The 118,815-nt window shown below is 29.4% G+C and overlaps 1 protein-coding gene and 1 non-coding gene across 2 annotated transcripts; one reads left to right on the top strand and one right to left on the bottom strand.

The window, feature by feature from the left end:
* Positions 1–17,783: 17,783 nt before the first annotated feature.
* Positions 17,784–98,778, top strand: LOC107450121 (CD9 antigen). Its single transcript, XM_021147449.4, has 7 exons — positions 17,784–17,992; positions 84,475–84,669; positions 91,079–91,153; positions 91,496–91,594; positions 91,877–92,086; positions 93,481–93,564; positions 95,670–98,778. The coding sequence occupies exons 1-7, from the start codon at positions 17,927–17,929 to the stop codon at positions 95,727–95,729; spliced, it is 789 nt and encodes a 262-aa protein (XP_021003108.1). The 5' UTR covers positions 17,784–17,926; the 3' UTR covers positions 95,730–98,778.
* An 8,247-nt stretch (positions 98,779–107,025) lies between these two features.
* TRNAT-AGU (transfer RNA threonine (anticodon AGU)) lies at positions 107,026–107,099 on the bottom strand. The gene has a single exon. It is a non-coding gene; the product is annotated as a tRNA-Thr (tRNA).
* Between the last annotated feature and the right edge of the window lie 11,716 nt (positions 107,100–118,815).

Genomic DNA, 118,815 nt, shown 5'->3' with positions numbered 1-118,815 from the left:
CGTAGCCAGTGATGCTTGACTTCGGTGATCTAAAGCATATTAAGAGACATTATCGCTTAGGGAGTTGAACACCTAAAAACTTCATTTCAACGAGGAAAAATAGATTTCGGCAGACTTTTTATTTTTCCTAGTGATAAACTATTCAAACTATTGGTGTTTGCATGGTAATCAATCACTATTCTTAGAAAAAAAAAATGAGCACTTTTTACACTAGTATATATCCCAGAAAGCATGCAACCTTATGGCTACCTTCTGTCAGAATTTTCTTATTGTCGAACGAAAGTGTTTGTACTAAAAAACTTCTTTTAATAAGGCAAAAATTTACAGCACCTTTCATCCTAAAAGGATTACAAATAATTTTTTAAGACTTTTTTTTTAAATAAGTGTTGTCACTAAAGGTCCATAATGACGGTTTAGCTGACGTCACACTAACGATAGGATCAAACTGCATTGTTCATTAAAATTTCATGACAAGGTGGATTTTAGCTGAGCATGCAGGACTTTGTGCAAAGAAACCGTATAATTACCTAGGTTTAAGATTATTTTCACCTTGAGACTAGCTTTATTAAATGATTTTTTTCAAGCTTGAACCTGGATTTAAGGTTTTTACATAGAAGGTTGTTTTCCAAGATTTTGGATGAGGGTAATGTGGGTAGAATAGAGCAGATTGTCACAGATCTCGTTTTAAGGTTAGAAGATTTACGCGTAAGCCGCATAACCAACCTTTTTAGGTTTACATTAAAAGGTTTCTGCTGATTGAAAATAAACCATATTTTGCTATTTGGGAGTAAGATTCTCAAGGGCCCCCTGAGTGCCTGGGGCCCCTGGGCACTGCCCGGGTGTGCCCATGCGTAAAGACGGTACTGAAAATAATGGCCCTTTAAAACCTTGCTGGGACAAGATTGGTGACAATATTGGCCCAATGAGTTTCCAAGTTATTTTGCTACTGGGTAGTGATGTTTGACTTTTGTGTTCTGTCGGGTACCGTGCCTCATTCTACTGTGGAACAGAAAATGAGTAGAACAACTACTGTTTAAACTGTGAAATAATTCTTGAGAGGAACTTTCACACTGCATGCGATTCATACTATTAAATTAGTGCAAACGATATATAGAGTTACGAAATGACAGACTGAAACCTACCTATACTGAATGAACGCACATTTTTTTCCCCAACAGTTTCAAATTCTTAGCCCTCAATCTGGAAAATATGGTTACAATAATTTGGTTGAAAGTTTGAACCCCTCAGTGTTATTATCATGCTAAAATTTGCATAACACATTTCTAACATTTAAAAACTAAATTATTATCTTATTCAATCCTTTTTTAATAAATAAAAATCATTAATATAACCAGTATCTTTTTATACCACAACCTGGAATTGAACGCAGAATGAAATCTATTTTTAGAGATTCCATCTGCAACTGTATTACACATTAGCATAGAATTCGAAAACCGTTACATGTTCGCTAAATGTTTTGATTTTATTCATTATTATTTCTCACATCTTCTTCTCCGCCAATGCATTTGAATGAGCAAGGCTTTAAGCTCTTTTGCCAAATAATTCGACAGATAATTTGCAGATAATTCGACAATCATCTTTTTATGATGATATAAAATCTTATGTTTCGTATGAAATTTTTAGTTTTCTATGAAAATTATACTTTTATGAAAAATACAACTTTCGCATTTTTCAATTGTGATATTTAGTACTCTAAATATCATACATAGCTACTTAATTACTAAAATACTGAATAAAAACGGAATTAATAATCAATAAAAATAACAAATAACTTTTTTCCCCAACTCTGTGAGTGTTGGGAAACCTGTGACAATTCTCCGTGAATTTATAGAAGTTTTCTTATTACCTACAGCGTTTATTATTATCTTTAACTTAATTAGCTCGCTTTCGTGTTTGTAACGATGGTAACATGCAATTGATATTTCAACTGCTTTCCAACTAGCTAGAGTACTCAAATCCTTACTTGAGCTTCGTGCTTACTGAGAATACAAGTCGTTTTCTGACCACAACGATCAGAGTTTATTACCATTTTATTGCTTCCGAACCACTGAAAGCTAAGTTTATCGTCATTTTATCAGTAAAAAGTTATCGTTAAACGATTCGTTTTTCGCCTTATTAGTAAAATTCTCAAATTTCAACTGTGTCTGATGACAATTCAAGTTACATTTGTTTTTTAAAAATTGAAAAATAAAATTTATCTCCATTTTTATTGGCAATTAAAATTTTGACCTTTTTCTAACATTAATAGGTCTAAAACTAGAAAAAATAAGATTTAAAATAAAAATGTCAAGAGCTATGATATTTAGGTGGACTTAAAAGAAAAAAAAAATTTTTTTTTTGCCACACCTAAAGCGAAAAACATAGGCGCATCACTTTCTAGAGATGGAGAGAGAGGGGGGAATTAAAGTTGGTGATAAATACCCTCTTCTCCTCCCTCTTTAAAAAGTGATGCGTCCAACGTTTTTTTTTGTTTTGTTTTAGGAGTGGCAAAATCGAATGCTTTATTTTTTTTCTCACTCACTTGAAAAACGTAGCGTTTAAAATTTTATTTTACATTATAATGCGAAATAAAATTTTTATTTCAATCAATTATTAATTACACTCAATTTATTTATTAAAAATCAATCAAAAAATATTCGACCCATTTAATATGTTGTACAGTTAAAGTTCTGAATTAATAATAAGTTAACTTTATAATTGAATAATTTTATGTTACTTCATTTTGATTTCTCTTCTGTGAAAATTAACAATAGAAAGTGAATTTTGTATTCAAGTCATAGACTGATAGAGCGATTGCTTTATAATGCACAATATGCTTGTATTGCACACTAATTTTATTGAAAATTAACAAATAGTGAGAGAAGGATCTTAACGAAAAGATCTATCAGTTTTATTTGTTTATATTTTGCTTACATAATCTGTTGGCCGTAACAAAACGATTGTTGTTTGCCTGTCGGTCCGACCACAGCACAGCAAGGTTTTAAACGCAAATATTATAAAATGGTTATTATAAAAAGACCACATGCAAGCAAGGTGAAATTTAGTTATAATCAAATAGAAAAGTTGTCTTTCCTCACTCTAATAAAAGATTTTAAATTAGTTAAATTTAAAAAACAATTGTTATCAATTATTTGCATTGATATAGACCAATTTTTAAATTAATAGTTAAAATAACTTAACAATTTAACTATTATTTTTTGAGATCAGGATCATTGATGTACGTATACATAAATGATCTAATATTATTTTGAAAAGTTTAATGCTGTTCAATTATGATTTTAAAAAAGGATTAGAAATGTTTTAATACATTAAGCTCATGAGTTTAAATTATATGTTGTTTTATGTATGTAAACAACATATTATATTTAACTAAAACTGGTTATTAATTTTCATTTTAACACTCTACTCAATATTACAGCTACTTTTTCTTAAATCTATTTCCTATGCTTTTTCATTAAAGAAAATACAGGAATACAGAAAGCATCACTGCAGTAAAGTAATTTAAAAAGTTATTAAAATATAAAGTTATAAAAAGAAAGGTTATTAAATTAAACCTATTAAATTATGGAGAAACTATAAGCTTTTTAAACTTGCTAACTATGTGCTAATTTTTTTTTCCAATTTATGCTAAACTGGTTTTAATTATATTCAAAATATTGTTGCAATGCTTTAAAAATAGCTTTAGCTTTAAAAATAATGTAGAATTTGAAATTTTTTTGTCAAAGGAATACAAATAAAAATTTAATTATTAAAACAGAGGAAAAAAACTACAGCTGATGAATTCAATATTTTTGAAACGTAAAAACTTATAAAATTGTGAACCGTAACATAATGAAAAAAAATAAAAATAGAGAGAATTTGAAAATCGATTCGATATTTTCTGAGAAAGGGTTTGCTCACTCTCGCAAAAGTGGACACTTTTAATTAAATAATCGGATGTTCCCGCATTAGGACTCAATGGGTTAGTGGGCCAAATCTTAAATGTGTTAATTTACTAATTCAGACGATATTTTATTTTATACAATAAATTACGAAATCAGACACAAAAATGTACTTCCTCTGATAAACCTACCTTATTTCTGCTGATTTGAAATTTTAATCCTTAAAATATAAATGTTAAGCTAATCGCAATCTGGAAAATATGGTCTCAATAGTTTAAGTAAGAGAGCTGTCGAAAGTTTGGACTCCGTAAATTTCACCTTTTTGCGCATTCCACTAAATCTCGAGACATTTTTAAATAAATCAAAAGATCTTTGTACATTGTTATAAAATTCGTTAAGGCAACAAAGGTAATTTTATTTATGAACAATTTTTATAATTATTTTATCTAATAGTAGACAAAAAATTTCTTAGTTGTTAATGTGTACAAATTTTCACACCATTTTAAAGTATGTAATTTCAAATAACAATATGCAAAATTTGAACGATATAGATCGAATAGTTATTCAGTTAATAAATCATAAAAGTTGTATATTTAAAACTTGATTTCGCGAAAACTAGTCCACCAATTTAATTTTAATTTCGTATTTTTAATTTAAAATTACATATTTAACAATGTAATAACCTTGAAATTTAAATTCCCTTCATTAGATTAAATTTTTGATAATAATTATTATTTAACATGGAATTATATTCGAATAAAAGAGTTTTATAATTGTGTGCAAAAACCTTTTTGATTCACTTATCAATTCCACGAGACCTAGCGAAATGAGCAAAAAGTGAAATTAACATGAAGGGGTCAAACGTTTAATCGCTCTAGTGTATAAATTATTGGGGCAGTATTTTTCTTGATTGTGGCTAACATATTTCAATGGTCAGAATACCAAATTTGTCGAAAAAATTTAAAAATATGTTTATGAGAAAGTGTTTTTTTGTGCCTGATTTCTTAACTTTAAATGTCGTCAGCATTAATTAACATATTTAAGGTTAAGTCCTCGAACTTTGAGTATGCGTCATTAGATTAGGTCAAAAGTTATTCTGAGCGTTCTCTTTTTATTTTGCTCCACAGTATGTAAAATTTGGCGATTTTAACACTAGTTGGAGTAGAACACCAGATTTTTCCTAAAAACAAATTATTTACTTCGCCGAAAATAAAATTAAATTCTTATTACATTACAAAATATGTCTACTTTTTCCACATTAATTTTGAAACTAAAGAAATTTTTCCATTGACAAACATACGTAATCGTCTGTTGAAATAATCTATTTGAAATCAATTAATTAAAGAACTTACTATATGATAAGTGAAAATCCCAAAATATTGCAACATTCAATAATCTATAAATGGGAAGGAGGAACACAAGTTAAACTAACTTATACTTACTTTTTACGTCAGTCGTTAAGTCTTCAAAGAATCTCTGAGGGTTCTTGCTTCTTTTTCTAGCCTCGTTGCATTATTAAAACTTAAAAAACATGAATACTTTTAAAATCGAACCTAGTCTTCCTTAATATGAAATAAACGAAAAACATACTGAGTCGAGATTAGAGATGTCCAATATTTTCTGGAACAGGTATTTGGAACCTGTTATTTAATCATACCTGTTATAAAAATAACAGGTTACTTCAAAAGGCCTGTTCCAAAATACTAGGCAAAAATTTTAATTCAATTATCTTGGCAAAAATTTATTTTTCTACTTTTTTTAAAATGTTAAACTGTTTTTTAGCAATATTTGTAGAGTTTATAATAATAATAAAAAATCACGTTTTATTTATTATTACAGTGTCGTAGCCAGACATTGCGAGGGTCTATACAAGTTTTGCATTTCTAGTATTATAATTTTTTTTAGAGCTGCTTTAAATCTAATAATTTAGCGAGTAACTTTGCTAAAATCAAATGAATTATTCGAAAAATGTTTATCTATAGCTTATTTTCTCTAGTTCAATAGTTAATATTTCTATATATAGTTTTTTTTTAAATTTTTATTATTATTATTTTTTTTTACATATTTCGTGGTGTCACTAGAACTGCATTCAAAAACCATGCCTAGGCAGTCTTGTATAGGTTCTGAAAACATTCTACGATAATATTTATAACAAATACCGCCTATGAAACGTGAGCCACTCTATGAATTCCCCCCCCCCCTCCTCGTATCTTGGAAACTTTGAACTCATTTATTTATTTATTTATTTTGAAAAGGGAGAAGCACAACCTTTGCTGCGGAAGATTTTTATTTATTATTAGATATTTTAAGGTGATATATAAATATATATATATAAATTTCCCGTTCATGTAAGTACATCTGATTTCGCTACTCGCTTTGTAGTTTTTGTTTTATACTGTTCTTTCTTTTATTTTATTTTCTGTTTTTACGTGTTATTTTTACTTATTGTGTTCTATTTTATTTGTTATAATTTTTGTAAAAAATTTTTTTTGAGTGCTACTCACACTATTGTATTAATATATTTTGCTTTGGTTATATTGATACAATATCAGATAGCATTCTTTTTTGCGGATATAATCATGTGGGCTGATGAAAAGATTATATCTTTTACTTTCCGGATTTTTTTAAAAAATTTCATCCTTTTTTTCATTATTATTCCCCCCCCCCCTTTTTTTTCATATGTTTATAATTTTCCTTTGTTTTATCTTCATTTTGAACTATATATATTAAGGTTAACCCTAAATATGCTAATTAGCTAAATATGCTAAATATTATGCTAAATTATTATATATTTATATGCTAAATATTCGAATCAGACACACAGAATCGAATCAGACACAAGAGCTGTTTTACATGAATAACAATATCCTTAATTCAACAAATTTTGATTTGGGAGGGGGGGGGGTGAGTCACTATCTGTAAAGTATGATCCCGACAATTTAAGCAACAAAGCGGTTGTTTAAATCCTAAGTTTAAGTACAATTAGTATTATTATTCACTTTTTTTTCAGTTTATCGCCATATCTCAAGAAATTTTATCTCAGAAATTGATCACACAATTATTTTATTTTATTTTATAACCGTTGTTGAACAGTCGACCCAATTTCATGGGTTTACGACTACTAACGTTCAATTCCGTAGCCTTGTAATTTTGATTCAATCCAGAAGACAAGGAAACTCCTGGATCAGTACCCCCAGAGGTATTGATTGGTTGTGGGAACATGGAGGACTTTGAGACTCGACAGATTTAACGTGCATCAGTCACCATTTACTACACGGGGAGTCTTCGGCCGGCGAGGATCGAACCCATGACCTCTTGGATATGGGCCCAGCTCCCTACCGACCAAGCTATCCCGGCCTCGATCACACAATTATAAAATTTTTTTATCCGAAGAAAATTGAATGTAAAAATTAATTTTAAATAATTATCTATTATTGTCTGTTATTTATAATTAGAGACGCCCGGTGGCTGAGTGGTAAAGCTTTGCGCCCCCGTGCCACAGGTCCTGGGTTCGATCCTCGGGCCGGGCAAGTTTGACTCAGCCTTTCATCCCTTCAATAAATGAGTACCAAGCATGCTTGGGAACTAAACACTGGGGGTTCCGCGTTCGGCTGACCACCGAACCGGAACATCTGCTCCTGCACCCCGGAGCCCATGGTCAAGAAAACTGAGAAGGGCACAGTAGGCCTTGGCCCTCTATGGGCTGTCGCGCCGTTGAGTTTAGTTTAGTTTAGTTATAATTAGAAGAAAACTAAAATTTAAGCTATGTAAATTTTACATAATTTTAACTGTGTAATTTTAAAATGCAAAATTTGAACATTTCTGATCAAATTGTTTCTAAGTTAAAAAATTTCAAAAAGACATGACTTCATTCGAATTTCACATTGTGTTATTTAAAATTACATAGTTTAAAATGATACATGAGTTAATGTGCCTTGGTATTCAAAATTTTTTCAACCATTATTAAACAAATTAGTATAAATTAAGAAATAATTTTAAAAAGATTACATTGTCTTTCCCTTAGTTAAAGAAATTTTATAATAATGAATAAAAAAATTTAATTCGTTTAAAAATTTTTTTTTTTACGTGGAACACGTAAAAAGTAAAACTAACAAGCCTAAATAGAATTAGAAGGAAAAACAAATAACCCAAATTCATCGAACAAAAGATCGATTTAGTTAAAGAATTTGACTTATTACAGATAGCACTTAAAACGTGAAATCCGATCAATAGAACAAAATTTTTCAACTGTCTTTTTTTTTCCCTCCTAAGTGTAAACATGATATTTCTAAACTTAAAAGCAATTTATAGACTTTAAAAAATCGTTTACTTGTATCAGCAAGAATTAAAAACTTCTCGTGTGAGTAGCATAAATTGTAGTTCATTTATGTCGCACTAGAGCTGCACAATGGGCTATTGGCGACGGTTTGGGAAGCATCCCTGAGGATGATCCGAAGACATGCCATCACAATTTTGATCCTCTGCAGAGGGGATGGCACCCCCGCTTCGGTAGCCCGACGACCTGCACGCGAATTCGAACACGGTAGAACAGTTTATCGAGGACCCATACCGCACACCCACGGTCCCTACGCAGACTGATCCAAGTGGTCACCCACCCGCACATACAGACTGCAGCCGACTTCAGTGATCTGATGGGAACCGTGTCTTAACGATCAGTCCACTGCGGGACGTGAGTACCATACGATAAGTTTTGTAACGTATATGTGAAATCATGGTAAGTCTCAATTTCTGTGTTTCCTTTGTCTAAAAAATAAAAGAGCTGCAATAGAAGTCATAAAATTTAGCTCCTATAAAATCAAATTTCGTTCTATAAACTTAAATTTAAATATTAATTCCAATCATACATTAATAATAGTACTTAAATTTCGTTTCGTTAAAATTATTTTGCGTCCGAAGTAAATCATTAAATGCTTTTTTTTATTCCACTCCTAAGAAAATGATTATTCTGCAATTATATTGTTAAAATACATTTAGGGAGTCTTAAATTTCTTAATAAAAAATAGCCTTTCTGAAGTTTAAATTAAAAAAAAATTTTTTTTTTTTTAAAAATATAAAATTATTGATAGTCCACTGCTAGCCCCTCCCCCCCCCCTCTTGTGGTTCTACTTCTGTGTCTTAACAACCTTTTATTAATAAAACTACCACCTAATATTTTAAACATGCTATATCGGAACAGCCTGTTATTTTTATCACAGGCTAGTATTTTGGAACAGGAGATATTTTGTCACAGACTAGTATTTTGGAACAGGAGATATTTTTTCACAGCTAGTATTTTGGAACAGGCAGTATTTTGTCACAGGCTAGTATTTTGGAATAGGTGATATTTTTTCACAGCTAGTATTTTGGAACAGGCGATATTTTGTCACAGGCTAGTATTTTGGAACAGGCGATATTTTTTCACAGCTAGTATTTTGGAACAGGCAGTATTTTGTCACAGCTAGTATTTTGGAACAGGCGATATTTTGTCACAGCCTAGTATTTTTGGAACAGATGGTAATTTGTCACAGGCTAGTATTTAGGAACAAGCTAGTATTTTGTCACAGCCTTTCTTACTATTTTGCAGTTTAAGCTAATTTGCAGCAATGCCGGGCATGGTGACCTGTCTTCCATGACCTTTGGGTTTTCAGGCATACGGGGGGGGGGGGCACTTTGTTTACAATTGCATTTTCCATATTTCCTTATTTTCATGTTTCCTACAAGTTAAATAGAAAAAAAATTCACGAAATTTTCCTACAAAATATGAGTCTTATTGTCTAATTTCTTCTCTCCTAAGTCTTACACTCTCTCTTTCTCATTTTTTTAAACTTTTTTTTTAAGACAGTAAATATTTTAACTTTTTATTCCCTTATAAGAAGTTGGTGTTAAAATTGTTAAAACTATATTTAGTATGCGAATCCAAGCTATATTTAAACACTTCTTTGTATGCAAGCTATAGTGTTTGATAATATAGTGTTTGATAATTATATTATTATCAAACACTTTATTTTTTCTCCCAATGTATATCCTTTTTTACTTCGTCTACTTTAAAATGCTGAACTTATGAAGAAGCATGAAGGGGTAGTACAATAGTACAGAGAAGATGAAGGGTAGTAGAATAATATGCAAATATTTCTATTTTCCTTTTTATGAAAAAAAGGAGAAACAATTCTTAACTTTCAGCCAAAGGAAGCATAAAGTTGTCGATTATGGACTCTAAGACTAATTACATTGCTATTATTTTTATATATATTAGGAAACTATCTGATGGATGTTCGGGTTAAGCAAAATATTTTATGAATGTGATTTAATAATGAAGTTTAGTGATAAAGTTTTAAGGGTCATTAAATTTATGTATTTTATACATTTAATGAAAAATTCAGAATATTTTTTTGAAATAGTAAATTGCTCACTATAGAGTAACTACGGCCTACATTTACATAAAAATGCTCCATTTTTTTTCTCTTTTTTCCGACTACTGTATTTATTGCATTAATTACAATCGTCTTTTGGGGGACATCTAACCAAGGAGTTTTACTTCGAGAATCCAGACACCTCTTTACGCCATTGGCCCCCCGCCTCCCTAACTTTCACTGCGGGTTTCATTTTCCGCTTTCGTTTTTGAGGTCGACCGTGACCTTCGAGGTTGCGAATTGACTCTCTCAATATCTTCAAATGAAGGCGTGTCCTTTACTTCCCTCGTAAATATTTGTTGTGGTAATTCAACCAATGTTCTACGTGAAGAGTGATTTGTTATTTCGCTGAATTTCGTCCACTCGCATACAAATAGATGTCTTTCTGGCATTGCCTATTATTTTGTTGCTTAAAAGATTGATTTATTTTGAATTTTTGAAGAAAATAAATAATATATTTTTAAATGATAATATTCTGCAGGAAAGGAAAAAATCTATTACTGTTAATTTGGCGAATTTTTGTCCCTTAATGGTTTGAATTTTACTTGACATAAAAATTATCATTAAGGGGTACATAGTATGTGATATTTTTAAATTAATGTGCTAATTGTTTTCAAAGGAAAATATTATTTAAATTATCCAAGAAAAGTTTGGAATTGTTATAAAAAGGCTTGTTTCTTTAAAAATTATGCTAAATTCGTATACTGGTGTTTATTTTGCAAATTTAATTTTTTTAAATAAATTTTTAAAAAAATATCGGATTATGCTCTAGTTGTATTTAATTTGTTAAATGTTTTAGCTCGTGCAAATTGGTAAAACTGAATCAATTACATTTTAGTAAACATATATTTTTTTTAGTTTGAAACTATAAAATGATGTTATTCGAATTATTTAAAAAAGTTGCATTGAACTAGGTTGCAATGTATGCAGTTAGACTACTTTCAGGTATTTAAGTAAATGAAATTATAAATCACTATCAGTAAAATTCACCAAATTCATTATGTCAGAAAATATAAATAATTTTACGAAAGTGGTGTTAGAATGAAGAGATTAGTTAACTAAGGGATCGTAATAATAATCACAAAACATTTTAAACTATCTTTTAAGTATAAAAAAGTTGACGATTTTTTTCTAAGACCTGTTATTTTGGAACAGGTATTTGGAACAGGTATTATTTTGTATCGGAACAGCTGGAACCTGTTATTTGAAAATACCTGTTATTGCCCACTCGAGATAGAGTCGCGTGGCTTTGTTTCAATCTGTTTAAGTTATGAATATTCAATTTTCCAGTGTACGCGGAAAAGTAGTAACCGATGTTTCTCGTAATCATGTAATTGGCTTAAAAGAATATGCCAATCAAGGAACCTCTCTTTTATTAGCCCTCCCACTTTTTTTGCAACAACAGAAGTCGCCACCTTTTTCCTTTCTAGAGATTGAAATAAATAGAATACAATAGCAATTTATTTTAAACCATGATCTTCTGTAAAACCTTATAATCAGAGAAAATTAGTGAAAAATATTTCTACTAATAATGTTTTTTTTTTCATTGGCACTTTATGGTGCCCCCTAAGCACAAGAAAAGCCAGCCAAATTCGCTAGCTCCCTCAGAAGTTAGGCTTAGCATTATGTTATGGGAATGATTGCACTCTTAAAAAATTATTTCAAAATTACCGAATCTTTTAAATTTAAAAAAAAAATGGTCTTTCGACAATTCATTTATTAATTTAAGGAATATTAACACTGATGGAGGAAATTATGGTTCATTTTTATTTCGTTTCAGAAATACATTTTGGTGAGCGAGCGAAGTAATTGCGAAAGCAATTGAGTAAAGATTGCCTCGCACCGTGAGCTGAGGAGGGTCCCCTAGTCTAGCTATGTATTTATCTAATTAAAAAAAGATACAAAAGCTTAAATTCTTAAAAATTCGAAGAAATTTCTTATTCAACAAACAATTGAAAACTGAAACATCAAGCGAGTGATTTCAAATCGCGATAGATATTTATATTTAGAGATATTAATATTTAGGAGCCTAAACTTTCTACTGCTCTCGTCATCAAACTATTGGAACTACATTTTCCAAATTGCTGCTCTTAGGCCGGAACAGCCTGGTTGGTAGGGCACTGGGCCCATGTCGAAGATATCGTGGGTTCGATCCCCGCCGACTAAAGACTCCATGTAGCAAATGGTGACTGATGCACGTTAAATTTGTCGGATAACAAAGTCCTCCATGTTCCCATAACAAATAAGTACCTCTGGGGTACTGATCCTGGAGCTCCCTTGTCTTCTGGTTTGAAATCAAAATTACAAGGCTATGGAGTTGAACATTGGTAGTCGTAAACCCAAAATTGGGTCAGCTGTTCAACGACGGTTACAAAAAAAAAAAAAAAAAAAAAAGAGAGAGAGAGAATTGTGGCTCTTCCCTTTTTTTAATAGTTATAAATCCATATCTGTGGAATAAAAGGTATATTTATTCCGAGAAAGTAAGTTTTTATGTTTAATTTTTAACAGAACGTATATTGATGCAGACAGTTAACTCTTTGATGTAGATTGGACACTAGTGTTCCTTTTATATATTTACTGACTCTCTTATTTCAAGAAAACATGTATATTGGTATTTTTTAATTATAAAAAAAGATCTTAATAGTTACTGAAAAATCTGTTAGATTGTCGGAATTATATTTGCCCTGAAATATTAAACCCCCAGAAAAGTAGTCATTTTTATTCAGTTCATATTCATACACAGGTTCAAATCATATTAAAAAATTTAACAATAATCGATTTTGTAAATTAAGGAAAATTCAGTGATGAATAAATGTTTATTATTGATCTAAATAACTTCAAATAAGTGCAAATTTGAACATTTGTTGTTCGGACGTTTTTCCCTTTGACACGGAAAAAAGAAAGAAATAAAAACGGTGTTTCATGCTGTATTTTATAACCATAAATTATTAAAATGCTGAAAATAATATTTTTCACTTATTTTGAGAGGCCAATAAAATACTCCGCTTAAATACATGAACCATTACATTTTCTCCATGGTTTAGTTAAATATGGTTGCTATTGCTACTAAAATACTTGTTAGACTTGCATTTTTTAAATATAGCACTTGCGAACTACAATAAACTAAAACTCATTTTTTTAAGAGAAAAAGATCCTTGAATTGGAATTGAATTGAAAATACATGATATATGCCAACAGGCTGAGATGGACCATAGATGCGATCGTGAGACACTTGGTACTGATTTCCGATCAAACATATCCATTAACTGATTTTATGTTGCAAGTACGCTTTTTCCATCACAAATTGCAGGGTTATACTCTAATAGCCAATCGGGCCGAGGTGATTTAGTTTTATATTAGTTAGAGAGTGGTAAAAAATTAACCAGTTTAAAAAAAAAGAAAAAAAATTATTTGTTTTCTTATTTAATGCAAACATACCTATGATAATGGCGTTGTAAAATATTAATATCGAATTCGGCTTAGTTTCTGCTATACTGTTAAAGTTCTCTTATTTCAAAATGAATATACATGTGACGGTATATTCGCTTGAAGCGATATTGTAAAATATTAATATCGAATTCAGCATAATTTTTGTTGTATTTTGAATTGGAATTGAATTACAAATGAATGATTTATACCAGTAGCTGTTATTTACATAATTTTCCAAACTTTTACTGATTTTTATTCAAAAGAAAACACCACAAAAATTATATTTTTATTGTATGGCAGAGGTAAATTTCTGTTGCTGACATAAAATCTTGGTACTTAAACATCTTAATTAAATCTTTTAAAAGTTATTATTGTCATTACTAAAATTATCTTAGTCTTTAATTTTCCGATACCGATTGTGTAAGCGTCGGAAACATAGCAGGAAAAATAAAAATAATAAAAAGCTATTAGCTATTCTATTTTTTTCTTCCTTCTAATTAATCAAATTTTTTAATTAAACTATGTATTTTTTATTGAGTTGTGTGTTTGCTATAGATAGCAATCAACCCTTTTACACCTTGAAAATATCATCATTCCTTTAAGAAAAATTATTGTAACAACGGTGCCATGTTTATTTCTCTCTTTCTACCTTGATGTACAGATTTATATCCTGAATTATTCCCCATTGCTATTCGAAGAACCTTTCATTCCAGGTAATGCATGTGATTTGGGGAAATAAACAAAAGAATTTACTCAACCAACAACTCTAAATGAACATTATATTGATTGTCTTTCTTTGTTCTTTATGAGTAAGGCTATGATGCGCAATAGATGCGATCGTGAGATTACTCTGTGACTTGGTGCTAATTTCCAGTCGAACATATCCATTAACTGATTTTATGTTGCAAGTAGGCTTTCCATCACAAAGACAAATTGCAGGTTTACATTCTAATAGTTAATTAAGCAGAAGAGATTTAGTTTTATAATAGGCAGAGGGTGGTTAAAAAGTTAACAAGTTTCAAAAATTAAAAAAAAGAAAGATTAGTTTTCGTCTTTTATACTAACATACATCTAATAGTGGAGATGTAAAATATTAATATCGAATTCAGCATAGTTTTTATTATACGGTTAAAGTTATCCTATTTCAAATGAATATATATATATATATATATATATATATATATATATATATATATATATATATATATATATATATATATATATATATATATATATATATATATATATATATATATATATATATATATATATATATATATATATATATATATATATATATATATATATATATATATATATGACAATAAATTCGCTTGAAATGGTATGGTAATTAATATCGAATTCGGCATAGTTTTTATTATACAGTTGAAGTTCTCTTATTTCAAGAGAATATTCATATGTGGGTATATTCGCTTGAATTAATAACAAATTTTGCATAGTTTTTGTTACATTTTTAAAGTTTTTTTTATTTATTTCAAGAGAATAAATATATGACAAAGGCGTTGCAAAATATTAATATTTTATTCGGTAACGTTTTTGTACACAGTTAATGTTTCAGTATTTATTAATCTGTATAATCCCATATCTCGCATATCAATTAAAATTCTAATTCAACACTTAAGTTCAGTATTTCTCTAACAATTATCCAATACTCAATTTTAAATGGAATTTACAATTTCGCATTCAAAATAACGATTCTAATTGGTTTATTAATCAATTAAAAAACATTTATAATTGATTATTAGATTACTCAATCTTTGATTCATGAGTAATTTTTCCAAATCATTTTTGACATTATCTGTGTAATTTAAGAGCTACGTTTGTGATTTTCAAAAATATAAATAATAACCAAATTTCGAAAATAAGAAAATAAACGTTGACTAAACAATAATTAATTAAGAATTGAGTGAGAATAAATTGCTAATAACAGGATATATTTTTTGGGATATTTCTGTAATATGTATTTAGATTATATGTTATTACATTTCTTAATATTATAAATGCATATATTCCAAAATTAAATTATAAAATATTAAATTTTATCCCAGTTCTACCTAATTACTTTGTTAAACAGTTGATTATTAAAAAACATTTTCGTCTTAAGAGTAATTAGAATTTGTTCATAATATAGGATAGCTTTGTTTTGTTTTTCTTCTATTTCAGAAAACTTAAAAAAAATGATAAAGTTACATTAAAAGTTAAATAGTAATCTAGTTAAAGCGAAATGTTGAACAATTGTTTCTTATTCATATTGTTAAAAATAAAATAAATAGAAACGGGATTCATATAGTTTATATTACAGAGACTTTTGGTACCATCAAATAATATCTAAGGTGCTTTAAAATAGTATATCAGCTAATAATAACATTAAAATAGTTAAACGCTACATTAAAAGTTAAGTTACATTAAAAATTAAGCGTTACATTAAACGTTCTATTAATCTAGTTAAGACAAAAAGTTTAATAATTGTTTCTTTTTCATGCAGTTAAAAGTAAAAATTTAAATATGAATGAGCCAAGGTTCAGATAGTGTATGTAACAAATACTTTTGCTGTATTCAAATAATACTGAAGGTACTTTAAAATTGCTTATTAGCCAATAAAAAAAAAATAACCTGTTAACTAATAAAATCAATTATAAAATTTTAGCAGCAACGATTAGAGTTGTTTGCTTTTCATATAAATAAAGCCCTTTTGCCTTTAATAAGAGTAAATTCCACCTCTTTTCGTATGGGTCGACTTAAATAGTTTTTCTTTATCAATATTAATAGAGTTTTTAAATTTTTTTTAATTTTTCTTATTGCAATGTTGAACAAATATATTTTTTGTCGGCAATTCTCTTTTTTTAATGTAGACTTCATTTTAAATCAATAAAAAAGATAATAAAAAAAAAATAATAATGAAAATTCTGTGGTACAAAGTTACTATGAGGGAAGACTTTGGGTCACTTAATATGTAGCCTTAAAACCTGCTTTAACTTCATTCCAGTACGTAATTAATCTCTTGTTGTCCAATATAGATACAAAATGTTTAAAGTTTTCAAAATTTTTTTTTTGTCTAAGAACAAATTTCTGAGGGTGGGGGTGGAGGGCAAAATACCATGATGAAAATTTTTTTAATTAAAATACGAATAAATCTATTATTAGTTTTTCGATTGCAATTATTTATAATGAAACATTAAAATAAAAATCATACAATTAATTAGAAATTTTGTGAAGAAGAGGAACTGTTGTTTCATTTATTGATTTCTCATGTACCATAACATCAGAAATTTCGACTCTGCATTTTTTAATGATGTAGTGAAATTCGAGACTATTATTTCTAAATAAATAAATTAAATTTCTAGTAAACTGTTTCTTACCACTTCGTCATATCATCATTATGGTTTTTTCCTTCCCAAGTCTTTCCTGAAATTTTAAAGCCTAGGTTTTTAAAATAAATATTTCATTGATTTTGTAATATTTTTTTTCTGAAGAAAGAAAGAATTAACATAAAATTTTTTTACTAAGAAAAATATTTTTTATTATGTTTTTTTAAATAATCGTATGAGTAATTTTTTTCCAACATTGAATTCCAGTTTTTGATTGCTACAGTTACTAACCTTATTTACTTATTATTATTTATTTTTTTACTTCCTATTTGAACTTTATTATTACTTAGCATTATTTTCTTATATAAAGCATCATTTAGACACTCTTGACGCGAACAGTAAATAAATAAATTACCAAGCGTTTTTAACTTAGTTGTAACTTATTACCGTAAACACCGTTCGGAGAGCATAAATTAAAAAAGATTAAATGGAACGAAAAGTTAACTTTGTGATGTAATAAGGGAAAATAAGTTTTCACAGAAAAAAACACTAAACGTAATTTTCTAATTTACTCTCTTAGGCATAATTTAACTTTTAAAATTTTTTTTCTACAGTTGTTTCAAGTAACCGTTTAATGGCGCCACATATGCAGGAAGCGGCTATTTTCCTTTGCGCAGGCGCGTTGAAGGATTCTATTTCTGATCTTTCCGCTCCTTTCAAGTGAAGAATTATTAAGAGAGCAGCAGATGAGAGAGTTGAGTGGAAACGAAGTTTTGTGAGAATCGTCTGTGTTTTTAAGTTTTTTCTCGTTTGGTGTTTATTTTATTTGTGTTCATTAAAAAAAGGATATCGAAAAATGGGGCTTACTGGATGTTACGCTTGTATGAAATACCTCGTTGTGATTTTCAATCTGATATTTTGGGTAAGTTATAATTATATATTCTGATTGAACGAAATGCGATTCGCGCCAAAAAGTTTCATCTGATGAGGAAGAGCGTTGGGTTACAGATGCGCGCCACGTGCCTGGAATGGCATTTGTTAAAGTGAATGGGCTTGTTTATGTTGCTCTTTCACAACATTTTATGTTATGAGTTTCCTAGCGGAAACTTAGCAGAAGTTAAGTTATATTTCAAATGTACATGCCGAGATGTTTTCCATGCCCTCTAGTTATCATGTTTGCGGCCAATTCAGTGATGCTTTTAGTGATTAAAATTTCTGAAATATTTTGTTACACATAAAATATTCCTTCGGTTTATTATTTTAAATTACCCTAAAGGAATTCAACTTACAATTAGGAGACCAAATGCGGCTCTTAAATGGTAACTGTGCAGTCTCTTGCATTCCAATAAAAAAATAATTAAAAAAAACTAGTCTATTAGCACATAGAAGAAATTTTATAATTGTTTTTCCAACTAATCATATAATGAATTAAATTAATACTTAAATATGCAGAATGAGAAGTTCTAATCTACTTATCAAAACATTTAATTCTTTCGACAATTTTTTTTAATAAATTAATTTAACAAAAACATGATTGAAACAATTGTAGTTAGATCTTGTAAGTATAATTTATATATAGTGGAGAAATACATATTTCCACAAAGCTAAAAACCTGTAAAATTTAATTGCTAAAACTAAAAGACAGAGTGTGTAAAACCTCAAATGTTTGTTTAATTCTACAGGCACATGGGAAAGCGAATCGGTTGCACGGAAATTCCAACTTTTTAATACAACTTTCTTCAAAAACGTCGCAAATAAAAACGATATAACATCAAAAAATTTTAATAAAAAGCTGAAAGTCTAAAAAATTAAAATGTTTTTAATGTTATTTAACTCTCCGATTAAAATGATTGTTATAGGAAGAAATTTACTATTAGGAAAATTCGTTTCTGAGCGACTCTACAGATTTCGTTAGTTAAACATTTGTGAAGCCAATTATGGGCTACGGTAATCATCGCTATTTCCAACAATACGACTATAGAATGTTGAAAAATATTTTTTCAAAGAATTTGGATACAGTGAACCATCGCTTATAGTGGATTTATTTCCATGGTCCGCAGATGGTTCGCTATAACGAGGTCCGATTATACATGCAATGACATTTATTTTCAATACTTATTGATATTGCTCTTATTTCTTTAAGAAATAATTGTCACATTTTAATGAATTGATGTAATTTAATTCATCGCTGTCTCAAAAAAAAAAAAAAAAAAAAAAAAAAAACTTTCCATTATACTTTTTTTTTTTTGTTGTTGAAAAAGAAGGTGCACTTCTATGATTGATTGATACACTATTTCATTTATAAGCTAGGCCATTTTTGGAACTCTTGCAAAACTCTTATAAAAATAGTGTTTTTTTTTTCTATAGTTATGACGTTCAGAGCTTTTCATGTAGTTTAGATTTCTAGCCGTCAACTTTTGTGATAAAAGGTACAAAAACAAAATATTTTATTTTTGTCATTTAAAAATCAAAATAAGCCGCCTCAAAGTGACTAAGCTCAGTTTATTTAAATAAATCTCAGCGTAAAAAATTTCATTAAAATTTCAATACATCAATTGTTTCATGCCATTTTTAATAAAAAATATAAAAATATGTTTGTACCTCAGGGCCCGCTTTAAGGACTTCAAATTATTAGCCGAATTTTAAAATTCTTAACCAAAGGTAAATCTTAAAAATTTTTTATGAATGATTTTTCCCCCAAAGAAAACTTGAATTCAAAATACAGATTTACGGTACTTCGGGATTATTCCTTCGACCATTTTCTTACTATAAATTGAACTATTTTATAAAATTCAAATAAGAATCATTTCACATTCGCGAAGAATAAAATGAGCAATAAATGGGAGAGAGGATGAAAAATGTAGATGTTTTATCGTCTTTGAGGAAAAGAAATAAGAGTAGGTTGGGGTTAATTTTTGATAACTTCTTCTAGAGCAGTAAAATAAGGATAAATGGGAAGCAACATAATGTTGTCACGTTATTGTATAGGTTATTGTCATGAGAAAAAATATTTTTTGCGACGATAATATGCATCTTGCTACCACTTAATACGTTTTATTGACCAGGGGTCTGTTTAGAAGAAATTTGGGCCTGTTAACGGACCCTTCACTAAATATCTTCTCATAAAAACGGACCCTTCACAAAATAATTAATCTTTTAATCGGACCCTTCACAGATTTGTTTATCTTCATTATTGTTTTGTTAATCGAATAAACCCTTCCGCGGGGGGGGGGGGGAGAGAAAAACGATTCTAGACAAACTAAGTTCCTAAGTTTAAATTCCAAATGTAGTATTTTCGAAGAAAATATTTCTACTTTTACAAATATCGTGTGCGCATTCTTATCAATATTAAATCATAATTTTTTTGTGAATGAACAAATGATATTTATTCATAAAATTAATTAATGGAATATTCTGTAAATAAAAATTAATTTCTGGCAATTTTTTAAATAAAATATTATAAATTTAAGAATTGTTTAAGTTTACTTAATGCGTATTACACATTAAAAGTAATACATTACTAAGTTGTGTTATTTGAAATATGTCAATTGCAATAATTAAAAATGTGAGTGATTTTGTTTCCATTATTCGTCTGAAATGAATATTCTGTGTTGAGCAGTATAGGTTAAAAACCAAATATTTGTATGTTGCAACTCTAATTTAGTAGCAGCAATTGCTGAGCAAAATCTTGTATCTATTTACAATTTAAAAACTTGAAAAGGTTTTTAGCAATTTTTGCAATAACAGAACCCTATTATCATAAAATCAGGACCCTGGTTAAAAGAAAGAGACTTAACGTTTATTTTATATTCACAAATTATAAATAGTTTTTTTCCACAATTTTACAAAAACAGGACCTTTAACAAAATGTCTGGACAGACCCCTGTTGACATAAACTATAGGAAAGAATTTCATCACACGACATCGCATGATCCGGCAATGTACTTGGTAGTTTGTATTTTATGGTAGTTCGTATCATGCTTACATAATCTCTCTTGTAGCTTAATGCTTACATAATCTGGAGTTAATATTATTCTAATTAGCTATGCGACGGATCCATGACTGTCACCTAATAAAAAATACAGGATTTGTTCAAAAAAATTTGACCTTTTTTTTCAAGATGGAAGAAAATATGCATTTTTTTTTCCTTTCAAAAATCATTCGCCAAAACAATTTTTTTCCCTCCGAATTTACGATTTTTATCGCATTTGATGAGGTGGCGAATGCTTAACGCGGGCCATAAGTAATTAAATATGTATTTTAAAGCATTCTAAACTTTTTTTTAGTGAAAAAAAAAGGAAGAAAATCTTACAAAAGAATTAATACTATTCTATTGCAAACTCACTCCTACCTTCCAAGCGTGACATCATTTGCGGAAGGTCCCTTTAAAATTAACTAGAGTTAAACATAAAATGTTCTTCAGTAACTTAGTGGAATTTGAATTGATTATATGTTTTGTGAAATATAATTTTTAATATTAAGTGTGAAATTTTTATTGTTTCGTTACCCTTTGTAATAAAATAATGTTTATTTGTAATTACGGAGTATTTAAAAAATTAAAATGTTGCGTCAAAATTTTAATAATTAAAATCTGAATTGTACGGAAAATTACAATTATTGATTTATTGAAAACTGCTAATACATATGTGTAGTTAATTTTTGAGAAAACCTATTACTAAAGTCATTTTGTTATATAATTTTTTATCATTTATTATAATAGCGAGTATAATATTCACTACTTATGGCCACAAACTCAAAAAGCCACCATGTTCTTTCTCACTCTAAAACTTCTTGTAAATGTTCCGTTTTAACGATAAATGATATTGTAAAGTATCTACGTTATAAGGATAAATTATTTTGAGAATGGTCTGCTATAAAGGTCCGATAATGACCACTGTAATGGGAGTCAAACAATTCAAACACTACAAATAAAAAGGGAAGATATGGAAAGTATGCGAAAAATCTCGAAATGTTTTATTGAAGAAAGGTAGCTAGCCTTCACGAAACTTTTAATTAATTTGAAAAATGGAGTGAATGACATCTTTTATTTATTAATTTTAAAATTATATCTCCTGGGCAGACATGGTTTGTACGTTTTTCGCAAGACTCAACATTACAAAATTATAAGTAGATTTTTTCTATATTTCAGAAAAACGGATCCTTTGCAAAAAGTTAAGATAAAGCACTGGTTTCGTTAATTTTCCCAAAATCAGGATTCTGTTTCATGCTGAAAAATTTTTGAGTAGATTTTCTCTATTTCACAGAAACGGATCTATTACAAAATCATGGAATAACCACAGCTGCATTGTATATTTGGGTGTAGAGAATTGTTGGTATTGGCGTTATACCAAGTTGCGAACATCAATCTATTCGACATGAATGTTAGTCAGTTACTTTTTATTGCTTTTTTTTCTTCCAAATCTTACTCTTCCATTAAATTTTGAAGATTTGCAAATGTAAACAAAAAATGGATTTCTATTCCAGATTAATTTTTATCTTACTACTTTATTTTTTTTGTTCCACAAACAATGCATACAAAACAAATCCGATGATTAATGCAACCAATTAAGTAACTAAAATCGTACGTGAAAGTAGACTGTTAAAATATTCTGGATCAAAAAACGGTAAAAAGTACCGGATCGGTACTTTTTACTGGAACATGACATGTTACGGATCAAAAAATATCGTGGTTTTTGTAGTAATAATTACCATAAAATCATGGAATCACTCTAAATAAATATTACCGTAAAAATTATGGTGTAATATTTTACGGATAAAATAGATTTTACGGTAAATCAATTTTACGGATGAAGCATTTAAAGTGCCGGTACTTAATACCATAATTTGATCCGGAAATTTTGGTGACAGTTGTTTATTTCGACAAGAAGATCTTAATTACTAAGGGGCTTCGATAAGCTCGGGAAACTTTTATTTAAACGTATATGTTTCTGCGAATATGCCAATTAACGCAAATATCGTGTTTTGGATAAAATTTTCGCTCTTGATTTCAGTTCAAATAACTATTTATCAATTATTTCTAGGTATTCCTAACTAGTGAAATATACAATGAAAGTAGATTTAATTTCTAAATGCTTAAAAATATTCACGGAGAAGTTTAGGTGTCCCCACAACCCGAGACAACAGTATTAATATACGTATTTATCCTTTTCCTGTCATCATCTTGGTTTTACATGCTAGAAGGGTACATCGGTCTCAGTGACCGAGTTTCAATACTTGGACAAATCGATGAACCGTAAATTACAATAATGATTGCCGAGTTGTGAACATATCTTGAAGTGAGGTGGATATATGTTTCTGTATTTAAAAGCGGTTATTGATTATACTGGAGCAGCGTTTTCCGTTAGGTGTTTATGCTAACATGTGAACATCGGAGCAAATATTGAAGATAATTCCTAAATGAAGCTAATATTGAAGAAAACACCTAAATTAAGTAAATATTGAAGAAAGCTGCTTAATTACTGGGAAGAAAATTATAATGAAGTATATTTAATTTTGTTATCATTAAGTTGATGAACGATATTGGTTTTTGCGTTAAATTATATGGAGACATCTTATTTATATTTTCTTTAAAATGTATATAGTAAATTAGGTTTTCAGTTTGATGTATTCCAGGGGTCTGTTTAGAAGAAATTTGGGTTCGTTAACGGACCCTTCACAAAATATCTTTTCATAAAAATGGACCCTTCACAAAATGTTTTAACTTAAAAACGGACCCTTCACAAAATGATTTTTCTTTTAATCGGACCCTTCACAAATTTGTTTATCTTCATTATTGTTTTGTTAATCAAATAAACCTTTCCTAGGGGCGAAAACAAGAAAGACAGATGTAAACGAATAAGTTTTGTCTTCGGCAGACGCTTCTTCCTTTATTCGTCCGAAATGAATATTCTGCGTTCAGCAGTATAGGCCAAATACCAAATATTTGTATGTTGCATCTCTAATTTTGAAGCAGCAATTGCTGCTTATTTTTGAAAATTTATTTATTTTTTATTATAATTTTACAGTGCTGAGCAGAATCTTGTATCTATTTACAATTTAAAAACTCCTTGAAAAATTTTTTTTTGAAATAACCGGATCCTATTTGCACAAATTCATAAAAGCAGGACCCTTGCTAAAAGAATGTGATTTAGCGCTTATTTTATATTCACAAATGAAGAGTAATTTTTTCTCAATTTTACAAAAACCGGACCTTTCACAAAATGTCTGGACAGACCCCTGTATTCATAACCTGTAAAATTTTGTACTCATAGCCTATAAACTATTACTGAGGAATCAATTAATAAACATGGGCTTACAAGTGCATCACATTTAGTCAAACATTTTCTAGTTTTGAGTTATTTGGTTTTTCTGGTCTAAAATGTTATAACCTTTTAGACTTTAAATCAACTCTAAAGGTCATATTTTTGTTAAATTCAATCAATTTTTTGTTTTTAAAAAATCCATAACAAATGTTCTTCAAATATCTCAAACTATAATCATTAATTTGCTGTGTATTGCTTTTAAGGTATGCAATTAAATATTACGTTTAAAATGTCCTATGTTTAATTTTGTTAAAAAGTACTAGTGTTCTAAAATATGGATAAAAACACTTTTTTTTGATAACATTGCGTATTAATTTTAAATTTTTGTTTACTATTAATTACATAATATGTGTTTTTAAATGTATGTTTATTAATACTTTTAAATTTATTACCGTAGAAAACGGATTGTTCACAATATTTTTCATTTCTTTAAAAAAAACTTGCTCCTAAAAATGGGCTTTTTGAAAAACGGAGTAGATGCCATTCTTTAATTCATAACTTTTACTTTTAATTTTCGTACTTACGAAAAGCTTAAACAAAAGCTAGATGACGTTCTTTAATTTATAATTTTAAAATACAGCCCCTTAAAATGGTTTTTTCCCCACAAAAAAAAAAAAAAAAAAAAAAAAAAAAAAAAGACCGTGGCAAAAAGAACGATTCTCATCTTAAATTCAGAAAATAATCAGAAGATTTTCAACGAATTTACGAAAACTGGATTTTTTACGAAAAGCTTAAACAAATCTTTTGGTTTTTGTGATTTTTCAAAATCACAAAAAACTGGTTCCTATTTTCACAAGTTTTTAAAATTATGAGTAGATATTTCTCAAGAAATAGACCTCTCACAAAGTCTGAAATAACCCCAGCATTTAGTAAATATGAGTGTGATTCATAAATTAATTAGCTTCTTTTTAAATTAGTTAAACTATCCTTTTTAAGATAAATTTACAGGCCGTTTTCACACATTTCATAACAGAAACTATGATTGTGACTTTAACTCACTGAACTTTCTTTGAATTATTTTTTTATTTATTATTATATTCTTACTGTTTTAATTTTATTTGTGCTATATTAGATACTTTAATTAAAACTAATAACATTAATTAGTTTTTTTAATATAATTAAAAGTGACTTATCTGCATCATTACGATACTTGTGGCAAGCATTTGTTTTTTTTAATTGTGCATTAAGAAAAATAATGCTATGTTTTCTCATCCCTTAATTAAAGTTTAAATTGGTCGATGCTGTGTAGTTATCACTTGCTTTCTTTTTTGAGTTCTATTTTAGCTTGCACTTTCGAACTATAAATTGAACGAATTACCATCATGTTATCATTCTGTGTTTTGCCGTTGCGAATTTGTTTTAAATTTTATTGTTAAACTGGCTGTTAAGCGTTATTACTGTTTATAGTTGGTTGCTACTTCTTTTTTTGGATAAGTAAATAAATTTTGAAATATTCGAGTGCTGGGAAATTATTGGTCACTAAACTGCTTTATTTTAATTCATTAGAACTTTGAATTGTTTATAAATAAGCAAAATTTAATTTGTTTATTTTCTTGTTTTGAAAAGTATAAATTTTTTTTTTGCCTTCATTGGAAAAAACATAAATAAACGAGTGATCGAGGAGTCAATGACACATTTGTTTATGCCATTTGTTAATTGCCTTTTTGCTTCCAAATATCCTGAATCATACAAAAGTTTCGTTTTCATCCTTAGTCTAAATGTCTCCTCTATAGCTAATGCTATAGAGGAAACTAAATAGAAATTCCAATGGACCAATAGCTTAATGGACCAAAAGCCTTTTTTTACGTTATCGAAATATTTCTTGTAATCTTTTCTAAAATAATGAGCTAAGTTATCCTGTATCTTTAGAATACTGATGTTTAACTTGCATTTTCAAAATCCTGATATTAAACCCAAGTCTTTAAAATAGAGCAAAAAATATTGTTCTTTCCCTATTGTTTAAATAAGAATGTGGCTCGTAAGAGAGTCCGTCATAGTAATATCCGTCGATCGAGGGTTCGTCATAGTAATATAAATATGAAAGAGCATATAACTATACAATTTTTTCAATAGTTTTTTCTAAAATAATTACGATTCTGTGAAATTTTCTTACACTGCAGAATTTTTTAAAAGAAGTGCAAGATCATTTTAAGAGAAATTTAGATCCGCTGTTGGTTTTTGTGATTTTTTCACACAATTACTAATACTGTACCTGATTTTCACAATATTATGAGTAAATTTTTCATAATATGAGAGAAACAGAGCCCTCCACTAAAAATCTCAGAATACCCTTGGTAATATAAATAATAAAAAAAAATACTATCATTACACGTCTAAATTGTACTACTAGACAATTGTTACTTGCTTCTACACTTTTATTAACTTTAATGAATTAATATTAATTTTAAATCGCCTTGAGACAATGTGTGACAAACAGCATCCCTTTATTTCATATATGATTGTGATCGCCATATCGCGATTTTTTAGGGCTCTTTTAAAATTTTTGACGCCGAGCAAAATATGACTAGTGAGTGCTAGTCTTTTTTCTTCTTTTTTTTTCTTAAATTTTGATGATCAATGAAATAATTTTGAATCGATAGTCTGTGTTTGTCGTTTGTCATAATTAGTGGTTCCTTGCCCAAATTTTTATAAAACATTTTTATAAAGTGCTAATCATCATATGTATGTGCAAAATTTTATTGAAGCATTAAAAAGAATGATTTAATCAGCTTAACACTAGAGAGACTGAACACTGCTATATACCTAGAAAGTTTGAAGGGGCCAGAATTACAGATATTTTGAAATACTCTTGTTTTTCCCTCCTAATGAAATTAGGGTACTTCATATCTACCAAAGGGTATCTAATAACCAAACATACCAACTAAACCGTACTTATGGGGTACCTACTAAAATACCTTTGGGACCACCCTGTCCTCCCCCCTTCATTCAAGGCTTAAGTTTCCTTATACGTTTTTACTAGGCTAATACATGAATGATTAAATAAGCACTTAAACTGGATCAAGCAATAAAAAGTCAGAAATACCTAATACTTTCAGTAAGTTATATTTTGAATTACAGAACAACAAAAAACGAGGGCCCAAACGGCCCCACCTGTCTTTTTTATTTAGCGTTATAACTAAAGTTTAAGTTATTTTTTAGATTAATATATTTGTAGGTTACAGAATGAAAGTTATGCATTTTTGTACAGCATATGTAGTCTATAATTCTAATAACTATCATTATATTCTTTTTTAGGACCTCTTAAGATCTCTCATTGTATTTGTGTGTTATGTGTTAAAAAAAGATGAAAATTTAAAAGCATTGAAAATGTATTGAATAGCGTTCATCATGTCTCTTCTTTTCAACCTTAGAATGTATTCTAGGAATGTATTTTCATTATTATCTACCATTGTTTCCCTATGTTAAAATGTATTGTCAATTATATTGAATCGTGGGAAGAGTAACATTATGTTTGCCTGTGTTAAAAAAAAGAATAGTTTTTCAGAGTTAAAGCATTTAAAATTTACTGAAAAAAGTTTGTTATTCTTTTATTCAAAATTTGATTACATTCTAAGAATACATTTGATTGCTCTCTACTATCGTTTTCCCTTGTCAAAATGTATGACCATATGCAGGGGTAATATATGCACAAAATATCTTTTCATAAAAACGGGCCCTTCACAAAATGATTTTTCTTTTAATCGGACCCTTCACAAATTTATTTATCTTCATCATTGTTTTGTTAATTGAATAAACCTTTCCCAGGAAGGGGAGGGAGGGAAAGAAAGACGGATGTAAACGAATAAGTTTTGTCTTCGGCAGACTATTCTTCCATTATATTCATTCGAAATGAATATCCTGTGTTCAGCAGTATAGGCTAAATACCAAATATTTGTATGTTGCATCTCTAATTTAGAGGTAGCAATTGCTGTTTATTTTTGAAAATGTAATTTTTTTAATTTTAATTTTACAGTGCTGAGCATAATCTTGAATCTCTTTACAATTTAAAAACGCGTTGAAAAAGTTTTTTCCAATAACAGGACCCTATTGGCACAAATTCATAAAAGCAGGACCCTGGTTTAAAGAATAATGTGAGTAATTTTTTCACAATTTCACGAAAACCGGACCTTTCACAAAATGTCTGGACAGACCCCTGACATGTTAAATCGGGCGGAGCTTACGTTATTACAATCTGCTTGTATATGTTGACGAAAAAGAATACTTTTTTAGATCTAAAGCATTTAAAATTTATTGAAGAGCATTTGTTATAACAGTTTATTTAACCTTTGAATACATTTGCTTACTATCTTTTTCCCTTGTTAAAATTTTCTTCCAATTACGTTAAATCGGGTGAAGAGTTCATTCTGTTAGTGTATTTAAAAAGAAAAGAAAAGAATGATCTTTCAGAACTACAGCATTTAAGATGTATTGAATAGCTTCCGTTATGTCACTCCTATTCAACCTTTGAATACATTCTAAGAAAGAAATGAAGCCGATAAACTAAGAAACAGATGTTTTTCCCTTTCAGAAGAAAGTTTTCTAAACAAATAAAACTCTATAAAAACGGAAAGAAGTTGTACTTTACTTCCTTCAGTCAGTATTTCTTCTCTTGATCTTAAAGGGAAAAGTTTATTTGACAAATTGTTCCGTTTCCATTTGAAAACTTTCGTATTACTTTTATGCTCATGAAGCAAAAACTGTTCCATTTTAACTCTCTTTAAACATCTTAACTTTTTCTTTTTTGAATAAGTTGTTTAGACATGCATCAAAGAATGGGATTTTTCAGCGAAATTTCAGACCTTTTATGTTATCATATTAACTTTGAAATGGTATTAAAACGAGCAAAGGGAAGTCTGTATTTTATGTATTATGTTTACTGAAAACTTAAGGTTTCATTTCAAGTTAAAGGGGAGGGGGAAAAAAGAAATAGATGGAAGGAAGATAGAAAGAGAAAGTGCGATTGGGAAATTTTTAAGGAAAGTAAATTTGTTAAAATCATTTTGATGTCTATATAAGAAATGATGTTCGCGATCTCCCTATTCAAAATTGTTTATATTATCGATTTTTGTCTTGGTATACTTCAAATGAACGTAAACTGATTTATTAATTGTTGCAATAGGAGAAAATCATCTAAAATTATAAATTATACAATACATTTCATTTATTTATTTTAAATGAACAAATGAAATAACAATTGAATTATTTTAAATAAATGAAGAAATACATGTGAAGTTGCTTAACAATTATTGAAAAGTATTCGGTAGATTTTATAATTTGAGATTCTTGATCATTTGTCTCGTATGGCGCCTTCAAAATCAGAGTCATCCGGACTGTATGTTAACAAAACAATCCGGAATCATTTATGGAAGATTGATCCTGTCCAAAATCGAGGACTTGTAATCTGAATGATCCTGTCCAAAATCAAGGACTTGTTATCTGAATAAGCTCAAAGCCTAAACAATGTTTTTTATTTATCTTTTGCTTAGCTTTCTTCCGGAAAAGCTAAAAGAATTGGTTGACAAAATCATGACGGTGTTCGAAAAACGCAAGCACTCCTGTGGCGCAGTTGATTAAGGCAACACTCACACTACTGGTGAAGAGCTGGACGTCGCGAGTTCGATCCTAGGAGCAGACAGAACAACGAGCGTATACGTAGCAAGTTGCTTGTATACGTTAAATCTGTAGTGGCTAAACGTCTTCTCATTGATTGTGGTGTGGAAGTTCCGAGAGAGGGGTACCAGCTTAGGCGCTGTTTTCCTCATCTGACCAGTGCCATAATTAAGTGCATTCCTACCATAGCCGTTAAAAGATATATGCCTGGAAAAGGAGGCAAGGGGTTTAGTCATGGGTGATGTGTTAAAAATTGCAAACAATTTTTTTTATGGAATGCGAGAGCCTATTTTCTGATCAAGACATTTTATTCTTTAAATTGTTTATGCTAAATGTTTTTTTCGATATTCAATTAACGAACAGATTTTTATGTATTTATTTGAACAAAGATTATGAACACTTTGTCATGAGCAAAAACGTTTTAGTTAACTAACTCGTGTCCGACTCAGATTGAGCCCGTTTCCTATCTAATGCATGACAAAAATGTATGTAAAAATATAATAATTTGTTTATTTTTTTATTTTTATATTATTTAATTTAATTATTTATTTATTATTATTATTTAAAATTTTACAATGATATTTACCTTTTAGAGAAAATATCGCCATTCTTGGAGAAACATAACAAAAATAAATTAAACTTGCTGTAGAAATTAAAAATAAAACATCATAAATCCCAAGCGTCCCAACACTACTTACTTTATATCTAGTTCCATAAGTAAAAAAAAAAAAAAATGATTCTATCAAATTTTTATTTCTTTCAATTTTAGGAAAGTTTTGCTACATTTTTTCTCAATTATTTCATAAAATCATTATCTCAAAGTACCACGAATCTCTTTTCTGGTGATATTACAGATAAAGTTTCGTTATTTATTGAATTTTAAATGTCATTTGTTTTGTGAAAATTGAAAACTCCTAAAATAGTTCTAAAATGGCGCTTTAAAAGTCAGCCTCTTTATCATAGACTTCTCGACATTTAAGCTAATTTTCTAAGCGCCAAAATGCTCAATTGCTGCAGAATCATGCTTCTCAGCAAATTCTTCACGTTTAATTAATTATTCACAAGGTAAAACAGCAGGATGGTAAAGTGCGCCAAAAGGACATTAAGTAGAGGGAATCTGCTAATGGGTGTTTGCTCTCTCCTTCCACTTGCATTCCATTTATTTCCTACAAAAGAAATATCTAAACGTTTTCTCTTATGGAGTCAAGAGGGAGGTGAGGAGTTGGGAGTTCGCAGGTTTTTGAAAGTCACTTTAATAAGTTGGTACTTTTTTGTGGGTTTTAAAGCGTTTGTATTGAAGAAAAAAACTTTTTATTTTATTTTTGCTTTTACTTCTTTTAGCACTTTTTTTTGGTTTTGCTTTTATTCGAAGGAATTTAATAATCTTGGTTTAAAGAATATCACGCTAAATAGATTTTAATGAGGAAAAGGAAAAGTACTTTTTATCAAATTGGAGAAGATATAAACTTGAATAAAAATAACGACTTTTCTTGAAATATTTTTTTCCCATTTGTATACTATTTCGAGTATTTGTATGCTAATTTTTTAATGACTATTTTACATTCCTCATTTAATGTAAGATTTAATGAAATTGTGGAGAAAAATATTTAATAATGAAAAAAAAAAGTTTAATTCAAGTTACTAGAACTAAGACTCTAAACCTAATAAAAAAATGTTTCCTCTTCCCTTTATAATCACATCATTCTGCTTTCCCACTTATATTTGCATATAAAGTTTCATTGAGTTTAGAATTTATTTATAAGAAATTCTTTTGTATTTACTAATTATCGTAGAACGATTCAAATCGACTTGATTTCGTGATCATAGTCATTACGTTTGGTTGGTTTCAGTTAATGTATATTTAATTACTCTTATACTTTTGAATCTTGCTAATAAATAGTAAGCACTACTCATTTATTAAAAAAGTATCAATTTCATATCAAAGTACAGGGGTCTGTTTAGAAGAAATTTGGGTCTGTTAACGGACCCTTCACAAAATATCTTTTCATAAAAACGGACCCTTCACAAAATATTTTAACTTAAAAACGGACCCTTCACAAAATGATTTTTCTTTTAATCGGATCCTTCACAAACTTGTTTATCTTCATTATTATTTTGTTAATCGAATAAACCCTTTTCAGGGCAAAAAACAAGAAAGATGGATGTAAACGAATTAAGTTTTGTCTTCGGCAGACGATTCTTCCATTATTCGTCCAAAATGAATATTCTGCGTTCAGCAGTATAGGCTAAATGCCAAATATTTGTATGTTGCATCTCTAATTTAGAAGCAGCAATTGTTGTTTATTTTTTAAAATTTAAGTTCTTTAATTATAATTTTACAGTGTTGAGCATAATCTTGTATGTCTTTACAATTTAAAAACTCCTTGAAAAAGTTTTTTTTTTTGCAATAACGGACCCTATTTGCACAAATTCATAAAAGCGGACCCTGGCTGAAAGAATGTGAGTAATTTTTTCACAAATTCACGAAAAACGGACCTTTCACAAAATGTCTGGACAGACCCCTGAAGTATCAATAAAATTTTATAACGGCAAATTATTTAGATATTTTAGTTCCATTTAATTATTTTCATGGTACTATTGGCAAAAATGTATTTGTTCATGTTTCTGAATTTCTGTTAGTTTTCCTAATAACCAGGGGGATAGCAAACCATTAGTGAATGCACCAAAAGAGGCGCATTGGGTGATTACAGTTGGCGTTTCGATCGGTTCTGAAACCGAGGGAGGCCACGGTTCCTTTTCACTTTTTATGAAATTTATTTTATTTCTTGTTCGAGTAAATCATTCCTTAACTATAACTGTAACCGATCAAAAGCACTTAATTGATCATTACTTAACCATAACTTAACTTAGATGATCAAGCATGCTGGAAAAAAATGCAGTAATTAAAATATTCGTCAATTATATTAGTGCTCGACTTACATGATGCATATCTGAACTCGTCTGTTAAAAAATGAGCGCACGGCATGTAAAGTGTTGGCGTTATTTGTTAGCATTGCAGTTGCTTTTGTTGGCATTGAAAGTGTTTAATACAATTTCTGTGCATTTTATTTTTATTGTATGTTACACTTTAAAGCAGAAAAACCACATCTCAGGCGTGAGGTTACTATGTCGCCAAAACTATATAAACTGTACTTATTATTTTCCATTTATTCCGTATTGTTGTTGTCGTAGCCCATTAAGGCAAGAGGGGCGATTGTTCTTGTTTTCCAGTGGCGCCATCTATGACCGAGAATTCTACTTCTGTCACTCCCATATATCACACCCAGTTAAAGGGCGGACCCATACGTTCATCGAGATCGTAATTTTGACCCGAACCAGAGAACGCTCAATCTCAAATTCAATATTTCCAGAGGTATAATTTCTTATGGGTACGTGGAGGGCTTTGTGACCTGACAGATTTAACGTGTACCAGTCACCATTACACGGGGAGTCTTCGGCAGGCTGAATTCGAACTAACGTTCTCACGAACGTTGAGAAGCGCCCCTGCCAACCAGGCTATCCTGGCCTGTTATTCCGTAATAAGTTTTATTCTGAAAAAGGAATTTTAACTTCAGGATATTTTTTATAATTTGTAACTAATCATTCGGCTGATAGATCAGATTAAATACGTGTTATTTATTTTTTTTATATTTCTTTTATTTGTGTTATTAAGGAAGTGGTAAAGTTAAAAGTTTGAAATTTTTGAAGATGTTGACTTCGCAGAACTAGCAAGAATTATTTTTCGAATGTTAAGTAATTAATGGTTAAAGTAGTATTGTTTCAAATAGCAAAATAAGAAAGGAAGAATCTTTAATAATCATTATAAATCAGATGCTTGACCTTTTATTTCAAGTTGAATTTGGTGTTGAGTAATATTTTATGATTAGTAAATATTAAAAAATATGCCAATATTATTATTTAAAGGAAATTTAATTATGATTATGTAAACTACACAACATGTAAATTCAAATTATGTGTAATAATTTTTTTCACTCTTCCAGAAAGATGAATAGTTTGAAATAAGTGTACAATAAGTAAAAAAAATAAATAAATAAATATAATTTGTGATTTGAAGCTAAACTTAGTGATTTAGTTGATGTGTTTTGAAGGTTTCTATATTTTGTCAGTTGTCACAAGGAAAACAATCAAATTTTTATGAAAAAATATAAGTAGGTGATTAAAGTTAACGTTTGCAATCTTAAAAGACGTTTAAGTGTTACGGTGACGTTTCGGATTCCCTAAAAATGGATACACTGCAAAAAATTTCAGATCAAATTATGGTATAAAGTACCGGCACTTAAAGTGCATCATCCGTAAAATCCATTTTTACCGTAAAATATACCGTAATTTTTACATTAATATTTATTTAATTTGAGTGGTTCGGTGATTTTTCTGTAATTATTATTTTAAAAATTACGGTATGTCAGCTTTTTTTATCCCATAACATTTTCCTGTAAAAATGGATTTTATGATAAAAAGTACCGGCCCCCTGAGTGCCAGTATTTTTACCATAATTTGATCCAAAATTTTTTGCAGTGTAGTAGACAAATGTTAAGATTTCAAGGATTCTTAGACTCTTACTGCGACTAGAACGTTTTTAGGTTGTACTCAGTAAAAAAAGAAAGAAAAACTGAAATTAAAAAATAAAACATTTTGCTGACTTACATTTTTTAAGACAGTTTAAGTTACTTCGAAAAAAAAAATCGATTATGGCTTGTTTACTGCAGAATATTTTTTGAAAAAAAAAAATCTTTAACTTTTTGCCTGTTTAAAGACTTGAATATTCGTGGCAGTGATTTGTTTACTTCCAGTTACCATTTGGTATCTTCGTATCGATTTGTTGCCAGAAGCAGGAATATGTTGATTAAGTGCTTCGATAATCTTATCGCTTTCGACACAGAAAACTATTAACCTATGATGCCTCATCAGTCAATTTTTCATTAGAGGTCTTTTTGATAGGTAAACGCTATGGTTTAGCTACATCATGCATGTCCAATGTATGGTCACCATGGAAACCAAATAAACTTTATTGTCACATGCAATAAACTATTCATGCATGTCACTCACTCTGAAATCAATATTGAAAATTTGTATATAAGTGACACAGTTTGCATATTGGGTTTGTGAATTTGTTTGAATAATTTCTAGCATTAAATGTTCAATAATTGGTAAATATTTTTTTTTGGAATTTACAGAAAGGAATATTGACCATAATGATGAAGCGGCAGCTCTACTTTAATAGTATCTTTATTAACGTAGTTATTACTGAAATTGTTTTTCTGAATACCCAGATTGCAAGCGAAATAACAAACAATTTTTTCTGCTTATTATTTTAGAATTTTGAAATAATTTATTTCAATGTTATGTGTGTTTACAACATACATTTGTTTTTGAGTTTCAAGATGAATTAATGCACAACTTTTTAAAATTCAAGCAAAATCACAACAGATGTTAATTAGCATATTTTTTTTCACATTTTTTTGCTTATTCACAGGGGTCTGTTAACGGACCCTTCACAAAATATCTTTTCATAAAAACGAACCCTTCAAAAAATATTTTAACTTAAAAACGGACCATTCACAAAATGATTTTTCATTTAATCGGACCCTTCACAAATTTGTTTATCTTCATTATTGTTTTGTTAATTGAATAAACCCTTCCCTGGGCAGAAACAAGAAAAATGGATGGAAACGAATTAAGTTTGGTCTTCGGCAGACGATTCTTCCAATATTCGTCCGAAATGAATATTCTGCGTTCAGTAGTAAATCCTAAATACCAAATATTTGTAAGCTGCATCTCTAATTTAGAAGCAACAATTGCTGTTTATTTTTGAAAATTTAATTTTTTCTTCATTATAATTTTACGATGCTGAGCATAATCTTGTATCTATTTACAATTTAAAAACTCCTTGAAAAAGTTTTTTGCAATAGCCGGACCCTATTTGCACAGATTCATAAAATCAGGACCCTGGTTGAAAGAATGTGAATAATTTTTTCACAATTTCACAAAAACAGGATCTTTTACGAAATGTCTGGACAGACCCCTGATTCAGTTAGTGAAAATTATTATTGAAATTGTAGTAATGATTGATATTTTTTTTAAAATTCTACCCAGATTGCAAACGAAATCACGAACAATGTTTCTTATTTATTATTATTATTATTTTAGAATTTTGAATTAATTTATTTCAATATTATATGTGTTTACCTTGGCCAAGGTGTTTACAATATACATTTGTTTTTGAGTTTCAAGATGAATTAATGCAAACATTTTTAAATTTATGCAAAATCAAAACCCGATGTTAATTAGAGTACTTTTTTTTCGCATTTTTTTTCTGCACAATTTCAGCTGCGTTTTCAAGTACTTAAATCTTTATTTTTTTTAAAAAACGAGATGATACATTGAAGTTTTACGTTAACATGTTCTGTCATTTATAAATCGGATTATGATATTAATTCGAAGAATAAACTTAAGACTTTTTTTAGATGGGGAGGGAGATATTTTTAATCTGTTGTTTATTTATTTTGGTGGTTTTCCCAGTTACATTCTATGTTAAAAACGTTCAGCCCTATGTTTTTACTTTAATCAATGCAGGGTTCTTTTTTGTAAAAATTTTTATGTTCTGTGTTTCCAATATCATTGATATGAATACGATTCTTTGATTCTTACGTCTTTGTAAATAATAGTCGATGGATGGAGATCTTAAAGATAGGAATATTTTTTATTTTGTGGTTTTTATTTTCTATCTATTTATAATTCTGTACCTTGGCTGTATTTAATCTTTACAGTTCACGACGATTTTCATTTTAATATTCTATTTTGTTGAAGTACAATTCAATATTTTCATTTTAATATGGTCTTGAGGTGAAGTTTTAATTACGATTATTTTATAAATCAATACAACTATTCTAGTCGGACATTTAAATTTTGCGTTTCAAATTTTATAGTTACGTATACGATACTTGTGTCTATGTCTATAAAGATCGATGATTTTAGGTAAGATTTCAGAAATAGGCATTTTTAACTTTGTGTTATTTGGTTTTCTATCAATTATAATGTTGTATATCCATAGCAACTTCGATTGATTGTATTTTAATTTTCTTCAGTGAAAATGTTATTGAGAACCATCCGAAGCCCAAAAAGTTCACGTGATTGAGGATGTGTGAGAAATCTATTGAACTTAAAAATCATACTTTAGTTATTTCATAAACATTTTTTCAGGATGAAAAGAAAATAGCATCACATTGTGGTGACGAAACAGTGGCTATATTTTTTTTCTTTTTCTGACGCCTAAGCCCAAGTGCGTTGTAATCCAAAGTGACGCTGTTGCTTAGATAACTGTAAGCAAATGCATTTCTCACACTATTTTTTCTTGTCGGTGTCATAGGTTAACGATAAAATAGAATTATCTCTGATTACGTCACTTTATAAAGGATTTAATCTAAATGCAAACCAGTTCATGTGTTCAGATGTCCCTTTTTTGCTAGACTCTATTGATTTATTAATACATTGTGAAATTATGCTTGATTTGTTTAATTTCTTAATAGCAAGTCTATCAAAATATGCGAGAAGACTTGATTTTATAATTAGTTAGTCCCAACAATTGGAATGTTTTTTTATAAGTTGCTCTTAAATTTTAGTTTAAGTTAAAAAAATTTTAATAAAAAGTTATGTGATTTATATCATAATTTCTATCTCGTATTTTTTAGTGCTTCCAACGATGATTATTAATTAGCTAACTTCGAATATTAAATTAAAATTCTTTAATTTAACTTCATTTAATTTAAAAGCTATATTAAATGAATAACTAAATATAAAATAACTAGCACTCGCTTCGAATTAATTTTCAAGAAAAATGTCGTCGAATTATAAAGTTAAATATTTTGCACAACGTTTTTTCCCCTATTTTTATTTTTTATTTAGTTTTTGATGTGATGGTTATTATGTTAGAAGTTTTATTTCTCCTGACATGGTTTAGATTTAAAGTATTTTTTCTATTTATCAAAAATAAACATATTTTATTGCTTTTTTACTGAATCGAACGCATGTTATTATGTAAAAGCATACTTATGTTGTGTTCTTTGTGTTAAGCCTTAACTTAAGGCATACAATTTGAATGAGACTTTCATCGACCCATTTTTAAATAAAAAAATATCTAAAATCTTTTTATTATAGAAGAAGGTTTTAGACGTACTGAAAAGTTAAATGCAAAGAACATTTTTCGAAAATATATTTTTATTGAGTTCTACATCATATTTTGAAATCAAAGAATCAAGATGAAAGGCTTTTAAATATTCTTTCATCTATTTTATTCAAAAGCTTCTTTTCGGAATTACGAAATGTGTTACAATATTTGCCGAGACATTTGTATGAGGACGTTATGTTAGCATTCACGGGGCTATTATAGTTCAATCGCGTCAAAAGACCCAGTTTGGCTTAAAATAACCATCTGGTAATGGTGCGTAAAACATTAAAATAAATCGAAAAATCGATTTTTACCGAAGAAAAAAAAAAGAATGCAAAAGCTAGTCATCAAATCCCACGATACTTAAAAGTTTTATTTAAAAAAGAAGACAGAATATTTTTTTTTCTCCAACAGACATCATCGATTATTAGAATATATAGGAAAATGTTAAATTTTACCCGTACTTTATGTTACCAGTCCTTCCCAGACTGATTTTTTATGCTGAAAAAAACTTGTTTTGGAAAAAAAAAATGTAGCATTCTAAATGTTTCTTGAAAAACTGATAATGTTTATTTAACGTTTTGGGGTATATTTTTTATAACCTAGTCGGGATAATTAAGTGGGACGTAAATTACGCTCATTTCCGTCGTTTCGTTCAAGAAAAAGTTAGCAGACTATAAAGTCGTCTGCAATTTAATTAGTTGGACGTTTCTACTGATACTTATCTGATGTAAATTGAATTCGAGTTCAGAATATTTTTGCAACTCGGTGAACTTTTTCAACCCCCCCCCCCATCACTAAGATATTTTTTTAATACATTGGTGAATCTGTCTTACTTGTTATTAATTATTTATAATTAATTATTTATTATAAATTATTTCAAATTCATTGTTAATGTATTTTAAAAAAGAATAATATATTAGTGAATTTGTCAATAATTAACTTTAGATTAGGTGGGCTGAGAATTCGAATTCTTAGTTTGATTAATATAATTTTAAGATACTATTTAGTCAGACTTATCGGCTATTATTAATAATAAATTAATTCGAATTCTTTGTTAGTATATTTTTTGATATGTATAGGTGAATCTGCCCTTCCACATTAATAATTATAAATTTTAAGTTAGGACGAATTTATTTCCGGTATATTTTTAAAGTATATGGATAATTTAACTAATTAACCTTTTTTTAAATAAGGGTTACGTATAAGTTAAAAAAAATAATAAAAGAAAGAACAGGCTGTAGATTGATGTTTACTTTTTCTTTCCGCTTCAACTGGCAGTTTTAATTTTAATCAGTAAACAAAATAATTATCTTACCCCTCCCCCCCCCAAAAAAAAGAAATTCTATTAGAAGAAAATTGCTTGAAAAATTTCTACGATGGGAAAATGATAAAAGCAATTTTTTATTTATAAAAAAAAAAAGACGAGATCTTGCCCGAAAATGCGTTTCATTTTAATGTAATTTAAAAGTAGAAAAAATAATTTGCAATTCATTGTTTAATCTCAAAAAGTTATTAAGGAACGAAATTGACTGAATAGCATATACATGTTTTCCCCCTTCTCTTTCCTGTTTTTGAAATATCCTACTTCACCGAAGAGTTAGTTAACTGTTAGCTGCAGAGTAAAAATTATCTAAAATGTTTTATTCACAATTACATTTTTACATTATAATGTTTATTTTTCTTTACTTTCATGAAGTAAAGAAATATCTAGTATTTAATTAAAAAAAAAAAAAAAACACGATAATCAGTGATTACAAATGGTCAGTGACTTTAGCTCAGATGATTCCATGACACACGCCATCAATACACAATTGTCTAAGTGTTTTTTATTCTATTATTATTATTTTTTTTTTTGTGGATACACGAAGTACAAAACAGGTACGCGCACAGGTTAAAAAGTATTGATAACATCTCCGATAAACTACAAATTAAATAAATGGAAAGAAGATTAATCTGTATTTTAGAATTTTTCAGGCGTTTTTCATTTTAAAATTAATTTATAAGTTTAGTTTTACGTCAGCGAAAATAGTGTGTTTATTATATTTTCCGCCTCGCTTTTTGTATGTATATTTATTTATAATTTCATTCAAATTCAGTCGTTATGTTATCAAATATTTGGGGATAATAGTTATAATAATAGCGATTCCGCTACTGCGTCAAATACGCCGAAATTCTTAAGAGGCAGGCGAAATCAAAGCAAAGTCTACGGTACGCTTAATTCTCTATCGTGAAAAATTAAATAAATAAATTAAATAAAAATATTGAAATGTTCGTATGTGTTGGCAAACTTAAACTTTAAAAAATTACTCTTTCTTCTGCATAAAAAATTGCTCTTTCTTCTATAACAGTAGGAGAAAATGAAAATAATTTTGAGTTGAATTGATATAGAAATTTTGGCTTTAATTTTTTGATGAATTATATTATTACTGAATTCGTTTTTCCTACCTATAAAGTATTTATTTATTTATTTGTTTTGCATACCTTTAAGGTACAGATTTGTATCTTTTAAATAGAAACAAGCTTTTAGTAAAAAAAAAAAAAAAAAAAAAAACTTTTGGGAGTTAGTAAAATCTGATTCGGATATCATTAAAAAAATCTTTGAATATTTTCCAGATTGCAAACGAAAATAACGAACTTTTTTCCTGTTTATTGTTGTATTATTATTTTAGAGAATTTTGAATTACTTTATTTTAATATTATATGTATTTACAATATACATTTGTTTTTCAGTTCAAGATGAATTAATACAAAATTTTTATAATTCATTCAAAATCACAACAGGATGTTAATTATCGCACTTTTTTCAGATTTTTTTTCTATATTCTGTTACTAAAAATTATCATTGAAATTGTAGTCATAATTGATAATTTTTCTTAAATACTTCCCAGATAGCAAATTTAGGAAAAAAAATGCTCCTGAAAAAATTTGAAATTTAAAATGAAAGTTTAATTTGGCAAAAGAAGAGTTTGAATTTTTTTTTTTTTTTAGATGAGTTCTAGAGGTCAAGTGTTTCAAACATAAAAAAAAAAGAACATTTCTAGCGAATATTCTATACAAATTTGTATCAAAAGGTATTCGTTATTCATCTTATATTTAAAGATGCGATTCATCAAAGGTTTTATTCATCTTCTTTTCAGATTTAATCCTAAAATTAAATTGCTACAATAAAAATTAAAATTAATGGAAAAAAGGATTGTTGCAACTTTACTACGTAAGCATGTGATTTGCTTAATTTTTGCTTTTAAGCTCCAAATACAATGGTCCAAAATTGCCAAAGATGTGATCAGGGCCTGATTATCACCTAGGCTCAATAGGCACGGGTCTAGGGCCCACATTTTCTGGGGGTCCTCAAAAATTTGTAAGAAGTCCACAATATTACTTTTTTTTTTAAAATACTGAAAGAAACGGTATTTCTCAAAAAAGGCATTTTTTTTATTTCAAATTTTCTTTATATTGTGATAAATCAAACGCGTGTAAACATTGCACTAATCAAGTTCGAAAGTACAGCTGAATTTTAATTGGTGCAATTTTTTCTCCAACGGCTTAAGCAAATGCAATGAGAATGCATATTCGCAGAGTCTCTTATAAATGTTAAGTGTCAACAAGAACTAAAAGCTTATTCTTAACAAATATGTAAAACTGTAGATGGAGGACTGCAATCATTAAAATAAATCAGTTAATCAGTGACTTTTAGTAAAAACCACTGATTTCAATTGTTTGTGGTCACCAAACTAATTTTATTTTCATACGACATTGTTTTATTGTTTTATATTTTGCTTTAATATTTAGATGCGTAAACTTTTTCTTTGAAAAATAATCTTCAACTGTCTGCTTTCAAAATTTTTTAGAATGTTTCTCTTGAATCATGCAGTTCAATAGATTCTTTTTATTATTAGGATTACTCTTCCGAAATTTAATTTCAAAATATTTTGTTTTGGTCTCGGAAAATTGTGTGGACCTTGGGCCTGAATTTGTCTTGATCTGTCCCTAGATGTGATAACGTAATATTTGAATGATAACGTAATTATGAATTCACTTATATCAGAAGCTACAGTTGTTTACTGGTTAGGCAACCCTTGTCTGCCGACCGCATGTTAAAAATGCCTGATTAAGTTAAACATTTAAAATACCTCTTCAATTGAAATCTCTACTGCAATTCTTTTTTTTTCTCCTTTTTTTTTAACGTATTCAAACTAAAGGTTCATTTAAAATTTAACAATCATATTAAGGGGATAAATGTTTTTTTTATTTATCAAAAGCGATTGTTAAAAAAAAAAAGAGAGAGTCGTAACATTTATTTTAACTTGATGGTTCGTAAATATTTTAGCTTTAAGGTTCGTAAACCTCAGTCTCAAATTAACGTTAGTCGACTTCATTTAGTTTTGTTGTGCTTCAAGTGACGTAATTCTCTTACTTTTCTCGCATCTCGTGAAGCATTATCTGACAGGTTAAAAGAATATAGTCAGGAATGAGTCTGAAAAATGTGAATCTTTCTCTTCAATTTCTCCAAAAAGCTTTCTTTTTTACGTCATTCCGATCTCTCTCTCTCTCTTCGTACAGAAAATGAGAACGGGTTGTAACTATTTTTGGCACCATCACCAATGAAGCGATTTAAAGTGGAACTTCCAGAAGATAAACTGATATCAGGAGTTCCAATTATTATTTTCTGTTCGCTAGCCGAAAGATTTGTCGCCTTTTTTCTTCGGTTTTCTTTTTCTTTTAAGACCTAGCGAAATCTTAGATTGGTATCGAAAGATTTTATTTCCAACACTTCTTTTTTTACAGTTTTATGTAGTATTATGATTTTATTTCTTTGAATTTATCTCTTTTTATCTTGCAAAAGTGATTCCCATTCAAAGGAAGGAAGAAAAATATTTTTTTTATTTTAGTTCTGTCCTTTGTTATTATTTTTATTTTTAAGACTAGTCATCTAATATTAATGTATTCTCTCACTCACAGTTTGCAGAGTGGGAAGGATGAAATATTTCTGAGCAAATATTTCTTTAAATGACATTGTTTTTTGGAACTTTTCTCCAATTTTAAGTTTTAAACTTCCAATTTAATTTATCTCAAGAAGTTTATCTTCAAATAAATACAGTTACTATGACCCCGAAGTGCCTTTAGTGATCCATCTAAACTTTTATTTCGTTAATGTTTCGTTAATTGGTTTTTATTATGTTATACGAAATTAGGGTCCGATTTTTTACAAATTCATAAAATTATTAACATATTTGTCTCAATTTCACAAAAATTGTGGAATAATTTTTTGTGAAATTGAGGTCATCTATTGTGAGTTGAGGTCGTCTTTCAGAAATGAAAAGAAAGAATTTCATTTTGTAAATCAACTAAAGAGAGAACTTAGCTGTTATTGTCTAAATATCAGACATATTTCTTCATGAATATATTTCCTATCTTTCCTATAACATTTAATTAATGAAAAGTAATTGCTATACAAGTACTTGAACTCGTTCTCTTGCTATGTTCTCAGGGGTCTGTTTAGAAGAAATTTGGGTCCGTTAACGGACCCTTCACAAAATAATTCATCTTTTAATCGGACCCTTCACAAATTTGTTTATCATCATTATTGTTTTGTTACTCGAATAAACCCTTCCCAGGAAGGTAGGGGGGGGGGAGAGAGAGAGAGAGAGAGAGAGAAAAAGACAGATGTAAACGAACTAAATTTTGTCTTCGGCAGACACTTCTTCCTTTATTCGTCCGAAATGAATATTCTGCGTTCGGCAGTATAGGCTAAATAACAAATATTTATATGTTGCATCGCTAATTTAGTAGCGCAATTGCTGTTTATTTTTTAAAATTTAATTTTTTTAATTATAATTTTACAGTGTTGAGCATAATCTTGTGTGTCTTTACGATTTAAAATCTCCTTGAAAAAGTTTTTTTTGCAATAACGGACCCTATTTGCACAAAATTACAAAAGCGGACCCTGGTTGAAAGAATGTGACTTAACGTTTATTTTATATTCACGAATTACGAGTAATTTTTTCACAATTTTACAAAAGCGGACCTTTCACAAAATGTCTGGACAGACCCCTGGTTCTACCATCTACCAAATCTACCATCGATTTTTGAACTGAATAATAATATACTGAAAAAGTTGATCCTAAAAACTGGTAACTAAAGAAAACAGCCTTCTGCATATTTCTTCTCATCATCCATCTTCCCGCACCACGTCGTCTATTCTCATAGCAACGCTACATAAATAAGTTTCAAGAACTTTAGTGAATATTAAAATTGAGTCTTTGTATGCATTTCTGAAGCTGACCTGGGATAACGACACTTAATACTGTTTACATTATGGAACCTAATATAATTTTTTTATCATCCGTCTCAGAAAGTGACAGAATTTTGAAAGAAAAAAAATTATGTTGAATTTAATGGCCAAAATAAATAAAAGATCTTAAAATAATTATTAGTTACCTGAATGCAGGACTTGTACTACAATTCATTAATTTTTTACTCGGAATTTTAAAGTATGGAGTTTTTAGAAACGAATGGAATTTTTGATGTATCCATGTGTTTTTAACTTTGTAATCCCCCCCCCCTGACTATTGAAAATGTAGCTATAAGACCTTAAAGATAGACCCATAGAATGAGCAAGTTAATGTTATCCAGTAAAGAATGGAAAAAATAAAGCAGCTGGAACTGCTTACATTTGTCCACATGAAGTTAAATTGATTTTTTATTACAAGAATAAGTAAATACTTTTACTTAATTCTGGAACCTAGATCAACTAGATTAAAATTTGTAATACGCTGCTATTTTAGGAGAAATTAAGGTGCGCTGAAGTACATTTCACAAAGATTTTTAGTTGTTAAAACAAGCGATTAACGAGCTGGGGTCTGTTTAGAAGAAATTTGGATTAGTTAACTGACTCTTCAAAAAATATCTTTTCATGAAAACAGACCCTTCACAAAATGATTTTTCTTTTAATCGGACCCTTCACAAATTTGTTTATCTTCATTATTGTTTTGTTAATCGAATAAACCCTTCCCAGGGGAAAAAAAAGAAAGATGGATGTAAACGAATTAAGTTTTGTCTTCGCTGCAGACGCTTCTTCCATTATTCGTCCAAAATGAATATTCTGCGTTCAGCAATATAGGCTAAATACCAAATATTAGTATGTTGCATCTCTAATTTAGAAGCAGCAATTGCTGTTTATTTTTGGAAATTTAATTTCTTTTATTATAATTTTACAGTGTTGTGCATAATTTTGTATCTATTTACAATTTAAAAACTCATTGAAAAAGATTTTGCAATAACAGGACAGTATTTGCACAAATTCATAGAAGCAGGATCCTGGTTGAAAGAATGTGACTTAACGTATATTTTATATTCACAAATTACGAGTATTTTTTCACAATTTTACAAAAACCGGACCTTTCACCAAATGTTTGGACAGACCCTTGACGAGATATTTTATGGTAAAAACGGACTTAACGAGATATTTTATGGTAAAAACAGATGTTTCGCAAGATATTTCTTCACGAAAACGGACGCTTCAGAGAACTATTCTTTTGAAAAAATGGAGTTAATGATATATTTCCCCTTTGAAAGACATGGTTTTGGGAGACCACTTCCTGCACAAAACAGGACCTATTTTCACAATCTTACAAAAATGGACCTTTCATAAAAAGTCTGAACAGTCTACTGATTTTTGTGGCCTTTCTGAAAATAACTACCTTATTTTCACAAATTCGCAAAATAATGAGAGAATTTTCGCAATTTGACGAAATCATGAGAAGATTTTTCATAACTTCTCAAGACTTCACAAAAAGTGCGGAAGAACATCTAGTTAAAATGGTACTTATTTTTATTATTTCATTTTATATGTCAAACAAATTAGCGTAGCTTAATGGAAATAAATGCTCTGAAGCTTTTAGTTAAATATATTTAAGTGATAAAATTTAACGTTTTTTAATTTCAATGTGTGAAAGCATTATGCTAAAATAGAAAGATCAAAATTTTTAAACTTACGAAAAAAAAAGGAAAAAATCGAGATATCATATTAATATTAATAAATTTTGTGTTCTATATTTAAAAAAAAAATTGATTATCCACAATCTTAAGAAAGTGAAGTAAAAATAAAATCATAGTTTCTAAGGTTTCAAGATCTAATGTGACCACATGTGAGTGGATTGCGAAGTCTCGTATACTAAAGAGCTCAGGCTAGCTTTTAGAAGCTAGCCCCAAGAATTTTAATCCGTGCCCACCCGATCCCGATATACTCAGGATTATTCATGATTCCGATTTGGCCTGGGCCCGAGATATTGTATAATGGCCGAATTTCGCGATCTTCTCACTTGCCCTTTGATGTCTAAACAAGGAAATCAGAAAATTAAAAACTTTTCTATCAACAACCTGTGAATGAAAAAGCGAAGAGAAAAACTGAACCAACTGAAACTCCAAGATAACTAAAACAAAACTAAAATAGAAATAAATAATAAACAATAACAAAATTTAAAAAATTAATAAAGGAATCAATAAATGAAATTAAAAAAGAAATAACTAAAACAGAAGAAAAAAAAGAAAATCAAAATATTAAGCTAAATAAAGTCGTTTGACAATACTACTAGCCTCACAAAGCAAAAGCAACGAACTAAAGAAGCACATCGCTGAAATTTTTAAACACTTCTAAATTTTAGATTTTTTATATTTAATAACGGAACCAAGTATTTGGTTAAATGTTGAAAAAAAGTTCTTGAAAATTTTCTCATGAATCCAAGCTCACCTCAGTCAAAGCTTTTTTATTTTCTTCAAGTAGTGTCATTTTTCTACAAAACAACGATTGTAGTTTAAAATGTTATAGTTACAGCAGCCAATTAAAGTTGTATAATATGAAGCTGTTATATAACTCTTAATTGGTTGATGTAATTCTTCTGAACTTATTATATTATTTTAAACTCTATAAACTTTCGGAAAATATATTTTAAAAAAAACCCTTTTTTTTCTTCTTTTTTTTAATTTTAAGAAGATCTATCTCTTGTTAACATGGTTTAATGTCTAACACGATTTCTGAAGAATATTTAATGTTTTATCACATTATTTTAAATACTATAAGTTTTCAAAAAATACAAAAAAGAATTTTTTTTTTGTTGCTGTAAATTTTACGATGGTTTTCTCCTTTAATTAAACTATTTTAAACTTTAAACTAAAAACAAATGACGTATTTTATTTTAAATTTATTTTGAACAGAACAATATTTTACCTCTTAAGGTTCGTGTGAATCAATAATTTGTCGTTGTGCCGAAATAGCATAAAAGCCCGTGTTTTTAAAAAATTCAAAAATACTTTTTTGCTTTAAAAAACCGTCATTCCCTCTCTTCTATAGGAAACAGATAATTAGTTTAATGTTCTAGTAGCCACGTTAAAGCTTTCAAATAATCAACACTTCCGATGATTTTGAAACCCTTGAGGAAGTGGAAAAGCGTTATATTTTAGCGGATGCATTTCTTAAACTTATTTTTCGAGACCAATAAAAGTTTCATTTTTTAATACTACAGGAATTGGAATTTTTTGGTTATCATTCCCCGTGGTGTATCCTGTTTCTGTTGCTTGGGGTAGTGGATTGTTTTTTGTCAGAAATAATGTTAATGGACCTCTTTTATTTTAAATTAAATTTAAGTAAGTTATATTTATTTACTTACGTACTTATTGTGCTTAGGATGATAAACAGAAGTAAGATTTACACAAGTCGGTATCTTAAAAACCTAGTGTAAATCGTCTTGTTTTCTTGAAATTGTGAAAAACCTACTCATAATTTTACGAATTCGTAAAAATAAGGTCCTGTTTTTGTAAAAGATTTAAAAAAAAAAAAAAAAAAGGTTTGTGTAGACTTTTAATAAAAGGTTTCCTGATTTTGTGAATTTGAGAAAATATTCATTCATTATTTTCTGAATTAGTAAAATGAGGTTCTTTCTGACAAGGTTTTGTTTTTGTGAATATCTGAAAATCATGTCCTGTTTTCCCCAGAAAACGGAAAAACTATGTCTTTCAATGAGTTTTAGTTTTGAAATTAAGATTTTTAAGACATAATCTACTTTGTTTTTTCATTTTGTAAATGAAAAATATCTTGAAGGGGCTGTAGAATATTTATTCGCGATAGAATATTTTGTGGTGGGTTCATTCTAACTATAAACTATTTTGTGAAATGTCCGTTTAAAGATAAATTTTTTTAAAGGATCCTTTAACGAATTCTGTTTTCCCATAAAATAACCCCAGCGAACAAAACATTTTAATGTTTTGTTCTTTATGTTCTTGTTTCTTATAAAAGTTGAAATATTCGGTTAGTATTAAAAAAATAAATAAATTAATGTACGCTAAATCAAGAAGCTGTGCAAGTTTCTTAACGTTACTTTTTTAATTGAAACAATACTCTTACATGCCCTTTAGCAATACTTTTTTTATATCTCCCCCTCAAGTTTACTTACGTAAATTCTGAAGTGTTTATTTTTTTGCATCGTGCATGCCCTCGACATTAATATCACAACATTATCTATGCCTAAGTATACGCAGTTACTTCAGAATATATATGTTTACGTAAGACTATGATTAAGAAACGAAAGTTTTTACTGACTTACGATTACTACCATCGTGTAATTAATTTCATTTTTGATTAAGTAAAGGGATTTGACTGTTTATTTAAGATGTCTAGAACAGTGGCTTCCAACTGGCGGCCCGGGGGCCGCATCCGGCCTGCGATGCCTTTTTTTTATGGCCCGCGAACTAAAATATATTAGTTGTCATTTTTTTGTGGACAATTTTCGTAAAAAACCTATGTGGGTTTAAAATACTTTTCTCGTTAATAAAAACCTAATTTCTTCGTTTCTGTGAAATTTATCATACCAACAGTGCAAAAAAAAATATTTCTCAGGTTTTGCATCCAAGAAAATATTTATTCAAATACAAAAATAATCGTGTATGTTGCTCTTTTTCATTTCATTTTTTTGTATTTTGTGAATATAATTTAGCATGTGTGTATCAGAAATTTTCTCGAAGAAATTCTCCGAATTAACTTTTTGAAACCACTTCTTTTGAACGAAAATATTTATACACACATTTGTAAATTTTAAATTTAAAATGTAAATATCTGTTCTTTGGTGTTTGCAACAGACAAATCTCAATTTTTTCATTGAACACTTTGTGTGCTACTATGCAAGTTTTAATACCAACCTTTTTAAAGTTTTATATCTTAACAGTTTAATATCCGTTGCACATTAATTGTTTAATACATGGGTGCACATTAAAGTTATTGTAGCCCGAATTTTTTAATATGCAATTAAATTTTTTTTTAAAATCTACTTCTTATTTTAATTTGTAATTCAATACTTTTGCTTTATGCAACTTGGTAAAAATCTGACAGTAGTATTTAATGTTCCTTCAAACATAAAAGAGTCCTACATAAAATTTTGATAAAGTTGCGGCCAGCCATTTGATTTGTGTTTTTAATTGTGGCACCCGGCCTCATGTAAGTTGGAAACCCCTGGTCTAGAGGGTCATTCCTTTCAAAAATTTCGATTTTTTTTTAAGAAGAAAAAAAAATATATGTTATGATCTGTTTTATTCTGAGCAATTCGACAGCAAGTAAAGATAATGTTCAAAAAACTTAGAATTTATAGCAAAAACGGTTTATGGCCATTTTTCACAAAAAAGGAGACTATTTTCTCGCTGTCTGTATCGTTCTGAGGATTATTACGTTTTGACAAATCAATAGCGTGAAAGATCGGTTCTCTCCGAAAGTTATAACACAGTGAAGATGAGCTGTACTGTGGAACAACTCTACCTTTCCCGGACCAAAATCGTTTTTCTTCCAAAATCAGCTTTTAGAAATGTAAACTGTTTTTTTTCCCTTGTCTTCGTTTATATAATAATATCATGTTCCCATCCCAGACAGACGGCAGTCAAAAATTAAAAATTGCAATAAAACATAATTATAACTTTCTGAGATTCGACCGAATTTCTCCCATGGATTCATTTTAATTCAAGCACAACTCTTGATAAATTAATTTATATTCTTTTGTGAACTTGAAAACTAAAATTATGAATATTCTGTGATTTTCTGGACAAAATGGCATCATAAAATCCTTAAAAGGCGTCCAGGAAGATGACCTGGACTTTGAATGAAGGATAAGAACACAAACATCCGGCTAAGAAATCTTGTTTCCGGAGCGCATGAATGAACGAAATGTAACGGTTGCTCTTGAAAAATTAATAATACTATTTGTCAAGTAAGAATTATTATTTTTATAAGAACATGATCGATTTTGTCGTTTATACACTCAGAAAATCGGTTGAATGTTGAACCTGAATATCGTTAACTTGTAGAAAATCGGGGACAATTCGCTGCAACCTTAAGACAGTATTAAATTGGATAACGTTGCTTAGTGCTGTTTTTCGGAGCTCTTGTCGCTAAGGAAAATAAAAAGCCATAGTTTAAGTGTCTTACACTTGAAACAATGAGATGATTTTAAACTATGTGTATAATCTGGTCATGAAGAATTATATGGGCTTTAGAACGGACAAATTGAAATTATAATATATATAATTGAATAAATATTTTGAAAGTTATTAAACTTTTTTAAAAATCGCCAATTTGGCAACATTTTTTCTCCTAGATTTTAAAATTATCGAAATCACTGCTGTATCCACAGTTTTTGTAAATTGTTTTGAGTCTAGGTAATGAAGCATTGGAGTAAGTTTTTAAAAAATTAGACCACAAATGCTTTTCATTTTCACAAAACTGTGGTTTTTCTCCATATTGAAGTTTTGCGCCATTTTCAAAATAAGTGTAGACAGCATTTTAGATGGGCTAAACTTGGTCTAAAAGCCATGAGTAACCGTTGAAAACTCACAGCAGTTATAAAAATAGCATATTTTTCACAAAAAAATCATAATTTCATATTACGACGGAGGCTTCGAAAAACAGCTTTAAATTTTGCTCCCCGGTAGCATAAACTCTCCAGCACAGCAACGGGTGCTGCAGATAATAACAAAATCGTTAGATTTTTTAAAGATAGTTTTCTTTTTAAAAAGTATACAAATAAATAGGGAAAAATTGCAGTGACCTATCTTTATAAAAATCTCTAAACTTATTTGAATAAAAATTAAAAAAACAGAATTGAGAGATAAGAGCCCCGCAAATAACAAAAAGTAAAGAATTTTTCTTTCTGTTACTTGATTGCTGGCTGAACTGTGATGGGGATAAAATACGAATTGGCAGAGTTGCCAGGTGCCGATAGCCGTTCACCCCCAAATAGCCTTGTAAAGTCCCCTAAAAAGTTGAAAAAAACCCCAAAATTTTTAACTTAATGTATAAGTATTAAAAAATAGTACAAAAGGTAAATAATGTATAGAAAACGTTGCTTTAATACTTTTTAATATTTTATTATCAACAAATTAATCTTTTTCCATTTCAATCGCTACATTATCTTTAATTTCTGCTAAAATATTTAAGACATTTTTTTCAATACTTTTTGACTCTCACATTGTTTCATAAATATTTTATTTGAGAGAATGAAAATAACCAAAGAAAAGCGGTAGTCATAAAATTTAAACAGAAAATAAGTGCATAAATTTCGAATTTTGCCGTAAACATTTCGACACAAAAGTAGATAAATGCTTACACCACATACCAGAAATATTTCAGAATTCCAAACACAATTTTAAAGCGGTATTTTATGTTTGATAAAAGAAGAAAAAGCGACTATTAAAAGAATATTTTAAGTGACCTTAATAAAAAATCGAAGACACACGTACACGTATGTTCAGTTTTTTAAACCCCAGAGTTCGAGTGAAAAGAAAATCAGCACAAAACCTTAAAAAAAGAATATGGAACATGAATTAATTTTGCCAATTCTTTAAATCAGGGACCATTCAAAAAATACCTAAGCACCAAGTTTGTAGACATTTACACAGTACCGTCTTTACGCAAGGACCACAACCAGGCGGTGCCCGGTGGCCCCAGGCTGTCAGGAGGACCTTGAGTATCTTACTTTCTATAGATTCCATTAAAAAAACTTATAAAAAAACCCACTATAAATAAATAAACTTAAACCTTATAAAAGTTTTTAATATAAATATATTTTATGGAGTAAAGAGTGCATTTTGCTTTTTTTTCTACAAATAGTGATTGATTAACGGTGCTAACAGTAATGGTTGGAATAAATTTTAATCTGAAACATTTAAGAAGACGGCCGAAGTCTAATTTTCTACCTTTCAATTAAGTTTTTGGGTATTCAATTCTAATTTCCTTTTTCGTACACTGCTGTCCTTTCTTACATTGCCTCGCTCCTAGGGGTCACCTTTGTCCAGTATTCAAAGGAGCACAGCCATAAATTTCACTAGTTAAAGAGGATAATTATATGATAGCGTAACAAATTGAAAAGAATTTCGTTCTGTTTGTTTCCCGCCTCCAAAGCATTGCTTTCTAGTCGATGGATCCTTTCCCCAGAAGAAATGAATTTTGCAACTTCACCCTTCCGACAAACGTTTAAAGAAAAGGGGATCTTTTCGTGGCGTCGGGTGCACGAAGGGGCATGTACCCCACCGATATTTTGCCAAAATGCAAATTTTTCCACAGTTGATTGCAAAATGCAAAAAAAAAAAAAAAAAAAAAAAAAAAAAAAAAAAAAAAAAACATTTTTTTTATTTTATTGAATTAAAATTAAGATTATTTCATCCATAATTTTCTTTATTCAAATCTTTTCCCACTTATTATTTAATTTTTACTTAGTTTCGCTTATTCTTATGTGTTCATCAAAGATAAAAGGTCACTTTTAAAAGGAGAAGGATATTTTAAATTATTGATTTAATAATCGTCTGCTTTAAGAAACTATTTGGGCTATTTTGGCATTTTTGTTCCATGTACTAACTCGTGGGTGCTGGTAAAAACAGCTGTTTGAAAAAGCAGGTGAAGTGAATATTGGTCTATTTTTTTTCAAAGGAATCGTTGATTACTAACTAAGACTTCGGTTATGCACCCATTTTCTGCAATGTATTCGCCCATAAGTTTGCTCTTTCAAAACGTGATCGTTTGTTTAATTTAAAATTCGAATTTTAACACTCGTAAAGAAGAAAAATCCTTTAAAAATATTGCTCTTTTTCCAATTTTTTAAAAAAAAAGCATTTCTCTTAAGGTAAGTGAAATATTTTTATTTTAAGACTACACAGCAATTATTTATTCGAATTGTATTAACTACATTAATATCTAGTAATAAAACATTATTTTAATTTACAAATTTATAGTTACTTTTTTGCCGACCAGTCTGTGTAGGGGGCAGGGAACTGTCCTTGCATCAGAAAGGTTCTGGGTTCGAATCCCGGGCAAGGCATGGATGTTTCTTTCTCTCCTGTGTCCTATGTCCTTTCTCCTTTGTGTGTGAATGTGTGAATGTGACCCGCCCTATAAACGGGTTGTGGTAGTGTGACGTGGGCGACGCTGTTCCACCGCCGTGGCTTCGCCACAGGTGCCCACTGGGTAACGAAAAGAGAATTAGCAGTTCTGGCACTTTCTGTGGCCAATGGACAATAGCTTCAAGTGCCCGCCATTAAAAAAAAAATAGTTACTTTTTTTAACCTATTTCAAGTTTACCGGTATACTTACTAATTTTATCTGAATAAAACATTAGTTAATGTTTTGAGTTAATGTTAATAGTTAATGTTAATAGTTGAATCAAAACAAAACAGGGCATAAATAATAATAATAATTGTTGAAGGAATAACCCAGCAGATGTTAGGGAAGAAATAAGATCCTTCACTTTCAATGTAATAAATATCGCCATAATAAATAAATCTTGTTAACATAATTTTGTACAGTTTAGTAAAAATTTTAATTAATAATTACAATAGATTTATGTTAAAGATTTTAATAGTATATTTATTTTAACTTAGGGACTAAAAATTTATTTATCTTAAGTTTCAAATAAACAGAAAAAAAAGATGAATAAAAAAACCTTTGTTTTTTTTTCTAATAAAAAAGAATTTTTCCCCCAACCTTGGTTTATCAAATAAAATTTTTGTTTTCTTTAAATTTTGTATTTTTATGCTTTTAATATAATTATGTCCTAACAGTTTTTTAAGTTTGAATTAATACAATATATACAACACAGAAACAGTAAAATGATAAAGGTAATTAATAGAACGGGAAATATTTTTGAAACTTTCTTCTAAAAATGTTTGTACAAATTCGATTTTTTTTCTCTATTTTTTGTGTTGTTGTACGGTTGTTAAAATACAAAGAATATGCTCATTAATCTTCATGAGACATTTTTGACAAAAACCTTAAAAATTTTTTTTAAAAGTGATGATTTTAAATTTTGTTGTAACTGAAATTTTTTATTTAATATAAAAAGGTCAATGCATAAAATTATTTTCTGCTTTTTAGCTACTACGTTTTTTAAACATATCGAGTATGTCTCAAATTAAAATTGCAGAATTTTTCTCTGTATATATTTGTACAATAATCATAGAGCAAGATCTAAAAATGTTTTGCAAAATTCTTTTAAAAAATTTAATTAAAATAAAGTAGTTAATATGCATATCTCGACTTTCATCCATTTTTTTTATTTTTTTTATTAGGTTTTGAAATATTATTGTTTTGAAATCTAGAAAATATCGAAAAATGATAATGGAGGAAAAGATTTTTTAAGTTTCTGAATCACTTGATATTGTAGTAATTTGTCTCGAAAGAAATATATTTAAAACAATCTTGTTCATTTTTTAAATTAAGGTAATTTTTTTACTGCTTAAAAAGAATTATTGGCATAGTTATATAATGTTACAATGTTATGAAAAATATTAAATTTTTGTGGCCCTAACTCTTTACGGCATTTATAGATAAAAAATTATATTTCTTTTTCCTTGCGCTGATTTTTCTTTTAAAAATGCGAGTATATTATTATCTCTCTCTTATTTTATAAAACGAGATTTTCTAAAACTAATTTTTAAAATTTTTTTTGTATTTTTTTAAAATTATTTTTTAATTTTGTTTTTAAATTTTAAGGAGAAAATACTAAGTCATTTGACTAAAGTAATAATGTAAGATCCGTTTCATTAATTGTTTCGTATTTTCTATTTATGCAAAAATAGCATAGAAGGTATAAATAATAATTTTTAAATTAGGTTGGATTACAGTAATTAATGTTCTGTTATAATATTCCGTTATGTCTAGAGTAGAGGCTTGTGTTAACCCTTTCCGGAGCAGAAAATTTTCTTGCTGGATCATCGTCATGCCAGAATAATAATTGTGAGTTTGATAATTCTTGTAGATTATATGACTCAGGGCCAAGTAATCAGACAATTAAAATGTATCAACATGTTAAAATGTATAAATGTATAAAATAAATGTGTTTTTTGAGCGGAAGCTGCATAACGGTGAACGCATTGAACGTGAATGGCTACTTTACTCCACATCCCAACTATTTTGCTTCGTTTGTGGTCTTTTTATAGCATAATCTCCATTTTCTACATAAGGATTTAATGACAGGAAACATAGCCACTAAGTAATAGCAGACCACAAAAATGGACCATCTTGCGAGAGTATTTTATAAAGCATAAAAAGTGTGGAAGTATAGTCTATGCTCATTGATCAGTATTGCTTGGAAAGAGAAAAGGGGCAAAAAATACTAAAATGTGTTATTGCTACTGTTCGATTTCTTGCATCTAGATGCTTATCATTTCGTGGAGATAGCCAAAAACTAGTTTCAATTAAGAACTTTCCAGGTGCACTTGAGTTTCTTAGTGACCCCTTTTTAACGAAACCTATGGAATTGAATGGGGAGGCATCATACTTGTCGGCTAAAATATTTTTGAAAAGTTAATTGGCTCATTTTCATTTTAAAAGAGCTGCAGAAGTCTTTAATACTTTTCCCTTAGCGTTGATTCCACTCCAGACATTTCTCATACAGACCAACCAGGGTTGGGTTTTTGCCGTCAAAAACTGGTTTTTGACATGACAGTGGTAAAAGCAGTCAAAAACCTACTGTTTTCTTTAATTTATGGCATATAGCGGACAATATATTATTTTCACTTAATTGCCTTTATAAATTAATATTGTAAATGATTGCGATTGATTTTGCAACTATATACATGTATTCTTACAGAAGGATATACTACATTCATACAGAAATATTGTAATATACTTATTGAAAATAGTGATACTTTTATCGTTATAGCTTGATTTGCAAAGGATTCAAAATTTTGCACTTCTTAAATGTTAGAAATAAACAAACAAACAAAAAAGTTTGGAACTAATAATAAATTCAAGAACTAAAAAGAAGAATTTAAAATTTGGCATTTCTTAAATATTAGAAATAAGCTAGACAAAACTATGGGTTTTTGACAGTTTTTGACGTTTTTGACTGAGGGGTTTTTGACATGACGGTAAAAATCGTCATGTGTCAAAAACTTGCCAACCCTGAGACCAACTGACAGTTCGGTATGTCAAGGTATGTAAACCTTTGGAGCAGTTTTTAAAATTTATTCCAATATTTTCTCATGCATCAAAAGTCGAAGACATATTTTGAACCCAACGAAATTCCTTTATCGAACTGCCGAAGGCAATCATGCTGCAAGCATCTCGAGTCTGAATTGCGATTCGGGAACTAAATCCGTGTCGCCCATAGCCTTAACTTGGTAGGAGTTAAGGCAGTTCTGTGCAGAGTGTCGAATATTTTGTCCAGCTATTGTATGCTTCCTTCGCATTCTCGGTGGAGTATTTTAATTTCTTCTCTAGATGGTGAAAAAGTTGTGAAATAGTTATTAGGAACTAGGTGGTCTTCTCTGTCTGACTGAGTTCATTCCATAAATCAAGGCCATTAAAAAAAATCCAGTAGGCTCTTTATTCATTAGCGAATGACGTTGCACAATGCAAGCCCGAAGAGAGAAGCTCACAAACTATGTAAAAAAAAAGACCACATTAGAAATATATATATTTTTTTACCTTATGGAGTGATATTCTTGTAAAAGTAAATGAAACGGCTATATTTCTACAATCATTTGAAATGAATTTGTGCATTTATTCAAATCTTTTTAATTCTTTAAAAGTTTTTTTTTATTATTATCTCATCTCAGAGAGAAATTCAGTGAATATTAATCAAGAGCCAGAAATAAAATTCCCAACTGTAATTTTGAATATTTAGCTAAACGAGACACAACACGAAGTATACGTTTTACAAGGCATGATGGTCTTGAAAATGAAACCCAATTTAGTGGAAGTGATAAGTTTAAAGTGGACGCATTAATAACTGAAATAAGTAAATGACTGTTAGGCTCATGACTATTAGGCCAAGTTTAGCCTATCTAAGACCAACGCTGTCTATGCTTATTCTGGAAATGGCGCAAAATGTCAATATGGGGAGAAGCCACAGTTTTGTGAAAATGAAAAACATGTAAGGTCTAATTTTTTAAATATTTAAAAAATTTACTCCAATGCTGCATTTTCTGGACTCATAAAAGTTTGCAAAAACTGAGAATAAGGTCGTGATATTAATTATTTTTATTGAGGCGATTTTTTTAAAAAAGTTTAACCACTAATATATTTAAATTATTTTTCTATTTTAAATCCCAAATGATTCTTCAAGGCAAGAAAATTTACCAAGTTTAAAATCATCGCTTTACTTCGAGTGTAAGGCACCTAAACTTAGGCTTTTTAATTTTACTTAGCCATAGAGAAGAAAAAACCATGTCATGATGACAAAGTTGAAAAATAATCCGCTGATTATCTGCAGCGCCCATTGTAAATTGCCGAGGTGGAGAGTTTCTGCTTCTGGGTTGATCATTTAAAAAACATAACCGCTTAATCATTTAATAGCATTAATATATTTTTATTCATTCATTTTTGACCGCCACGCAGAACAGTCAAGTATTTAATGGCATTATTTTAATGAATTATTAATTTATATGTGAAAGTTTAGATAAATATCATCATGTTAAATTCATTGCTCATTGAATAATGAATGATACACGCTATGTGTGACAAATCGACAATAGTTTATAATCATGTTATTAAAAATATTCGTTCCGTGGCGTTTGCGAGAAATTCGTGTTTCCACAAATGTTTCGATTGTTTTTAATAGTTTCCATTTATTTAAGATCTCCATTTGTAATACAATCCTGTATGCAGGATTATGCTTGGAATTTCTTGCAACATGAAATGGTTCCATTACTTGGATTGGTCAGGCCCGGGGAGAGCCATAAAATGGCCATTATTCTTTTTCGTGATTTTGCCGCCATCGCTGTTTTTCTTCTTTTCCTATTCTAGATACTAAAATGTCTAGAAATCTGCAAGAGTTTTAAAATGGTATCCTACCCTCCCTTACAGAACGATTTTGCGTGATCTCTTTTCATTGCACTAAAGCATTCGTAAAGGCGAAATTGTTCGGTTAGAAAATAAGTCGTCATAGTTATTACTTATGTATATTTCTTCGTTGGGGATAAAGAATTGAGATGGTTTATTTTGAGCAAGTTATTTTTATTAAATTACTCTTTGTATATCTATTTCTTATGTATAAAAGGATCATGAAGTACTGCATTTTTGAATTTCGTAAAGAGATAATGGGTTTCTAAGTAATAAATTTCAGTTAACACAATATCAACAAAGGAATAAAACATTTCAAACAATTTATCACGTCTTCTTAAGATATTTTACTAACTTCTCAGATAAATTTATAAGAAGTCTCTGTCTTCATTTAATTTGTGCACACTATAAATGGATTAATTTTAGGTTGGAAGTAATTGCATTCTTTCATTCATTTCTTAAAATAAACCTAAGATAAAAGTATAAACATCTGCATGTTTTTTTACTCTTTTTCCTACTGTAGTTAACATAAACAATATTAACATTACAATTGGTTTGAGAGTAGGGGAGAGTGGGGTCAATTGTAACAGGGTACGATTGTAACAGAGCAAAAATTTCGAGTGTCGGGTTCTAGATTTGGTTCCTAGGTGGCGCACAAGGTGTGTTTAATAAATCTACATGTACACCCCTGCTGGCAACCATTTTTATATACTTTTGAAAGAGTTACATCACAAAAGATATTTTCACGCTACGTAAGTACTTTTTTTGGTATTAGAATATTATATTGTAACGAAGTAATTTTGCTTAAACAAATAAAAATTATTAACGAAGTGGACACCTTAATTAACATTTCAATAAAAAAATTAGTTTTGTTTATTAACTAGCATTGTTTTTAACAAATGAAGCTGAAATGGCGTCTTGGGGACGATTGTAACAATAAGTAAAGGGACGATTGTAACAGCTGAAAATAAATAATCTTATGTTTACAAACCATTACTTAACTCTTTAAGAACCACCAATAGTTTCCTATATCATTTATATTATGTTGCATGCGCATTATTTTATTTGTCACCTTTCACAGCATAAATTAAAATTTTTAACCCGTTAAAGTTAAAAGTTTAACCCTTTAGATCTCTGCTCATTGTTATTTTTACTCCTAAAATATCACTACTATTTTGATCAATAAAAAAATATATCACAACTATGATAATATGTATAATTAACTATGTTTTAGTTGAATTTATGAACTGTTACAATTGACCCCGTAAGTGGGGACAATTGTAACAAGTGCACGACTGTCAAAAATTGTTAATAACTAATATAATAACATTTAAAATAAGGTATTTATTCTTTTTTCTAGTAGAGGACAGTCTACTTTACTCGTCTGTCAATTAATACTAATAATATATTGGATTTTTTGTTAGTTGGAAATAGTTAAGTAAAAAATGTTACAATTGACCCCACTCTCCCCTACTGCTTGAAATTAATATAGCGCCTGCATTTTCGAAACATTTTTAGCTGTCACTTAAATTGTAATATATCACAAAAAATTTAACCCTAAAACAGTACAGGTCGTTTTTGTCCATGTATTTTTCAGTCGAATTTGTAATGTTTAATAAGTATGTGAAAAGTAGCTTTTATGAAAAATTTTTGCTCTCCTACCAGGGTTTAATTCCTCGCTGGGCGTTTTTATTTTATCTTACATCCGGAGTAAAACAGCTTACCCAATTCTGAGTTTATAATTATCAATGTCCAACTCTGTAGCCTTGTAATTTTGACCCTAATCCAGAAGACAAAGGAAACTCCTAGATCAAGCATTAGGACAAATTACCTTTCTGCCAAGGGAATTCTAACTTATGATCTCTCTAGCCCTGAGGATATTTTATACTGTGCGAGCCGAGAGCTGAATTCGTTTTGATCGTCAATGCTGGGATTCGAATCTTGGTCATCTTGTTGGAAGGCGAGAGCTTTATCTTATAATCACCTCGGCTCAAAGTTTTTTTTTTATTTTTTTTTTTATTTTTTTTATTTTATTTTATTATTTATTTATTTTTTTTTAAACTATTATTCTTTTTCCCGATCGTATTTTCGCGGTTGGGAATCCACGTCGAAAAGTCGGAAGATTATGTAGCGTGTCGCGTATGCCGGGTGATTATTACCACCATTTCCTGGATCAAGTTGGACCTCTGATCTGGATTGTGCTCTCCAAACCTAACTAAAAACTTCTGAGCGATGTCATCGATTGTTGATTTTAGTTTTGAGAAGAATATCTAATTATACATCTCAAGGAAAATAGGCATTGGCCATTTCTTGTATAAAAAAACTATTTTTAAAATAGCAACCATTTAAATAATGATTCCTGATTTTATGTTGTTCCATAAATGAATTTAGTACAGATATAAATGGAAACATTTGTAAAAATGTAATTTGTATTTTTATCAAAATGTGCTTTGAAATGCTGGGTTTATTATCTTGGACACTAGAATTCTTTGAAAGATATTTATTATGATTCGATTAATTTCATTAATTTTCCACTCCTTTTACGAAAATAAAATTTGTATGATTACTTTTCATGAAAGAAATGAGGGATAGTTGAATTATTAATTATAAAGTGATAATTGTTCAAAAACTACAAATTACATTCTATGGTTATTTATAGGACACCTATTTTGCTTTGTTTTGAATATTATCTGAATCATTTAAGTTAATAGCTCTTTTCATTGAATTGTAAATTATCTAATTAAGTTGTAAATTGAAAATTACTTAATTACATTATCATTAATTTTTTATTAAAGAAATTTAAAAAGTTATTGTTAATTACAATACAAATCGTTAAACAACAATTATATCACAGGCCTGAAAATCTTCCGCCGATCCTCGATTATCTGTTTTTTGTATATTATTTATTTTTCTTATGAATGAATTATTAATGAATGGTTATCTTTTCCTTAACGTGTATTATTACTTGTGTAAAAATCTAGCTACTCGACTCAATTTTCCTCTTTTTTTATATGTCTGCTGTTATCTCCCCTGATAACAGTATGAACTGTAAAAGTGAGGCATTCCCACAACAGATCGTTGTGGGCTAGAGGCTTATGGAGGTTAAGGCTTCACAATTTCGTGACCTTTGGCATGATTGTAAATATGTGGTCAGCACTGCGCACTGCAAGCCTTTACTTCCCACACAAGCTGAGTTAAGCTTCAAGCTGCCTTTGGGAACAGAACCCCAGTTTTTCACAATGATAGTTCAGTGCCTTAACCACTGAGCCACCCCGGAGGCTCAGCAGGATCAACAGAGATTATTTTTATATTGAAACGTATTGTATTTCGACTAATGAGAAGGAATTATGCTTGATAAAAAGATTTTAAATGATAAATAATATTTAAAATCGATCAAAAATTCAAAATAAATTATTTAAAATTTTTTTACCATTTTTGTTTTAACAATTCGATCAAGTTTCTCTTTCATTAAAACGAAATTTATTTGATAATCAAACCTCATTTGTAAAGCACGAGCCAGGCTGAAAATAGCCAGGAATGGTGCTGTAATTCACACAAAAATGAGAAATTTTGCTTTATTGAAAGGATCCGTTTTTATCAGTCAAATTTCTTGATTGAAGCTAGGCGACAACCTAAATCCCACCCCAACCTTGGTCAATCTTTAAAAAAACTCACTTAAAAAAAAAAAAAAAATTGTTAGTGAATTCCTATTTTATCAATATTAAGATTGATTCAACTGTCTAAATTATTAAAACGAATTTTATTTGATAATCAAATTTTATTCGTAAAGCAAGATTTGTAATTTTCCTAGAAACTGAAAACAACTTCAAAACCGAGAAATTTTGTTTCATAGAAAGGCGACGAGAAAACTTTTCGTAAAGGAAATTTTCTTGATTTATAAACTAAGACGAGGACGTAATTTTTTCTTCTTCTTTTCCTTTCATCAGTAAATCTTTACTTTCTTCACTCCTAATTTTTTTTTTCTTCTGTGCTACTGTAAGTGAATACAATGAAGCCGCGTGGAAAGTACTTACAGTTATTGACTAAAGTTGCATGATGCAAGCTGAGTCAAATTTAATTTCTTTTGATGCAATAAACGGGGCTGTGTTAAAGTAGTTTTACAACTTTATTTAAGACTTACTACGAAAGGGAGGGGTCGAAAATGAAATTGAGTTTTAAGGAAAATGTTCTCTTTCGAGCACGGAAGTCTAAAAAAAGTTGTATTAAATTTCCATATTTTTTCGTTCTATGTTTCTAAATAAAGACTCCATTTGTTTCTCTCTTTGTTTATTTTATTTTGATGCAGAACTTTTTCTTGTGTATATTCTTCTCACGGGATTTCTCTTCCCTTTTGCCCTGGGCTACTGTCTTAAACCATTAATAATGCGGCTTAAATAAAAACGTGGATTGCAGACAAAGACTATTGTTTGCTGAGGTGTATGTTTAGCCCCCTTCTGTTTGGCAGGTGAAAGATACGGCTTAAAACTTTTCTTTTTAGTATCCTTTTTTTTTTAGAGTCACTAGGCTTTGTAGTTGGAAGTTTGTTGATATGCTATGCTTTGAGTTGGTGTGATATATTAGCATCGAATAAAAATTTTTACTGTGGTAAAATTTTGTGGTGTTTTATCTTTCTACTGCTTAAACTTGTATGTAATAATTTAGAGTCTGCATATTTAAAAAAGCCAAAGCTGGGAGACTTTTATTTTGTTAGAATAGGGGTGCGCAACTATTTTGAGTGAAGGGCCACTTGCACAGCACGTAGATTTAAGAAGGGCTACACGCATATATTAATCACGTTAGCGGCAAATATGATGATTTTTATCATTAGTTAGAACATTAGTGTTATAAGCACCAGATATTTTTATCAGTAAACTTAATAACATATTTGCAGAAAATTAAATATTTTTAATTATTTGAATTTATTTAAAACTAAAAACACTAATACATTTTTAAAAAAAAAACTTTTTCCATTTTTCACATTAATGGATTTATTAATATACATAAATATACATACATATTGGGAGGGGTGATATAAATTCTAACCAAAAAGAAGCTTACAGAATGAAAGTGCGAAAAAAGAAAGAAAAAAATACGTATTCTATAGAGTAATATAAATTTGAATTAAATAATTCAATAAAAGGAAATTTATAATGTTTAAATAAAAACCAAATTAAAATAAATTTTGACTGCGTTCAGAAGTTCCCTCGGGCCGCATATCAACAGTTGGCGGGCCGCATGTGGCCCGTAGGATATAGGTTGTGCACCCCTATGTTAGAACAATTTTCTCAAGATAATTTATTCATCGGAAAAAAATATTCCATAATTATTGAAGAAATATATAAGATTTGAATGGGATTATAATTTATTTATTATTAATTTATTTGTTATTAATTTATGTATTAATTTATTTATTATTATTTTATTTTTTATTAATTTATTTATTATTAGTTTGCGTATTAATTTATTCATAATTAATTTATTTAATTTTATAAATAGTGTCACCTCATTTTTATTCACTCACAGTTATAGTTAATTAAGTAATGAAAATGTTTTTGATGCATATATGTAAATACAAAGACCAAAGGTTACCTTAAGTCCTGGGTGAGCTCCAAGACCTTCGAAACCCGCTCCAAACTGTTCTGACGGTGTCTTTCGAAAACAAACAAATATGTTCCAACTGCTTTTTCATCTTAAAGAAAGAGTGGAGATATTTTTAATTTTTTTATTGTGGTTTAATATTCTGAAAGAAATATTTTAAATATTGATAAAAGAATTATTATTAAATTGTAAAGCGATTAACAAGCTTCAACCGTCGAACTATAAACTTATATATTTGGAGCGGGCTCCAAAAGCTGTATGTCGCAGAACAGATCTGATAAAATGATCCGTATCTGGTAAAAGAAAACCCATAGAGCAGTGCTCTCCAACCTTTTTATCTTCGTGGACCAATCAAGGTTTAATAATTTTACTGTGGCTTGGGGACGGTGAGAGGGTAAGGAACGTTGACGGTTTATATTTTAGTTTGTTTTGATTTAATAATTTTAAATGACCTGTATTTAAACATGGCTTCAAAATAAAATGCAATTGCATGCACGGTATTAGTGCATCTTTAAGTGGTCAGCTCCCGGTTGAAAGGAACATGGAGCAACGCATTGAGTTTGAAAGGAAAATGAAGCAATCCCTCCCAATCGTAGAAACCCGAGAGATATAAACAACAGTTTTTAAAATGGAAATAGTTTAATGTTCCTTAAGTATCATTTGATCTACGGACTGGTACCGGTCCATGGCCTGGGCGTTGGATACAACTGCCATAGAAGATAATGGATTTTTTTTAAAATATAAAATACTAATGTGGATTAAATTAATCTTTAGATAAATGCAGCTCTTTGGACAAGAGTTTCTTTAATACCTTCCCTTACATACCATATCCTTACCGCTCATGGGCTGCAATAGCGGCACAACTCAAAAAATCATGTTTTGAGATAAGTGGGTTTAAAGTTTTCATTGCTAAGGAAAATGCATAAGATATGCTTTAGTTAGCTTAAACGAAGATTACCTTCAAGTTGAATTATGAGTTGTGCTTGTAGTGCTGCTGAAAAGAATGTGTATTTTCATATTTACACCTGTTCTTAGTCCAAAGCTCGTGTTTTTTGAGTTGTGCCACTATTGCAGCCCATGAGTGATATTTTGTTTTCTAATCTATCTTTTTTTTTTTGCTTCTGATATTGTTTTTAGCGTTTATATATTCATTGTGTTTTATCTTAAGTTGTTTTTCTTATAGTTTTGCACATTATTGCTCCTGTCCGTTGTCCTGCCATCACACTTAACATTCAGTCATTAAGTTCTTTTAACTAAAAAAAAAGATAAAACTATTTATTTTTAAAGAAAAAAAAATACTTTAATCAATTTTTTTCTGTATTTATTCAAAACTGTTAATTATTTTGGGCAAATAAAAAAGTAGTTATTTTCATTTATTTTGTTCAAAACGTTTAGTTGCTTAAAAAGTTCTGATTTTTTATTCTTAACCTAATTAAGATTTCTTAACTTGTGAGAAAAAGAGGCATTATTGTGGAAGTCCTAATCTTTTAATTTGAAAAATATGATAAAAGATAGATTTTTAAAAAATCAATTTATTTGATTATTTTTTTCAGCATTTATGTGAAAAAGCTAATTATTTTGTATTGTTAAAAAAAGATGCATTCATCTAGAATTTTGTTTGAAGAGTTTTATTACCTTGAAAATTTCAGATTTTTTACTTTTAACCTAATTAAGATGTAGGAAAAGGGACATCATTGCGGAAATCCTAATGAACTGATATCTTCTAGAATTCTTTCAGATCTGATAAGTGAAGATAAGATTTACTTAGATATGATTTCCTTGTTTATAAAACGCTTCCTTCACCATGTTATCATGTGATAAATCAGTCTTAAAGTTAATTATAAGGGTGCGGATTTATCATAAAATTGTAGTCGATATATTCATTTACATAATATGAATTCGTTTACATATACATAAGTTAAAAATATCGAGAACACATGGAAAATAATAATTTTTAATGAAAAGATAAGAAAAAAAATTACTGAAATAAAATGTTTTTAAAAAAATATTTATATTTAAAAACCAAAAAATGAAAAGATATAATTTCTAAATCAATGTACAACACTCCTTTTTGAGAATAAAATCATGCGAACTGATGAAGAAATTGCATCTTTTCATTTTTTGTTTTTCGGTGTTTTAGTATATATTTTTTAATTTTTTTTAAAAACATAAATTAATAATTTTTTTTCTTCTCTTTTCATTAATCGTTATTATTCTCCATGTTTTCGCTATATTTTAAACTTATTTTATGAGTTCTATATAATTGCAGTTTATGCGCTGTTAATAAAACTTATTCATTTTCATTGTTTTTCATTTTTTATCCTTTTTATCTTCATTGTGCTATCTTTATATATATGAAGCAATATGTAGTTACACAATGATAATAAGAACTTATTAATATTTTTACGCTTTGAATAATATTAAAGAATGTATAACCTCACTTAGGTTTTTCATAGTTAACCAGGGGTCTGTCCAGACATTTTGTGAAAGGTCCGTTTTTTGTAAAATTGTGAAAAAATTACTCGTAATTTGTGATTATAAAATAAACGTTAAGTCACATTCTTTCGACCAGGGTCCACTTTTGTGAATTTGTGCAAATAGGGTCCGTTACAGCAAAAAAAAAAAAAAAAAAACTTTTTCAAGGAGTTTCTAAATTGCAAAGACATACAAGATTATGCTCAATGCTGTAAAATTATAATTAAAAAAATTCAATTTTAAAAAATAAACAGCAAATGCAGCTACTCAATAAGCGATGATATAATAATACAAATATTTGGTATTTAGCCTATACTGCTGAACGCAGAATATTAACTTGGGACGAATAAAGGAAGAAGCGTCTGCGGAAGACAAAATTTAGTTCGTTTACGTCTGTCTTTCTTCCCCCCCCCCTTCCTGGGAAGGGTTTATTCGATTAACAAAACAATAATGAAGATAAACAAATTTGTGAAGGGTCCGATTTAAAGATAAATTATTTTGTGAAGGGTCCGTTTTTAAGTTAAAATATTTTGTGAAGGGTCCGTTTTCATGAAAAGATATTTTGTGAAGGGTCCGTTAACGGACCCAAATTTCTTCTAAACAGACCCCTGAGTTAACCAACCGTTTTTTTTTCTTCCTTCTCCTTCTTAGCTGCAATATTCCATGATTAGATCGGCGGTTTCACGAACCAAGAGTCTAATAAGCTAGAAACACTGAGTAACTGTTAATATAATTAGTAACTGTTCATATTATTTTTATTTGTAGCTAAAATTTAATTCTTACATTTAATTTACTTTTAAGTACGCATTCATATAAATTTGTTTACTAATGTGTCATATTTAAATCGTTACATTATTAATCAACTTACATAAGTATTGTTTTCTAACTCTTAGGTGATGTACAATTTTTCTTTCTGTTGTTTTCTCGCTGAAGTTCTTGCACGGACTGCAAGAAACAATTATTTTAAAAATTGTTGCTTTTTATTTTCCATATCTGAATCTTATTATTTTTTTTTATAAATAGTTAATTATTTCCAAACAAATCAAGTAAGGATTCTTTATATATATATATATATATATATATCTTTCGGATTGATCGAGTCTAGCTAAAATATTGACGAATAAGTGCGGTTGAGTCCTCTTGTTATTAAAAATAATTTAAATCCTAATATTTATTTGATCCCTTTTATCTGTTCTGAAAAAGTTCATTTTTTAGCCATTTACACAGACATCACTATGTTACGCTTTTACCAGATAAAATATTATTTCACGGCTTTCCTTTGTTGTAGAGATAAATTTCGATATAACTTGCCTATCTTTCTGAGATGTTCTCTCCCCCTCACAATTTATTATTGATGTTGATTGTATCTCTATTTTCCCACAAGTCCATTAGAGCTATTAAAGGCTATATTTCTAGTAAGAGAGTAACGTCCTTTATGAAGGATGGGATATAATATAGTTCTAATCCTATAAAAAATATAATATAACATTTGTAGACTATTCATTTTGAAATAAAGAGATATTTGGTGTTCATAAAATTTGTAATCGCTAAAATGCATCATTTACAATTTATTTTACTGCAAAATCGGACTCTTTACCAAATATTAATGGTCAAAACGTATACTTCACAATATTTTTCGTTTTAAAAATGGGTCCTTCATATTTTTTTTGTTGATAAAAATGAAGTCGATGAACATTTTAATTCATAATTTTAAAACTATATCTTCTTGAGAGACTTCTTGTGCTTTTTCGCGCTCAACAAAAACTTGACCTTGATAGAATAAATCCGATTCAGCGGTAACTTTAGATTCAGAAAATTATAAGTAGAATTCCCACAAATACGAGAGATCTTTCACAAAAAATCAAAACTGACCGCGGATTTGTGGTTTCTCAAATTCATCTAATATGTTTTTCCAAAGTGAATGCAGCATTTTTCTAGACAAGTAAATAATTCTTTAATACAGTGTTTCTTAACCTTTTTGGTATAATGGACCCCTTTTAAAATTTTTTAAGAAGTCACGGACCACCCCCTGTGAAACAAATTATTGCAAAAAACATCAATTATTAGAAAACATTTAATTTTATTATTTTAATAGTACACAAAATTTTTAAAATGTAAATTTTTAATGTGAAGGTTGCTGCTGCTTTTCCTTAATTAGTAAATTGGATTGGGGGATTGCATTCGACAAAGCAACGCGCATATCATGTTCAACATTCAATCGATTTCGATGTTTTGATTTTATTGTCACAAGTGTGGAAAATCCCGTTTCGCAAAGATTCACTGTAGCAAACGGAATTATAGCTGCCCTAGCTCGCTTTGCAAGCAATGGGTAGGCTTCCAAACATTTTAAAAGTTAGTAATAGTCTGCGGACCCCTGAAATATGTCTCATGGACCCCTTAGGGGTCCATGAACCACAGGTTAAGAAACCCTGCTTTAATAAGATTTAACGCAAATATGTTACATAAAATTTTTCGTTGCATAAATTAAAAGTTTTTCTCACATTATTTTTAACAAATTATAAACGTTTTGAGTTACAAATTACTTAAAATAATTGGAACTGATTTTAATATATTTCTAGTAAACCATGCAATTATAGAATTATCCTATATTTTAACAACGTTAGGAAAAAACAGTCATAACGCAAGATAATCAAAAAATGCATTTCTTCTCGGATGATGATTTGATGCATTTTTAACTAAGCAACTTGCAGCTCAAGTATCAGTTTAGAAATGGAAAGTTCTAGAACCAGCTCGCTTTTCCTTTCAAATCCATCCTGACATTGCACGCCGTGTGCAACTTTAAAATTCAAAATGTTATTCTGCATCACGCTACGAGTGTCACATATCTCTTTTTGGCGCTCGTCATTAATATACCGCCGTTTTGGCGTACGTGAGAAACCAGATTTGAAAATCAAATCGATGGGGAAAAGGTCCGATTTCCATTTGTGCCTCTAACTGAGCAAAAGCTGAGGACATACGGAAATGTTGAGTACCCGCTGAATAAATGAAACAAAAATCGCCGAAATACAAAGCGCACCATCTTTTCTGTGAGTGGTTTCATATTACGTGATGCGTGGAAACCAGCGTCTTCCCGCTGCTGCTGGGTCTCGACCTTGACAAGAAGCGTTCCAAGATGGATGAATGTTTCTTCTGAATGAAGAAGTGGGTGGTTAGGATCTGGAAATAAATAAATAATGAAGAAAATATCTGCCACTTTCGCGCCAGGGTTCCTCCTTTGCTTTGCCTGTCTTGTCGAATCGGTACACATCTTTTTTTCCCCTATGGTTTCCTGTGTTTCTGCCAGACTTGAATAACTTTCATTTTTTTTTTTTCCTGTCTTGTCTAGAACGTGTTGTGACAAGAGACACTGGGCGTGATGATGAACAATAGTGTTGTTTGGCATGGAAAAAAAAAATTGGCTCTGTTTAAAAAGAAATTATGTCATTTCTGGTCGTTAGGTACGGCCAAAAGCTTATAGCAAAGCAATGAATGAATGGAAAATGTTGACTTTATTATGGGTGGGGAAAAAAAAGCTCTTGGAGCTTTATTATTTATTGATAGTTTTTTTTTAATAATTAAAATAACTTAAAAATATTCGCATAGAAACTATAAATGAAACTTTTTTCTAGCTGCTACTTATTCACGAATTTTAATTTGTAAAATAATTGACACATTAGTATTTGATAAATTAAATCATTATTAATTACGTTTTATCGTACACTTTTAACTAATTGTTTCCCCCTTTATATTACTGGTTATTTATAAATATTTTAATTTATGGATTTTTCGGCTCTTCAGTTAATAAATTGATTCTAAAATCGATGGCTCAGCAATCTAGCACCCATCCCATTTCCAATTAAATCATTAAAAATTACAAATCAAAAGTTTTTTTTTCCGCTTAAGAATATTTGGATTGTACGTAGTTTTATTGTAGACTATAAAAGTTGTTCCCCCTTATTACTGCTTATTTACGAATTTTAATTTATACAATAATTAACTATCAGTATCTAATAATTAAATCATTAATAGTTACGTTTTATCGTTAATGTTTTTTTATCGTAGTCTTCTAATTGTCTCCCCTTGGTATTACTGCTTATTTATGAATTTTACTTAGAAGATTATTTTACTCATCAGTAGTTGATAAATGTAATCATTAATATGTACAAATCAAACGCTTTTTGCTTACATTTAAGTAAGTATAAATTAGATTATTATTGTTTTATGTAATTTAAAATACATTTTAAAAGCATTTTTCTTCCTAAGATAATTTTAAATGCATAACGTTTTATTGAAGATGATAAGTAATATTTTTTCTGGCATTATTCTTTGCTTATTAATTAATATTGCTTTACAGAATACTTAACTTATTAGTAGAAAAAAAAATTAGATTATTAATACCTATATTTTAAGCGTTTTCTGCCCAAGGCTGTTCAAAAGATATCTAAATATTCAATGAATTGAATAAAATTTGAGTGAAAATAGAATAAACTTGCTGTTTGTCGAATTTCAATTTTGATGTGACACTTAACTTTAAAAAGCAATAACGAGTCAACGTTTTAATTAAAATTTTTAAAAAATTATAATTTTGCATATATATATATAAATGAACTTATCTTTAAGGAAATTACATTTTTCACTTTTTACCTATTATTAGCTTTCTTGATCTTAAGCAAATAAATATGTAGTTCAAAATGTTTCACTATGATCATTCCATAATGTAAATAAACTGCTCTAATTTTACCAATTTTAAAGGATTGTTGCTGAATCAGACTTTTATACATTATTAAGATTTAATAGTTTAGGTTGTAGAACTTGTATATGAAAGAAAAATAGTTGGGTATAGCTGATTCACAGGTCAATACTTAGTAAAAAAAATTTTTGCTTTTTATATATCAACATACTTACGACTGTTTTTTAATTACTGTTTTTTTTTTTAAAACTTTAAACAATAATAAAAGATTTGAAAAATTTTCTGGTTGTCTTTCGTCAAATATTTCTATTTATTATATAAATAAGAACCATTTATTTATGCTTTATAGCAGCAGTTCCCAATTTTTTTTCGGCTATGGAACTCCAATTCATCAACCTTCTTTCGCCAGAACCCTGTCTTTATAAATAAAGTATGTTAAGACAATTCTGAAAAAACCAAGGTGTGCAAGAGCCTATAAAAGACTACTTTATTTTGTTAATACTTAAGAATGGAGCCGATGTGGCTTAAGGGATAGAGCGTTCTCCTTCCAATTAGGTGTCCCAAGTTGGAATCCCAACCGTGGCTAGTAAACACGGCTTATGCTCCCGACTCGCCCCGACCACAGCACTGACGTAAAATATCCTCAAAGGTAGACGGTTCATGGATTAGAATCCCCTTGCCATTGGGCTAACCATGGGAAGTTTTCGTTATTTTCCTCTCCATGTAACACAAATGTCGGTTAGTTCCATCAAAAAATCCTCCAAGAAGGTTTAGTTTATCCAATGCTTGATCCATGAATTCTTTTGTCTTCTGGGTTTTGTGCAAAATTACAAGGCTACGGAATTGAACATTGAGGGTCGTAAACTCAGAATTGGGTCGGCTGTTCAACGTAGTTATAAAATAAAATGAGAGAAAGGAAATTTTCTTATCAGAAATTATTTCAAATTAGGTTTTATGGTTCAGCAGTTTAATTCAATGTCCTAGAGCTAAATCTAGTCAAGGTGTTAAATTAATTCGTTTTTGGTGTGTAATACGTCAGTTGAAAATGAATAAAATAAGCCAAATTAGGGTTTTCTTTGAAATGGAAACTGAAATAAAAATCTCGAACGTCGAAATGGTTATTAGGAAAACACATTACTTTAACGACTTTAGTTACATATTTTTCAGTTGAAAAGCGCGATGGAAAATGCTAATACATTTTATTATAAACAAATGTCTTAAAAAGTAATTTATTAAATGTAGATTGTCATTCGAAAAATTAATTCTTAATAATAAAATTGCTCTTTCTTTTTCATTGGCATTTTACTTATAAACAATTTCATGAGGTCAACCAAAATATTAAATAGATAATGAATTATTAACTAGATCTGAATATAATTAAAAGTTTTAAAAAATCATCCAATTCTCGGAACCCCTAACTCTTTTGCAGAATCTTATTGTTTCACATAACACCGTTTGGGAACTTCTACTTAATAGAAAATAATGTTAGGATTATAATAAATCCATGCATGTCCTACCCCCTTCTGCTGATAAAAAGTAATTTGATCCTATCCTAATCTGTTTACAGCGTTCGCCTCTAGTTATTCAAGGTCAAACTGTCGTGTCTGTCCACGAATTCGAAAAGAATGTTTCAAAGGGATCAAATTACTTGTCTAATAAAGACGCATTCCACCTTATCAACTTCATTTAGACTTGTCTCAACCATCTTCTGTTGCCAAAAAATAGAATACAAATTTTTTCTCACATTTAGTTAGAAGTTTCAGTAATATTTTTTAAAATTTCTTTTTTAATATTTTACTATTTTTTTTAAATATTTACTTTAATATTTACTTTTTTAATAAATACCCGATATCCTGTTTGTATATATCAGGGGTTTCCAACTGGCGGCCCGCGAAGTCCTTTTTTGTGGCTCGTGAACTAAAATATATTAGTTGTAATTTTTTTGCGGACAATTTTCGTAAAAAATCTATATGGGTTTAAAATACTTTTCTCCTTAATAAAAACCTAATTTCTTCGTTTCTGTGAAATTTAACATACCAACGGTGCAGGGAAATTAATTTCTCAGGTTTTGCATCCAAGAAAAAATATATTCAAATACGAAAATAATCGTGTATGTTGCTCAATTTATTTCATTTTTTTGTATTTTGTGAATATAATTTAGCAGGTGCGTATCAGAAATTTTCTCGAAGAAATTCTCCAATTTAACTTTTTGAAACCACTCATTTTGGACGAAAATATTTACATACACATTTGTAAATTTTGAATTTAAAATGTAAACATCTATTCTCTGGTGGTTGCAGCAGACAAACCTCAATTTTCTCATTGAATATTTTGTGTGCTACTATGTAAGTTTTAATACCAACCTTTTTAAAGTTTTTATATCTTAACAATCAGATATCAGTTGCACATTAATTTTTTAATACATAAGTGCTCATTAAAGTTATTATAGTAAATATTTTAAATATTGCAGTAAATAATTTTTAAAATCTACTTCTTATTTTAATTTGTAATTCAATACTTTTGTTTTGTACAACTTGGTAAAAATCTGACAGTAATATTTAATGTTCCATCAAAGAGAATAAAACTTTGAGTTCGAAATTGTTCAAAAAGAGTCCAACATAAAATTTTGATAAAGTTGCGGCCCGCCATTTGATTTGTGTTTTTAATTGTGGCCCCCGGTCTCATGTAAGTTGGAAACCCCTGGTATATATCGTAGGATAATTAAACAAGGTGCGTAGCGTTTTTATAAAGTGCTTAAAGGTGCTTATTTTCGATTTTCGTTTCTTAAAAGCCCTTGAGGCTGCTTTTTTCATTGGGTGTTTTTAAAAAGTGCTTAATTTTTCCTTTTCGAAAATGAGATTTTTTTTCTTTACCATGTTGATTTTCGCCACGTATTATGAGCTGGGTTCGGTGAGATTATTGCTCTCTCATGTGCAACGCCCCTGCATTTTGCAAGATATTCTGAATTTCAGGCTTCATTTAACACCTGTTGAGGATTTATGATAACAGATGGCGCTGAGCGCAAACAATTTTCTTATTATTTTTTCTTCTCTTCTTAAGTTTCAGTTTGGATTTAACCACTGAACCACAATGAAATAAAATCCTTTTTATTATTACAATTTGTGTAATTATTGTCGAATTATTGTCGAATTCGAATCATGGTGCTACACCGGCCGAAAATAGGCCACGTGCATGAAATGTAAGTTAACATTTGTTTTGTTTTGGTCTCCCTTAAGTCGGTAATTTATTTTTGATATTTTATTGTATTAATTGTATTGTATTTATTAGAGTAACGTGCGAGCTGTTTATAATGGATGATTTTGAAAAATTCAAGGCCAAACGAGCTGTAATCAGACAGCTGATTACAAAACTAATAAATAAAATTGACAAATTGTTATTAGAAATACTTCCTGGTGAGACTTTGTATGATTCACTAAATCAGTTAAATGAAAAAAACGAATCCTTAAAGGATCTTGATTTGAAAATTGAAAATTATTTTGATAAAAGCGATGAATTAGAGAGTGAAATCATACAAAGTCAAGAGTATCAAGATCGAGTAGTGGCTTATAAAGGCAAAATTGAAAGATATTTACTGAAATGCCAGACTACAAGACAGGAAGTAACGCTTAATAGTGATAACAATAATTTACAAGAAAATATAACTTATAGAAATATCTCGCACGTTGCTAACGTTAAATTACCTAAATTGGAGATAAACAAATATTTTGGTGATGCCTGTGAGTGGCACAGTTTTTGGAATAGCTATAACATAGCTATACATAGTAATGAGAGTCTTAAAAAAATTGATAAATTTAATTATCTTAAGATGTATTTAGGGGGAGTTGCTTTGAGTGCAATTTCTGGATTCTCATTAACTGAAAGTAATTATGATTCTTCTATTAAGTTGCTTACCGAAAGATTTGGTAGGCAAGATTTAATTATTAGTAGTCATATGAATAAACTTTTATCAATTAATTCTGTAAGAAATTCATATGACATTAAAGCTCTACGTAAGTTCTATGACGAATGTGAAATCCACATTCGCAGTTTGCAATCAATGAATGTAACAAAAGGTAGTTATGGTAATTTACTCTGTCCTGTTATTTTGCAAAAGCTACCAGAGGATTTAAATTTAGATTATAATAAAAATAGAAAATCAAGTGTAGATTTTGACATTGATGAATTAATTTCATTTATTAGAAAAGAGGTAGAATGTAGAGAAGCCTCACATGTGTTGTCTAATAGTTCTAAAAAACAAAGTGTTCATTTTGAAACACAGCAACGGTCGGAGAGCCATAGTAAACATAATTATAATCGAAAGTTCTCATCTTCCTCAGCATTAGTTTCGGCATCTAACAACATATTTTGTTTGTTTTGTAATTCCAAAAATCACGAATCGAAAGATTGTTCTCTGACCATCGAAGAAAAAAAACAAACGCTGAAAGATCAATTTCGCTGTTTCCGGTGCTTAAAGAAATATCACACATCCAAAAAATGTTGGAATAAATGTATTTGCACATTATGTAAGAAACCGCATAGCGAATTAATTTGTGATAAATCAGCAATAAATAATGAGTCGAAAGAGAAAAACGATACTTTGGCATCCGTTACCACTTCATGTGTTTCGAAACGAAAACAAAATGAAATGATCTATTTACAGACTTCTTTAGCGTATTTGATTTGTGGTAATGTAAAGAAGTTGGTTAGAATTTTATTTGACTCTGGTAGCCATCGCAGTTTTTTGAAACGGGATATTTGTAATAAGTTGAACCTCAGGACCATTAAAACTGAACGGTTGCATGTTTTCGGTTTTGGAGAAAAAATTTCCAAGGGGTGTTCTTATGATTTAGTGAAAGTGAATCTTCAGAACGAAAACGATAAAAAATTAAATGTTTGCATTGAAGCATTTGTAGTAGAAAAAATAACGTGTGGGAAAATAGACGCACCCCATGAGAGAATTAAACAATTAGCAAGGAAAAATGATATTTTTCTTTCGGATACCGGAGAAATTGCTGATATAGACATTTTGATCGGCGCCGATTTCCTACATGACGTAATCTTTGATACGTCTTTGAGGCTGGGAAAAGGGCTCGTTGCAACCGATAGTTTATTTGGTTTTGTGGTTCAAGGGAGATTCATGAATAATTGCCAATTAAGTAGAATTGTAAACAATACTATAATATCTGATGTTGATTATTCTTTGTTTTGGAACCTTGAAGGATTAGGAATAAATACTATGAACGAAGAAAATGTTGATAATAAAAGTGAATTGTTAAAAGATTTTAATTCTGATTTACATTTTGAAAATAATAGGTATAGTGTGCGACTTCTCTGGAGACCAAATACAAAACATTTGTTAAATGATAACTTTGAGCTGGCTTCAGAGAGGTTTGACAAATTAAAGAGGAGATTTAAAAATGATAAATCCTTGTTTGAAGAATATAAAAAAGTTATAAAAACTTACGAAAATGAAGGGATAATTGAGAAAGTTAAAAACACTGATCCCCAAAATTATAAACAATGTTATTTACCTCATAGGGCGGTTATAAGAAACGATAAACTAACTAGCAAATTAAGGATTGTATTTGACGGTTCCGCGCATAAGAAAAATGAATTGTCTCTTAACGATTGTTTGTATATTGGGCCAAATTTATACCCAGATATATATGAACTTATGCTAGCGTTTCGGGAAAACAAGATTGCTTTTATAGGGGACGTTCAGCAAGCTTTCTTACAAATAGGGATTAATGTAGAAGATCGAGATGTCACAAGATTTCTTTGGTCAGATGACCCCGATAATGATTCGTCTACAGTAATTTATAGATTTTGCCGCGTACTATTTGGTATCAACTGTAGCCCTTTTCTTTTAGCGGCTACTATTAAAGAGCATATTAAAAAGTTTGCAAAATCAAAGCCTCTTGCGTATGAATTACTTAATGAAAGGGTATATGTCGATGACGTCATAGGGGGAAGTGGCAGTACAGATACAGCATTTCAAATAAGTTCTGATTGTGTTGAAATATTTCGGGATGCGGGCATGGTATTGAGAAAGTTTCAAACAAATGATAAAAAATTACGTGAATTATGGAAGAATGCAGGTATAGATGTTCAGAATGAAAAGGAATCGTTAGGTCAATCAGGCTTTCCATTTAAAGTTTTGGGAGTTTGTTGGGATCCTAAAAAAGATGTATTTTACTTTGAGTCCAAATATCTGTTAAAATTGATAGACACAGGGCAAATAACAAAACGATTTATTTTGAAAATCATTGGGCGTATTTTTGATCCAGTAGGATTTTTGGGACCCTTTACAATGCTTCTAAAATCTCTAGTTCAAAGCATTTGGAAAAGCGGATTGGAGTGGGATCAAGAGCTACCCTTAGATATGGAAAATCAGTGGCGCGAAATATGTAAACAATTCGGTGAACTTAATGATTTGAAAATACCGCGTTATTATTTTTTCGAAGCAGGTAACAAAGAAATTATAAGTTCACAGTTACATATCTTCTCTGACGCCAGCTTAAAGGGTTATGGTACAGTTGCCTATATCAGATCAGAAACTAGTGATGGGCATATTTCTACATGTTTTGTTTCAGCTAAAAGTAGAATTGCTCCCCTCAAAATGATTACATTACCACGACTTGAGCTACTAGGTGCCCTCCTCTCTGCTAGATTATTTCGAACTATTACTAGAGCCATAAAAATTCCGTGTGACAGTTTCTTTTGGTGCGATTCCTCTATTGTGTGTTGTTGGATAAAAACTCCTGCCATTCGTTTTAAACAATTTGTGCGTAACCGATTGGAAGAAATTCAAGAGATTACTCAACCTAAGGACTGGTTCCACTGCCCCGGAATTGACAATCCTGCCGATCTTATTAGTAGTGGTGCTTCCATGAGTATATTGAAGAATTCCGACATTTGGTGGAAGGGGCCACCTTGGTTGTCGCTTCCGACCGAAATGTGGCCAGAATTGAAACTCTTCAAAGAAAATGATGAACAAATTGAGTATCGTAAAAATGAAATCACCGTTATGAAATGTGTAGATGGTGAAGAACTTGAGTTGATAAATATCGCTAACTTTAGCAACCTCGAAAAAGTTGTTAGAATCATAGCGTGGGTAGTGCGATATTTGAACTGTTTAAAGAAAGTTAAGCCGAATACGGACACTTTGACTGCAGAAGAGCTCCGAAATTCTGAAGATATACTAGTTAAGCTTACTCAAGCAAAATTCTTTGAAAGTGAAATACGAACTCTCCAATCTAGTTTGCCTATTCCAACTTCTTCTACTATTTTCAATTTAGCTCCTTATCTTGATGAAAAAGGTATCCTGAGAATCACAGGAAGATTGGACGAAGGAGATTATTCTTTTGATGAGAAAAAGCCTATAATCATACCAAGACAGTCTAAATTTGCAGAGTTGCTTGTCAAGCGAGAACACGAAAATGTATTTCATTCTGGAGTAGAGAGCACTCTAGTTCAAATTCGGAGAAGATTTTGGGTGCCTAAAGGAAGACAATTAGTAAAAAAGGTTGTCTCGAAGTGTTTGATTTGTCGCAGATACACAGCCAAGCCTTCTACCCAAATGACTGGACAGCTTCCAAAAGATCGAATTAGTGAAACTCCTGCTTTTACCGTATGCGGAATTGATTTTGCCGGACCAATCTACATCAAGGGTGAAAATGGAATAAAGAAATCATATATAGCCTTGTTCACATGTGCAGTCACGAGAGCAATACATCTTGAATTAGTCACAGACATGTCTACTTCGACTTTTCTGCTGGCATTCAGAAGATTTCTCTGTAGAAGAGGTGGTTGTCATACAATCTACTCCGACAACGCCAAGACTTTTAAATGTACCGATAAAGAGCTTCAAAGATTATTTGATATTTTGGAAAATTCCGAGTTCAAAAACTTTCTTGCTGCTAAAAGAATATCCTGGAAATTCATCGTCCAACTTGCCCCTTGGTGGGGAGGATTTTATGAAAGATTGGTCAAAAGTGTCAAAGAGCCTCTAAAGAAAATACTTCGAAAAGCTCTCTTAAATTTTGAAGAGATGACCACTATATTGACTGAAATCGAAACCATCGTTAATCTTCGACCCTTGTCCTACGTCACTAACGAAATTGGTGAACCGGAAATTCTTACCCCATCACAATTTTTAACCCCTGGTAAAGAAAAGGCAGAGTATCCAGCCCATTTCATAGAAACCATCCATAGAGAATCCACCAAAAAGATTCTTATAAAAAGAAAAGAATACCAAGCTACATTATTGGCTAATTTATGGAAGCGCTGGAAGGAGCGCTATTTGTTTAATTTGAGATCTGCACACAACTTTACTTCTCCTAACCAAACAAAATGTTTGAAAGTGGGAGATGTGGTTATGATGGAGGGCACCACAAAATCAAAACTATTATGGGACATAGGTATTATAACAAAAGTATTTCAAGGGCGTGATGGACGTGTAAGATCTTGCCTTATTCGCAAATCCAACGGCGAATATAAACGCCCAGTACAACTTATTTATCCTTTAGAACTCAATGACTGAAATGAACAATGATAAACTTTAATAGTTTATGTTTTTATTTTTTATTTTCTTTCAAGTGAATATTTGCATCTCATTTCAAATTTATTTGCATTTAAATGTTATTTTTTTTTAAATATGTTTATGTTATTTTTGTCTAATTTTTATGTTTAAAATTTTAGTGAACTCGGAGGAGTTCAAGTGGGGAGTGTTGAGGATTTATGATAACAGATGGCGCTGAGCGCAAACAATTTTCTTATTATTTTTTCTTCTCTTCTTAAGTTTCAGTTTGGATTTAACCACTGAACCACAATGAAATAAAATCCTTTTTATTATTACAATTTGTGTAATTATTGTCGAATTATTGTCGAATTCGAATCAACACCCTTTGATATCGAACCGAAAAATCTCTTGAGCTTTTCATAACGGCGAATATAATAAAGAAAAGAGTTCTTTGTCGTAAACTAGTTGTTTTATCATGATCATGTAAAGTCTGTGTAAAATTATTTTGCATTTTGTCAATGTATATAGTGCTTAAAAATATTTTTTGAGTGCTTGAAAAGTAATTAAAAGGTGCTTATTCTTTGTTGGGAAATTTGGCTACGCACCCTGTTAAAAAGTGTGACTCTTAGCTTCGTTGCTGGAAAAATCACCGTTATTTTCTATCCAAACCAATGGATCCGGAAATTTAAAAACGTGAATGGAAATGGATTGGTTATGTTCTACAAAAACGTAAAAAAATAAACGTAAAACGAGTTTTTGATTGGAATCCTCAGTGCAATAGAAAAAAAGGAAGACTTAAAAATACTTCGCTCAGGACGATTGTAAACGAATTGAAAACAATAGGAAAGACATAGATAGGAACAAAATATCTGGTCGCAAATAGAGTGAGATGGAAAGCTATGATAGAAGCCTTATGCTTCCAACTCGGAGTGAAAATGAATATGTATTTTCTATCCAGTCGGTTAAATTTCAGTCTTCTTACTATCAGTCCATTTATATATTTATGCCATTAGGCTAATTAAAAACTATACGAAAATTTATGCTTCCAACTCGGAGTGAAAATGAATATGTATTTTCTATCCAGTCGGTTAAATTTCAGTCTTCTTACTATCAGTCCATTTATATATTTATGCCATTAGGCTAATTAAAAACTATACGAAAATTTATGCTTCCAACTCGCAATAGAGTGAGATGGAAAGCTATGATAGAAGCCTTATGCTTCCAACTCGGAGTGAAAAGGAATATATTTTCTATCCAGTCGGTTAAATTTCAGTCTTCTTACTATCAGTCCATTTATATATTTATGCCATTAGGCTAATTAAAAACTATACGAAAATGTATGCTTCCAACTAGGAGTGAAAATGAATATGTATTTTCTATCCAGTCGGTTAAATTTCAGTCTTCTTACTATCAGTCCATTTATATATTTATGCCATTAGGCTAATTAAAAACTATACGAAAATTTATGCTTCCAACTCGCAATAGAGTGAGATGGAAAGCTATGATAGAAGCCTTATGCTTCCAACTCGGAGTGAAAAGGAATATATTTTCTATCCAGTCGGTTAAATTTCAGTCTTCTTACTATCAGTCCATTTATATATTTATGCCATTAGGCTAATTAAAAACTATACGAAAATGTATGCTTCCAACTCGGAGTGAAAATGAATATGTATTTTCTATCCAGTCGGTTAAATTTCAGCCTTTTTATATTTATGCCATTAGGCTAATTAAAAACTATACGAAAATTTACTTCAAACAGCCTGAATTCGCTTCGTTTTTATGCCTGTGCTTCGAATAGAAAAGTTTGGTGAATTAGACTAATAGAGCTACGAATAATATCTTTTTAATTCCCTTAAAGGTATCTGTCTGTGATCTTTACAAACCATTTAAAATATCAGGTTAATTGAGCATTGATTGACATATTTTCTTATTAGATTAAAATTATTGGGATTTACTGCAAACAGTATGAAAAGTGTTTGGCTGATCAGGATACAATGGAGACTTAAAATAAGCTTACAATGGAGACTTAAAATAAGCTATGCAAATGACTGAGTCGGTTTGTTAAGAAGCTTTATTTTTCAATTAGCCTGAGACATACATATTTGTATTAAGATAATTAAACAAGATGCTAGTCACATTAAAAAAAAAATTACAGAGCTTCGTATGCGTCAAGTACAAAGAATAGAAAATAAAAACGAGACGGTGGTGTAGCTAGTATTCAGCTTCACTCCTAGATTATGGAAGAGATTAAGATGTAAAGATAAGACTTAAGTAAAATTATTTATTCTAACCTAAAATTAGCTTCTTTTTTTTGCAATCAGAATAAAGCTTGTCAGGCTGATTTTCTTTTATTTCATAACTGCCGTTGAACAGTTGACCCCTATTTTGAGTTTACGACTACCTATGTTCAACTCTGTAGCCTTTTAATTTAGATCCCAATGCAGAAGACAAGGGAACTCTTGGTATTGGGAGAAATTTGTCTTTCTGGAGGACTTTTTTGATGTAACTTACCCGCAGTTGCATTACATGGAGAAGGAAACCACGAAAAACTTACACGGTCAGCCTGACGGCTAAGAGACCGTCTACCACTGAGGTTATTTTATGTCAGCCCTGTGGTCGGTGCATACCAGGTGCGGAATTGGCATCGACCAGCCATTGCTGGGATTCAAACCCAGGTACCCCATCGGAAGCGAGCGCTCTATCCCCTGAGCCACCTGTTACGCTGATAAGTAAATTATGGAGACTTTACGAAAGAACCTGATGCATTTCAAAATGACAGCAACGGTTTGCGATGACTTAATTTACTAATTAGCCTACAAATGTGTGTTCATATGTTTATTAATTGAGATCACTAAACAAAACTAAAACAACGTCTTCATCATATTTTTCACGACAACCTAAGGTAGGCCAAGGCCTTCAAAGGAAAATTCCTCCAGGACAACCTAGTTTTTGATCTGGATTGTCAGTTTTTTATTCTTATATTGCAAAACTATGCCAGTCGAATTTAAAAACAAAAAATAATGCGTTTCTCAACTGTTATTATAAAGAATAGACTGAAACAAAAATGAGTTGGCAATTTAACGAATCCGTATGTGCATTATTAAGATTCTCTCCTTGTAAAGATAAGACAAGGTAATCAATTTAAGTTTCTTCAGAAAACTATTTTCCATAAATTACCGAGGATAATGAACTTTAAATAAGAAGACGCCTTTTTTCTTTTCTTCATATACTGCCTCAATAAATATTAACCTGCCACTGCAACCCTAGTTGCCCCATAAATTAAATGGATTTAAAACCACTCCGTTTTCCAATTAGATGGAAACCTTTTGAAATAGTTATATTTTTTCTTTAAAAAAAATTGAATTGATTAATAGTTATCTTCAATTGTTAATATTTATTATACTGCAGTGATTTGTTGATCACATATAAGAGAGAGCGCTTTATTAGGTACTCAATTACGGGAAATGTAATGTCTTTTAGTTTTTAAACAAGCTATATGTTTTGTATACTATGGAATTCATGGTAGTCTATTAATCAGACTTACATAAGGATGTCGTGTAGTCTATTTGTGAGTTTAATAAAACATTTGCAAGGAAGTAATTTAAAATAACGTTTTAAATTTATTTATCTACTTTAGGTTTGTTTCTTCATGAGATTGGTTTTTCTATTATTTTGTTGTTTTGTTCCATGTTTCATTCAAAAATAATTATTAAATACTCAACCAATACGATTTAATTGAATCTACATTTTGAAGAACGTATGAGACCTCGGAATTCATTGTTTTTAAATATAGTGATTTTGATTTGAGGAAAATTATTTTGTTATCCAATTAAATATGAAAATTATTATTAAATTCTGATCTTCCTTTTTAATAATTAGGCAAACCCTCCCCCTAGGAGTTGATCTTAATCAGGCAATTACGAATTTCATGATCCCGCACTCTAATAATCTTCCACGTTTTTTATTTCGTGGAAAACAATTCTAATTTTGCTTCAGACTTGGTTTATATCGCAATTTGATTCCATTGCACTGAGTAGTAATTTTATGTTTGGCGCTGTTTAGCCGCTTTCGATTAGTTCCATTAAAATCAATATAAAACTAATCAATCTTTACAGTTATGCTCATTAAATTTGTTTATTTAGTGTCTGTTTTTCTGTTTCTTATGTATGCTGCATAGAAATATTTTGAAGGAAAATTTAACCTGAATTTTTTTTTGTGGAAAGTTTCTTTTTTGAATAGTTTATTAATATATTTTTTTTTAAATTAAAAATACAAAAAATATAAGTAACAAAATAGGCTCAATTAAAACATTTTCGAGCGTTAATTAAAGGGAACATTTGATTGCTACTTTTTAAAATTGAGTGCGTTTTGAATCACTGCTAAATGATTTCTTTTTTTTTTTCGCAAATTTGTTTATGTGTTTTATGTAATTTAAATATTTTCTTAAAACATATTGGGGCTTATATTTAAAATCATGCACGTTCAAAATTTGAATGAAGTTGGACCACACTTGATAAAGTGTTAAAAAAAGGTTTGCATTGAACATTTTCTTTCTCAAGTTTGAAGATATAGTAAAAAAGAATTATAAGATTACAAGGAAATTAATCTATAAATATGTATTAAAGCTTATTTCAATTTCACTGTTATGATAATGGCTTGTTTTATAATTCCGTCTTTCTTCTGTTATAGTTAGCTGGAATCGGTGTGCTTGCAGTTTCAATATGGCTGTACATCGACAGTTCTGTTTATCTTGGAAATACAGAAGACAGCTATATGTATTTCGTAGCTATATTTATATTAATGGCAGCGGGGGCAATCATGTTTCTTATTGGATTACTCGGTTGTTGTGGAGCATTACAGGAGAGTCCGTGTATGCTTGGAACGGTAAGATAACACTTCTGTCACTGAATTATACTGTTACTCAATTATACTGTCACTGTTACTCAATAAGAATGAAGTGGTGTGTGATCATTGCCTGATCTAGAAATACGGGTGTCCTAGGCAAGGAGCACCCTGTTCGTTAGCTAAAACTAAATTTACATATTCTTTAACTATGAAATGTTTTTAAATTATTTATAAACAAAGTAAATTACGATATATTAATAAATTTGTGCTTATTTTTATTCAACTTTTTGTTAAATCATAACTCTAATAGACACATCTTAAAAGAAAAACTCAAAAAGCAATTATTTGTAACATTTAGGGGGCCCCCAGAAATGTGGAGGTGCTTGCCATGAGCTTCTGTGTGTGATGTCTGGTTTCAAACCCAGCTCTGAAATTAAGCGAGATTCTAACATGACTTTTTTAGTTGTAAATTAAGAAATAATAACGAAGAGACATAACTTCAAGAGAAGTTGTTTTATCCAAAGACTATAAAATTATATTAATAGGGACCGATCAAGACAAATTCAGGCCCAAGGCCCACCAAATTTTCCGGACCCCTTACTAAATGTTTTGAAATTAAGAGTAGTCCTTGCAGTGAAAATAATTTATTGAACTGCATGATTCAAGATAAACATTCCGAGAAATTTTGAAAGCAGACAATCGAAGATTATTATCTAATAGATAAAAATCAAAGATAAAGTTTACATATCTATAAATTTTAGCAAAATATAAAACAATAATATGTCAAAATAAATTTTTTTATTTTATTACAAACAAATGAAATCGGTGATTTTTGCTAAAAGTCACTGATTAGCTGAATTATTTTTTATTTAATACTTAACCAAACCAAATCTAGCCCACCTTTCATTAGAATTTATAGTAATTTTTGAGGCCCCTCAGAAATTGTGGGCCCTAAGGCCCATGCCTATTGGGCCTAGGCGATAATCAGGTCCTGGATATTAAGTAGAATAAAACTTTAGTGAGGATAAGAAGACAAAAATCAACAGAAATCACAAACATTTTATATTAAAATATCAAGAAAGCATACGAAATATCGATGTTTCGCTACAACATCATTGAACTAACAATGAGCATCGTCACCTGATTATAAAACTTCATTCGCTTAAAAAATATACAAATAGGAAATAACAATCGACATGTTTCAAGCGTTTCAAAAATAGGCGAGCATTTTCAAGATTTGCCAGACGTATATGAGAAGAAATAGTGGTTTGAGATTTAACAAAAATATAAGGCGGCCTACGAAGATAAAGATGAAAAACAAAAACCAAAGTAGCTGAGAGGGGCAAATCAGGGCAAAAGGCATTTCCACTCGCTCTGAAGAAGTGATGAGGAATTAATGTCGTTAAAAAGGGACTCGGCATCCATATGAATAAAACAAGAAGGGCTTGAAACTAGTCGACTGTTATTTTCTATTTGTATATTTTTGAAACGAATGAAATTTTTTTGTCAGGTAATATCCTACCACTTCAGTTGAAAATGCGTTAATGATTTATGTTCAACACCCCAAAAAACAAAAATGTACAAAAAATGAAAATTGTCGCCTTCAATTTTTCCAGGTAGTGTCCATTTTAGAGCTCTATTGCCAGAGCTGATTTGCAATTGAGCTGTATTTCTTTGTAGTTCGGGAATGTTCATATTATATGATGCCACATTTTTATCAATATTTTTTTACCCTATCTTTCTATTGTGTCACTGTAGATTATGATTCTTAAGCGAATTTAAAACTTTTTTTCACACAGTTATGCAATAACTTTATTTGAATATAATCATTGTAAAAACAAAATTTTAATAACCATTTATTATTTTTTGTTGTTTTATATAATATTACTTATTTTTTATTTTAAGAAATGTAATTTTATATGGCAAAGTATAAAATTTAAACAAAATAGGTCGAATAGTTCCTGAGGAATCGAACTTTTAAAAAGTCAGATATTCAAAATTGTATTTCTCAGTGACTATTCGTGCGCAGCTGGCCCGGGAAACATTAAATGAAACGAAGAAGAAAAAAATGCTTTGAAAAAAAGTTTATTTTGTAACCAAATGCTTTAATTAAGTTCCTGTTCTTTCAATTTATTTTTTCAGTTCTGAAATAAAGTTTCATTTTTCTTAAAATATATATTATCAATAAGTGCTTACGTCTTATCCATACATCTTTCTCTTTCTTTTTTTATACAATGGTATATTTCATTAAGTAAGTATATGTCAAAGTTTCATTATTGATTTTAAGCAAAACTTAAGCTTTTAAAATAAATAAATAAAAAGACCAAAAATTTAAAAAAAAAGAGAAGAAAACGTAGCCTACGTAAAGAGAATGGCATAGTTAGGTGATCTTAAGGACATTTTGTTCCTATCATTCTTGTCTGATTCAAAAAGAAAAAAAAGTCATGAGTAAAAAAAAAAAAAAAAGTAAAAACAGATTAAGAAAAAAAACTCTCCTGAGTCAATTGCTGGCACATTGCTGGCACTTATCCGTAATTTTTTGTTTTTCACTGACGAAAGTCCTCGAAATCTTACTTTTCTTTTATGTAACATCATTGTTATTGACTTCCTGTAGCCTAAACAATTAAAAAAAAATCGTTTTAAGTAATTTTTTTCTACTCTACTTCAAGGCAAAAATTGAAAAATGTTTTAAAATCTGTTATTCTTAAATAATTTTAAGAGTGATTCTAAGAATTATTAAGTGGTAAAAAAAAAACTAAAATTATCCGAATATATAGCAAAAATAATGTGATATGTGTTTTAAATGTAATTGAATTATGATTTTTTTAAATTTATTAAACAGTTATAATTTTTATTTGTTCGAATTAATTTTTTTTACAACATATACATTACTATTTCATTTTATTAGGAAATAGCTTCATGCAGCCGTTCGATCGATGCAATTAATTACTTCATGCATAACTTTATCGTTTTATTCGATATAGTATGACAATCTTGGCCAAAGGATACTGTGAGCTCTTGTTCGTGCTCTTCGTTCGCCAAGATGGCAATATACGAAATACTAATTATATGGCCTTTATGAAAACGTAATTTTAGGATCGTTGTCAAAAATGAAGTAAAAAAAAAACATATATATTCCGAATCGCAAATTAATATTTAACTTAAGAAGACACACTATCGAATTCTAAATAATCACTACTGAGGAAAGGGAGACTAACAACACTGAAAAATGCTTGATTGCTGAAAGAAACAGAGAGGTTTTAAAAGGCGATTATTGGAAACACCTTCAATTTTCCTCTCGAAATCAAAGTGGTTTTTATGTTTTCAGTTCAGCCTTCTTCAATAGTGTTTTGTTAGATTTCGATAGCCCCTTCATTTCTTCCTTGTTTTAATATTAATTTGTGACTCCGAATTTTTATACTCTTTTGACTTCATTTTTGTCAAGAATTATTAAAATAAATATTAAAGGCGTTCTTTACAGAATACCATGCATAAAACTTCTTTAAACGTTTTAGTAGTATCACTTGTTATTTTTATATTTAAAGTTGCGAATTGTTTAAACAGAAAAGTTATATTTATTTATTTGTATGACACGTACTCTAGCTATGCTGCATGGCATAAATAAATTCTCATTTCATTTTCTAAAAAAACTTCATCTTTTGCATTATTTTATTAACATTGCAACTTTATCAAATTATCTGTATCATTAACAGCTGATAATCTGCAAAACAGTTTTTTATTCCTTTCAAACAAGTTACTGGTTGTTCTATCTACTGTCACATGTACCAGACGACATTTAAAAATATGCAATTTAAAGAATTGTATCGAAAGAAATTCTTTTAATTTATCGTTATAATATATGTGTGTGACCCATTTTGAAAGCTTAGCACGTCACATATTCAGATAATACAGGGGAGGAAGTGCACTTCCTAAAATGAAATTATTAAATTATTTCTAACATCTCAGTGACATACTTTTGGTCTATCGAAACAGTTACTGTTTTCTTGTTGAAACATTTAATGTTTTTACTAGATTTGACTTTAGTTTAAATTTTTAATTTTCGTTTATTAAAAAACTTTTGTTTATAAACCAGTGGTCCCCAAATACTGTTCCGTGGAACCCAAGGTTCCGTAGAAAGGTGACAGGGATTCCAAATTTTTTTTCTTTTTTCTTTACCAAAATTTATATATTTAAATTTATTTAATAAAATTTATATTCGATTAATTGTCTGTCAATTATTTTATATTGATCAAATAACTATAATAGCCGTTCGTTGATTAAAATGTTCACAATTGCTTGTTAAATTTTTCATTATGTCTCGGGGCTTTATTAGATTAGACGAATCTAATAAAGCCTTTATTAGGGCTTTATTAGATGGCTTTATAAGATTAGACGAAACAACGTTATATAGTTTTTAGAACTTCTTCGGAATTTTTTTCTCAAAATTGTAAAGCAATAAAATTGTGCTATTAGTAGTTTTGAGTAAGTAATTTAATATTGTGCCTTTTTTTAATTTTCTAATATTTAATATTACTTTTGTTTAAACTATTAAAAACCAATTTTCATATTTAAAAAATTTTTTTTAGCGTTTTTTTAGCAGAAAAAATTTTATCAAAAATCTAAAAACAGTATATGAAACGTATTGACAGTCAAATGTATTGTACTTTATAATAAAAAAAAAAGGTTCCTGAATTGTATTGGTATTATTTTGTCCATAAATAAATGAATAAATAAAAAGTAAATAAATAGAGAATCTAAAATACTGCATGTTTAGTTAGTACTGCACGTTTTTTTTTTTTTTAAATTCTGATTAGTCAAGGCAAGGTCTAATTGCTTTTTGCCTGTTTCAAAAGATACTGCAGGACAAGTTAATTGTCCATCATCATTTTGCAAAAATTGATTAATGAAAATTATGAATCCCCCCCTACCGTCTCCACCTCTGATTGTCGATTTCGGTCATTTATGAAAAAAGGCCTTACCATAAAAACTATTTAACTACCAATACTGTCAAACAAGATTTATAATTTTTTTAAAAAAATTATCATTTTATTCAATTATTTATTTTAAAACTATCTATGCCAAATATAGCAAAACAATTTCATTCCTAACGTCAAAAAGATCATGAAAAATTTATGTTAATTAAGGGAAATAAAGGAGGGGGGGGGGAATTTTCATGACAACTCAGTATTTTAAACAATTAAAAAAGTTGTATCTAACTCACAGGAAGTTGTAATTATATTTGATTTGATTTCCATATACGATAATATCATTTGTAAACAAGTATGATGATGTATGTTGCATAATTATTTGAAAAAGGATTTATCTAACAGCAAGCATATGAATTAAAAATGTAATTATATGAATGTGAGTTTTTAGTTAACTGCTTTTAATTGGCAGTTTCGCGTATTTTTTGAAAGACAACAAAACTGATAAGAAAGACTTTTAACTGAATTTATTAATAAAGGATTTGTTTAAATGCAGAAATTAAAAAAGGAATTCTGCGAAATCCTTTTGTTCTAAAATGGCCATTTTTAATAGCTTTTTCTAATGGATTCCTTTATTTACGAAAAAGTAAATGCAACGATTTTCCTTATTTTTCTACATTATATTTTTTTTATTGCAATTTCAATATTTTGAGTTACGCTCTATTTTATTTTTTAATTGCATAATCAAAGCTACACATGAATATACTCGTTTTGAATAAAAGCATATTTTTATGTATTGTTTTTTTATAATTAAGAAATTAATAGAAATAAATTTAATTATAAGGTAGTATGGAAATTTTTATGTATTTATAGACGTCGATTTTAGAGTTTGAAAACAAATAGAAATAAAAATATGGTTAATAAGTGTAATAACATTTTAAGAGAAAATGTTTATGGTCTTTAATAAATCGATATTTTTTTTTTCTTTCTGGAACCAGTTTTAATAAAATTAAATGTAAGAAGCCATAAGATATTTTTAACTATTTTATTTTCGTTACTTTTATTTTTAGGCTAGTATAAAATTGTACGACTGGAAAGATTCGATATGTAATGAGTAGGCTGTGTCGAAATGTTAAACATAGTGCAGTACCAAACATTACCACAACATTTATTGAACGCGATTTAACTTAATTAACGATAATGTAATTGAAAGGAATGTTTTTTTTTTAATTTTTTTCATAATAACTAACCTACATTTTGATAAAAACTCTAAATAAGTAAATATAAATATTTTTTATTTTATTCCGATTTTTGTTTTCGCTTTTTTAACCTTTTATGTTTCATTTCAAATGGTGGCTCCATCTGTTGATGTTATATTTTTTAAAAAAAACTAATATTTCTATTATAGTTACAACAGTGGTGGCTCCATCTGTTATTGATAATATTAGTAAAATATGTGTTCTTTAAAAAATGTGAACATCCGTTTATGGTATTTGCTTTAATTATAGAAATTTTAATTTTAGTTCTTCATCTTTCTTTTGGTGATATTTGCTGCTGAAATAACTGGTGGCGTGTGGGCTTGGATGTACAAAGATGAGGTTTGTTATTCTTTTTCTTTTCTGTGATAACGTTAACATCTTTTTAGCTCTCCTACTAACTGCACATTTAGAGATAAGTATCAGTTATTCCCGTGTTGGAGGCTTAAAAATTTAACGATTATAAAAAAAAATTAAAAAAAAAAACGTGCAATAAGCAATTTAAATTTTGGTTTGATGATTTTTACTCATAAATCTCTTAAGATTCACCAAAAATAAGCTTTAAAATTTGACTTAGTTAAACTTGTGAAAAATTAATATCCTTTTGAAATATAAAGCCTTTATTGTTTTTCTACATTATTTTTTCAAATACTTCTCTGATGTTATTTTTTTTCTTCATTTCAGGTGAATAAAATAATTGAACATCAAGTAACTAAAATGGTTAAAGATGAATATGGTGCATCTAAATCCGTGGAGAACACCATTGATGCTGTCCAACATGATGTAAATTTACTTTTCAGTTTCAATCTATTTTATTTATTATAAAGAAAAACCTCTTCTAATTTTTTACATAGTAAAATAAATTAATAACAATAATAATGATTATAAATATTTAAAAATTATTAAAAGTGTATTCTTGTAATTTTTCCTGACTTAAAAAAAAAACTAGTAATAAAGATTTTTTTTTTTTAATGTTTGTTACTCTGAATAATATAGTTGATAAATTCCTTCAAATCAATATCTCACTTTTTAAACTGTAATTATATTTCGAAATTATTTATTTAGCTTCATTGTTGTGGTGCTATACAACCGAGAGATTGGGCACAGTCTCGTCTGAATAGTAAGGACAATAGTGCAGTGGAAGTTGGTATATCGAAAACTATAGGGTATTATAGTGTACCACCAACGTGCTGCAAAAGTAAAAACCCAGATGAATGCGAGTTTCATCGAAAGATTAAATTTTCTGGTCAGTCGTTTGATGGTATTTATACTGAAGTAAGTTTTTTATGACTTATTTTTTTTATTCTTATGAATAAGTTGTATGTTTTACTATTTATTGACACAATTTTTAGAATGTTTTTACGAAAAAGTAATTATTCTGAAAATTCTAGAAGTATGCATTAATATATTAAACGAAACATGCTTTTAAAAATTTTAATTAAAAGAAAAAAAACATCTACATTAGTATGATAAATAAATAGGCACATGGTCGGTATAGCCTGGCTGGTAGAGCACTTTGCCCCTGCCCAAGAGGTTGTGAGTTCCCTGGCAGCCCAAGACTGTCCATGTAGTAAATGGTGACTGGTGCACGTTAAATCTGTCTGATCACAAAGTCCTCCATGTTCCCTTAACAAATCAATACCTCTGAGCGTACTGAATTGGATATTGATAGCTTTCTGGTTCAGGTTGAAATTATGATCTGTGGATGTATGAATGGGTGCACCTTATTATCTGGCTGTCACATGTGTGTGTGGCTGAAGTCGTATTCTTGGCCATAAATGGTGCCACTGAAAAATGAAAAACTCCCCTTCTGCCTTAAATTCGCTTATTTTCACTAAGCAGGCTTCCTATTATTGACAAGTGGCATTAAAAACAACGTAAATAAAAACTACTGTTATGTTAGCAAAAAGTTATAAAAAACATCAACAACAATTGTGTACCATGAAAATGACCACCATTGTTGTATATCAATTTTTTAAATTTATTAAATGCAAGTAACCAAGTATATAAGTAACAATGTAAGTAACTGAATTAAAACCTTTTATCTGAAGACATCTTTGCAACATTTCAAATTTGCAAAGATTATGCACTAATATTATATACATTTAACTTTTTGTAGTCTTATATCCTCACTGATTGGAAGAGTCCCTCTGAAATTTTAAAGTTTTATACCTTAATATTTAGCAGCATTATTTATGATTGCTAGTTATCATATAAAAATAATATATTATGTATTTTAAATCTTTTAATGTTTAAATTAATTTAAATAATTCCCTGGAAATTTTTTCCCAAATTATTATTTTTAAAAAAAAACATTATTTAATGTGTTTTATAATTATTTTTTACTAGTTCAGTTTCCACAGATTAACATTACTTATTAATTTATTGTAAATGAACAAAATAAAACCATGGTGCATTGGCATAGCTAAGGAGGCCTTCAGAAAATCTTCTCACAAAATTTTTAATATTAATATTTTATAACTTAGGCTTGGCAAAGCATTGAGAAAGCTAATGAGTCCTTAGTTTTCTTTATGATTTATATTTATATGTACTAAGTATAGTATGTACTATAAATATAAATTAGGTACAGTATGTACTAATATAATGGTTAGTGTATTTATTGTTAACAAATGCTATGTTAAAATTGATCATGGTAATTTTCTTATTAGGGCTGTGTTCCTCGTTTGCAAAGATATTTTGAAGAAAATATGATAATAATGATAGGAATTGGTATTGGCGTCGGTGTTATTCAAGTAAGTATCATTTTAGTCTTACCGTACATCCTGGTTTTTAAGTTCACTTGTATGAGTCAACCCCAAATTTCTGATATGATGGGTGTATAAGTCGACTGTTGAAAAAACAAATAAACATAAAAATTTTTCAAGTTAAAAATATTTTAAATTATTCTTTTTGGATATGATGCATTCGTCCTCAAATAAAGATGCTATAAAGTGCCCATTTAAGGAAAGATGCATTAACAAAGACTGTGATGTGACCAGTTAATCAAAGTATCTTACCATATTTGACGTCACTTGAAGGTTGATTTCATTGCTTCCTGATCGCAATTTAAATAATTTTTCAAAAAAAAAAATTTATGTAAGATAATTTTATTAGAGAAAATGCAACATTTCTTGTATATAACATATTAAAAATAGTTTTTGAAAGGGGTAAATTGATACAGTGTTATTCTTATCTACTCATTTTTTATAAAGTACTATATTATTGGAGTATAAGTCGACCTGTCTGATATTCATAAAATTATGGGGTTTTGAAAAGTTAACTCATACATATATGGTAATCCTTGTAAATGGGTTATATGGTTATCCTGGTAAAAGAAAGCATTTAAATTTATTCTATACAATTGACAATATAAAGATGCTATCATAATAAAAATGATTATTGTAACGCCAAGTTGTTATATTATGAGTCTCCAAAAATACCACAAATATTCACTCAAACCTAAAAGAGTACTAGACTAATTTTAAAAAAAGAATGCTGTACTTAAGTGAAAGCTGACAAGTGAAGAACACATTCAAAATACATAATACACTATTTCCAGATAGGTATTTTCAATTAATAGCATGAGCATTTAGATAACGCTAAGTTAAAAAAATAAAATAAAAATACAGTAGATGAGTTGTGAATACATGAATATTGCATGTTTTATTTCATCCCAAGAGATGATTTACATTGCAAAAAAAAGTATTAAATTATCAAACGAGAACTCTGTGATTAATGACTTTATTGTATCTTTCAAAAATAAATTAAGAAAAACTTATTTTAAATGCATCCTTTAACTTATTGAATGCATGTGGGACTTAATGTTACTTTCATATGTTATTGCACTATACACTTTTGATAATCAATATAAAGTAGTACATATTTCACAAATTTTTTGACCAAGATGTTTTATAAGTAAGAAGTTTTTTAGAAGTTTTACGTTTATATATGGTAATGCCACATGAAAAAAAAATCACAGATTAAATAACTTTTTCGGAACTTTGTGGGCTACAAAATTCTGAATTATTTAAAATATTATGTTACATTTTTTGTGATGGAAATTTTTTTTTATAACATCTATAGTAAATATTATGTTTGTAGAAACTTCATAGGTCAGGAACCTATTTTTAGTAAAATTTAAGAAAATTATACAAAAATATGTCACTTCTATAGTCGGGAAAATGCACAGTGGAAAAATAGTAGGGAATTATTACTTCTCTATAGCATCATCTTCACACAATATAGTAACGAAAAATGATGAGGAAAAGCATAAAAAATGAGCAGTAGGAAATAAATAAATGTAAAAGAGAATGAGTCTTTAAGAAATTGATAGCTAAAGAGTTATACAAATAATAGCACTGACTTTTATTGCAATTTTTTAATCCTTATCTTATTAATTATCTAAAAAGTTGAAATATTTAATTTACTTTGTTTAATTTAAGTTTCTATCTTTACCTTTTTATTTCGACAAGTTAATTTAACACTTTACTGCTCTAACTCTCAGTAAAATTAAAGATTGAGTGTATTTATTAGGGTTTTTTTTAAAAAAAAAGTAATGTAATTATTTATGTTTATTAAGTGATTTTTGAAATTTTTGTTCAGCAGTTTGTAGTTATATACTATGGCAGGACAATTCAGTGCACACAATTCATCTCTGTCAAAAATAGTCATAATTACAAGAGGCCATTCACATTACATCAGATTGCCCTAGATGTGCATGCGAATGTTTAAAAACTTCATGCAATGTGTGATTGTCTATGGGAAACTCATTTATGTATGATCACATCTGTGAATTATTGTAGTCAACTAAAATAATACTTAATAATATGTCGAATTGATAATATAATATTTTATCCAGGTTCTGGGTCTGATATTCTCTATGGCTTTGTGCTGTGCCATTCGAAGCGATGATGAGTGATCTCTTATTTCATTTTTTTAAATCCAAGTTGAAGAATTATGTACAGTTTATTGTTTATTCCACAATAGTGAACAAGGTAAAACATTATTTCACGTTGTATAAAATGGACCAATCACATACAATTGCACCTTGTTTTTATGGATCAAAAAGAAAAAGATTCTTGTTCTTCATTACCAAAAAGTCAATTTTGTACTGTTATTCAACATTTAATGTTATGAAAAGCAGTATCCAAAAATCATCCCTCTAATTCTACATTTTCTTCTGAAATTTCCTATTTTTTAGAAGAAGAAAAAGTTTTTAGACTTTTCCTATAACTGCTCATAGTTTTAAGATCTTTTAGTGATAACTATTTTCTCATCGATTTTAAAGTTATAGAAGGAAGAGTGTGTATGAAGTGCTATATTAGTAATCTTATTTTCATTTTAAATAACATTTATATAATGATTTGAATTATAATAAAATTTATGTTTGATAATTTTTTTTACAGTGATTTAAATCTTAATTGTAAATTTTCGATTTAACATTAATTGTTAAGTTGTATAAGATAAAATGTGAGATATTTTAATTTGTCTTAAAAATGATCAGTTAGTACGGTCGAAATGTATGTTTTCAGTTTTGAATTGTTTTGACTTTGATGAAACTATTATATTGTATTTGACTAAGAATATTTTTCTAGATAATTAAAATAACTATGCATATTTTAAACAGTCGTTAAACTCTACTACATGATATTAAAATTTTAAAAGTTATAGTTTTAATTTTTTTAACAGTAAAAATTATGTATTAAAATATGAGAATATTAAATATAACATTCATATTGAAATATACCATCTCTTTAAAGTTTAATAATTTCTAAATTGTTAAGAAGAATATATAGAGATAGTGTTGAAAATTGTACATATTGAAATTTTGTGTTCCACAAATTTTTTTTTCCTCATTGAGTTGAGAATTTTATGTACTTAACAGTGAAATATATTTTTATGTTCCTTATTTTTGTTTCATATTATAAATAAATGGTGATGAAAGTTGAAAATTTTGCAGTTTTGCGTTGCACAAGAAATTTAGTTAATCTAGTTCACTATTTAATTTACAGTAAAAAATATTTTATGTGTTTCTTTTTTTGAGAATTTTATCCCTATTATATTCAAAATACAGCATAACCTCAAAAATCTGAAAATTTATTTTCAATTTGTTAGGCGAAAAAAACTAGCTGAATTAATTTTAAAATTGAGGTAATATGCCAACATTCGTGTGTCGTGTAAAAATTATGTGGCAATACATTGCAAGAATTCCTTAAAATGTGGATTTTCATGGAAATTGTGAATTGAGCTTGTCCAGAAAAGGGATTACTCAAATGTGCTTGTCCTATATTATCCTACTACTTAAATCTCATCTGGATTTAAAAAGAAAAAAAAAGTGTCAAAATTACCATTGAATAAAATTCAACCGATCTCATAAATTTATGATGAAATCTCCTTGAGTAGAGGGGAAAGTAATTACTCAAATTCAAAGTTTACGATTCAAGTATCGTTATAAAATATCAAAATTTTAAAAACTGATAGTTTGTTAAGTAATTGCTAAAAAATGAACTTAAATCCATTTCAGTTTATGATGGTGTAAAACGAATTTTTTAAAATATAATTTTGGGTTTGTAACTTTAACATCTCTTTCGACTTAAGTAACATCTAAAATCCAAAACATTTTGACCTTCAAAACTCTGAAGCAGTTTGGATTTTTGAGGTTATACCGTACTACTATTAAAAACTGTTGTGCTGATTATTAAATTCTGATAAATATATATCAAATTGAAATTGTGTTATACCATTAAAATGTGTTCAAGGAAGCATCTTTTACAGTTATTTGTGGAAATCACCTAGACTATGTTCAATCGATTCCATTTTTTATAGCTTCAAAATTTATGTGTGTATTCTATAAATTTTTCACTTGTTAAAATGACTTGCTTTTTTAGATGTTTTTAAAATTTCTTTATTGATGATATAGCATATTTTGATATGCAATATCCCATATAATGCATAATTTAAAACAGAAAATAGTCAATTTAAAACATATGTTTTTATAATGTATAGTCTATTAGTATTTACATGGAATATTTTATAATACCATATTAAAATTTCTTTTGTTATGTGCTAATTTTAATTACATTTTTTTCTTATAATTACCCTGTTATTATTTTTTTTAAAAAAAAAGCATAACTATGAATTAACTTTGTAAACAACAGATGGGATGATCTGAAAGTGTAGGTTAATTACCAGCATGACTTATTTATTGGTTTTGCTAGACCTAAATGGCCTGTATAATACTGATGTATATATTGAATATTATAATATTAAAACAGTTAATTTTATTCTCAGAGCAAGAGAGATTGCAATATGCGATTTATTCTTAGAAATTTTATGAATCTGAAATTTGTGTCGTGACGTTAAAATTTTTTCAATATAACAGGATATTAAAGTGTAAAATTATCTATTAATGTTTAGTTATTGAGGGTTAAAAGAATATTGATAGCCAAAATTTGAGTTAATATGCAATATTGGAAACTAGACATACTATTCATGTAGTAATGCTTAAAAATTAGAAAACAGTATATGTCTTAAAATATTGATTAATATTATGTATTTTTATATTTGTTATTGAAAACCTTTGACGGTAGGTTTTAGTGTAAAATGTTTCACTTTAACATCGAATAATGTGTAAAAAAAATGTTGTAATGTTCTATGTTAATAATGTTACAATATTGAATGTTTATAAAAACATTTTATTGTTAAAAAAATGTCAGAAAACATTTGGAATATAAAAAAAAAAAATTTTAAATTCATTTTTTATATTGCATTTGTAAGTAACAGCAATTTTTACTTTTTAAAATGATATTTTTATTATTGCAATCTCTTGAGCATGAATGCATTTTTTGTGCCTTTTGTAAATGCTTCGTTCATTGTGCCATCCTGTAATTAAAATAATGAAGCATATGTTTACTGTATATAGCCTATGACGTAAACGTATGTAAATAAAATGAACCATTTTCTTTTTATTTTGTTTGTTTTCTTCTTTTCTTGTAACTCATCTTTATATGGCTCAAAATGTACTCTAGTTTTATTTCCTTGATATTTAGTACTTAATTTTTTTTGTTTTATTGCAAAAATCTTTATTTTATCAAGTTTTATTAAAAAGTTAGCGTCAAACTTATGTATTTTTATGTTTCTGTCGTATATACTTCTATGAATGCAAAAATTTTAATTAATAATTTAAACTGGATAATAAATTGGGAAATGTCCATATTTTTTTTATCATCAGGATAATGTTCCTTCCCATGATAGATCATCTCTTGCTGTTAATGTTGAAAATGATAATGTGATCTTCATATATATCTGGATAATTACCAACAACAATATTTTCATGAGTGTATTAATTTAGTTACAAATAAGATTGTTTTTATTTGCATTTGACCAATGCAATTACAAAGGAAAGTTTCATGCCACTGAAATAAGCGGCAGCAATGAACTATTATAGGAAATAATCTTCAAACCTCTTGGAGTTTGTTTTTGACAGTTGCATATTAATATAAAATGTAAAGAAATTAATTTAACGTCATAAGAAAGAAAATATAGTTAAATATGCCTAGGATGTTTAGTTCATAAAAGTGTCCTTAACCCCTTTTTAATAGCAAAATTTTAAGAATTGTTTTTAGAAATAATAAATAATGATAATAGTATTTAAAACTTGGTTATTTAAGTGACTACATGTGAAATGTTATTAATAAGATAAAATATATTAAATTTCTTTTTAGTTTTATCGTACTTTTACCCAAAGATCGCTATTTTTCTTTCATTCCTAGCTATTTTTTAAAGATATTATTTATTGTAATATTTATTTAAATTACATATTTTACTGTTCATGCAGGGCCCATATATTCTTTATTCGGTGTATGTATTCCATGCATACTTTATTCTGTGAAAATGACCTCTGCTATTTTTTCACACTCATATCTACTGGCTATCATCATTCTGGTATCAAAAGAGCAGCTGAGTTGACTAATCTTTCAGGGGCATCATATTGGGGCCAACATTGCTCCTGCAGTAAGAAAGACAGATTGTACAGAGAGAAGAAAAGAGCATTTATGCTCTGACCGGTATTCGAACTCGGGACCTTTTTGACATGAGATCATTTCTCTGATTATCATTGTAGCATGAGCTCTACTATTCTAACAATTATTCTATGCCTGTACCTCTAAACAAATTTTTAAAAATGAATTAAGCTACAGAATTGGCATTATTTTGAGGATTCCTGAATTTTAGATTTATTTATTTTTTATACTTTATTAAGATTTTATTGAACACCTCACTACTTATTCATCCACCTTACTGACAAGAGTTAGATTGCATCATTACTCTATCCTTTTCCATCCATAATATGATGGTCAACATTGACTTATTTTATTATCATCTAACAATTAAAAAAAAAGTAAACAGCCCATATCTATAATAAAAATTCTTGTTAGTAAAATATTCAAATTTCACATTCGGGTACATAACAGTTTTCAAACACTTCATTGAAGAAAAGTAAGAAAAAATCTGTTGGATATTGAGGAAAAATGTTTATCTTGGGGGAAAAAATGGATTGTTTTAGGAGCAAATAACAATTATTAACTATATTTAAATGATGTCTGCTGAATTTACGAATTCTAACTGGTGAGCCTAAAACAAATTTAAGAAAATTTATATCAACACAAATAAAGTGTAAGGTTTGGAATGTTATCCCTCATTTGGCCAGTGTGCTGAAGGGAGAACACTTGGATCAGTCTGCGTAGGGACCGAGGGTGTGCGGTATGGGTCCTCGTTAAACTGTTCTACCGTAAAGTGTTCGACTTCGCGGGCAGGTCGTTGGACTACCGAAGCGGGGGTGCCATCCCCTCTGCAGAGGATCAAAATTGTGATGGCTTGTCTTCGGATCATCCTTAGGGATGTTTCCCAGACCGTCGCCAATAGCCCATTGTGCAGCTCTAGAGTGACGTAAATTAACAACAACAACCCTCATTTGGCTATATTTGTGTAAAATATCAACGCTTGATATTTTTTGGGTTGCATCATAGCATACTTGCAAAGTGTTCCGAATTCATTTTGTTGTTTGTATCGTTGAAATTTAAATAGAAAGATAGGTACTTTATTTACGTCACACCAGAGCTGCACAATGGGCTGTTGATGACGGTTTGGGAAGCATCACAGAGGATGATTCGAAGACATGTCATCGCAATTTCGATCCTCTTTAGAGGGGATGGCTCCTCTGCTTTGGTAGCCTGACGACCTGTGCGTGAAGTCGAGCACTTTACGGTAGAACAGTTTAACGAGGACCGATAGCGCGCAACCTCGTTCCCTACGCAGGCTGATCAAAGTGGTCTTACTGACCGCACCTAGTGATGCTTGCTTTCGGTGTTTTACTGCGTGTCTTTACGATCAGTCCACTGCGGGACTTAAATAGAAGGAATGCGTTATATTGTAAACATTGTTAGTATAATAATATTGGATGGCACACTTTTTCACCCCTATCGCCATCTGTCCTTAGTTTTACACGATCAACCATCCAGAATTACAATTTATTTTAAACAATAAAAGTATTATAACACTATAGCTATTCAATGTGTTTAATGTAATATACAATTTTATCACGTGTAAGTTAAAGCAGATGAATTCATTGCGCATTATCTTTGCTCTAACGTTGTAATTTGGATATTGCTTTTAAAAAACGCCTCTACGCTAGCGATTTTCGAAGATACAAGAAACTGAAAAACGAATTTCAATAAAATTTTATCTTTAATTTTTGGGTTAAGACACGTTGTCTTTGCCTGATAAATCTTCTTTAGTAAAATTGTTTTACAAAAATGAAGAGTCCCGCAGTGGACTGATCGTTAAGACACGGTTCCCAGCAGATCACCGAAGTCAAGCATCACTGGCTGCAGTCCGTGTGCGGGTGGGTGACCACTTGGATTAGACTGCGTAGGGACCGTGGGTGTGCGGTATTGGTCCTCGTTAAACTGTTCTACCGTAAAGTGCTCGACTTCGCGCGCAGGTCGTCGGGCTGCCAAAGTGGGGGTACCATCCCCTCTGTAGAGGATTAAAATTGTGATGGCATGTCTTCGGATCATCCTCAGGGATGTTTCCCAGACAGTCGCCAATAGCCCATTGTGCAGCTCAGGTCTAGTGCGACGTAAATTAACTACAACAACAAAAATGAAGAATCCACAAATTTAGTTCTAGGTGGCCGAGCGGTTAGCGTGCCTGACTGTGGTGCCAGTGGATGCGGGTTCGAATCCCGCTCTGGGCATGGATGTTTCTTTCTCTCTCTTTGCGTTCTATGTCCTTTATACTTTGTGTGTGAGTGTGACCCGCCCTATAAAAGGATTTGTGGTTGTGTGACGTGGGAGACGCTGCTCCACCGCCGTGGCTTCTCCACAGGTGCCCACTGGTTAACGAGAAGAGGGTAGCAGTTCTGGCACTTTCTGAGGCCAATGGAAAATAGTTCCAAGTGCCCGCCATTAAAAAGAAAAAAAATTCTAGGTACGGGTGTTAATAAAAGATAGAGCTAATGACCCTGCCAGGACTGAGGGCTCTGATTAAAAAAAAATCGAGAAAACGAATTCATTTGGGAAAGATCGTAGGAAAAAAATGGGAGGCCCTAAATGTCTGTTGATGATCGGGAAACAAGATGCAGACAGATGATCGATATCTTCAGCATAAGGGGAATGTAGGTATAGTGCGGCTTTGAGGAGAACTCCCCCAGACTGAAAATCTGGAGCAGTTTCCTTCTATGGTAACAAGCGAGAGCACATTTCTATTAGTTGTGAAATGGAGGAAAGATGGTGTCGATTGGTTTACTCACGACGACTAAGATTAAGACAAAACTATTCACCCCACACTCCTATTCGAAGTGACCTTTCCTCGTAGCCATAGAACCCGCCACGAAGCGAGACGGGTGTCTGGGGGAGTTCTCATGACTTTATTTTCTTCACTTCATTTACGTCACAACTACAGCTGCACAATGGGCTTTTGACGACGGTCTGGGAAACGTCTCTGTGGATGATCCGAAGACATGCCATCGCAATTTTGATTTTCTGCAGAAGGGACGACTCCCCTACTTTGGTAGACCTACGACTTGCGGGTGAAGTCGAGCACTTTACGGTAGAACAGTTCAACGAGAACCGATACCACGCACCCTCGGTTCCTATGCAGTGATTGACTAGGAACCGTGTCTTTACGATCAGTTCACTGCGGGACCATACGGTGAATGCAATGCTCGTGCTATTACATGACTAACTGGAATTTGTTATGGAAGCTAAAGGTACCCGTATAAAATGCAATCCGTGTAAGAACTTCAACCAACTGCTTTAACAAAATTCCAATATTTTTCTAAATGTGTTCTTTTGCAAATGGAGGATGATTCGCGATCGCAACACTCGAATACGCCATCTGGGGAGAGACCGGTTTCATGCCTTTAGCCCTTCTCCCGTCCCTCTCCTCCTCCTTTCAGTTGTATAGGAATGTACTACGATATTTTCCCTTTTTTTAATATTTTTCCTTTTTATTTAACAAAAATATTTTTTAAAATAACCATGATACTTTTGTTTAGAACTATGTTTAATGTAGTTCTCAGTTCCATATAGTTTTTCAAGTTAAAATATTTTAATCTACATGAAAATCAAAAGAGAAACTAACGTACTTCCTTCCTCTATGACTTTCCACACGCTAATGGGGAAAGCATGTGCATGTGAAGTGTTGCCATAGGAAAAGAGTTCTGCTCTACGCCGCCTGTAGCCCATTTCGATCGCCAATTCAGTTTGGTTTTTAAATGTTTTGTGGACAGACGAGGCCCACTTTACACTAAGTGGAAGTGTTAACACACACGATTGTAGCATATGGGCAAGCAAAATTCCACACAGTATCGTCGAAAAACCGCTTCATGACATAAAGGTGACAGTTTGGTGCAGATTTACCGCATCATTTATCACTGGTCCTTTTTTCTTCGACGGTGACACATTTCTAATAGTTCATGTCACAGGTGATATGAAACGCTAATAAAAATATAATCATCCTTTATTTCCAAAAAAGCAAACACTTCATTCAGTAATATTTATGTAGGAGGGAGCACCTCCGCATGTCCTGTCAAGACACTTCCGAGGTCGACATTCGGAGACAACCCTGTCCTTTTTCACACGAATGGCCCCCAAGGTCTCTAGATGTTACACCTTGTGACAGTCGGTTGTGGGTCTATTTAAAGTCACAAGTATGCTGAAATCGGGCAACGTCTTTAACCCAGTTGAAAGAGGTTAAACGCCACCATGTTTTAGGTATACCATACCCTCTGAAATGCTATTTAAAGGTGTGCAGTGTGTCTTCCATCGTCTGACGGTTGCTTTTCTTAATGATGGGAAACACATTTAATAGCTTTAATGCATTTTTATTGTTTAAAATAAATTGTAATATAATTTTATAAGCAACGCAACGCCATCAATTGCAGCTCAACTGCAACACCATCGTTTAGTCAAAAATAAATCTAATACAAATATAAATTTTTTCATTATTTGGAAAATCCTCCTGGTTTTTGAACATTTCTGTGCAAACCGCATCGTTTTATTGAAAATAGTTTAAAAATTAAACGGTTTTAAGAAGTGCCTTTCTGATCACCCGGTATATTAAGTAGATATTTATTTTAGATTAAGTATAAATATTGTAAGATAGTATTGATATTTAAGGGAAATTATTTTATGTCTCGGTCAACTATTTTGGAGACTTTTTCACATATCTGAGGCAACTAAGGCGACTATTTTTGGAGTCTTACCTCAGTGGCAGCCTTGCATGGTCACGCGTACACGTAACGCGATTATCTCCTTTCTCGACAGATCGCATCACCATACAACTTCGTCGCGTTCAGTGGTTCGCCTTGATTCGACAAACAAATTGCTTCGGTACGCACCGTCAAGGTTCGTACAGCACTAAAATGCGATTTCACCTCTCAGTCTCGTGAAACATTCTCGTCTAACAAAGAGTCTGACTTCTCGTTCATTGAACGGGGAGAGTGCTGCGTCACTAAATAATTCTTCCTTCATCCTTGAAGGGGATTTGCTTAAAGAAGATGACCGGTGCCCCCTGATTTGTAAGGAAAATGAAGGCCTTAGAAGAGTTCTAAAAATTAAACCAATCACAGATTTTTTAGAGGAAAGAAAAACCAAATTTTATAAAGAACCATTAAACTGCAAAGCCGCTAACTTCAATAACATCTTCAAAATTGAACTAATTGTAGACAATGATAATCATAGCCCTACCACCAAGGTGGCACTCTTTCGAAATACTTTCAAACAACACTCTATAACAAAAAAAAAATGACGCACCAAGAAGCAATCATCCGATTGCTTTGAAATTTCGTATGCATGAATGTTTTGAACAGATATGGCTGGAATGATGCCGACTGGGGACGTATAGTCTTCAGCAATGAATCCCGCTTCCAACTGTGTCCTGACGATCATCGAAGACGTGTTTGGAGACGCACGGGGCAGAGGGGGGATCCTGCCTTCACTATTGTACGCCACACCGGCCCTCAACAAGGCATTATGGTCTGGGGGTGCCATTTCCTTTGACATTCGGTCCCCTTTGGTCGTCATTAGAGGTACACTTACTGCACAGCGGTACGTCGACGAAATCCTAAGACCTGTTTTGCTACCGTTCCTTTTGCAGCGCCCTGGGCTGGTTTTTCAGCAGGACACATACGGCACGTGTTGCTATGAACTGTCTGCAAGCTTGTCAAACTCTTCCTTGGCCTGCCAGATCACCAGATCTCTCTCCCATTGAGCATGTCTGGGATATGATGGGAAGGCGATTGCATCTGGCACGGAATGTTGATGACCCCGTTCGACAATTGGATCGAATTTCGCAGGAAATACCGCAAGAGACCATCCGGGAGCTTTATCGGTCTATGCCACGCCGTGTGGCAGCTTGTATCCAGGCTAGAGGCGGGTCAACACCTTATTGAACTTGTTACTGTAACTCTGCAATAAATTATTCAATTGTTCTGAAATTTTAATTATTTACTATTCTGTGCATTGTCTTCCAATCCACCAATTTTCGTTTCAATCGGACAACTCCTTCTTGGTGCGTCGATTTTTTTGTTATAGAGTATAAATAGTACAACTCTTTTATTTTTGTTATCATTCAAGTTACCGATTCCTACTAAATGAAATTACTCTTCTGTGAACCTGCGAAGCCAATTATGGGGGAGGCGAGGCAGAGGAGTAATGCAGTCTATCCCAATATTTTTCTCTCTTCTTCGATAACGATCGATATCATTTATTTTTCGCTCTGTCAGTAAATATGCATATACTAATTTTTCGATATTGTAAATATTCACTCCGTTGTAAATATGTAAATACTATTTTTCGATTATGTACATACTACAGATTTTATGCTATTCGGACTTCTCGTATTGGTACTTGTATTTTATCAATTATTATTCGGATCCTTTTTTTTTGTACATATCTTTCATATTACTGTACTGTTTGCTTTTATCGCTCGATCGCATACTTCCATTGCATTTGGCAAATATTTTTAGATGAAGAGACAAGTACCGCAAGGCAGGTACCTAGCTCAATACCCTCAAATTAAAGCATTAAGGTTGGGGGTATATACTTATCTCCAAGGTTGTTAGAGCATCCTTCGATCTCAGAGTCCTTGTTTCGAATCGAATACTGTCTTCAGCCGCTGTCACATTTCTCTCTCCACATGATATGGAGTTTATGGCATTCATTGCAATTCATTTATATTGACAAAAGTCATATAATTTGTATTAATAAAAATTGAATCACATGATTCAGCTTTAAAAATGTAGAGCAGGCCACCATTCAAATATTTCATAAGAGCATCAAGGAAATATAATTTATAAAAATGTTAACGTTTTTTGTGTGTTTGAAATATTTCTTTTTACTTTGTTAAAATTGAATCGAACTTTTTATTGACTCATATAATTTAAATCGAATAAAATTGAATCATATATTTTTAATCTTCAATTCAATTTAAGTGGAATACTCAATAGAAAGACTTAAATAGCGAGATCTAAAACTCAGTTCTTTTCTTTTTGAAAAAAAAATCACTTTATTGTTTTACCATAGGAGTAAAAATAATTAAAATTAATATGTCAATACGTGTAATGGGATAAATTATTAAATTCAGTTATTTTTTTTGAAAAAAGATTTAATTCATTCATTTTAAATAACGCTAGAAAAAAAAGGTCTTCACATAGGCACCGACGAGATTCGAACTCGTGATCTCCTGTTTACTAGACAGGCGCTTTAACCAACTAAGCCACGGCGCCACATTTAATCCAATAAAAATTTACATATAAAACACTAATTTGTATAGTACAAAATTCAATACAGCATCGAATTTATATATTTAAAGGAACCTTTCAAACAAATAAAACAGTTATTTGTGCCAAAATAAGTATTATACTGTAAATGTAATAAAAAAATCGTTTTCGTCTTTAAGTGACAGTCATTTATTGAAAACTATTGCTTTTGAACCAAATTAATGCTTTCAACGATAAAGGTTACTGGATCATTTTAGCTCGAACTATAATTTGTTTAGAAATCATGGAAACAGTACAACATATGTACTACAAGGATATTTTCTGGAAGAATTTTAAGTAAGATCAAACATACTTTAAAGTAAAGAGCATTAAAAACTTACATATGAAATTGGTTTCATAACTAGTGCTGCCACCTATATTAATATTTTGATATATGAAATATTATTCGAACTCCATCAAGTGTTTGTATTAAACTTTTTAATAATAAGATCATATTATATTTTAAAGAAACAACAGAAAACATTAAAATGTTTCCATTTTTTTATTAAAGAAGTATACCTCGTAAAATTTTATTTTCATATTTAAAGTGATAGTAAATATATACTAATTTTTCTTTCATAAACTTAATTTTTAAATGATTTTGAGCACCAATATTCCTAAAAAAATTAAGCATATGCGTTATTATCACAGTTGTCAGGTTAAGCCTTTTCAAAAACAACGTATTTTTTTTCTTAAAATTGAAATTTTAATTCCTTTTTAATACCACTGAGAGAAATCATAATGGAAAGGATTAAAAGTTGGCAGGTATGGAGAAGCGAATTAATAATGAACTTTCTTTAATTAAGCTAACATTTTGATATGTAAAATACTAAATGAAATCTTTTAATAAAAATATTATATTATGTTTTTAAGAAACAACAATAAATTAGCAACAAAGATGTTAAGAAAGTTTCTTTTTTTTAATAGCGAAGCGACTTCTTAATGAAATTTTCTTAAATTTATTAAGCATTTTTATGAAATGTATCAATAGTGAAATAAATTAGAACAGATGGAGCAAATTGCAACTATATACTAGGCATTAACTGGTAAATTGGTATTATACTAGTATATTGGTATAATGACTAGTGCTGACATTTTGTTACATAAAATACTAAATGAAATCTTAATAAAAATATTACATTATGTTTTTAGGAAAAAAAGATGTTAAGAAAGTTTCTTTTTTTTTTTTAATAGCAAAGCGACTTCTTAATGAAATTTTCTTAAATTTATTATGTATTTTTATGAAATGTATCAATAGTGAAATAAATTACAACTGATGTTTTAAAAATTATTACGAATCTTTCATATTGGTATTTTACTGGAAGTAATCCCATATTTTTCTTAAAGGTTACTGCTAATTTGTTATTTGCACGAAAATTATCTAGTGCTGCCCTCTAGTACTCTAAAGAAATATATATGTATGTATAAGTTAACGCTATCTGTATTTTTTAGAGGGGGAATAAGAAACCAACTAATTGTATTATAAATTTTATTTGACGAGGGAAGTCAGATGTAAGTTTATTTTTAGTCTATTTAGGGCATTTTTTTTGCATTTCTTACACTTGATTTTTTTGTGGGCATTATAGAAAGTGATAATAGATAAAAAATTATTTCTTCTGATCTAGTGATAAAATATACTTTTTTAAAAAATATCTATTTGAAGAATATAATTAAATAAATTAACATATGTTTTTGCTTCGGATCTCATGGTGCTTATTTCATTGTTTAAAAAAATTACAGCTAATAACGTAAGGCACATTACCAGTTATTATTGAAATCTATTACACATTATTAGGTCTTTCTAGATCTATATACATATTTGAAATGAAATCAATTAGTTCAACTCATAATCAGCGAATTTAATTTATTTAAAGTTTATTTTTCATTTAGTATGCATATTTATGCACATCATTGAATACATATAATTCTAATATATTTTTATTAATTAAAATATTTCTTTTAAACTGTATTTTTTCTAGTTTAAATTTTGCTGTTTGATTTCTAATAACATGCACACACATTCTTCTGATATGGGAAATGGCATCGAAATAAATGGACATACATTTTATTATGGTATTCATTTACAATTATGAATCATGAAATTTCCTCCTCAAAGACTGCGTCCGATCACAGATGTCCCCTACACCCCCTCTATCCATGCTACTGATGATACATACATACCTTGGATCAGATAAAAATACAATGGTGAGCCTGTCCATGGTACAACAAGCATAAATTTTTTCTGATTTTGTGAGGTCTAAGTAAAATATTTTTCTTAAAAAATATTATCTATAATAGCTATATTTTATCTATAAAATATATTTATCTTGGAACATATCTATAATAAAAAAAGCACACACATTTTGGTTCGCATCTACTATAGTTTTGCTTTCCATTCAAATAAATAAGATATAAAAAAAATTACTCAGACTAAAAAAAAGAGAGAGAGAGGGAGAGGCTTCCACCACATGCCTGGTAAACCTAAAATTGTCACCGACGTAGCAGATCGGGCCTGTTGTGGAGTATCAACAACAAACAGACACTAAATTTAATCTTATTGCAATGAGTGGTGCAAATATTTTTACTAGTTCAAGGTCTCTGTAGTCTAAGGTAAAACACTATATAGTTAACCTTTGTTTTTGTAAGATAAATATCAAAATAATATTTGATTAATCTAATAATGTAAAGTCAACGGAAAGAAAGAGAATCGAAACAAGCATAAAATTTTTGTACGAAGTGCGAGTCCAAGTTAAATTGTCATAAGGCTGCAGAGAAAAACCCAATACTTTTTGAACAATGATACAAGTTTTTCAAAAATAATAATAAACTTATTAGCGGCAATGGTAAGTATTTTTGATAATTGCATACCAAGTTAAGCCGATACTAAGTTGACTTCCTATATGCTATGTATTAAGCACTAATATAGAGGTAAAACTGATTACAAAATATTATTTTCACAATGTTCATGCAGATCATACAATAAAATTCTTTTTTTTTACTAAAGCCGGGTAAAGCCTGCTAGTAATTCTTAAAAATTTGTTTATTTATTTTTATGATTAAAATATTTTATTTAATACTGAAACCAACAATGTTAAAATCTATTGTAGATTTTTATTAGATAGATTCTTTATAAATACATTCACTTGCATAACGTGTCGCATGCTTCAATGTTAAAATATTCTGTCATTTTAATTATTTTTACTTTCATAAAAGCGTTTTACAAATTAAAGAAAAAAAAAAAATTCTGAGAACTATTTTATTCAATAACTTGGACTTTATACTCATATTTTTTTACTGCGTTTTTTTCTACGCAGAAAAAAAGTGAAGAAATACTGAAAAGAGAGAAATTTCAACTATTTTTTATTCTTTAAAATAAATTACTAGCGAGGGAGAAAATGATAAAAAGTCTTAATTTAGGTTTTTAGTTAATTTTTTATTCATTGGTGTCAGGAAACTTTCTTAATTGCTGTCAGAAAATCAAGATTAAATCGGAAAGAATTAGCAAAGATTTATAATACAGAAAGGAGAAGGCAATACTTAAAAAAAGGTTAGTTAATATTAATTAATATAGTGCGAATTACTTCACTTTTTTTTTTAAACATTTATTAAATTTTTTATTTATTTTTATTTGGATTGAAATCAAAGCTCATAAATCTAGTTAAGAATTTTAGGATATCATGGCTAATAATTTTAGAAAATAACAGTTCATAGTCAGATTTAATAATTTAAGCCTGAAAAGTTAAACGTCTTCTAAATATTTTAAATTTAGAAAAATGTTTTAACAAAACAAATTTAAAGCACTTAAAAGGAAAGATATTCTTAATTGTCAAACAGACGTGATGATGGTATTAATAGAAACGTAACGGCCGTTTGGCTTTCGAAATTGTTATTTTGTGATTATTAAGTTGTTTCTATGTTATTTTAATACCTGCCCAAAATGAATCCTAATACTTGCAAAATAGATGCAACATCGAACTAGCATATCGATACCTTCAATCATAATACTTTGACATAAGGCTCTAAGTTGAACTATATTACTCATATAAGTATTCTTTTTGAACTTGGATTAACAGAAGTATGGTTTAACTTAAGTGTAAATATGGTTCAATTTAAATCAATTCATAAGGTCTAATTTATACAAAGTTTGGCACCATTTTTAAACTTTGTAATTTTAAATGAGGAAAAAAAATTAAACGATAATCGTCAAATTTTTGAGTAATGATAATAGTTCTTGAGAAACGAAAGATGGAAAGTGTTTTTTAAAAAAAAATTATTTTGTAACTCAGACACTATCCAATCGATTTCGCCTATATTATGTATTTTGCCATTTAAAATGCATACATAAAAATAATGTAAAATCTTGTATACCTTACACCTAGAAAGAAGTATGGTCACAACTACTAGAATACAGTAAAAATTACAGAGTACCTGCGTCTATGGGAACATCAAAAAGCTTGGTAATTTCTCACCGATGCTCTTTAATGATTTTGATAAAATAAACAATAAAATATGGTTTAGGAACTTGGTAAACGTTTAAAAATTTGACAATTTTATCCTGATACCTTAGAGCAGGGGTGTCAAACTCAAAAGCAAACTTGGGCCAAATAAGCAATGCTTAACTTTAGGTGGGCCTCAAAAAAAAAGGTTAAGAAAAAAATCAGTGTTTACAGAAACAAATATTTTTATTTTGAATAGTACATTGTACTAAGCATATATAAAGTAAAATTATTGTTTGACATCTCTTCTCTGCTCCTATCTTTTCTATTTCGGGAGAAATTTTATTGACCGAGACTACTTTCAAAATTGACCCAACGAGAGCTATTAATATGGTTTCGGGCAGGAGATTTATTTTCATTCATAACAGAAAAAAAATTGCTCTCACGGATAAGTACTTCCAAACATGGAAATAATTTCATACGCGAATTTTCGAGTATTTTCAAACCTTGCCGGTTAAATATTTGTAAAATTCAGGCACACCCACTTCAATGAATTTTGTCTTCAAATTTGATTCGCACTGAATCTCAATCACTTCCATTTGCATATTACTGGGTACTGAGTCTATATTTATTGAGAAAATCGAAGAAGACAAACAAAATTTGTCTTCCAAAGAATTAAAATCTTTAAATCTTGTTTCAAATTCTGTTCTAAGATTTGAAATTTTTTCTGCATATTTTTGATAAGATGCAGTATCCGTGGAATAGCAGATGCCGCAAGTCAATTAGAATTTTACATTTTCGCGCGTACAATTTAAAATGATCCGTATAGTTTATAAATAAAGTATATTATAATTTTATACCTTCCTAATTCACATTTCTATTCTATTTTCACTTTGCGTTGGATATATTGACTGGGCCGCAAAAATGTTCATCTCGGGCCGCATGCTGCCCGCGGGCCGCGAGTTTGACACCCCTGCCTTAGAGCATATATATAATCAAAACCATTTATACTGTTACGGTTAAAATTACTTTTCAGTTTTGTATTTTTTAGTAAATGTGTGGTAATAAGAACTATAATTTTGAAAACCAGAATTTCCGGATAACCGTTACCATATGAACAGGAAATCTGCCGAATAAATGTTTTATAATATGAAAATGTAGGTTTTTATTACCAAAATTATTATTAATTTTAACAGAATTTTTACTGGCATTATTTTTTTTGTCATTACCATATAGTATGGTAATTTTACCAGAATTTATTTTTCATGAATAATTTAAAATTTCTTGTTCTTTTTTAAAAAAGCAATAAAGATGATAGTTAATTAATAAAAATATTTTTTTACAATTCTTACATCTTAGGAAAAAAAATTATTCTATTCATTGCGCAAATTTTATTCTATTCATTGAAAAAGTTTAGGAGATATGGCGAAATACGCATAAAGTGAAATTAGCATGAGAGACACAAACATTTGGTATCACTCCGTGTAAACTATTACGACCATAGACTGCGAACAGTCAAAAATCCAAATCCGTCGAAACAGACATTGTTTATTCAGAGAAAACAATTATATATTTACGTAATTGATTTCGTTTCTTAATAGTTAACACTAATTAATTAGCATCTTTAAAGTCAACCCTTTGAGCCAATAAGATAGATACCATGTTTGCGAAAATCCGATTATTAGATCAAAAGTTATTCAGAGTGTCATGTTTTTTTTCCTTCTTTTTTTCCCCTCGCTCTACGTAGTTGCTTACTGCTTTTACTACAGTATATGTTCACTTTGCTTACCAAACTACGACTACTCCGCAATCATTTTTGTTTATTATATCAGTCAAATTATCTATTTTGATGATATAGTTATAAAATTCAACACAATATTACATAAATTAAATATAATTAGAAATATTACAGATTATTACATAGAAAAATGTTGTTCAATTAGAAGTTTCAAAATTGTTGTTGTAATATAGATTCAATTTCACAAATAGAGTTCCAGATTCTATTTGGATAAAATTCAAATTTAATCATTTTGTCCACTTGTCATTGCAATTTTACAAAAAACTAAAACATTGGTTGCTAGAAACACTTGTTAAGTTTTTATTCGCTAAATGATTATTAAGAAATCGTGTGAAAAGTTAAGTTCTAATTTTCCTCTGTATTATGTGGATTTTAATGGCATTTGTTAATTGCTTATGCTTATAGTTTTACTGAAAGTTAAACACAAAAGTAATATAACTGATTAAAAAGTAAATTCAAATCAATAAAAAGTGTATTTTAGTTTAATTATTGTAAAACGGTTACTAAATATATTTATTTTACATTGTTCAGTAGTAGATAATATGTTACGATAAATTAATGTGTATAAAGAAACAATGATTTTAGTTTTAGGTATTTAATTTTGTACATTAATCGAAACTAAAAATATAATAATAGAGAATAATAATGTTAAGATAAATAAATATTATTGGTTAAAACCATTATAACTTTATCAACTTTATGCTGATGGTAGCTAAAAATATTTAGATTATTTGTTAATGAATAGTTTATAACGTAAGATTTTTATTTTGCCAGAATGCAGCGACAACAAACATAAGCAATAAAACTATGGTTTTAGACAATTGACATTTATGCTACTTAGAAATATTCTGATATATTTTTTGAAACAATCAGAATTATGTTGAGAATTTTCAACTTACTTAAAATTTTCTATCCCCTGAGAATGTAGCGACAGCAATAAAAATCGACAAGATAACGGTTTTAGACACATTTTTTCAAATAACCAGAATTATGTTGAGATTTTTCAACTTAAAATTCCTTCTATCCTCTGAGATTGTATCGACAACAATCAAAATCGATAACACAATGGATTTAGACTATCAACTTTTATAATGCATAGAAATATTCTGATACATGCTTTGAAATAATCGAAATTATGTTGAGAATTTTCAACTTACTTAAGTTTTCTATCTCCTTCCTGAGAGTATAGCGACAGCAATCAAAACTGATAAGACAATTAAAAACGGTGTTAGACAATTTACTTTTATGATATATAGAAATATTATGATACAACTTTTAAAATAAAATAAATTATGTTTAGAATCTTCAACTAACTTTTAAAAGAGAAGCGTCTTAATGCAATTTTATTAAAATATCCAGAAAGCAAGACATTTTTGCAGAAAATGTGTAAACACATTTAAATGTTCAATAAAAAAATTAAAAGCATTGATCATAAATAATTTATTGGATCATGTTTAAAATACTTTAAAACAACATGTAAAAAGAATGTTTTTACTTTTAAAACCATTTGAAGATTCGTAAAATATTTTAGTTATCAGAAATCGAAGACTTAACGTTACAAAATAGAAATAATTTTTAAAAAAAACTACCACATCGGAATAATACTTTAATTTTATCTAAATATATATTTAATTAAGTAATACAGCTTAAAGCGCAATAAACTGTGGGATTAAGTAATTATTTTTAAAAAATAAATTTCAATTAATGGTTTTTCCGTTAGATTTGCATAAACCAGCACGTTTTTTTTCCTTAACTGTTATGAATTAAAAATGAAGTTCGTATTTGATTTGAAAACACTACGTCACTATTAACATTTTCATTCCATTTCTGAAGAACGCAAATAATTTGAAGAATAAAATAAACGAAGCGAAAGAAACCGGAAATGTTTTCGTAATTGCTTTTCAGCTACGTTAGGGAATTACTAATGAAATGAAGCATAAATTTAATTGAAGAAATAAAGAGATATATCCAAAAGAAAATTATAAATCTACAATAAATATTCTGAATAAATACATTTCTAGAGTTATGAATCATCGAATAATTTTCTAAAAAAAATTCTTTTTTTGTTAAGCAATTTTTCGGATAGAGTGTAGAAATCGAACGAAAGATAAGAAGAAAAAAAATTGAATAATAGAAAGTTAAAATTATGTTATCATTTGAAACTACTGAAAATTGAATGCAATAAACGATAATAAAATATGCAATGACGGAATACGTAATTTAATATATCTACTTCAATTAATTATAAATAATTTAATAATATTATGTAATTATAAAGCGAAAAGAATGATTCAGGTTTGTTGCCTTTTATTTATGAAATTTGACTTTAAATAATGGAAATGACTTTAAATAATATAGTTCGGAATTTGGACAAAACAGGGCAAAATGTTAATGCTAAAATAAAATGAGGGAAAAAAAATCAATTTCACCAAGTTAACTAAGTATTATATAATTACATGGCAAAATTGCGATGTCTACAGTAATATCTATATCAGACAAAATGACGAAAAAATTTAACTTTGTCAACTATTTGATCAGAATTGCCAAAATCACCAAACTGCGGCGAACAAATTCGTGACTACTAGAAAATCATACACACCGACAATGAAAAAAATCGCAAATGTTGACAAAACAGTGAACCATAATATGGCAAAATCACGATGCCCATAGACTTAGAAAAAATTGCGAATTGTTGCGACTAAATTTATTTTGATATATTGTTTCCTTTTTAACTCACAATTTTTTATTTATTTGATTGGCATTCTATTCTTTTTTTAAAATTCTGTTTAAATTCATATAAGACATTAAAATAAAATATACGTAAAAAAATGCTTGAAATTTAATTATTTTTAAAAGTTTTCTGTACACAATCCATATTTATTCATATTATCAGTACATCTAGTATCAGTTCAGTATAAATTAGTATCATGAAGACTAAAAAAAATGAAAAACAATTTTATTGTGATGTAGAAAACCCATATTTATTGTTGCGAAACGGGGATTCTTTAGTATCATAAAAATTAAAAATGAAAAATGGTATTTTTAGAAACCACGTTCTTGTAGTGGAGAATAATAATTAAAAAATAAAAATTTGAATAACGAAAAACATGGGGCGCATGAAATACATAACAGTAATGCTATATTAGTGTATGTATGTGTGCTCATGAGAATATGTGTATGTATATCTGTAATTGTATGTGGAATATGTTTGTGCATATGCATGTGTATGTGTATGTGGTCGTGCATGTGTGTGAGTAAGAAAATGTGTATATGTATGTGTATATGTACTGTTATGTATTTCATGCGCCCCACGTTTTTCGTTTTCCAATTTTTTTTTAAAATTATTATTCTCCACTACAAAAACGTGGTTTTTAAAAATATTATTTTTTATTTTGAATTTTTTTTTTGTACTCACTTCCAAAATCTCAATTTTTTCACTCAATGTATACGAAACTTTTTAACTGACATGTGACACTGTTTTACAGTATATAGTGTATTATAATTTGAAATAATCGAATTGACAACAAAAGATAATCTCAAAAATACTAATTTGTCTTCATTTTAATTTTTTTTTACTTTTTATGCCTTCTTTCTCTTCATTTTCATGTATTGTCATCCAATTCTGAACTATGTGCCAAATTTGAAGTCTGTAGCTAGTCGGGAAGTTAGTTTAAAATCGATTACAAAATTCCATCCGAACAGAAATACACGAAGACAAGTTAATATAAACGTGGTAAAATAAAAATATAGCATTACTTAACCCTCTGAACGTTAGTCCCGGCTTTTTACGAACTTTTAGCTCTAAGCGTTGAATTAGGTTCAATTTAGGTTTATCATAAGTTATATTAGATTATAAAAAATGTTAGTAAATAAATCATAGTTTCAAAAAACATTAATTAAATAAAAATATTAAAAAGTAGTTCCAACGATGCCTAAACAGGTGATTCCTAACTTTTCCTATGTATAAAACAGATTTAAATCTTGTTCCGACAGTTGGATTCGTATTGCATCAAAAATCTCGATACGTACTACTTAGTTAGATACGTACTACTTAATTTGACTCGATGCGTACTACCTAATTTGATTGGACAAAGGAATAAAATAAGTTCTAATAATAAATTAAGTAATCTAATAATAAATCTCTAATAAAAATCTAGTAATCTAATGAAGGGAATAAATCAAATTCTTTAAGAGTTAAAGTAAAAGCTATAATAGAACTGACTGAGAAATGTCTGTATTTCTCGAGTTTTGTTGTATGGAACTGTATTTAATGTTATAAGCGCTAAAAAGGTAATTCCAAATGTATGCATTCATCTTTTCATAAAAAAATCCTAAATTTCTGCTCATAAATATCTAGGAAAGTTATGAATATATTAGAATATTATATATGAATGCAAGTATTTAATCCATAGAATTTTTTGAATAAAAAAATATTAAACATAAAACAGCAAAATTTAATTTCTAACAATTTATGAAAAGCATTTAAATGCACTGCGAAAAAAGTGAGGTTAAAACTGCCAGAATGTGGAAAAATTTACCGTGCTTCTGGTTCTATGAGAACACCAAAAAGCTCAGTAATTTTTTTTGTCGGCGCTCTTTATTAATGATTCTTGTCAAATTAACGCTAAAATGTGGTTTTATACATGATAAATTTTAGAAAAAGGAGTAAAATTTGGCCATTTTGTCATGATGCTTTAAAGTATGGTATAAAAACTATTTATTCAGTTAAATTTACTTTTCAGTTTTGTACTTTTTCTAAATGTGTGGTAATGAGAACTATAGTTTTGAAAACAAGAATTTCTCGTAAATTGTTATTATATGAATGGAAAATTACCAAATGAATGGTTTAAATACCGTATATTTTAATCTTTTGCTCCAGAATTATGGTTTTATACACCAGAAATGTAATTATCATTTGGTAATTTCGCCAGTTTTTCATCGTGCAGTATAAAGTTACAAAAGTTTTTTTATTAAAAAAAAAGAAAAAAAAATGTGAAACATGCAAAAGCAAAAATTAATTTTCAATACTTCATAAAAAGCATTTGGATTGTATAGAAAATGGTTTAAGATGATTGCAAATATCTAATTTGAATGTTAGATTAAAACAGGTATTGTAAGGATTTGACCCTGCACTATTAAATTCAATACCTTATCATTATTCTGATAAAAACTGAGGAACTTCTATGCATTTCGGAATAAATGTTAATATATAATTGTTGTTTAATAATAAAATAAGTTCAGACGCTCTTTTGTTAAAAATCTATAAATAGTTAAAATTTTATATATGTTTAAATCTTAAAGATATTTCAAATGTATCTCAAATTTATTAATTGAAACAAAACATTTTGCTTACAAATAATTGTTGAAATTTAGTTGAAAGATTTAATTTCTAAATTTGAAATTAAAAATAAAAGCCTTTAAACTTTTGCTTAACCAACATTAAAAACAG

Source organism: Parasteatoda tepidariorum, chromosome 6 (genome assembly GCF_982258835.1).
Source record: "Parasteatoda tepidariorum strain Cologne lab strain chromosome 6, Ptep-v5.0, whole genome shotgun sequence".
NCBI classification, from domain to species: Eukaryota; Metazoa; Arthropoda; class Arachnida; order Araneae; family Theridiidae; genus Parasteatoda; species Parasteatoda tepidariorum.
This window is presented reverse-complemented; position numbering and strand designations above follow the sequence as displayed.

What these genes read in the sequence shown, in the direction of transcription:
- LOC107450121 (XM_021147449.4), top strand. Translation starts at nt 17,927, where the DNA reads ATGGGGCTTACTGGATGTTACGCTTGTATGAAATACCTCGTTGTGATT. An exon ending in GTCCGTGTATGCTTGGAACG is followed by an intron (nt 84,670 to 91,078) that starts GTAAGATAACAC and finishes TTTTAATTTTAG; the next exon opens with TTCTTCATCTTTCTTTTGGT. An exon ending in CTTGGATGTACAAAGATGAG is followed by an intron (nt 91,154 to 91,495) that starts GTTTGTTATTCT and finishes TCTTCATTTCAG; the next exon opens with GTGAATAAAATAATTGAACA.